General features: G+C 37.5%; 1 protein-coding gene across 1 annotated transcript; it reads left to right on the plus strand.

Annotated features, from left to right (window-relative positions):
- The first annotated feature begins 1,832 nt into the window (after positions 1-1,832).
- On the plus strand, positions 1,833-47,280 carry LOC141288501 (polycomb group RING finger protein 3). The gene is made up of 10 exons (XM_073820657.1): positions 1,833-1,948; positions 17,480-17,583; positions 22,248-22,365; positions 24,615-24,711; positions 29,354-29,409; positions 29,966-30,076; positions 33,481-33,569; positions 41,466-41,603; positions 44,096-44,176; positions 44,576-47,280. The coding sequence occupies exons 2-10, from the start codon at positions 17,569-17,571 to the stop codon at positions 44,621-44,623; spliced, it is 753 nt and encodes a 250-aa protein (XP_073676758.1). The 5' UTR covers positions 1,833-1,948; positions 17,480-17,568; the 3' UTR covers positions 44,624-47,280.
- Positions 47,281-144,179: the final 96,899 nt, after the last annotated feature.

Below are 144,179 nucleotides of genomic sequence, written 5' to 3' on the forward strand. Positions count from 1 at the left end.
ACACTACCAGTCAAAAGTTTTTGAACAGTAAGATCTTTAATGTTTTTTTTTTTTTAAAAAGTCTCTTCTGCTCACCAAGCCTGCATTTGATCTGCATTTATTTGATCTATTTGTGAAATATTTTACTAGCTATTTAAAATAACTGTTTTCTATTTGAATATATTTTAAAATGTAACTTATTCCTGTGGACAAAGCTAAATTTTCAGCATCATTACCCCTGTCTTCAGTGTCACATGATCCTTCAGAAATCATTCTAATATGCTGTTTTGCTGCTCAAGGAACATTTATTATTATTAGTAGTAGTAATGTTTAAAACATTTAAGTATACTTTTTTTAGGATTCTTTGATGAAAAGAAAGATCAAAAGATCAGCATTTATCTGAAATAAAAAGCTTTTGTAACAGAAATTAGAAATGATAGAAATTACTGTTTTTTTTAGCAAGGATGATTGGAATTGATTAAAAGTGATAAAGACAGTTATACTGTCACAAAATATTTTTTATTTCAGATAAATGCTGTTCTTTCTATTTATCTGATAAACCTGAAAAAAAATTCTACTCAGCAGCAAATCAGAATATTAGAATGATGCAGTAATTATGCTAAAAATTCAACTTTGAAATCACAGGAATAAATTACATTTTTAAATATATTCAAATAGAAAACTGATATTTTAAATAGTAAAAATATTTCAAATTTTTACTATTTTGCTGTACTTTGGATCAAATAAATGCAGGCTTTAAAAACATCAACAATTTCATTGTTCAAAAAAACTAATTTTGACTAGTAGTGTACATGTCATGCAAAGGTCAGACTATTGATCTGGGAAGGTACAGACTTTGTTCATCACAATTATCAGCTAGTTTGAAACCAAATGTTGGTTTGTAGTTTTTGACAAATAATAAAATTTAAATTTATGAAAATATTTGATTTTTTTTTCTTATTTATATAAAAATTTGTAAAATAAATTATTTACTTAAAAAATCCAAATGAGCTTTCTCTGTTTTTAAAACTGTAAATACAGCTAATTAAAATGAGAATGGTAATTAAAAAGAGATAATAATTAAAATTAGTTTTTACAATAAAGTGAATATAAACCACACAGATCATGGTAAAATTATGATATTGTATGTTTTTCATTGAAGCTCATTTAAGCTCATTTAATGTGATTCATTCATTTATTATTTGTGACCCTGGACCACAAAACCAGTCTTAAGTAGCACAGGTATATTTATAGCAATGGCCAAAAATACATTGTATGGGTCAAAATGACAGATTTTTCTTTTATGCCAAAAATCATTAGGATATTAAATAAAGATCATGTTCCATGAATATATTTCGCAAATTTCCTACCATAAATATATTATATCAGAACTTAATTTTTAATTAGTAATATGCATTGCTAAGAACTTTAAAGGCGATTTTCTTAATATTTAGTTGTTTTTTTTGCATCTCGGCAAATATTGTCCTATCCTAACAAATCAATGGTTTGTTTATGATAAAGCCTATTTATTCAGCTTTCAGATGATGTATAATTGATCAGGGTCACATTTTATTTTATTTATTTATTTTATTTTGTATATTTGTATTTGTATATATCATAGGCTTTCAGTATATAAATACATAAAAAATTATTAAATACAATAATTATATATAATGTACTTTATGTTAATAGTCGTTATTAAGCATAATCACTGAATGTAATTTACCAAGAACCATGTAACTTTTTCAAATGAATAAAACATATTAAATAGAGTATAATCCAATGGCTTTAATCTTTCATGCACCCCTCCTCCCTTCCACAAAGTCTGCGCATGCGCAGTAGGGCTCCTCAGTGCGCTGTTTCGGCCTGTTTCGGCACTGGCCGGACATTTTCGCCTCTTTGTTTTACTGATAGTGGATTTAACTCGGATTCAACCCAATATCCAGCGGACCACTCTGGCCATAAACAGGTTTGTTCCTTTAAACTTGAACCGATTCCCGCTGATCATTGCACGTATGCGTCTCCCGAGCTTTGTTTCGGACGGCAAACGGGGAGTTTTCATTTATTCTCGCTGTGTTTTTTCCGCTTGATGGCAGCTCTGCATGGCTATACGTGCTGTTATATGTGCGGTCGTGCTGTATGTGTGTGTATACGTGTGTAAATGTGTGTGTGTGTATGGCGACGCCGGGCCCTGCAGCTCCTAACCGGGGTCATCTTTTGTAAGAAGGGAAAAAGTGTAATTTAGTGTAGCTGGAGTTTCATAAGCATGCACTCCTGTGTCTGATTACAGTTCTTGTGTTGGTCAGTTCTCCTCCTCTTCCTCCTGCCTGGAATGTTCTTGAGAGCTTCCTGTCCATCATAATCATCATCTGCCCATCTGTGTGTTCAAAGTTAGGGTTTGATGCTCTGGCAGGTTTGCATGCAAGCTAAAAGGAAATCTGGGCCAGAGGAAAAAGTTAAAGCCCAGAGGGTTTTTTTTGGGGAAGCATGTGCAAACCTGCACCCCAGACTCCTGGAGCAGGAACAACCAACAAGTCCTGCTTCATGTGTCTGGACACTTTAGTGAATGCTTTATGTTATAGTTGAGGGGACGGCAAACAGGATATTGTTACGGTATTGATTGAAGTATAGACAATTTTCTGTTGTCCCAAAGTTGTCCCATTAGATGTACGCTACGCCCCTACATGATGGACGTATTGAGTTGTCAGGTCTGGACATTGGTTGACGTCCACATTGATCTGGTTTTTGCTGAGAATTTTTGCTGTGAAATGTCTGCGTTCTGGCTTTTTAATAACATGTTGACCACTGAAAATAGATTAGTCCGATGTCCAGATGTACAGTATGTTGGTTTAGAGTGTATATCTTAAATATAAAATGCGTTACGGTGTGTTTGATCTAAGACGCCAGCTTCATGTTATTGTGTTTACAGTATTGCACTGTAAGGCCTTTCACAATACAATTTAGTTTCTTACTCTGGTAAATCTCATGAAGGCTTTCAAGAATGAGCCCAGGTTGCATTTCAACACACAAAAAGGTAAAAAAAATAGGGATTTTATAAAGATTTTTATTTTTTATTAAGATCTTGTCACATTATTTTCATGACAGTTTACATCATTTTGCAAATGCATTGTAGTAATAGCAGGTGATATAAAAACCAAACATTTTTTTATATTTTTAAATATGTTTTGGACATATTCTTGACGGGTTTAAAAAGATTTACACACTAACCATAGTCGCTGACATAACTAGTGAGTCGAACATTCATATGATGTTTCATTAATCCATGATTAATCGCTTAGTCAATATCATGCCTTTTGTGAGTGTTAAAAGTGTGTGATAGCCTGATGTTGTCTATATATGTCATCATGAGGCACGTGTTGTTTATGCTAATAAGTTTAAAAACAGTTTTATGTCCTGTTGTAGTACTGGCTGAAGATTGTGGCCTATGGCTATTGTGCAGTCCTCTGTAATGTGCCAGCAACAGTTAAGTGGTTTTCAGTGAAAGCGATGCCTTTCAGTTTGTCCATGTTTTTAGTGCATACCTAGAAAAGCGAGTTCTAAAACCGGTCAAGCCTGCGGTCTGGCATTAAGCAGTGTAGGCAGTTATTCACGTTGATGTGAAGTTATCTCACGTTAAACCAAATGAGTTTAATATTGAGCCGGTGAAATGTGACCCTGGTTTTGCTGAGGTGTTGGTTTACATTTACAATTATGTAGATTTGATCAGGTGAATTGAAGATAGTATATCAAAAAAGCATCTTTTGGTGCTAGGCAATGTGTGACTCATGAGTGTCACTGAGGTTTTTTTTTTTTAGGTTGATTCAGCTCTCACTTCATAAACTGTTAAATATGTCATACGTTTTTTTTTATAGTTTTGCTTTAATCACCTGTTCAGCTTCATACTTTTAAGAGATCTTAAGACTTTTTTTTAAGAGTTTTTAAGAGATGTGATGTTTCAAGGCTGATGTAGGCCAATGCATTTTTTTTCTTCTAAAACTGTTTTTAATTGGCATCAATCCAACATAGTTTCATTGGAGAAATACTTACATTTTTGCAAAACTCCAGTTACATACTGCCACTTCCATCTGAAATACACATTAGAGGCAGTGAAACGCTTCCTTTTCTTATTTATTATTATTATGATAATAATTATGATTATTGGGGTAGATGATCGATTAATGAAGATTCATTTTTCGTTGTGCAATACTATATTACGATCTCAAAACACAAGATTTGTAAATTAATACATTTTGGTTGCATCAAATAACTAGTCTCAGCGTCAGACGTCACGCCCACGGAACGTTGGCTAAACGTCTGATGCATATGGTACACTTAACTGGAAACACTTCAGGAATGTCGAAGTCGTCATCTGATTAGTTGAATTTGATCGGATATCCGGAACACGCGAGTGTCGCGTTTATTTTCGGTCCGCCGGGAAACAAAGCGCAGACTGATTTACTCGCGTTTTACTAAAAGGTGCTTATGCAGACGCCGTTGTTGTTATAAACATTTGCGACGTTCGCGAACAAATTACTGACTTACTGCTTGTTCTCCCTCTTCTTCGTTAACTTTCAATGCTGGTTATTTCAATGACTGACTTGTTGCATGCCAGTCTGTTGTTGTGGGAGCATTTCTACACCCCGAAACGTGACGCTGAACGAAACGATCTGTGATTGGTTGTTTGACATGTCGGTCAAACGGCCTTATGGGCGGGCCTTGGCCAATTAAAGCTGCCATGAATTCCAGACCTTCAGCCATCAGTCTCAAGGTCTGGCTACGCGAGACTATCAAATAACTAGCTCTGAGTCAAACCAGAATGTATTCTTACGCCTTCAAAATTTCTCACATTATCACAGTTTATTCGCTATAGTTTAGAAAATGGTAATAAAATATAAGAACTCCGAGTTAAACTGTGACAGAACAAATTCATCTACATAATGGCATATAACTTTGATAGAAATGCATGTGTAATGGCTAACTGTTAGTGTGACAATACTTACACAACTAGCAATACTTTGTTGACCAATTACCAAGGAATGCTTAATTTTGTTCAGTCTGTGGTGTAAAAAGGTTGCATTAGCAATTAAAGAAAAAACACTTAAGCAAAACATGATCAGGTCAAAGTGTCTGAATAATTTTTGCTTCCAAATATTTATTAGTTTTACTTAGGGCTGCACAATTAATCGAACGATGTTGTGAGGTGTGTTTAGTCAATGAAGCCGGTACTTTGATTAGTAGTAAATCTCCATCACGTGCGTTCAGCTGGAGCATTCAGAGGCGTAAATCACTGACAAGCTACGCCAAATCGCGCTCAAAATGCGATTTTGAACGTGATTTGGCGTAGCTTTTCAGTGATTTACGTCTCTGTGTATTAATTGCCGCTCCAGTTGAACGCACGTGATGGAGATTTACTACTAATCAAAGTACCGGCTTCATTGACTAAACGTGCCTCACAACATCGTTCGATTAATCGTGCAGCCCTAGTTTTACTGGTAGTCCACTCTATGAAGAATTTTTGGGTGTAATATGTGACAGTTTACTTTATTTTGCTTTCCTCACTTACATAAATGAATTATAGTGTCCTGCACACACTAGTAAAAAAAATCTCAAAAATTATATATGCTGTCTGAATAATTTGTGGTTTGACTGTATGTCTTTTCTGATGTGGTAAACTTGCTCTGTAGCTCACCTGGAACAGCAAGGTCCAGGGAAACCTTTATGGTGTGTTCACACGGGGCATAAGCGTCAACGCTTCCGATTGACTTTGAATGGGTGACGTCAAGCGTTGCCGCAAAGAATTGTGGATCCGTCGGCGGCGCTTCACTAGCGTTGCTCGCGGCAGAAGTTGAGAATTTTTCAACTTCTGCCGCGAGCAACGCCAGTGAAGCGCCATCGACGGAAGCGTCAGCCAATCAGGATCGCTCTATGCAAATACGGTGGCCAGGCGGCAGCCAATCACGTTCATCCTGTTCAAGACCAGCATTTCATTGGCTGACGCTGCTATGACCATAAAACGTCAGCCACGCCTTCCGTTTAGCGTTGACGCTTACGCCCCGTGTGAACACACCGTTAGGGTCGAGTTTATTGTTGGTGGTGTATTGTTTTCTAACGTGGTTAACCATTAACCTTTTAGCTTTGCTTACTGGACATTTAATTTCTGAACAGCTGTGATATGCACAACAATCAATGTAATAAAATATAATTCACATCTGTATTGGATAAAACTGAACATACTTTTAGTGCCACTCATAGGACATTACACACTGGAAGTGTTACAAAATATGCAAGAAGCAACCTTATATTCTGCAAAAATGTTGCCACAGGCACATTTTTACGATGAGCCTGGATTGTTTTTGTCCAGTGCCTTAGGGTATAAGAAGTCAGTGTATAATTGAATAAAAGCACATGAGAAGTTAAATGAGTACTTATTTTGCATAAGATTTAATGTCAAAATATTTTGAAACTGAAATTTCTGTCTGTCCCGTCTTATTTACCGATGCTTTTTAATATCAAAATTGACAAATACAGTTCAAGTCAAAAGTTTACATACAATGCATATAATGTTATTTTTTTATTTAGTACTGACCCGATTAAGATGTTTCACATAAAAAATGTTTACATATAGTTCACAAGATAAAATAATAGTTGAATTTATACAAATTATCCCGTTTAAAAATTTGCATACGCTTGAGCTGTGTTCTTTTGTTTAGTTATAGTTGTTCATGAGTCCCTTGTTTGTCCTGAACAGTTAGACTGCCAACTGTTCTTCAGAAAAATCCTTTAGGTCCCACAATTTTTCCTTGCTTTTTCAGCATTTTTGGGTATTTGAACCCTTTCCAACAATGACTGTATGATTTAGAGATCCTTCTTGATGTCAGCTATTACAGAAGGTTCAAACGCTCAATGTTGCTTCAGAAGGAAGAGCCGGGGATGAAAACTGTTAAAATATGAAGATCAGAGTAAATTTAACTTATTTTGTCTTCTGGAAAAATGTAAAAAAGTATATTTTGTAGCTTCTGGAGGGCAGTACTAAATGAAAAAAAAAAAAAGTGATAATAAGGTAAAATAAGAAAAATGAACTCCTCTTTATTCGGTTCAAAAGTTTGCACCCCTGGCTCACACCTTCTGTAATAGTTGCATGTGAGTTGTCCTCAGTGTAAAAAAGAGGTATCTCAAAATCATACAGTCATTGTTGGAAAGGGTTCAAATACACCAAAGTTGTAAACAAAGAATTTGTGGGACCTGAAGGATTTTTCTGTAGAACAGTTGGCAGTTTAGCTGTTTAGGACAAACAAGGGACTCATAAACAACTATCGCTAAACAACAACGTCAACAAAAAACCCCAGGTGTGAATCATTCAGGTAACAACACAGTATGAAGAATCAAATGTATGTAAACTTTTGAACTGGGTCAATTTTTTTTTAAATTCAACTATTGTTTTCTCTTGTGCACTATATGTAAACGTCTTTTTATGTGAAAGGTTTTATTCAGATCAGTACTAAATGAAAAATAACATGCATTTTGTACAATCCCCCTTATTTTGGTAAAATAGTTAACATTTTGCAGATTCTGCCAGGTGTATAAACTTTTGACTTCAACTGTATTTGCTGAGTAATTGACCTGGCCAGTATCACTAGTTTTTAGGGTTGTCCATTCCATGTTTTGTATATGTTTTATACCAATTTTAGATGATGACTCTCTATTAAAATGATATTTATCGTAAGATCCTTTGTTTTGGCCTAAGTGTACTGCAATTTCTACTCTTCTTTCATAAGCATCCAGGGTCATAGTAGGTGAATTCTGCTGATACACTTTTTAGTCCCACTTCCGTAAATGTGGGTCATGTCAGAGCTTGTGATATTTCCTGTACAGCTCTTTTTTTTTTTTTTTTTTTTTTTTTTTGAGATTTGGACTTTTGACAGATTTTAATTTTAAAGATGTTTTTGAAAATTGTCATCATTTGCTCACTTACCCTCACATTGCTGCAAACATATGATTTATTTTTTTTTCTGTGTGAGATCTGTAATGTTTATGATGCTACCAGTGAAAGTGAACATGGATGGATGCTGTCAAGTTCCAAAAATGACAAAAGCACACCATAAAAGTGTGCTAAAATCTTCAGAAGCCATATGATAGCTTTGTGTGGGAAACAGACTAAATGTAAGCCATGTAGACTACTTCTTAGTACTTTTATGTCTGTGTGTACATCCCTGCTCACTTCTGTTGTCCTGAAACAAGTGCTGTATAAATATGGCCTTGAAATTCTCGTTTCATGTTTTAATCAGGGTTTCCGCGTGGGTCTTAAAAAGTCTTAAAAAGTCTAAAATTTAAAAATCAAAATTTTAGGCCTTAAAAAGTCTTAAATTCGCTGTTCTAGGTCTTAAATAATTTTACACAGGTCTTATTTTTCCGATGTCCATGTAACGCTACCTCTAATGCTCATCTAAATTCTCTTTCTGTTGTTTCCGTGGTGTTGTAGTTCTTTATTTCACTATTCCAAATATAATTTGCTGTATTTAAACTACAAATGAGACCAGCATGCAATAGCCAATCAGCTTTCTGTTATTGGCGCGAGTCTCTCTCGGATTGTACCGCAGAAGTCAAATGGATTTAATTTTTTAGCTATGAGGAAGTGCAAGTTTAGCGATACTGGGCTTGGAAAAACTGAATATAGGGCTTGGCTAAGGCCAGTTGCTAACAACTGTATATTTTTTTCTCCCTCTGTGGAAGTTACTGCGTCTTCAGACAGAATCGCAGTATTTATATAACATTTCTAACATATATATTTATAAATCAATAAATGTATTTAAAACATTAATCTCACTTTTAATTTTGCAGTGTAAATTATGTAATCTCACTGCTAACAGACATTTAGAATTTATTGATAAATTCATAAAATAAATTTCAAAGGTACGCATACATTTCAAAAGTAAAAAAAAAAAATCGCTTCAGAATTTTTTTTTTTTACATCAGATATTTCTAGTGGTACTTTTATGGGGATATTTTGTGTGGAATAGTATCTGCTGATATGGAAAGTTCACTGTATATCGTAGTAATAAATTTAATTTATGACAGCCATGAAATTTTGTTTACTTTTTACATTAAACACATTAAATATCACATATGCATGTAATATAATATCTATTTCCATTACAGGTTTAGGTCTTAAATTTCATATAAGGTGGTATTAAAAAGGTCTTAAAAAGTCTTAAATTTCACTTGTTCATATCTGCAGAAACCCTGTTTAATAAATAAGAAATGAGAGTAAATGATAACCTTTTTGAGTGTGAACCAAATGTATTTTATATGTGAACCAGGCTTAAAGGGACACTCCACTTTTTTTGGAAATAGGCTCATTCTCCAATTCCCCCCGAGTTAATAAGTTGATTTTTACCGTTTTGAAATCCATTCAGCCGTTCTCCTGATCTGGCGATATCACTTTTAGCATAGCTTAGCATAGATCATTGAATCCTATTAGACCAATAGCATCACGTTCAAAAATGACCAACGAGTTTCGATATTTGTCCTATTTAAAACTTGACTCTTCTGTAGTTATATCGTGTACTAAGACCGGCAGAAATGCAAAGCTTCAATTTTCTAGGCTGATAAGATTAGGAACTACACTCCCATTCCGGCGTAATAGTCAAGGAAGTTTGCTGCCGTAATAAGGCTGAAGCAGGAGCAGTAATACCACGCAGCACATGTGCAAATGCTAAACTAGCTGGGAACTCATTTCTGATAATACTCCGCCTGCTTTGGCCATATTACGGCAGCAAACTTCCTTGACTATTACGCCGGAATGGAAGTGTATTTCCACCGGTCTTAGTACACGATATAACTACAGAAGAGTCAAGTTTTAAATACAACAAATATGGAAACTCGTTGGTCATTTTTGAACACGATGCTATTGGTCTAATAGGATTCAATGATCTATGCTAAGCTATGCTAAAAGTGATATCGCCAGAACAGGAGAACGGCTGAATGGATTTCAAAACGGTAAAAATCAACTTATTAACTCGGGGGGAGTTGGAGAATGAGCCTATTTCCAAAAAAGTGGAGTGTTCCTTTAATCAAGAGCTGATAAAAAGTGTCATGTGCATGTTGTGGTACTATCATTGCACAAGAAGAACCTTAAGTGACAACCTCTGGGTTTTCTAATACTCACACTCGTAGGCAGGAAGTGAATCAGAGTATTTGCTCAAAGTTCTCCCCGTATGATGTTGTCAGTCTTTCAGGATACAGTCTCTGAATTACACAAGAGTCAACATGCTACTTGGGTGCTTCATGTGTACTTTATCTCAAGAAGACAACCTTCAAACTCTCTGTGTGATTACATTCTGGAAGACAAACAAGATTTAAGGCAATGTAGAATTTCCTCCTATAGCCTGTAAAACTGGCGAATGTTTTTAGAGAGCTGAACAATGCATTCCTTGTTAAGAGATTTCATGCAATAAGCTGATGAACTCAGATTAAGTGTGATTTTGAGGTTTTTAATGAGGTTAACTACTGGAATTTAAAAGATATGGGATTTTACTAATTCGTGCCTTCATGTCTGATGAACTTATTAATTTTTCAGTGGTGATGCTTTCAGATCTGGGTCAGTGTTGCAAAGGTCACTCTTCTTTAGTAGATGTACAGCAAGATACGTCTGATAAGGAATTATCTGTTAAGAACAAACTGATAGACTGTTGAATTATTTAAAATGAATGCACATCCTAATGTGTTGTAATGGGGCCACATCTACACTTGCTTATCTCAAGAAAAATATTTTTGCTAAATGGCTTGTGTGTTGAAATACTTTTCACACCATTGATTCTGATTAAGCAGTTAAACTAGAAATTGTGGCTTGGGTCATTTCCAATTGGCTACTGGAGTAACAAGGTTCAGTTTGTTTGTGTAAGACAGTTATGTTCTAGCTGGACTTTCATAGAGCTGCTTAAAATACTGTAGGTTTCTAGAGGTATTTAAAATAGTTTGTCCTAGTTTTTCATCAGTCTGACTTCCTAGACCAGTGTCTTTGTCTTTTCTGGTTCTTTTTGTTATGGTATGAATTTTTTGAAAACTTCGGAATGGTTTTTGGGGATTTATACTGTAATGTGATTTGATGTGCACTGATAAATTGTCATTTCTGGTCACAAACAAAAGTTTACACCCCCCTTTCAGAATCTGCAAAAGGTTAATTATTTTACCAAAATAAGAGGGATCATACTTTTGTGAAAACGTTTGAACTGAATGAAGATGTGCACATTTTTCTTATTTTGTCTGAATATCATTTTCATTTAGTACTGCCCTTCAGAGGCTACAGAAGATAGTTACATGTTTACTAGAAAACAAAATAAGTTAAATTTACCCTGAAATTCAAATACCCCTCGGCTCTTAATGCATGGTTTTTCCTCCTGAAGCATCAGTGAGCGTTTGAACCTTCTGTAATAGTTGCATATGAGTCTCTGTTGTCCTCAGGGTAATACGATTGTTCTCAAAATCATGGTCTTTGTTGGAAAGAGTTCAAAATACACAAAATGCTGGAAAACCAAAGAATTTATTGGACCTGAAGGGCAGTACTAAATGGAAAAAAAAAAAGATATTTAGGCAAAATAAGAAAAATGCACACCTTCTATCTGTTCAAAAGTTTTCACCCCCGGCTCTTAATGCATAGTTTTTGCTTCTGGAGCATCAGTGAGCGTTTTAAGCTTCTGTAATAGTTGGAGATGAGTCCCTCAGTTCTCCTCAGTGTGAAAAGATGCATCTCAAAATCATACAGTCACGATTGGAGGGTTCAAATACACAAAAATGCTGAAAAAACAAAATTTGTGGAACCTAAAGGATTTTTCTGAAGAGCAGCGGGGAGTTTAACTCTCCAGGACAAACAAGGGGCTCATGAACAACTATCATTAAAAAAAAACAAAAAAACAAAACAAAAAAAACACAGCTGTGGATCATTCAGGTAACAACACAGTATTAAGAATCAAGGGGATGTAAACTTTTGAACGGGGTGAGTTTTATAAATTCAACTGTTATTTTCTCTTGTGGACTACATGTAAACATCTTTTATGTGAAATATCTTATTCAGGTCAGTACTAAATAAACAATAACATGCATTTTGTATGATCCCTGTTATTTTGATAAAATAATTAACAATTTGCAGATTCTGAAAAGGGGATGTAAACTTTTGACCTTAACTGTAATTGGAGAAAGGGTTCAAATACACAAAAATGCTGGAAAACCAAAGAATTTGTTTGACCTGAAGGGCAGTACTAAATGAAAAAAAGAAAAGAAAAAGATATTTAGGCAAAATATCTAAATATCATATATCATACAGCTGGCACAGCTAGATACTAGTTAGCATCTGGATAATAATGTAATGCTTGCGCTTTACTTAAAAAAAGCACCTTAACTATTTTTTTGGCCATAGTACTATGGTCTTGAAAGTACCTTGGACTACGGTGCAAATTTTAGTATTCAATCACTCATCATATCAAAGCATCATGTTTTTACAATCTGATATCAATGCTGTTCCACGGTACCACCACTGTGTTTTTTTTTTTTTGTAAGGGTTTATTGAATTTGTCATTTAATAATTCATTAGGCCAGGTGCTCTTGCACTCTGAAAAGCGGTATTATCAGGTTGCTGAATGACATCAGTAAATCTCAATTGTTCAGCAATCTTATAGTAGACCGTAGAGTCGCTCCCAGCTCCTCCAACAGACCCGACACTCCTCAATTGATGATTTTTTTTTAGCACCAGGCCATAAAAGACTGTTTGTAACAAGCGTGAACCACTATTTTTGTCTGATTGCCGGGCCGTGTTCATTTAAGCGTTGGGGTCACACACAAACCCATTTTTCCACAGACAAAACTGCTCCGCTTAGTAAGTCTGTCATACTGTGGCGCCTCATTAGCTCCTCACAGAGCGCTTCATACAGCTGGCAGCGTCTGTGTGCCCGGCCGTCTCCCAGAGCACTTCAATAGCCGCTGACGGATAACAGCGGATCCTTTGTAGCAGCAAATGTGTGAGAAACTGGGCGAAAGGTGTTAGTGCTGGACACTTTCTATAAAAACGCTTGACACACCCTGTTATGAAAACCATATTCACCTGTGGCACAAGTGACGCCCTTTCTTTAGGGTCAGATCAGGTCATTGCCTATGACCACTTGCTCGAGTGCTGCCCATTCGTCAAGGAAGTTTCTGTTTGTAAACCTTGCTGTGTGTCCTGGGCGGACATAGGTTTTGGTTTCTCTTGTAGAAAGCTCGAGCCGATATTGAATTGGTGATAATCTTTGACTGCATGTGTAATGGAGAGCTGTGTCTGAGAGGTTTAAACTGCCGTCAGGTTTATTCTGCTGCGCTGTTTAAAATGCCTGGTTTATTTGACTTCTTTTTAATATCAAATAGTTTTGCTTCATGAGGTAAATGTACACATTGGTCTGGTGTAAACCTGAGTAAGTTTTGTGTGGTACAAAAAGGAAAATAAATCACACTCCTCTTTTTCAGTGACGGCTTGTCGTGAGCAAATCTGTCTAGCTCCTATAAACTTGTGCTGCATAATGTTTTTCATTATGATAAGAACACAACATAACACGCTGACCTTGGCCATAGTCAGTGTCGTCGTACAGAAAAGAGAAGTGTGAAATTTGCCCTTTTGTATTCAAAATACAAGATTATGCATTTGAAATAGCATGAGCAAAAGAAAACAAACTGTTTCAGGTGAACTTTTTTTAATGTAAACTAAATATCATTTTTACAGAAAGAAAAATGCAGTAAAACGCTGTTAATTGCTTGACTGTAAGTTATCATAAAATGTATAGTAAATAATTGTAAATTGTTAAAACTTTATATGGTTTTCACAAGTAATAAAAACATGAATTACCACATAAATTATGCTTCAAACAAACAAACAAACAAAAAAAGTGAAAGGTAGGGCTGGGAATTGACAAATTTCATGATTTGATTTGATTTCTATTTACAAGCTTGTGAAGTGATTCTGATTGCAATTTGATTTGATCAAGTATAGTAAAATTTTCCCAAGGAAAAAAACTCAACTAATGCTGAAAATAATAGTTGAATTTATAAAAATGACCCTGTTCATAAGTTTACATACACTTGATTCTTAATACTGTGTTGTTACCTGAATGATCCACAGCTGTGTTTTTTTGTTTTGTTTAGTGATAGCTGTTCATGAGTCCCTTGTTTGTCCTGATCAGTCAAACTGCCTGCTGTTCTTCAGAAAAATCCTTTAGGTTCCACAAATTCTGTGTTTTTTTTAGCATTTTTGTGTATTTGAACCCTTTCCAACAGTGACTGTATGATTTTGAGATCACCTTTTTACACTGAGGACAACTGAGGGACTCATATGCAAGTTTTTAACCCCTGGCTCTTAATGTTTTGTGTTTCCTTCTGAAAAATCAGTGAGGGTTTGAAACTTCTGTAATAGTTGCATATGAGTCCCTCAGTTTTCCTTAGTGTGAAAAGGTGGATCTCAAAATCATACAGTCATTGGAGAGTCCATTAGAAAAGGAACAAATACACAAAAATGCTGACAAAACACAGAATTTGTGGGACCTGAAGGATTTTTCTTCACAGTGGGTAGTTTAACTGTTCAGGACAAACAAGGGACTCTTGAACAACTATCACTAAACAAAACAAAAACAAAAACACAGTATTAAGAATCAAGCGTATGCAAACTTTTGAACGGGGTAATTTTTATAAATTCAGCTATTATTTTTTCTTGTGGACTATATGTAATGTCTTTTATGTGAAATATCTGATTCAGGTCAGTACTAAATAAAAAAATAACATGCATTTTGTATGATCCCTCTTATTTTGGTAAAATAATTAATTTATTTTGCAGATTCTGCAAGGTATGTAAACTTTTGACCTCAACTGTTAGAGTCAGCTGGTACTACTACATTATAATATTAGGGGCTAAAATGAATTAATTTGTATACAAACACTTAAAACACCTACATTAAAGTTTTTATAATAATGAAGGTACATTTACATAATTGTATTTCTACTTCAATTAGTTTTTTTATATATTAAACATTTAGATGGTAGCTTTCATAAAAACTTAACAGATTAATTTAAACACTGAAGAAACGTACAAATTATAATGAAAGTTATATGGAGCATATATTTAGCAAATTCTTTCTCAAGTTAATTTTTCACCAAGTCACCAAATATGTTTTTTTTTCTGAAGTGAATGTGACAAGCTGTTATATTGGCATCATTGAAACATTGAGCGATTACATGAGACAGGATATGGATTTCTTTTCTTTTTTCTTTCTTTTAACATACCTTCGAACATTCATTCATGTTTATTTTTTTGTATAACTGGTATTAAAGTGGAGGAGATGATCAGTTTACATGTGCTCCGTGCTGTTGCTTCTCTTGAACTAAGGCACTACAGAGATCTGTCACTCCACCAAAAAACAGCACCGAAACTGTGTTTATTGTTTGAATACTGTAGTGAAATAGACAGAATATGAAACCAGAGACCGTTGTTTAATTCAAAATAACAAATCACAAAACTTATTGTGATTTATTGGATGGGAGATGTGCTACAATGTTCCATTCATTTGGCTAAATAAAAACAGGCTAGAATAATCGATTTTTGGCCATTTAAGGATCAATATAGTTTTGTAAAAATGAGAATTAAAATCGAGAAATAAATCAATATTTTTTTACCCAGCCCTAGTAAAAAATGTTTCCATTATAAATTCCTTTGTGACATTGAATATGATTGTTTCTTTCTGCTTATTTTTGTAAGTTACAGTGTTTTGTAATTTTTTTTGTTTTAAATTTTGCACTAATTTAGTGTTGTTGTTGTTATTATTAGCTGTAATATTACGTATTACTTATTAGCTGTCACTATGTTTTAGAGAGAATTTTACACAATGTTTACTCAAAATTTACACCAAAATATTTGAAAACAATGTGTGCGTAACCTATTGACTAATGTTGGTAATTTCAAAATAACCAATATTGGTCAATTAGCCTGGCTGACCTGTGTGTGTGTATACAAACACATCAGTTTCATTCACCCAAATTTTAGTGTAAATTCATACTGATAGTGAACATATTGCTGTTTGGCTGAGGGTGTTTTTTGTCTTGTGGTTCTGAGTGTTCTGAGCTTGGGTTTAAGTTTTTTTTTTTTTTTTTTAAATATTTGCATCATGGTTGCTAGTTCTCTAAAATTTCTTATCTGGAATCTTGTTTGTCATGATAACACACATGTTTGGTTTTGTTCTTTTGTTTTCTGAGTACTTTGATGATGATAAAATGCAGGGTGTTTACTTCAGTCGGTTCAATGATAAGAACATGACAAAACATATAATCTCTGGTCAAAGTCTCAAAAGTGTTTTCACAGTGTACAGTTGTGTGTATGTTCAGTTTGGCTTTGCTCTAAGCGGTACAGCTGCGATGCGATGGTTCCCAGTCACGGCTCAGTTCCTGTACAACCCCTAGTGTGATGGTTTTGCTCCAAACACAAACTAACAATTGATTCAATTTGCACCAATGTCAGTTTGGTCCTTCAAATAGTGGAAGCAAATGTTGGGACACTCTGTGTGGCAATGATCTAACTGTTGGTCATGTTATTTTAAAACCCACTGAGATTCACATGGCACCAGTCTGCAGGCTGTGATAGGCCCCGTTTCCTGTATTGTAAAGAGATCTGTTTTCTTTTATGTCACTATAGAACCACAACAAAGTGCCGCCCTTAGCAATGGTAAATTAAATTGCTCTTGATTTGTTCAGGAAGTTAAGTTCGTAAACTGGAATTTGGGAAGTCAAGTTTCTAAGTTTACAAAGAGAATTACTGAAGTAAACATAAAACGTTATTCACGACCATTTATACTTTTATAGTGTGATGTATTCCTGGATATTTGTTAAAACAAATGTGGGTCAAGCCTTGACTTTATCCATTGGGAATGGCTTGAATTTTGAAAAATGTTAGCTGTCACTTGTTAGTTGAATCTTCTAGTCTAAAATTGTTCAACTGTTGGTTCTGCGGTGATTCTGATGATACACACTTACTCATATCCTTAGATGACCTACATTCATGCCTTTGGTTTAAGTGCACTAATTTCACAGGCTAGCGAACAGACAGAAACTCCCAGGTTGGGAGTCTCTCTGTCTGGACTCAAGCAGGCCAGAAAGAAACGTATGTGTGGGCATCTTAGAGACGTGTCAGCCAACTGTAATCTGTATCAGTGAAATTTTCCACTGACATAATCATGCATAGCTATTTTGTAATCAACAAACATTTATCTTAAAGATGCTGCATGACCTTTTGCACCTTTTTACCCCATAGTACAGTTGTAGAAAACGCATAGGGGAAAAAAAGCTCCATGCTATTTGCAGTTTGGCTTAATTTTGAAAACGGAAAATATTATTTCCCGAAAACATTCTGGAAAGGCAAAGGGAGAAAATTGTCTATTTCCTTGCAATCTTTTTGTGTATAAGTGTGTAAATAAATAAATGCCTGTGTGTTTTTTTGCAGCTGTGTGAAGTGGAGCACAGGATGCAGAGTTAACACCACCCCGTGTCTCGCAGAAGAAGCCCGGCTGCCAGACCCTCAGCAGTAGACACATGGCGGCATTAGGGGTAAGTGAATCACTTCCTTTTGTGCTGCGCGATGTTTAATCTGAGTCAAAAGTACTGATTTAAAAATTAAAATTTGCTGAAAAACTTACCTTCAGTCCATCCAAAATTTAGATGAGTTGAACTGATTGAACAAATTTGGAAAAATGTAGCATTACATCACTTGCTCATCAATGGATCCTCTGCAGTGAATGGGTGCCACCATAATGAGAGTCCAACAGCTAATAAAAACATCACAATAATCCACAAGTAATCCACACGACTTCAGTCCATCAGTTAACTTCTTGTGAAGTGAAAATTATGTGTCTGTAATAGACAATATGTGTAATAGGGTATGTGTCGAACGTCACCTGACCAAACCCGGAAAACAGGTCTCATTGCTTTCGCTTGTCAGAGAACGTGTTAATAGCTGTAATAAATAACGGCGATATCAATGGAGTTTTAAGGTAATCAGTTAAATTAGCTGTTTTTATTGTGGATGTTTTATTCGATATTTATATATAAATGTTAGTGAAAAGAATAAAAATAGAAAGCTTCTGTATATCAGTTCACATATGTGATGGACATTGGTTATGATCATCTTTAGTGTCTGCTTTGAAGGTACCTTGAGAAAATCAACCTTATATTTAACAAGGCATATGCAAAATGTGTGAACCGGAAGCAACAAACCTGTTTAGCAGAAAACGGACGTCTGTTGTGCATAACCCCCATATCTGTTCATAATCCATAATGATGTTTTAAAAGTCCATCCCTTGTTGTCCTCTCACATCAAAATCCACCAACATATTTTTTATAGAACAGTTTTGGACTGTTTTAGATCTGTTTCACTCTTGATTTCACTCTTAATTCAGGCGAGATTACTTTTTCACTGGAAAAATAATAAATAGACGTAATTTTATGGGTAGATTTTTTTTCCCCCCTCTCTTGTTTTAGGCGAGATGACTTTCACTGGAAAAGTAATGGATAGACAATTTATGGATAGTTTTTTTTTTTAACTCTTGATTCAGGCAAGATGACTTTTCACTGGAAAATTAATCTATATTACTTTTCCAGTGAAAAACATTAAAAACATCTTGATGGATTTGTTTATTACAAAGATGCAGGTTTTCATTTCTCAAGATGTTAATTGATGGACTGGAGATGTGTGGATTACTTCTGCACCCATTCACTGCAGAAGATCTTGGGTGGCCTGAGGGTGATTTTCATTTTTGAGTGAATTTTCCTTCAACAGTCTTAAACGTTTCACCCAAAATTTTCCATTATGTTTTCTCTCTTCATGAATAGAGATGTTGTGCAGAATCTCCTAAACTCTTGAAAAAATAGAGGTGCTTCACGATGCCATAGAAGAACCTTTTTTGTCTAAATGGTTCCATAAAGAACCTTTAAAATCTTAAGAACCTTTCTGTTTCTGTTTTTTTTTGTGGTGAAAGAAGGTTCTTCAAATTATAAAAAGGTAGGAAAGACATGTTTCTTTAAAGAACCTTTGACCGAATGGTTCTTTGTGGAACCAAAAATGGTTCTTCTATGGCATCGCTTGAAGAACCTTTTGAAGCACCTTTATTTTTAAGAGTGTAGCTTCTTATTCTTTACAACATAAGTAAAATGATTTATACTGCTTCAAAAGGTCCAGTAAAAGTAAACCATATGACTTGTGTGCTATATTTAAAGATAATATTATTTTAGATTCTGAAACTTAAAGGCATTGGCAGTTCTACATTGGATTGCTCCCCCGGGCGAGACCCCCCCCCCAAAAATAAAAAATAAAAAAACATGACAAAAGACTATATTAATCTAATCTAAAGGAGGTACAATTAGCACCTTGGTTAATTTACTGCCTCAAATTACATGATTTGTCACGTAACTGAGTTATAGCAAATGGAAAATGTTTGTCTTTTAAACTATCTACACATATGTAAATTACCAACAGTTTTGTTGCAAAGCATAATTTTGTGGTTAATTAGATCTCGTGTTGTATACACTGCTGAAAAAACAATAGCACCCTGCCCAAAAATAATAGAAAATGTAATGGATTTAATGGTTATAATGGGAATTGTATTGGTTTTAATGGTAAGTATAACAGTGTCTGCTGGTATATGATTGATTCTGTTGGTGGGTGGGATGTTAAATCCTATTGGAAAAGTGCCCAAAACACACTACAATAAGGAATTTTGTAATAGTTTCAATGGAAAAAGTTAATGGTTCATAATGGTATTTAATAGAAACCATTAGAATTTCTGTGATGGTTTGTATATTAGGCTTTTATTGTGTTTTTTTTTTAGCAAGGTAAGCATAGCAAGCATCATAAGAAAGAAGGCTAACAAACCTAAGAGTTAACGTTATACCATTAATTAACATAATGGCATGAATACCTTCTTTTCTTTTTTCCTAAATTGGGCACCTGACAGCTTTGGCCATTTTCTCTCCATCGCTGTGTTTACTTTGTTATCGACAATCAACAGATTTATTTCCCATCCCCCAACGCTGTCAGTCACGACCAGAAGTCAAGACTAAACCAGTTCACCTCCACATCATAATCGTTTTTAATTACCTATTTTTATTAGCCATTTTACACAATTAAATAAATAAAAAATGTGCAAATTATTGGTCTGTGTTTATAATATTTTGAATGCAATGTGCGTTATTTGTAATATAGTCAGGTGTCACTGACATAGTTTAGCCCCCCTCCTTGTCCGCTTCATTTGGGAGAGGTGAACTGTACTATGCGCTGGTGCCCCCCAACACCCACGAATCAATAGATTAAATTTTGTGACTATACCACGAACTGCCGTGTCCTCTCTGCTCGCTCAGCTTCTGTGCGGCTCCTTCAGCAGCAGGGGCGGCACAGGTATCATTGATAATAGAAAACGGCTTAGTAGCACAGATGATTTTTTTTTCGTCCAAGTTCATGTGCCGCCCCCCACGTGTCATGAATAAATGGCGCCCCGGGCGGCTGCCCCGTTCGCCCATGCCTAAAACCGCCACTGCTTATTAAAGGGAAAGTTTACCCAAAAACAATTCTGTCATTAATTACTCACCTCATGTTGTTCCAAACCTGTAAGACCTTTGTTCGTCTTCAGAACACAAGTTAAGATATTTTTGATGAAATCAGAGCTTTCTGACCCTGCATAGACAGCAACGCAACTACCATGTTCAAGGCCCAGAAAGGTAGTAAGGACATTGTTAAAATAGTTGAATGAAATTATTGAATAAAGTTGTTTATTCTGTTTTCTTTGCGGACAAATAGTACTTCTCCTAGCTTCATAAAATTAAGGGTGAACCACTCATATCATATGGACTATTTTAACAAAGTCCTTACTACCTTTCTGGGTCTTGAACGTGTCAGTCGCAGATGTGTCAGGGTCAGAAAGCTCTCGGATTTCATCAAAAATATTTTAATTCGTGTTCCGAAGATGAATGAAGGTCTTTCGGGTTTGGAATGACATGAGGTGAGTAATTAATGACAGAATTTTTATTTTTTGGGTGAACTATCCCTTTAAGTTCATTTTGTGCTTGCTTAAAAACTGCAACGGTCATAACATCTAACAGTTTGTCTTTGCTTAGCATGTTAGTGACTAAAAGTTCTGTTATGTGACATCCATGATGCTTGTGTAATGAGTTCTTAATACTTGGACTTAACTTTTTTTCCCCCTCAGAATAATGCATTTAGACTCATGGGTAAATGAATGGCTTTGAAGCTCCAACTTTTATTGAAGCCCACTAATGTGAGAGTGTAATATTCACTGCAGCCCGTGGCAGTTCTCTGTCCTCATTTGACACTGCACTGCACTGATTATGCTATTGCAACAAGGCTGGTGGCTGAATTCATGACTGAGGTTCGAAAATATTTTATGAGGAAGTGCTATAACATAAAACACCTGTGGTTATGCCTTACTGAACACATTTAGCTTTATTGTGGTGCTAGCAGTGCTTCTCTTTTATCTAGTACACACTTTTCTGCAATTGCCTCAGTTCCAATCAGCTATAATCTACACACACCATTCAGAGTTTTTGTAATTGCACAAGTTATACTGATAAACAATGCACAATGAAACAGGGTATGCTGACTTTAATGTTGAAGTTTGTGTAATATTTGTGTACTTCATCTTAAGAAGAATATCAAAATTGTTTCATATATTAAAACAGGGATTTCAAACAGTCTCTGATCATTCTCCACATTAAATTTTAATGGATTATTTTGTGCAAATTCCCACTGGGTTCTAACTCAGTTTTTTCTTAAAAGCTGAATCAAAGCTAAAGCATCATATATCTAATTTTTTTTTTCCAGTAGCTGCTGGAGTGGTGAATAATCTGTTTAATCGGTATTGAATATGAGCAGCATGTGTCCTGACACGGATTGTACTTCAGTGGATAACGTGTCTGGTCAATATAGTTGTCTGGTTGCTTCACATGGGACGTAAACAAACCTAAACAAAAAAATACTTTGTCTGTAAAGTAGAAACTCGGATTTAGCTAAACGAAAAACACGACTTCACTTAAAACAGGAAATTTAACTAACACTTGTTTTTGACCTAATGGTAGGGTTAACGGGGTTGACCCTAGTGACCTATGAGATCACCCACCTGACCCCTGATCTTTCAGCCTGAGGTTTGCATTGTGGTTTTGTGTTGTGAAATGCTCTAGTTTCCCTCCCTTTCTTTCTTATCCAGAACCCCGAGATGTTAACCAGGAAGATTAAACTCTGGGACATCAACGCCCACATAACCTGTCGTCTGTGCGAGGGGTACCTGATTGACGCCACCACGGTCACTGAGTGCTTACACACCTGTAAGTGTCATTGCTACACCAATATCTAGTCTGTATTTCAGTTATAAATTACATTTAGAATCTGTATTGTCTACATATATATATTGTGTGCAGAAGTGGTGCTTTACCCAAAAATTGTGATTTGGCTTACTCGTTCATTTAACTTTAAGACTCTTTATTTTATGGACCATAAATGGTGAATTGTGAAGATTATCCCGGCCACTCTTGTTCTTATAAAGAATAAAAAAGTGACATAAAATGACACAAAAACCTTAAAAGGATCATAAAATTGGTCTAAACGACTAGATTTAGATTCTCTCAAAGCCATGTAATAACTTTGTGGTGAACAGACATAAATTTAAAGGGACAGTTTACCCAAAAATGAAAATTCAGTCATTAATTACTCACCCTTATGTTGTTCCTTTTTCATCTTCGGAACACAAATTAAGATATTTATGATGAAATCCAAGAGCTTTCAGATTCCGCATAGACAGCACCACACGTATGTGTCATATACTGACAGGGAAGAGAAGAAATTGTTGAATAAAGTTGTTATTTCTGTTTTCTTTGCGCACAAAAAGTATTCTTGTAGGATACCACTGTCACATGGACAATTTTTTTTAATGTTCTTATCTTTCTGGGTGAGTTTAGTTGCTAGGGTTGCAAAAATGTTTCCAGAAATTTTGGAAACTTTTCAGGATTTTTTGGAATCTTCCTGGGATTTTTGGAAAGTTTCTGGAAATTTACCGGAAATTTTCCACCCCTTTGCAACCCTACTGTTTATGCAGGGTCACAAAGCTCTCGCATTTCATCAAAAATATCTTGATTTGTGTTCCGAAGATGAACAAGGGTGTTATGGGTTTGGAACGACATGAGATTCAGTAATTATTGACAGAATTTTCATTTTTGGGTGAACTTTCATTTTCAAATCATTTTTCCAAATCGGACTGATCAACTCACTGGCTCAGTTGCAGTGATTAAAAACACACTGGAGGAGAAGATTATCAGTGAACAAATCATTTAGTACAGTTTTTGTGAACCAGGTTGACTGATTTATCAAAAGGATCTGACTCAGAATCTCCTTTTGTGAAAGTCATGTGGTACAAACAGCAAAAGGATGAGTAACAAAATAATTTTTATTTTTCAGATTAAAAGATTAGTTCACTCCTGAATTAAAATTTCCTGACAGTTTACTCACCCCCATATCATCCAAGATGTTTATGTCTTTCTTCAGTTGAAAAGAAATTGAGGTTTTCGAGGAAAACATTCCGGGATTTTTCTCCATATAGTGGACTTTAATGGGAAACAGTGGGTTGAAGGTCCAAACTGCATTTTCAGTGCAGCTTCAAAGGGCTCTACATGATCCCAGCCAAGGAATAAGGGTCTTATCTTGCGAAACGGTCGACCGTTTTCTAAAAAAAATTTACATTTATATATTTTTTTAACCAAAAATGCTCGTCTTACACTACGCCTGCGATGCGTCTGCGATTTCACACATTATCTTACTCCATCTTATTTTCTCTGTCAACTCTTCGAACTATCGTCCAACATCGTTTTACCTTTTTTTTGTAAAGGGTATTTGACTTTCTTTGCACGTTCGCTTTGTAAACACTGGTACTTCTGCCTTCGTCAAGTGTTATTACATAATGTGTTGGGCCGAACTAATGCATGACAAGTATTACTATTATTTGTTTAGAAACTGACCAATTGTTTTGCTAGGTAAGACCTTTTTTCCTTGGCTGGGATCATGTAGAGCCCTTTGAAGCTGCACTGAAACTGCAATTTGGACCTTCAACCTACTGATCCCCATTGAAGTCCACTATATAGAGAAAAATACTAGAATGTTTTCCTCAGAAACCTTTATTTATTTTCAGATTAAGAACAAACTGGATCAGGAAATTTTAATTCTGAGGTGATCAGGAAATTTTAATTCTGAAGTGAGCTAATCATTACACATTATGTCAAGCTATCACTTGCCTGTTACATCAGGTTTAGTTGCTTCAAACAGCAGTGTTTAAATTGAACACTAGAGGGAGCCATTGTGCCTCAGATCAAGAGCCTTTGAAAGCTCTTTAGTAGTTTGAGTCAAAAAACTAGAAGGGATATTTGTTTTATTTTTTTGCCTCTGGGTTTGTGCTGAGTCATTGAAACAAATTTATGTCAATGTGACATTCTTGTCTCTTGGAAATCAATATCATTGATGTATAATGTGATGTGTACAGATTGAATTAGCTTACTAAAGGTGTCTAAATTGTGTTTTGTATATACAGTCTGCAGGAGCTGTTTGGTGAAGTACCTAGAAGAAAACAACACGTGTCCCACTTGTCGGATTGTCATTCATCAGAGCCATCCACTGCAGTACATCGGGTAAGAGTTTACTGCAGTAGACAAACACGTCCTAATCAATGTAAACCCCAGAGCAGCCCAGTAGGGGTCCATCAAGGCACACCAGTGAATAGCGTAGTCTTTGAGTGCTGGCTTCTTTGCATGTTAGTTGCATGTCGTGCAGCCACGTGGGTATTTGAAGGTGACGTGGCAACCCTCCAGCTGTCTTTGTCAGAGGCTGAATTATTGATGTCCAGGGTGGAGCGTTCCTCTCCAGCACACACATCCCAGAGAAAACATCTGCTGATGTGACCTGAAAGTTCTACGCACTTCTGGAACTGAATTGCTCAGTGTGATGTCATTTTAAGGGCAGCAGCTGTGATAAACCATCGGCTGCAGGTTTACTGCAAATCCAGACTGTGAATTAGGGTAGAGCTGCCACATGGAAAGTCACGATTACAACTGCAGGTTTTTTTTTTTTTATCATGCAGAATTTTGCACCTTTTTGGATGTTCATGTTTTTTATGATTTGAAAGGAAGAGCCTGTGAAAAGATGTGACCTTTAGGGGTGCTGAGCATAAGCAATTGAAGCATTCTATGTCATTTTAAAGAAGGCACATCATAGAAAAAACACTTTGTAGACACATTCACAACACATTTTTGTAATTGTTTTTTAAAGGTCAAGGCTGCTTTTATTTGGTCAAAAATGCAGTACAACAAAATCTGACTAACCCAAACCGGTAAGACCTTTGGTCATCTTCAGAACACAAATTAGGGTACTTTCTGACCCTGCATAGACAGCCATGCAACTACAACGTTCAAGGCCCGGAACGGTAGTAAGGACATCATTAAAATAGTCCAAGTGGCATCAGTGGTTCAGCCTTCATTTTATGAAGCTATAAGAACTTTTTGTGTACAAAGAAAACACAAATAATGACTATCTACATCAGAAAGGCCATTGAGACACTCTCAATATGGAATCGGTTCAACACTGCAGCTGGAATTGCAATGTTGATCTGGTGTGTGTTTGTGTGTGTATAAATATACTGATTGCTCATTAAGAGTCTCTGCATTATGCTGTTTTCTCATGCATTTGTCTTACATGGAAGACCAGCCTTTTTGCGGGACTTGAGTGAATTAGTGTCATTGTAAATCTGCAGTATTCAAGAAATCACAGATTTGGTATGACCAACTTCTCTTGCAATGGCTGAAGGGTCATCAGAATGCCGGCTTCTGCATCAGCAGCATCGCATGCATACGTCATGGTGACATATTTTTGCTTTCTTTGTGCACAAAAAGTATTCTCGTAGCTGCATAAAATCACGGTTGAACCACTGATGTCACATGGACTATTTTAATGATGACCTTACTACCTTTCTGAGCCTTGAACGTATCAGTTGCTTTGCTGTCTGCGCAGCGTGAGAAAGCGCTCAGATTTCATATTATCAAAAATATCTTGATTTGTGTTTTGAAGATGAGCGAAGTTCTTATGGGTTTGGAACAACATGAGAGTGATTACTTATGACAGAATTGTAATTTTTGGGAGAACTATCCCTTTAAGTGATCAGACTTTTCCTGACTGGTGATTTTTTTTGCCTGTCAGACAATATTAAATGTATAAAAATCTTATAGACTTGCATAAAAATAGAAGCAAAAATTTATCTGGAGACCAAAGTGTCGTAGACATGTGAACTCTTTCGACTTGGGCCAGTAAGCAAACTCTCAGAACAAGTTTTTTGACATACCCTAACTGTCATGAACGGGAATACACAGAGTTCACGCAGAGCTACACAAGACGAGGTTGAGGTTAATAAGTATATCAATTGTAATTTATTTTTTAGAAATTAACAGATCGTTTCATTAGATTAAGACCTTTTTTCCTCAACTGGGATCATTTAGAGCCCCTTGAAGCTGCATTTAAACTGCATTTTGGAAGTTCAAACTCGCAGGCTCCATAGAAGTCCACTATATGGAGAACATTTTTTCCCTCAATTTTTTTGTTGACTGAAAAAAGAAAGACATGAACATCTTGGATGAGAAGGGGATGAGTAAACTGTAAAGTTTTGTTCTGGAACTGAACTTCTCCTTTTAAGAGTTGACCAAACAAGCCTTTTGCAATTCTATCTTCGACTTAAACTTCCTGTTTCAACAGAAAAAGGCCTTCACCTTTTTATGCTGTGAGCAGAAACTGCTGCTGAGAGACGCGCAGATGCGCTCGGTGTGTAGGTGTATGTAAACTGTTGGGGTGTGGCGTCCATCTGCCCCCTGAGCAGCGGTGCCTCTGTGTCTGATGGATCCGCTGGCGCGCTGGGCCGGATGCCAGCTCTTTCATAATTGTCATTTAGCAACATAGAAGCCTGCAGTCGCTCGCTGATGAGAAACAATTTCCAAACACATTAAATATTCACCACGGTCCCAGTGCTTTCTTCTGAATGGGGCGGAAAAGAGTCGCCCCAGCTTTGCTGGTAGATAAAAGCAGTGTGGGATACGAGAGGAAGAAACAATATAAGAGTTCGGGGTCAGTTACATTACGTCGTACGCCATCAAACCAGCTCTCCTCCCTCTCCGCATGATTAATCTGACCTTAGTTTAACACCGCGGTGTTTACGAGCCACACTGTTTGATCGTGAATGAAAACTGGATTTGTCTGTATTAACAGTGGCAGCTCATTGATCCTCAGCTCTCTCTCACACTTGCGCAAACATACACCCACACACACACAAAACGGAGCTTTTGTTGATCAGCTAGCTAAATGCCAGTCACCCCCTCACCACCAGGCCTTTCGGACCCCTCTGTGGAGGCTCTGTGGCGGCTAATTGGACCTCTACCTTCCCCGCCAGGCTGCTGGGATTTGGGAACAGGTGGCGGCTCTGGCTGTGCACCAGGGACACAGGTGCTCCGCTGCCTCGCAATCCTGATCTCTCTCTGTCTCTGTCTCTCTCATCGTGCCCTCAGGGAGCAGATCAGCTAACAGCGAGCTGGACTCTGACACAGAACGTGGCCTGTATTCTCAAAGTGGCACGAGTGCAGATCTAAGATCAGTTTCCAACTGGTCTGAGTCATTATATGCTATTAAGAGGAACTGATCTGCCACAAAGGCGTGTAAACACTGAAGTAGATCCCAAAATCTCAAAAATAAAAAGAAATTGCATTATTTTCATGATAATTAATTAATTTTACTGTAATATACTGGAGGTTTTTTTTGTTTAGTTTTTAGAGAAATGAATGCTTTTATTCAAAAAAGAACACATTTAATTAATAATAATAATAAATGATGTTGTTTTGAGCTTGCTTCTCATCAAAGAATCCTTAAAAAATAATTAAATATTATTGTTATTATTTTTATATATATATAATTTCACAACAGTTTTCAATATGATAATAATAAGAAATGTCCCTTGAGCAGCAAATCAGCATATTATAATGATTTCTGAAGGATCATGTGGCACTGAAGACCAGAGTAATGACTGCTGAGAATGAGTTATTATAGTTATATGAGAATTTTTATTTTTAAAAATGTGTTAAAATAGAGAAGTTACTTTAAAATGTAACAATATTTTACAATATTACAGTTTTTACCTCTTTCAAAAACATTATACATTTTATTGACTTGTTATTTGAAAAGTTTTGTAAATGCTTTGATACCGCTATTAAGTTTTTTTTTTTAATTACAGTAATGAAAATTTGAAATTATCTTAATTTTCATGAAAATAATTTTACAGTGCAAGCAAATTTCCTTGAAGGAATAGTTCACCCAAAAATGAAAATTCTGTCATTAATTCCTCACCCTCATGCTGTTCCAAACCCATAAGACCACAAATTAAAGTATTTTTTTATGAAATCCAGTGCAATGTAACTACCACATTCAAGGCCCAGAAAGGTAGTAAGGACATTGTTAAAATAGCCCATGTGACATTAGTGGTTCAATTTTAAGGTTATGAAGAAACAAGAATACTTTTTGTGCGCAAGGAAAACAAAAATAACTTCTTGGATTTCAATATATATTATTTTAATTTGTGTTCCAAAAATGGACAAAGCTCTCATGGTTTTGGAACGACATGAGGGTGAGAAATTAATGCTAGAATTTTCTGTTTTGGGTGAACTATCCCTTTAATACAGCTATTAAGTTTTACAGTAATTACAGTAATGACAATTCAGGGTAAGTGTTCTTAATTTTCATGAAAATAATGTCACAATGCAGGCAGATTTCTTTAAGTCTTTATTTTAAACCTTCTTCACATGTTTATGAGATTTGCTTGTAAAGTTTCAGATATCTTTTCAGGAGTTACTTTACAGTGTCCTAGAAAGTATAGGCTACATCTCAAAGCGGGTACTTGTTTTGCCTGTTGGCTGCTTGGAACCAGCACTCGTGGGTTTTGTGGCATGGTAACATGTTCTCGGAGGCGGGCAGCCACTGAGATGAACATGTCAACACACGCTTAATAGGTTTTACCTCTGAGCCCTGGGACCCGCCGGTCACAGGAGAATTAGAGACACGAGGAAGAACTACACTATATGCTAATTAACAATCATAGTTATGAGGAAACATGCCCGCTGAATGCAAATGCGAATTGCAATTTTCTTGGTGTTCATTTCTTTCTTGTCCTTTAGCTGTGTTTCTTGGTGTAATAATGCATACTGTTTGAATAAATCATATTCATTACTGTCTTTCCCTTTTCCTCAGCCATGACCGAACAATGCAAGATATTGTCTATAAGTTGGTGCCAGGACTACAAGAAGGTTTGTTTTTTTATTTATTTATGTTTTAGAATGTGACCCTGGACCACAAAACCAGTAATAAAGGTAAATCTTTCAGTGTTGAGATTTATACATCATCTAAAAGCTTTGATGTATGGTTTGTTAGGATAGGACAATATTTGGCCGAAAATCTGAAATCTGAGGGTGCAAAAAAATCTAAATATTGAGAAAATCACCTTTAATGTTGTTCAAATTAAGTTCTTAGCAATGCATATTACTAATCAGAAATTAGATTTTTATATATTTACGGTAGGAAACTTACAAAATACCTTCATGGAACATGACCTTTGCTTAATATCGTAATCATTTTGGGGAAAATTTTCACCCATACTATGCCTTTTTGGCTATTGCTACAAAAACTGACTGGTTTTGTGGTCCAGGGTCACATATGGTCTTCTAATAAAGATCTATGTGGACTGGTAGCAAAAATATCCTCAGTATCGGATCATATTTTCCATATGTAATGGATATTTTATGAAACATCCTATGACATGTAATATTTTAACAGTAATTTTCCTCTTTGCTCTTTACTGTGCAGCGGAGATGAAGAAACAGAGAGAATTCTATCAGAAGTTAGGCATGGAGGTGCCTGGAGACATCAAAGGAGAACTGTGTAACATGAAAACCCACCTGGACTCTCAGCGCAATGGTACGTCCCAGCTCTCTTTAACTACTGTTAGTGGTACAGTCCATCTACGATCACAGTGGAAGTGGGACAGTGTGCCTTTAAAGGTTTTAAATAGGGATGCACGATATGTATCGGTCGATAACTTGCGCGTTTTGTCAGTAAAGCCGGTTCTGTAATCAGCGGTAAATGCCATCAGGTGCGTGATTTCACGTTGAGCCGTATATACTACACACAGCCGTTGTTCACTGACGAGCTGCGCACATTCACACTGATAATGAACATTGCTATGCGCAGCTCGTCGGTAAACAACGGCTGTGTGTAGTATATACGGCTCAACGTGAAATCACGCACCTGATGGCATTTACCGCTGATTACAGAACCGGCTTTACTGACAAAACGCGCAAGCTTTATCGACCGATTGGTATCGGTGCATCCCTAGTTTTAAATCTTTCAAAAACATGTCTATGTCACACTTCACCACTACTGTCACCAAAAATACAAAATAAATGATCATTTGCTTATTGAAGGACTGCAGTGCGATATTATTTTCATGGTAGTTAAGCATATTTCCCCCTGATTCTTCATTACTGAAATGCGTACTGATTTACTTTTGGCTGCTTTTTGTAATCTCAATGGTTTTTCTCATTACTGAAATGGTGAACTGAAATATAGACAGTTATATTAGTCTGTAAAGGAAGAGTGCTTGAATGCCTCTAGACTCAAAACAAGCACTTTATGTCAGTTTATTTGGTGGTAAACAGGCCCCTCCCTATTGTTTGAGGAAACAATCATCTAATCCCAGGCAGCATCTTGATCTTTTCATCTTTCAGGACTGCACTGAGTGATAAAGTCTGTGCAAATACTGGCCCTCAGGCAGGTTGAGTCAGCAGTGGTAATGGCTGGATTCATGCATAGTAGTAAATAAGGCTCAGACGTAAGTGGTCTCTTGTTCCACATTGTCTCAGCTAGTTTAGCAGACCTGTTTTTCTGAATTGTACTTCATTTGAAGTCTTCAGTCCTCAAGCACTCCACAGAACTATCAAAAATGATCAGAGATGAGAAGCATGTGGTGAAATGGTGACGTAACTGACTGCAGTACCTGCCCAAAGATAAGCATAAAGCATGACGGTCTTTATTTATGAGTTTTATGAGCATCGAAAATGCTTTTCTGGCTTGGTGTCACAGGTGTGCTTTTAGTAGGGTAACTGACAGTGCTTCTCAAATCCCATCACAGTGGATATTAACCAGACTGTTGCAGAGCTTAAAATAAATCACCCTTCTGGAAAGCATGGTAAAATTGCTACCTGAGCTTGTCCACCTCATCCCGGACGGCTTTATAGCGGGACCCCGTCTATTAACCACCCTAACGAAACTTATTTCGCCGGAAGTCCTGCTTTTTCGCTCCTTCACAGTCTGCAGATTAGCTCAGACTCCGTGAACTTTTTCCCAGTCAGAAAACATTTTAACTATTGGAAAGGATATTCGGAGTGTCCTGGGAAGAAGCCGTCGCTGTCGCAGTCAAGGCTTAAGAATGACTGAACCCAGACTGCGATTCGTCCAGATGCACGAAATCTCTTTCCCTTTCCCATTACTGCAGTTGAGATTTCTGGTGATGCAATGACAATGTCATGGTAATGTTTGACAGCCCCTCATACAAAATCATGAGGGTGTGTGGACAGTCGTTCGGTTGAAATGCAGTAAAATAAGTCAACCAAACTCCACTGTACTGGTCATACATATCCAATTCCCTCCTGCATTGGCCAATTTGAGTGCTATTTAATAAAAATGTTGCTTTAATGATTTAAATGCAGAATTTTCATAGTTAAATCCAGCTGAAACTATATTGACAGCATCTGTGGCCTGCTGTCAACAAAAAATTGTCACAGAAAAAACAAGATTTCTCTTATTCTCAACAAGTTAAAATAACTATTTTCTGTTTTAATACATATTTATTCCTGTGATGCAAAGCTGAAAGGAATATAAATCTTTTGTGACGTTATAAATGTTGATATTGATTTTATTAAAAAAATATTAACGAAATCTTACAGACCCCAAACTTTTGAATGCTAGTGTAGGTTACATTGAATCTCTCTCATCAATATTAATAAAGCAGAGTATTTTTAGGCTTCCATAAATCTGTAATGAGATGCAGCCCTAGTTTCTGACCTGATCAGTGGGCAGCTGTCTGCCTGTCTGAGGTGTGAAGCTTTCTTTGGGCAGGTTGAATCACAAATTAATCTGTTTCTATTGATGAGGTGCAGACTTGTTTTTGGAGACTGGCGAATGCGTGGGGGAACAGGTTGAGATAATTGCTTTTTTGTGTGTTTGATGAATGTCTCTTCACTGTGTAATGAAGAAACTCGTCCTAGAGTCACAAACTAGTACTCAATATAATTCCAGCTCTGAGAATTCTTAGAATCTTAAAGGATTAGTTCACCTCCAGAATAAAAATTTCCTGATAATTTATTCCAATCCAAGATGTTCACTTCTTACGTTTTTCAGTCGCAAAGAAATTAAGGTTTTTGAGGAAAACATTCCTCATATAATGGACTTCAATGGTTCCCAGTGGGTTGAAAGTCCAAATTGCAGTTTCAATGCAGCTTAAAAGGGCTCTAGGAATAAGGGTCTTATCTAGTGAAATGATCAGTCATTTTCTAAAAATAATGTTACATTTATATACTTTTTAACCACAAATACTCATCTTGCACTAGTTCGACTTCACGCATTACGTAATCCTGCACATGTGACATAGGTGTAAGTACCGACCCAGTGTTTACAAAGCAAATGTTGAAAGAAAATCAAACGCCCTTTACCAAAAAGGTAAAACAACGATGTTGGACGATTTTGAAGCTGGAGGAGAAAATGGGAAGTTTTTCGTCCTACCCTATCTTTTTGGACCGAAATACACAGATGAAGAACTAACTGCGCATGACTTTTTCAATGTGATTGCGCAATGTGTGAAGATGTGCATCTCAGAGCTAGTAATTTATCGTTTCACTAGATAAGACCCTTATTTCTTGGCTAGGATCGTGTTGAGCTCTTTGAAGCTGCTTTGAAACTGCATTTTGGACCTTTAACCCATTGATCCCCACTGAAGTCCGCTATATGGACAAAAATCCTGGAATGGTTTCAGCAAAAATTTCTTTTTGACTGAAGAAAGAGATGAACATATTGGATGACATGGGGGTGAGTAAATTATCAGGGCATTTTTATTCTGGAAGCCAACTAATCCTTAAATACAAATTCTGATTAAACATTGATTGTTTGAAAATGCAAAAATTATGTTTGGAAAGATAAATGCATGTGCTTTTATTTTAAAAATATTTTTGAAAGTAGAATTGTGGAGAGATGGATGTGCACAAAAAAGGTGGTTATGGTTGTCTGTGGACTATCTTGTTAACTTTTTTTATGTTTCACCCCACCAGGTGACCTGAAATCAGAAGATACAGCCAATAAGGAAGCAGGAGAAGAAAAAGCAGAGGAAGACAATGACTACCATCGTAGTGATGAGCAGGTAGGTTTCCCTGTACCCATCTGACCTCGCTGATGTCCCACAAGGGAGCCTCACATTCTGTTAGTGTGACCTAGTTAGTAAGGACGCATTAGTTCTATGTTTAGAATATCATACTACTGTACTAGTATATTTCTGCAGTGTACAGTACTTTACAATACATGGATGTCACATATAACAGCGGACCCAGCTTAAAATAACAAATCCCATAATGCAGTGTGCTCAGCATGACCGGTTTCCATTTTTAGAGTGATGAATGAACCAATTATATTTATAACTTTTTTACTTCATATTTTTCCATTTTGAGACATTGTACAATTTCATGAAAATATTTTTTGAAAGAAGTCAAAATCAATTGATTTCAAAATCAAATTATTAATTTAAAATGTTACAATGTTGTATTTGTTTAATATTTATTTATTAGATTTATTTAAATTAAATTAAACATGCATGTAATAAGATCTGTTTGCTATAGTCATTGCATAATGCATGTACCTTTACATTTTAATTTCTTATATTAAGAAAAAAAATGAAGTCATTATGTCAAATTCAAAGTCATTATGCTCTGCCCCTTCCTGTCTGTATATCCAGTCTGTGTTCAGCTATTAATGCAGAGCCATTTCAGTGTTTTAGAGGGTTGGTAGTTTCATTAAAGACTCTTATATAGTAGAGTTTGCATTCCTGCTCTCCTCTGAGCTTTTTAATAATGTAATAACCAAAGGTTGTGCGGCTACTGTCTACTCACTGCTTCTGCATTCGGAATGCAGATTTTCTTCCTTATACAGGATCTGATGCCAAGTGTAGGGCTTTCTGTGAGTTATGCTGCATATACAATCTTAGATATACTTGCCCGTTTGGCAATATTAAAATATATAAAATTTTTTGCAATGATTGCATTTCCAGCAAAAACAGCTCATAAAGTAACTGTGATATAAGAATCCCTAGTGAGTGTGTGCATGTGTGAGTGAGATTTATAGAGCGGAAAGCACAGAGAAGAACAGAAGGCATGGAGATGCTATGCTAGAGTGTAAATGGCCTAGAGTGTGGGTGTGTGTTTTTGTTTAGTAGAGGAAGAGATCGATGAAGATTTCAGAGTTACTGATGTCCTGTGGTCATGAGTTGTCTTGCAAAAGTGCGAGGACAGATTGTCTGTTCATGTGGTCTGCTGTAGTAAAGCTGAGATGGGCACTTTGGCCTCATATATAATGTAAAAAGTGTATGAAAATTTTAGCAGTGCTCGTTCAGCTACGCTCGGATGGCTGTGGAACACTTCTGCTAATGTGTCAGTTGGTCAGAGCGGTCCGGTGTGACCTTGTGAGGGGAAGTGGGCCAAAAAGAACTAGCCTGGAAACTGGAAAATGCAAATTAATCAAATGGATTTATTATAGTGGGATTTATTGGTATGTTTTTAGTACTATCAGTGCAGAATATTTAACTCTATTGCTAATATATTGCACTCCATTGCACTCTGCATTTGGTTTAAAGGGTGTTTGCATATTAATGTGTCTTAGCAGTGTGTGGCAACAACCACTCTACATTGATAAAGATCGATTTACTCCTTTTTTTAAAATCCCTAAAAACCTAAACAGTCTCAATTATCAAGCCGTTTTGATTTTCTGAGCAATGTGATGTCATACTGGTCAGACCCCGCCCACAACTACTGACGGACTGTCCCATGTTAGCATATTTCTGCTCTTAGCCTGTTGTACACTGTCTGCCATTTTCTCCACACTCAAGCAGCTGTACTGTTTTGTAGTTGGATGTAAAATTGAACATAAGAGTCTTAATTTTCTCTCGGCGACAGAGCTACTGAAGACCCAGTGGATTAGTTTTGTTTTTGATTATAACGCACCACTGGATACACTAAAAAAAATGAAAGAGAGGGGGCGGGGTGAGCAGAGCTCATTAGCATTTAAAGAGCCATGCACCAAAATGGGTTGCTGTGAACAGAGCTGTTTTTGACAAGGCAAAAAGGGTGTTGTTTTACACGACCATTCAAGAAAGACCCTAGAGAATCATACCAACTTGTGGGAAGTGGGCATCCAGTGTCCCCTGAAATTGTCCACTTAATTGTTAATTATTTTTCTTTATTTAATTAATAATAAGCATCTTGCTTTACCATTTTATTGATGTACATTAAAAGATTGCTTTTAATGATTGGGATTCTGCCAACTGGAGCAGTTTGATTTTAACAATTGGTTCATAAAATGGTGGTTTAGTGGTTAGTTTTGGTCCTCAAACAATCATCATGATGAATGTTGTTATTTGAGATCATTGAAAGTCTGACATGTCCAAAAGAGTAAGTTTAGTGAGTCTCTGAAACACTAGAACCAATTCAATCCAGTCTGTGAAAAAGTCATTCCGACCAAATGATTCACTTTAATTTATTTAGTACTATTGCCGCAGAACATTACAATCCACTGCTCTGGGTAAAAAATATTGAATTCTTGTTTTTAATTGTTTCCTGCTTTTACAAAACGTAAACAAATTCTTAAATCGCAATAATCAATTATTTTAGCCTTGTCAATTATTCAATATTCGTCAAGTTTTTAGGACTTTTATGAATTTGTTTATATTTCAAAAATGAATTGGAGTAGAATATAATTATGTAATTGTGACTTATTATAAGCATTATTATAAAAACATCACAAATTTACTAAGTGTAATTTAAGCTTTTGTAAACAAAACCAGCTAACCTTTAATATTATAGTAATGTAGTACCAACTGACCCTCATTTATTTTTTGCAGCATTAGTTTAAAGTTTTTTTTTTTATTTTTTTTTATCCTATATTTGGCATGTACTGTACCTGATATAGCCAAAATAATCGATACTGAATTGAATCATATCGAATTGAAAGCTTGAGTCAGAATTTGCTTGGTCAAATTCAACTTGCATCTGACTTAAATTAAAGGTTTAAAATAGTTTTTCTTCATTTAACTAATTAAAAGCATATCCATCTTCCATTAAATTTATAATTTTAGTTTTAATAATGAGAAGCTGACTCGCTTCTGCAAGCTGGGTCTTTCAGGCATTTTGTTTTCAAGAACAAAATCAAAACCAGAAATGTAATTTTCAGTGGTAACTTTTGGGTCTCACATAATACACCACATGTTGCATGTTGTTAATCGAAATCATTGCAAGTCTGATGTGTCCAGAAGAGTTCAGTAAGGATCACTAGGACCAAATCAGTCCAGTCTGTTTAATTCAGACCACAGGAGTCACTGAGAACATATGACTCATAAGAATGATTCGTTCACATGTTGAGGATCACCAGTTGCCTGTGAAATAGATTACAAAGAGTCAATTTAATTTTAAGAGCTGGAGAGTGTAGAGAAAGGATTTTTTAAATTAAATTGACTGATTTTGGTGCAAGAGGCCTTGATTAGTTCTGGGGGAAAAATAAAACACTGCAAGTGTTTTCAAAATTACCTCGGAGTATAGGCTTATAATAATATGGCGAGTATGTGATAGATACCAACCTGTGGTGATTCCTCACACAAACCAGAATATCTACCCTTGTAGAATTAGATTTTAAATCACAATAATCAACAGCTTGTGGCATCTTGAGTAAGGAAGGATATTCTGTGGTGGCTGCTGCAAATAAAATACCTTTTATATGGCCGTTCTGGATTCTGGAGGTTTAATTGGTTGAGTGAGTTCACCATTAGTCATTTGTGTGACTGTTTGCGGTGAGCATAGCAGCCCCGGCCGTGCAGTAATGACCCAGTAATCACACACAGACACAAACACACACACACACACACACACACACACACACACACACACACACACACACACACACACACACACACACACACACACACACACACACACACACACACACACACACACACACACACACACACACACACACACACACACACACACACACACCACAGCTAATAGCGAAGTTCCTTGCTTGTGTTTAATAATGCGCTTTTGTATTTATTACATCTCACCACCACCTGCCTCTAACCGAGCAAACCTCCGATTTACAGCACACTGTTCTTGTAAAGAATGTGGTTGTACGTGGTCCTCTGAAAGCCTCGATTTTCTCCCGGCACCGTTTGCCCTTGAAATGGACCAGCATTTAGCCGCCAGGCGCAGCTGCCCCTCCTCATCCTTCTCCATTACTGTCTGTTCTTGGTGAGGCCTGGTCCAAATAGGCCGCTGTGCCACTCTCCACTGCTCAGTCACTTATCGGCAGAAGGACAGAGGTACGGGGAGAGAGAGAGAGGCATGAAATCCTTAATGCGTCTTGACTCTCTGAAGCCCTCACTCTGCCACTGCACCTGCCGGGCAGCCCGAGGCGACCGCAGTCCACTGGCGACTCAACCCTCAGCTCAGTTTTGAAAGATGGCACAGCGCTTGCTGGCATCTGGTGCTCTGTTGTGGAAATTGTGTTGGTGGTGTTTGTGTTTGTGTGTGTGTGTGGTTATGCATTTTTTAAATTTGCATTGTGTTGCTTAACTTTGACTCTTGACTTGATAACCTATCTGTGTTTATGCTTAGGTTTGTGTTGACAATGATTCATTAGGGCAGATGCTTGTAACATGAACGATTCATACTAAAGAGACAGTGGCATAAAGATGCGTTCACACTCAGCTAGGGTCTACAATTAAAAGGGATATATTACTCAAAAATGAAAATTCTGTCATTAATTACTCAACCTTATTTCGTTCCAAACCCTTTAGACTTTCGTTCATCTTCGGAACACAAATTAAGATATTTTTGAAGAAGTCTGAGAGCTTTCTGACTCTCAGTAGAGAGCAACGCAACTATGTTCAAGGCCCAGAAAGGTAGTAAGGACATCGATAAAATTGTCCATGTGATGTGACTTCAGTGGTTAAACCATTGAATAAATTCGTTATTTTTGTTTTCTTTGCGCACAAAAAGTATTCTCGTAGCTTTATAAAATTAAGGTTGAACCACTGATGTCGCATGGACTATTTTAACAATGTCCTTGCTACCTTTCTGGGCCTTGAACATGTCAGTTGCCAGGGTTCGTACAAGGTGCATAAAGTGCTTGGAAAAACTTAAATTTGACTTTTTGAAATTTAAGGCCTGGAAAACCCTTGAAAATATTCCTGAAGAGGTATTTGAAAAGACCGTTATTGAAAGACAATGTATTTTTAAAATAAGTGTTTAATTTTTTTAATAAGCACATATCTTTTCACACAAATTTCACACAATCAAAAAACAACACACTTTTTTTTTCAAAATGCTTATTTCAGTTAATGTCATAAAAATATCAAGCTTAGCCAGAAGTAGTGCTGACAGTGTCATGTTAACATGGCTGAAAATGTGAAAAGAGAAACAGATGAATCAAATCAATTGAGTAAGTCATTTATGCTGGAACCGCACAGATTGATTCAAACTCATTTATCTGAGAGCTCATTCGATCATTCATTTCAAGCAATTCAATAGCAAAAACCAGATCAAAATTAAAAGAGCCATTTATTTTCAAAATTTCATCATCGCTGATTTAAAAAGCATACAGTGATTGGTGAAACAGAGATTTTCAAAACTCTGAATCAGTAACCCCTGCGTCACAAAATGATTCACTGTTTCAAAGCACCCCAAATGAATTGTGTATCGCGAATCATTTGATTCAGATCGGGACTTCAAAAATCGCAAATCATTTAATTTAGATTGGAACTTCAGAAAGGGTTTGTGAATCATTTGACTTAGATCCGAACTTTGCATATTGTGAATCATTTGATTTCAATTGGGACTTTTGTTGCGTATAGCGAATAATTAGATTTGGATCGGAACTTCTCATATCGCAAATAATTTGATTCAGATTGAGACTTCAAATCGTGAATCATTTGATTTAGATCGGGACTTTGGAGAGGGTTTGCGAATCATTTGATTACGTGTGGGACTTAGATTGCATATTGTGAATCATTAGATTTCGATTGGAATGTTGCATGTCGCAAATCATTTTATTCAGATCTGGACTTCAAATTGCAAATAATTTGATTTAGATTGGGACCTCGGAGAGGGTTTGCGAATCACGTGACTTAGTTCGGAACTTTGCGCATTGCGAATCATTTGATTTAGATCGGGACTTCGGAGAGGGTTTGCGAAACATTTGACTTAGATCGGAACTAGGGGTGGGAAAAAAAATCGATATTGCAATATATTGTTGTGCTCTCTGTCGCAATAAATAATCGATACATTAACGGCCAATATCGATATTTTACTACAACACAAAATGATTAATTTACCCGTTGTCAGTGTCACTGTCACTACCCAATATCTACCATTCTGTTTGCGGGGGGCGCTGTTCGAGTAAATAGGGGTAAAGTGGCAGAAGCAGCGGCCAGTGAAGAACACAAGTTAACTAACAACAACAGAGAAGAAGCGCAGAAAAAAGAGAAGCGAGAAGAATGGCGGAAAATAATGAAAAACAAATCAAAGACCCACCCGCTAGTTGAGCATGCTGATCAGTTAGTGTTCCTCAAGAAGAATATGCCTTGATGTGTCCCATGTCCAGGTTAACATAAAGCACTTTAAAGTAACTTGCTACTGACGTTTCAGTATCATGGTTTACACATGTTAATTAATGTTCATGTTGTTTTTGGTAACACTTTACAATAAGGTTCATTAGTTAAACATTAGTTAATGTACTAACTAACATGAACTAACCATGAGCAATGCATTTGTTACTGTATTTACTAATGTTCATTAACGTTAGTTAACGAAAATACAGTTTATTGTTAGTTCATGTTAGTTCACATTGCGTTAACTAACGTTAACAAGATTTAATAATGTATTAGTAAATTTTGAAATTAACATTATCAAAGATTAAGAAATGCTGTATAAGTGCAGTTCATTATTAGTTAATGTTAACTAATGTTAACTAAAGAACCTTATTGTAAAGTGTTACCTTGTTTTTTAATGTGAATGCACTTTTATCTGTCTAGCTGTACAGTGTTTACATTTAAGACCAGGAGGCAGTGAGTAATTATGCAAATGCATATTTCTTTGCACAATGTTGGAAATGTTGGCATTAATAAATGCATAAGATTTCCTTATTATGGGTATTTTTTTTATTTTTCAGTCACATATATCGTGATATATCGTTGATGAAATTTCTTCCAATATATTGAATATCGTAGATATCGCGAATCGTGATATTATCATTATCGTGGGCCACATATCGCCACAGAATTGAATCGTGAGTTACCTGTATCGTCCCACCCCTAATCGGAACTTAATCACAAATCATTTGATTCAGGTTGGGACTTCAAATCGTGAGTCATTAAATTTAGACCGGGACTTTGTGTATCTTGAATCATTTGATTTAGACTGGGACTTTGTGTATTGCAAATCATTTGATTCAGATCTGGGCTTTGTTTTTCAGTGCTCCGAGTCCTGATCTGAAATTATGGTTAGCGAATCATTATTCAGATCGGGACTTCGTAGCGGGTTAGCAAATTTTTGCTTTAGATCAGGACTTTGGAGCAGTTTCGCAAATCTTTTTTTCCGATTTTTTTTTTTCTTAAACAGTGGAAAACATCAAACCATAAGTGAGATCTCTGATTGAACTCCTTGAAAATCAAAAAAGTAGAGCCTTGAAAGTCCTGGAATTTCATTTTACAGTATCCGTATGAAACCTGGTTGCGTTGCTGTCTATGCAGGGTCAGTAAGCTCTCAGATTTCATCAAAAATATCTTAATTTGTGTTCTGAAGATGAACAAAGGTCTTACAGGTTTGGAACAACATTAGGGTGAATAATTATTGTCAGAATTTTCATTTTGGGATGAACTATTGCTTTAAGCTTCGGTATTTGTTGAATTTTCTTTTTCACACAATGCAGTTACCTAAATCTTTCATTTGATTGTGACCGTGCTAAGTCAAACTCTCTCTGTCTCTCGTTTTTGTCTGTCCAGGTGAGTATCTGTCTGGAGTGTAACAGCAGTAAGCTCAGAGGACTCAAGCGGAAGTGGATTCGTTGTTCGGCTCAGGCGACCGTTCTCCACCTCAAGAAGTTCATCGCAAAGAAGCTAAACCTGACATCTTTCAATGAGGTATGTGATCTGCCAGACCCGAAACTCCGTAGGCCCTTCATGCTGCAGGCAAAGTTCGAGACGAAACCCATTATCTTCCTTTTCCCTGAAGTTAACTTGTTAGAGACCTCTGCCACCACGCCGGCCGGCATCGGCGTTCCCTTCATGACAATGGTTCCTGCGTGAGTCACCACACGGATTTCAAAGCTCCTCCGCGCTGTCACAAATCCCACAAAGCTTTCAGCATGCCACATATTTTCAGAGACAAATAATAGCCTGTAATATCATTTGCTCTCTGTCATGTATCTCGCAGCCTGCCAACGTCTCATAGTGCAATTTAACACAAAACTTGACTAATTATTGCTGCTCCATCACCGTTTTTTTCCTCCTTTGTGCTAGAAATGTGTGGGCTATTCCACCGCACACATCCGTCAAAAACTTTCCCCCGCAATAATACTGTCAGATGTCTGTTGTCCTCTGCGAGTATCGAGAGTTATAGCTGCCAACAGCACAATACCGCTCCGAGACGGATAAAAAAATACGACTCCGTTTGTGTAGCGGCTCTGCTTTGAAGTGCAGGAGAAAAGCAAAATCTTTGAAGAACTAAATTCTAATAAGCATCAAAAGTTTCATTGTTTCACTGTCAGACATTTCTGTCTCTGAACATCCCTGGCTCGCATCCTACATGACTTTAAACTCTGGATAGTGCCGAGAGCTCATGGCCTCCAGCAGGTGTTGCTGTGGTCGTGCTGCTCTCGTTCGACTCACAGCGAGCCAAACACACATACACTGGCATTGGTGTTGCACTGAGCACTATTCCAGAGAGAGCGGCGTCCCTTATACTGTGATACACATAATCCTTTGGGCGGTTATGGCTGCTCTAGTGCATTAAAGGTTTTGCGTCTTTTGTTTTGCCTTGAATAATAGGTGGAACTGAATGTTTTGAGTGTACAAAGAACTGTCACTCTTCTGCAAAGCACCATAAAATCCCACCTGTCCCCAGAGACGTTTGTACACAATTGATTATGCGCTTCTCTGGAAATACTTTATTCTGATTGGTCAGATGCAGCATTCTCTGGTCATATTTTTGTATAATGGCTGATAAACTGTACATTTGAGCATTGTGCTAATTATGTTCTAACTTAAATAAGTCAAATCACTCATACGAGTAATACTTTTAAAATGTGCATAGAGAGAGAGAGAGTTTATTTATTTGGTGCTTAGCTGTGTAATATGTGAAACTATGTATCTGTAAAACTAAATGTTTTTAAATCAACTAGACTGTGGGGTGTGAGGTCCTGAGATGCATTTTTAATGTTTTTAACTGGACAAATTATCTTAGAAACTTAACACTTATGTCATTAAAATGTTCATTTGAGTCTGACAGTAATTGCCTAAAGGTTAACTTCAGGCAGTGAATTCAGTTTGATTGCTGTTATGGTTATTCTAAAGTTGTAAGTATGCTAAAACCTTCTGCATTAAGTCTAAAATTGCTAAAAAATTTAAAAATTTAAAGGGTTAGTTCACTCAAAAATGAAAATTCTGTCATTAATTACTCATGTCGTTCCAAACTCGTAAGACCTTCGTTCATCTTCAAAACACAAATTAAGATATTTTTTGATGAAGTCCAAGAGCTTTCTGAGCCTGCATAGACAGCAATGCAACCGACACATTCAAGGCCCAGAAAGCTATTAAGAACATCAATAAAATTGTTCATGTAACATTAGGAGTTCATCCAGATTTTATGAAGCTAAGAGAATACTTTTTTGCGCTCAAAGAAAACAAAAATAACGACTTTAATCAACAATTTACTTTCTGCCCTGTTTGACCTTTTTATCAATGTCCTTATCTTTCTGGGCTTTGAACATGATAGTGCCGTTGCTGTTTACACAGGGTCAGAAAGCTCTTGGATTTCATCCAAAATATCTTAGTTTGTGTTTTGAAGATGAACAAAGGTCTTATGGGTTTGGAACGGCATGAGGGTTAGTAAATGGTGACAATTTTTTTTTTTTGGGTGAATCAGCCCTTTAAAAATAATCAAGATAAACTCACTAGGAATCATTCAGGATGGCCAACTAGACATCCTGAGCCATCCCTAATAAGGGTCCTATTCAGTTTATTATGCGAAAATAATCGGCTTATTTAATGCACTACAAAATACTTTTCGTACTTCGATTGTTTGTCTTGTTTCCAGCCAAAATATCTAAAGATTCTTAAATCAAGAAGGATTTTTGCTTAGATCAAGCAAAAGAATCTGCCAATGGGGTACGATTTACCACACTAGCAGATTATTTAGCTAGTTTCAAGCAAAAACAAGACAATAATTTTTACTTGTCTAGAAAATCCTTCTTGATTTAAGAATTTTTAAATATTTTGTCTGGAAACGAGAAAAAATCTAAGTAAGAAAAGCATTTTTTGTAGTGTGGTACTGTAAGATCATGGAAAGCATAGTTTTGTTTAGACTTTTATATTTGTTCGGGGTTTGTTTGCTATATTTGTGTGCTTATTTTCAGCTGGACATCTTATGCAATGAAGAAATCTTGGGCAAGGACCATACATTGAAATTTGTTGTGGTAACAAGATGGAGATTTAAGGTAATCAGTAATGAATTTGTGTGCATGTATGCTAGCCGTAGATTAGCCTGGCTTTAGTGTTTCCATTTGCCATATTGATGTTCATGTCACTTTCTATACATGCATGGGTAATTTGCATAATTTTCATGCATGCATAATTAAGTACAGTATTTGAAATTTTCTTGACCAGTATTATATTCATCTTTTCCATCATGAGCAATGTTCATTCAACAGCAAGTCAGAAATTGACATTTTGACGCAGAGATGCTTTTTTTTAAAGGTTGCATATCTAATACTGCTTTCCTGAAATGCCATTGCAAAAACAATAGATGCCCTTGACTCTCTGTGCCTTTGTTTCCATTCTAGTGACTCTATGACTTTCAGTTACACGAATGCTTGTTTGTTTTGTGTGCGTTCCAGAAATCCCCCCTCCTCCTTCATTACAGACCCAAAATGGATCTGCTGTAGTTGGACAAAAACGCTTGGTTGTTTTGGCCCAGTGGCTGAGGACTGTGCTACGTGCTATATATGCAGAGACCATCAACGCCCACACCAAACGAACACCCGTCAACACAGATACGAGCCAGCAAACAACAAAACCAGCACAGCCACTGCAACACTGGCGACTTAACGGGAACAACCGCTTTTCTCTGTCTGTTCGTCCGCTATATGTCCTAGATATGTGAAAAATTGAGAGAAAGCATATATTTATACTTTTGTATAGATGAGAGAAGACCCAAGACCCTATTGGTGCGCTGTTTACACTATTAAAACAAACAAAAAAAGACAAAAAAAAAGGTCATGAGAAAGGTTTAACAGTTTTTTGTACCATTGGACTTTGTTCCCACTTCAATTATGGGCAAAAAGATGGTGCTCGGTGTCTGCCGTCCTCCGTGGAAGTGTCCACTTTTACACTGCTAACCAGAAGAGAGGAGGCGTTTCGAACTGATCGCTCTCTCTCAGGTCTTACCCAACACTTCTCGGGAGCGCAGAGCCTTTCTAAGCTTATATAAAGCAGTTTATATGAGTGTATTATTTCAGAGCGGTTTCTTTCTTTACTTTCGGCGTCGCTACGAGTGGAATTGTGAATAGGCAAATTTATGTGTAGTATTTATGTTCTATTTACCAATATTGTATATAAAAGTTGTTGGTGGAGAGAAGGGATGAAAGATGTATTGAAAGTGTGTGTGAAAGACTAAAAGGCTAGAAAAATAGAAACCGTTTAGAGTGGGTTTCCAAAAGTGCTATATTTTGGCCTTTGTTTATGTGACTACATGGAAAAGACATAATCCAAATTGGGTGAATCTCACAATATTTTCACCCCAAAATCAAAAGAAAAAAAAAATATTTTACTTAAAGAAAATGGAGCTTGGCTTTGGGACCGTTAAGATTTGTTTTTGCCATTTATTTTCATGACAATTACGCAAATTCCCCACCCAAATTCAGACATTATGTTTTTGTGATTTTTTTTTTTTCCTTCATTTTTTTCAATGCAGATTTTCAACTTGTAACAGTGTATTACATAAAAAAAAAATACAGATTTTTATTATTTATTATTATTATAAAACACTGTCTGTGATGTATAAATACATTTAAAAAAAAATCACATTTAAAATTTTTTAATTAAAAAAAGAATTAAGAAAATCTTAATGGTCATAAAAACAACCTACTTTTTCTTAAATATGATTTAATAAATTAATTATATTAGTAATTATTAATATTTTATAAAATTATTTTACAATATATATATATATATAAATATTTAGTTTTTGTCATCTTTTTTCATTCGATTTTGGGGTAAAATATGACCCAAGCAATTTGACAAGAGTTATGAAATTCACCCTATCAGTCCATCTCTTTTTAGACATTTTATGATGCAAAAAGCGGATATTTTGATTCTCTTTAATTAAGGAGGATTTTTATGTGTCTAATTAAACGCATCAGTGATTAAAATCGATTTCTGGAAAGGTGCTTTTAATCATTTGATCCTCTCAAATGTTAATTTACAGCTCTAGAATCATAAAGGATGCGTGCGGATGAATCCCTAATATGTTAATATCTTTAACTTGCTTTCATAAACATCCAACCCTTCATATACATATATGTCCAGTCGTATAATCCCACAGCCTCAATGTCATATATGCAATGCATTACCTTTGAATTGAGAAAAAAAAAGATGAAACATTCAGTCCTAACGACAACGTGATGTCAGTTCTCCGCTCCTCCGCAGTACGAATGTAACCCACAAGTAACCGTCCATATGTATTGTACAGATATTTGTTTTATCACTGTTTTTAGTGCCAAAGGCTTCATACTTCCTCCTGGCTTCACTCTATTCCGAATGGCAAGCTGAGATCAGAGTTTTATATTTATGATTTTTCAGGTTAGGTTAGTGAAAATTGGCTGGTTGTTGAAAATCGATTGTTTTATTGTGTTTTGAGCCCTCAATTATAGTAATGTTAAATTCCATTGTGAATGTTGGCAGACAAAATGCCTCTAATTGATTAAACATTGAAGGGCTCTCATCAGATTTGTAATGTAAATGAAGCTTTCTTAAATAGCTAATTGACTTTTATATCCAAACATCTACTTAAAAGTCTGTTTTTACTTTGAAACAATAAGTGGACCTGCGTCATCTACTATAGCGGTCAACTTTTACACGGGTAAACGCCAAACCAGCTTGACCAAATCTCTCTGGATCTCATCATTACTGACGTTTTGTTTTTCCAATACTGCAGTCTTGCATAAAAACAATGTTTCATCTGCCCGCAAGTCTTTTTTGGCTCTTATAATGTGAATTATCTCAGTATGCGTTTTGTTTCAGCTTCACTACATATTGCTTTATTGCATCACCAGTATGCTCTTGTAAAGAGGATGATGTCATGGTTTAAATATTGCGTTATTGTATGTATCAGCCATTTTACACAAACATTTATATGGCTAGCATTCCAAACACAGACCGCAGGTGATCAAAATGCAACAAATGCATGGTTTTACTGTTACTCACTATATGTTTTTGTGGGGTTGCCATTTTTTGGGCTTGTGTTCGCTGGTGTTTCTCCCATTTGAGCCAATAACTGGTGCTAATGTTTTGTATCTTTTAAAAATAAACCGAACTAAACGTGGTGCAGACCAGGACAGAGTCTTAAAACACCTGTATTCATCATACCTAGCTTTCTGACATGTTTGGTGCTCTCAGGTCTTGTGAAACTTGTTTTTACAGCCTGTCTTAGAGGAAAGTTGGTTGTGGATTCATGAATTTTCGTTTACTGCTCTGAATAATTCTCAAATGGCAAAACAGAGTAAAGACCCATCATACATCATTTCCACAGCTTTGCTCGATCATCCCAGGATTTGAACATGGCAACTTGTTCTGGCGCTGTTCTATATTGTTAAACCTCTATCGCAAATCTCTATGTGGTTGTTCCAATTTCTTACGATGAAGGTGAGTCGGAAGACAGGGTTTTTTACTCTAGTATTGTTTAAATCACCACACAGTTTCGCTCTCCCAGGGCCTCATTGTGCACGAGAGGTGTGTAGATTCGCTATACTGCGCAGTATTGGGACGGATCGATGCTTGGGCCATGTTATCAGGCTTGCATTGAGACATCAGCACTACTTCACTTGACAGGCAGGCTGTAAGAAGCTTACTAGAAACCTGCTTTACTGCTTTAGAGGCTGTGGACTGTGTCCAGACTGAAGTTGCCAAGACTGGAGGCTGGTCTTATCATTTCCGTTTGCTAGTTTTTTTTGGCAGCGTGTGGCCCTGTGACAATGGTGCTCCGTGGCTGACTTTGAAATTCGAAACTGAGCTACAGAGCTGGAGATGTAGAGATGATATCAGAGGATGATCCTTAGGTGAATCTCAGGAAAATATCTGTAACGTGTCTTGTGTCGTGTTTCACCTCAAATATATAAAAGAGGAATTATATAACAGGCAGAATGATGTTTTTAACAATAAAACAACACATTTTCCTTCAATTATCAGGAATGTAATGCAAGCATATCTCATTACTGTAATGTAATATATATATATATATATATATATATATATATATATATATATATATATATATATATATACATACAGTTGAAGTCAAAAGTTTACATACACCTTGAATTTACCAAAATAAGAGGGATCATACAAAATGCATGTTATTTTTTATTTAGTTTTGACCTGAATAAGATATTTCACTTTTTTTTTGTTTAGTGATAGTTGTTCATGAGTCCCTTGTTTGTCTTGAAAAGTTAAACTGCCTGCTGTACTTCAGAAAAATCCTTTACATCCTTCAAATTCTTTGGTTTTTCAGCATTTCTATGTATTTGAACCCTTTCCAACAGTGATTGTATGATTTTGAGATCCATCTTTTCACACTAAGGGACAACTGAGGGACTCATATGCAACTATTACAGAAGGTTCAAACACTTACTGATACTTCAGAAGGACACACATTTTTCTTATTTTGCCTTAATATCATTTTATTTATTTATTGCTTCCCTACAGAAGATACGTGCATGTTCCCCAGAAGACAAAATAAGTCACATTTACCCTGATCTTTAAATTCCAAAAGTTTTCACCCCCAGCTCTTAATGCATAATTTTTCCTTCTTAAGCATCATTATTTTCTCATGGGGACTATATGCATACGTCTTTTATGCGAAATATCATATTCAGGTCAGTACTAAATAAAAAAAAATAACATGAATTCATGTTCCCTCTTATTTTGGTAAAATAATAATATTTTTTTTTTTTTTTTTTTTAACATTCACAGATTTTGCAAGGTGTATGTAAACTTTTGACTTCAGCTGTATGTGTAATTATTTATACATGGTAATATTTTATGCTGATGTAATTCAATGTGAAGAAAAAATGGCCATATGTTATAATCATGACAATTTGGGGGCAATTTTGGCTTAATTGCCATTAAAGGGAGAGTTCACCCAAAAATGACAATTGTAGTGTAAGTGTAAGAAACTCATAAAGGTTTGGTACAACTATAGGGTGAGTAAATGATGACCATTTTCATTTTTAGGTGAGCTATAACTTTAATGGTCCAAGAATAGGGTTAATTTTCTATGTGTACATTTTCTTACTCTTTTTGGAGTGAAATTTGACCTAGACATGTTTCTAGATTCACCTCTTTGTGACTTCTAACAACAGAAAACATTTCAATAAAACACACTATCCATTTCTCCATTGTGCGAGATTTCAGCTGCGCTGGAAAGCACTGCTTATTTATTGTCTTTTGAAAAGCTTACAGCAGCCCTAAAAGGGCACCGCCATTTCGGTTTATTTCTCATTCTGTATATCATCTCTCTCCAGTCACTCTCTCGAGTCAGGATTGTCTCTCTTCTGAGTCATCTGGCGTGATTGTATTCTCACTAGAGCCGTGTGTTTAAAGAGCACTCTGCGTTAATGTCTGAGAGTCTGTAAAATCAGACTATGAGGCCGACACAGAAACCACAATCCCGCCTCAACAGGGTTTCAGCAGGCGGCTTTTCAATGGTTGCATTGATTGAGCTATTGTGATTGGTCAGTTTTCAGGTTGCATTGATTGTGAGCCTGATTGGCCAGTGGTTGCCAGGTATGTCACTATAGGTATTGTTTGCTGTCAGTTAAAAGCGTTGCAGCATCCCTCTAAGAAATCGGTCTTAATTGGCAGCAGGTGCTTGTTTGGGCAACCGGTTTTCGCAATTATTTGCAGTCTGTGTTTTTGAAGAATGATTTTAAGAAACCAACCTTTATGGTTGCACCTCCAAATGAGCCATATTTATCACATTTCTCTGTTCAAACTATTTCCCCCCATTAAATGTTATTTATTTAAACTGTAAAGACTGAAGTGATCTGAAAAGGTTTGACTGCCTCTCATCGATATCTTCATCTGTACATGCTTTGACTGATATATACAGGACTCGAACATGATGAAATACTATCACTTAAGCATTATATCCCTTTTCCTTCTTTGTCATTCAGCATATAGTCTTATCCATGTATGCGCTTTGTGTATAAAAGAAGCTGTAAATTCATTTTAAGGTTGTGGTGGGACTGGGGAAAAGCATTCAGATTGGGTCGTGTGGAACGATCGTTATGTATCCAAGGAAAAAATAATGTGCAATATATGTCTCTCAGATGGTTCTTGGTTTCAGCTCTGGAAGCTTCATTCGATTTATATCTGTTCGTTAGGTGCTCAGGTCACAGATAGAGTCCATACAGTTCTCATCCCTCTGATTCTACGGGTGCCTGCTTGGCTCAATTCACACTAATGTTCCATACATAGCACATTGTTTTCCTCACATTTTTTTTTGTAACAGTTATTAAGATTCTTTTAGTGGTAAAATATTGACATTTAATAGTGTCTTTTTCCTTGTCTCTCTCTTTTTTTTTCTCTCTGGCATATTGATTATTTATTGCACATGGTTTCCATAGTCACACAAAGGAGTTTTGTTTAAACTGGGCTGGAGTTTCTTACAATTTTATGGAAGCTTTTGTTGAAATTTTGAAAGTGTGTATTTCATGAATAAATGCCTTAAAAAGAAGCGTGTCTTGTCATCTTCTGCTTAAAACATTAGGAAAAGATCGGACTACATTAACGTAGAATTTTAAGGAGTTTAAAGTATGTCATGCAAGTACGCATTCTATGTACTATGAATGGCCAAAAATATCTATAAACCTTTTTGTTAATATTACATTTAAATAACCGATTTTTAAAGCTGCCATATTGAATTTTGCTGGTTCTGACATTGATTTTTATATGAGTGAACTGTCCTATGTTTATCAATGTTAGGGTTGTGCACATATTATAGATATTATTATAGTTTTCATTAATATTTTGACACAGTTTTTATAATTTTTTATTTGCTTGAGTTATTTTAGTGCATTAAGAAAACTAAATTAAAATTTTAAAAAATAAAATTAGTTTTTATATTTTAATCAACCAATCAATCAATCAATCAATCAATCAATATGTAAATAAATAAGCTGTTATTTTATGGACTTTGGAATGCTGTAATTTATTCCAAAGTCTAAAAAAAAAAATGTATTATATAAATTGGGAAATAAATTGGCATAATGAGTCATATCAATTTTTATTTAGTCATACATATGGAGTATTTCCAAAATATTTATTTAGGTTGTAATTTATCTCAAAGTAAAAAAAAAAAAAGTGTATTTTTTATATATATATATATATATATATTGGGGAGTAAATTGGCATAATACGTGGAGTATTTCTCGTATTTATTTATTTATTTTTAAAAAATATATATATATATATTTTTATTATTATTGTTATTGTTATTATTTTTAAAGCACTTTCCGGAATTAATGAATTTGATTTTTTTTTTATTATATTCAAATAAATTAAAATACAAAATGTATTTTTATGGACTTTACTAGAATGTTGTAATATATCCCAAAGTAAAAAAAAACAAAAAAACAATATTATATATAATTTAGGCAATAAATTGGCATGATACATGGAGACTTTCTGAAATGTATTTGTTGATATTTATTTAATAAAAAATATATATTTTATAGACTTTAATAGAATGTTGTAATTTATCCCAAAGTTTTTAAAAAAAGTAGTATATATAAATTGGGGAATAAATTGGCATAATACATGGAGTCTTTCCAGAATTAATGAATTATTATTATTTTTTTGTTTATTACATTAGATTAAATTTAATTACAAAATTGTATTTTATGGACTTTAATAGAATGTTGTAATTTATCCCAAAGTCAAAATAAAAGTATTATATATAAATTGGGGATTAAATCGGCATAATACATGGAGTATTTCTGGAATTTAATAATTATTTAATGTTTTTTATTTTTTATTTTATTGACTTACAATGCTCTAATTTATCCCAAAGTCTAAAAAAAAAAAAAAAATGTATTAAGGAAAAAATTGGCATAATTAGTCTAATAATTTTAATTTAGTCATGCATGAAGTATTTCCAGAATATTTATTTACTTATAAATTTAAAAAATGTTATCTTATGGACTTGCTGTAAAACAAATTTATTATATAAATTGGGGAATAAATTGGCATAATTAGTCTTAATTAATTTTGTATGTATTTATATACTGATATGTAATAAATTTACTGCATTTGAAAAACTGTGCCAAAACAAATAGTTATATACAAATATAGTTATATATAATAGTTAAATAATAATAAAATAAATATTATTATGTGTAAATATGTGTAAATATTATATTATTATTATTAATAATATAATAATATATATACACTTGTATAGTAACTTTTTGTTTTGCCACAAAACTAATGATGAAATTTTTCGAATGTAGTAAATTTCTATTCCTGTCATTCCAATTCAGATTCCAATTCAACATCCTGTGGGTTTGGCTTCAGTTCTATTCAGGCATTTTATGCCATAAAGCTGTTCTGAATGAGCGAAGGAAGGCAACAAAGGATATAAACAACAAAGCTACGCGTTTAGAAATCCCAGAGGTGTGACCAAATATAATGGCTTTGCTTTTCTCTTTGTTTGTAAATTCCCAAGTGAACACTCATTGAAATGAGGCCTTTTTACCATGTTAAAGAAACTGTGACGAGGCCGACCCTACTGCCTCAAGATGCACGGCACGAACAGAACGGAGCACCGCGATTTGGTAAGGTGGCAGTCAGAGTTTCAAAGACAGAGGTAATGAGCCTGTAATATCCTCATTCCTTCTCATTTCACTTCTGACCGTTTGGAAAAACACAGTCTAATGAAGTACCAGGAATAGAGGGTGCTGTTCATTTCTCTTGCTTTATTTGTATTCAAAGCATAGTGACCCACAGTTTCATCAAGTGCAAAATGAGCTTTTCACCAGCATCATTGAACATTCATCTATTCTAAATATGTAAATAATAAAATTAATGTCAGTTGTATAGATCATTAGATTTCAGTGGTTTGATCTGTTCTAGGCCCACTCAAAACTCAGTAAGATTTGTTAAAGTCAACAAGATACATGTTCCTAGTCTTATAGTCAGTCAGTCCGTCCACATTATTCCAAAGAAAAAAATGTTATATGCTGAGAATTGCTCAAGTTTAATTACATTTATAGCTTTCTCTAGGCATTACAGACCTCCTTGGATGTCAGTAATCTCTTTTATTTTCACTTAGAAATTCGTCAGGTTACAGAAGTAGAATGGGTTGTGAAGGTTGTGTCATGTTGACTTTAAACAGTCAGTCATCACAGTGCCACAGCTGGGCTTTGAGGCTGCAAGCTCAAGACATTAGATGAAGTCTGTTACATGTCTTCAAGGAGGAATTCACTGTAAAATGGCCGAAATTGTTGTTGACATGGGTAACTCCTAAAAATAAGGTTCAGTTTGGCAACATTATACTACAGGGCTGTTGAATGCTTGAATCTGATTGGCTGATGAACATTCTAAGGTGTGCAATTATTTTCAGGGAAACGCACAGCAAAAGTAGTTCCAGGAATCTTGACAGTATTACATGTCCATATTACTTGGCCAAATGATACAGCCTACAACAGCAAACTGACCAAAACCCACAATGTCACTGAACAAGCAAATAAATGTAGTAAACAAGATAAAAACAACAAATTATTCCCATGTTTTTACCTCAAAATTATGTTTTATTGTGTTTACGAAAAGCACATACAGTGCCTTGCGAAAGTATTCATACCCCTTCACGTTTTTCATGTTTTATGTTCCAGCCTTATGTTAAACTGCTTTAAATTACTTTTTTTTTTTCAATGTCAGTTTACAATCCCATAATGACAAAGTAAATAACAGATTTGTGATAACTTTGCAAATGAATTAAAAATAAAACACTGAAGTATTCAACTCAGCATTAACTCAGTACTTAGTTGAAGCACCTTCACAGCCTCAAGTCTTTTTGGGTATGATACAACAAGCTTTGCACATCAACATTTGGCAAATATCTGCTATTCTTTGCCTCATCTCTTTATCTCTCAAGCTCTATCAGCTTGGATGGGGGCTGGCAGACATTTTCAGGTTTCTCCAGAAATATTTAATTGCGTTCAAGCCAAGGCGGTGACTGGGCCACTCAAGGACATTCACAGACATTCACTCTTGCTGTGTGCTCAGGGTCCTGTTGGAAGGTGAACCTTCTGCCCAGTCTAAGATTCTGAATGCTCTGGACAAGGTTTTCATTAAGGCTCTCAATATTTTGGTGCATTGAGCTTTCCTTCTACTCTGATGAATCCCTCAGTCCCTGCCACTGAAAAACAGCCCCACAGCATGAGGCTTCTACCAGCACACTTTACTTTTGGGATGGTACTCTGCAGGTCATAAGTGCTGCTTGGTTACCTTCAAACATGATGCTTGTAACTGAGGTTCATCAGACCAGAGAATCACAGTCTGAGGGTCCTTTAGGTGCTTTTTGCAAATTCCAAGTGGGTTTTGATGTGTCTTCCCTGAGGAGAGGATTAAGTTTGGTCACACCGCCATGAAGACCGGATCGGTAGAGTGTTGCACAGTTTGTTCCTCTGTAAGTATCTCTTATCTGCATATATGATCATGGAGCTCAACTAGAGTGACCATCAGCTTCTTGGAAGAAGCTGAGGAAGAAGGGTCTTATCTAGCGGAATGATTGGTTATTTTCTAAAAACATTTACAATTTATATATTTTTTAATCTCTACACAGAGTACACACAGAGCTATACAAGACAAGCATTTGAGCTTAAAAAGTACATAAATTGTAATTGTTTTTAGAAAATAACCGATCGTTTTGCTAGAGAAGACCCTTTTTTAAGTGTCCTAGAAAGGGGTGTGAATACTTATGCAATGGAATCATTTCAGTTTTTTATTTCTAATAAATTTGAAATTTGTAGAGTGATGTGGGAAAAATTCATTTAGAGCAGTTTAACATAAGGCAGTAACATAAAATGTGACACCCCCCCCCCAACATTTAAGGGGTATGAATACTTTCGCTAAACACTGTACTCTTCCTCACACTCTCTCTCCTCAACGCACATGCAAACAGTGCTGACACGCATGCACAAACGGTAACATACACGCACACAGATATGTGTTGTCAACGCTGTTCTGATGATTTTCATCAGTAAAATATTTTAACAACTTAAAACGACATTGTTCTTGAAGAAGATGAACATATAGTTTTGCTATTAGTATAGACCAATTATCTGTTTGTAAACATCCGGGATGCGCGCGCATCTTGGTTGCAGAAAACCCGGGAGACATAGCGTTTACGAATAGGAAATTACACGGATATGGTACAAAACAGTTCAATTCTAAATTATTATAGATTATTTTGATTAATGTTATTTTAAAAATGTTTACCGCATATTACAACAGCTTGTCACCCAACGATTAGAATGGTTATTCAACGAAATTAACGTTAGTGAGTGGGATTGCTCTGACAGATCCGTTTGCCATAGAGGTAATCGTGTACCCAAATCAAGTCAAGTGCAAATTAGATGTATAAAGCATGCCTCAACAGGCTTCACAACACAATGCAGACATACAAAAACGATCAATGTCTAACAAATTAATTTACAAACACGATGTGACATTATTTGCCATAAATTCTCTGAATTTTGATGCCTGCAATTTAATCCCTCTTAGCAAATAAAGAGACAATATTTACCTCAAATATTTAAGTTTTGCTTTGCCTTTGTTTATTTCACACTGGGTTGAGTTGAGTAGGAAAAGACAGAAGTGACGAATACCGATCTCCTGTACAAAAAGTGTATTCTAACGTTAGTGACTGACAGTAGGATAGTTCGCTATAACTTGTTAACGTTAGTAGCCAAGCTTACGAGACTAGCCGTGTAACTTTACCCACTGCACAATACAACATTTTCACGGTTGTCTTTCCTTCATTTTCTGATTTTTCTTTCGGGTTTTACGCTGCGTTCCAGGCAGGTTTTTTAACTCGTAAATCAGGACTTCAAATCACGACTCACATCTTTGTAGCATTCCAGGCAAGTCACCCCAAACTGCCTGAGCGCATTTATTATTATTACATTATTATTAATTTGTTTGCAATGTTATATTGTCCTAAAGTCTATTTTTCACTGTGTAACTCTTGCATAAACAACGCACTCGTAGGTGCTGACATAGTGGTTTTGCGGGCTATGTCACGTCAGAACTCGGAACTGGGAGCACATCGATCTAGTACGAGTTCACGAGTGGGAAGTCACGGGTTTGACTGTCGTTTGGGTGCACTTTCACTGATAGAAGATCGGAAAAACACGAGTAACGGGTTGCCTGGAACGGGACATTATAGCGGTTCCGGTCGTCTTTTGCAACCGACATGCGCACTTGAACCAGCGTGACGCGTGTGTGACGTAGGCTGATAATTGGTCTATAAGTGCTACTGCCAAACACGTATTAAAAGGATTAGTTCACTATTCAAAATTTACAGATAATTTACTAACCCCCTTGTCATCCAAGATGTTCATGTCTTTCTTTCTTCAGTCGTAAAGAAATAGTTTTTTGAGGAAACATTTCAGGAATTTTCTACATATAGAGGACTTCTATGGTATCCGCGAGTTTGAACTTAATACCTAATGCATAACTAATGTTAGCAAATTCAACCTTATATACATAATGTTCATTTAGCTACTGCTCTTTTTTCTTCCGAATAATAAGCTCAGCTATAGCATCCATAGCATCCTCTCTTCACACGGATGAGGCCGTCTAGAAAATGACACTTCAAATCCCAACCAGTCTGTTTGTCTCTGAAGTTTTAGGACAAGTTGAGGCATGTGAGTGAAACTGCAGCTGTCATATGGCTTTGAACACAGAGTATTCTAGGACATCATACTGATTCCTTCAGTAGACTGACAACGGAAGCTGATCACATCCACAAGGTGCGTTTGTTTGAATATTGGCCACCTGTTGAAGTCAGTGATTATGTATTCATGAAGAAATTTCAGTCTGAAGCCTGTGCATTGTTTGCTGGAGTTCAGAGAAATTGGAAGTAATTCAACGTCTTGCACAGAATATTCAATAACAAATTAGGATGAGAATGAGTCTCAATTAGTTTTAAAATTCTTGGCATTGAATTTTGTGCTCAGGATAAATGAAATTTGGCTGTGGAAGCAATAAATGGCCAAAGGCTGCGTGAGTCATTTCGGGTTCCCCTTGTTGAGAATTTCAGTTCCTCATGATTACATTAAAAAAGAAACATTTGACAAAGCCGAAGGGTAATCGGCCCCGTGAGAAATAGCCTAATAAGTAAACCAAAATGCTTGGGTAAAATATTACCTTGTTTAAATTCTGTTTCAGGGTTTGATTGTCAAATATTAGCTGAGAGAAACTAGTCCCTTTAAGGGAAATGTCGCTTTTGCATTTTTATTATGTGCAAGTACAGAAATTGTAGCGCTGACAAAATCATTATGAAATAGGCAGCTGTGATTGGTCAACAGAGCGTTTTATTTCACAAGCTCACATTCTGTCAGGGACAGGATTGTCTTTTTAATAATACATGCAATTTGCATAATTACATTTTAAATGTTTAATGAAAACGCATATTTGAATGTACTAACCTTTTGATAAAAGCAAAAAGGCACTTAAAGGATGTGCTTGTCATTTGTGAATGTATAGCACTGACCTTTAAAGCCCTTTAGCCTCTTATTTTAAAAGGATAACTTTGCATTCCTTATTGTGAAATCCCTCTGCGATGCTAAAGTGATTTAACGTTCTTGTAAGCATTGCCGTAATACTAAACAGTTGATTGCATGAGTAATTGTGCAGTATATTCCATATTATGCATAAACGTGTTTACTTAAAGCAATGGAGTGTTGCATCTCTTGCGCAGTATGTGTTTTTATTTAGGCATCTGCTTCAGCTGGTTGCCATGACTAACTTTTTTAGTCAGATGTTCTCTTGCCTGCTAGTTTTCTTTCAGTGCTAGTAATGTATGCATTCTGATGGGCGTTGGGCCTAAGATTGCAACTGTCTCATCAGAAATTACGCTTGCTAGTCAGGTAACACTTGCTAGTGCTAGCTTATCATGATGTGTTTTAGCAGATGTGCCACATTGCTGTGAGCAAATGTTGTTGGAAATGTGTGGCCAGCATAAGTTCTGCTGATCTTAGTTAAAAAGTCATTTAACATTTTATAAAAAATACATATTAAAACAGTGACCTGTTTAATGACCTTGGTGTTGCTGGTGGCATGCTCTATTATTTGAGCTGTTTGAAACATTAGATTCTGGAAGTAACAAATGCATTCACTTTGTCCATGAAGAACAGATTTTTTTTTAAATATTGTGTTTAATTATATGAATTTCAGGTAAATTTGCATTACCCACAATCTTGAAGCATGAGCCATCAGTTAGAGAAGGTGCTATTACAGTTGATACATTAAACAGCATTCTGACTGTACACTGACCACCAGCTTCCATAAATTTTGCACTGTTGACCATGATCATAGGTAAAGAGCAAAGAAATTTGTCATCATTGTTTAATAGAAATACTTTGAGTCGGGCTAGAACTGTGCTAGCCAATAATGATCATTTCCTGTTTACAGAGTTCTCTATGCTTCCTTCTGGTTCCCGATATAGATTGCCAAAGATGAAAAGTAATCAATATAAATATTCATTTGTCCCTTGTGCAATTAGGCTTTTAAATGGTTCTTGAAGAAATTGGGTATGTGATATTTATGTTTTTATGTATTGTATGAGTCTGTCTGTTTCTGATTCTAGCTGCATCTAAATTGCCCGTGAGGGATTTTAATAAAGTTTGACTTGACTTGGTTTGGGTTGGCAACCATTGGATACATGGGTTGGCAACTCATTAAATACATTAAATACATGCCTACATTAATAATATAATAACATTTGATATGAATATCCCACATTTCTGCCACAATACCGTGCACCTTGCATTACTGCAGTAAATTCATTATAAATAATGGCAAATTTGTAGATTTAAAAGGGGTCCTATTATGCTCTTTTACAAAGTCTTTATTTTGTTTTGGAAGTGCACTAGAACATGCTCTCATACTTAGAAGTTCGAAAAACGCATTATTTTTCACATCACTTACATTATTACAATAGCTTTCTCCCCAGCCTGGCACAAATAGCTCAATTAGTTGCAGGTTTACGGAAGGCATGCCTTCCGTAAAACAAAATGTGTTGTGATTGGTTAGCAGTCCCACTGCATTGTGATTGGCGAACAGCTTAGACGGAGTTTCAGTACTGCCACGGCGCAGCAAGTTCCATGTACAACTAATTCTGTGTAGTTAATTTTGTTAACAAATAATTTTCATCATAATTTTTATCAACAACATTTTTACAGATAAAAACAAGACAAAAATTTGTTTTGAATGACAAAATGACGATATATTGACCTATTGATATTTTCGTCAACGATTAAAAAACGAGACAAAAATGTTAGGGAGGGATGATTTAAGAAGAGATTCATTCAGAACGAATCTCCTGCATTGTTAGGAGGTTAGATGTGTACATTTGAACTGTATCATAGCCTATTGATCTATCCGACAGGACATAAGCTAGCATACATTTCCTGCACGTCTCATAAAACGTTTGAAAATGTCAATATCTGGGAGTAAGAGAAGAGCAGACATATGGATAAATTTGACCACACAAAAGAGAACTCAATTCGTTCCGGTTCATGAAGCAGTGCCTCTCACACAGCGCACGATATCATGATAAAACCCTAATATCAAACCTATACAATAAGTTTGGTAATTTTAGAGAAATGCTTAAGAAATGCATTACACTGCAACTAAACCGATTCGATTTTAGCTGACTAAATCTACTGCAGATTTAGTTGACTAAAATCTTATGATATTTAGTCATATAAAACTAAAACACATTCAGATGACTAAAATATGACTAAAACTAAATGGCATTTTAGTCAAAAGACTAGGACTAAATCAAAATTCACTGTCAAAATTAACACTGTCCCCCCGGAGCCATGTGAGGCACTTTTATTATAGATTGATGCACTTTATTGGATTTGTTTTGGACTGTTGGAGAGAAACACCAGTCTATGCAGTCTAAAGCTTGGGAGTGCCAGGATAATTTTTAATACAACTCAGATTGCATTCGTCTGTAAGAAGGAAGTTATATACACCTATGATGTATGAAAGGTGAGTAAATAATACGCTACAGTAGTGTTGGTCCTATCGTCAGCCTGCGAGATCGCCGATACATGATATTATCATTAATGTGCTAATTTATTTAATTATTTACATGCCTAAAACCAGCTCAAGTGTAAGGTGAAGCTATCTACACTGTATGATTAATAAATCTCTTACCGCACACCACACAAATCTACGGCATGGCTCCGACGCGGCAACCGATAATCGTAACTCTAGTCAATGCTTGTGTTTACAGTTATACCGCACACGTCAATGGCGCAGCTCTGACACAGTGACCAGAGCAGTTCGCGGCCTTGTGTTTAAGCTTGAGTTTATACCAGCCGCCCTGCGGCTCGCTGAAGCATCCCGGAAGCGGCTGTCCATGCTACATTGCTAAACTTAGGCTAATCCCCCACTTTATATCTCTCCACCCACCTACGATTCAAATTTCCATAGGCGGGATTTATTTGAATGATATTCTAATAAGTTTTGTGACATCATAACATCCGGAAAACAGTAGTCCAAAGGAGCCGCTCGTTGTAGTTCTTAAAAAGGGATTCTTATAAAACGAAATATCTCCCTTTGGAGTGGACTTTGAGATTTGTAACTTTGTACACTGCCCTCCAAAAGTTTGAAAACCCCTGGCAAAGTGTGGTTTTGGACGATATCAGCATAGTGTGAATCATCTTTGGGCAATCCTTCAGGTGGCTTGGAGTAATATATCAAGTCAGCGTTTGAATAAACGGACAGCTCGGATGCCCAGATTATGAAGAGCTGTAATAGCTGCTAATGATAGATATTCTGATGAATCGAAAATTACGTTTTTTTTCTATGTATAAACTGTTTTTGTAATAAAATATGTTTTCATAGCTTGTGTTGTCCCTTATCAGTGCAAAATTATCACTTTATTATCACTTTCAATTATCACTTGCAGATCAAATGAAGAGCACGGTTTTGTTCCGCTTTCAGCGCATAAACATTATATCAAACATTTATCGAAACTCATGTTATTGTTTCATCTAAGAAAGTTATATCGCATTTTATCACCCAGCCCTAGCTGTGCTTATTTTTTCCCCCGATGTGTGGAAAGACAATAAAAGGGAGAAAATACTTCCTAGGCTTCTAAAAAATGGGCAGTCATTGTTGCGCTTTATAAAGCTCCTTATGCGACGGCACATGTGGCCACGGGCTAGATAAGCCCCTCGGAAAACTTTTTCAGGACTGCCTCGGACAAGCATTGAACAGCCCCTCACCGCTGATGGATTTCCGATGCGATCTCCACCTCAGCGGACATCAGAGCCACTGTGATTAGTCATCCTGGAATGCTTGTCCTTGAGCTGACTTTCTGAAAAATGCATGCCATATGAAACCTAGGAAAAGGACCTAAAGCTTAGTTTTGCTTTAGGTTTGAACTCATTCATTTATTGACATGATTTAGAATCAATGCTATTTATTTCTGCTCCATCCGCTATATCATTGACTCAACTGAACATTGACTGCTCAATCAACAAATAGCTCAGACAGAGTGGCTTGAATCTTTTGTTCTTGCGAATCAATCCTTACGGGACCCGAAACTCATTCTGTTTGATATTAAAGTATATACGAATCCATTCACTTTCAAGTTTGTAATCTTCTCTAGACCAGTCTTTTAAGAGGGACCTCGGTGAGAGAAGACATCAGCGCTAAGACTCTTATCCTGTGTTTGCTGCTATTGATTTCTCGAATCTCAACAACTCTTTATTGATCTCTCCGTTTGTGACCCCATCTGTTGACCCGCCTTTAGTTTTAAAGCAATTTGCCGCAGCGGTACCTCTGCTAAAACGCCTTCCTCTATTCTGTCGGAGATGATGAAGACTGCTGTTTTCGGGCTATTTCTCTGTCAACCAGGACCTTTATTTTTTAGGTCATGTCAATGTCAGGGAACCCAGAGAAACTTTGGTGGAGGACAAAACAGATGAAGAATAACATAGACTGAACTCTTTTGAATTGAGTCTGTAAACAACCATCCAGAATACTCTAGCAACCATGTTGCAACATGATGATTTCTGTCTTTTTTTTATCTGTAAAAAATTAAGATTTGTCTCATATTTCACAGATTGAATAATGTAAAATAATAAGTACAGTAAAATTATATATAAATAATATAAAATAATTGAATTAAGATCAACTTTAACTTTATTAAGTTCTTTATTTTTAGTAATTTATTACCTACACCATCAGTCAAAAGTTTTTGAACAGTACGATTTTTTTAAATGTTTTAAAAAGATCCCTCTCTCTTTTGCTTACCATGCCGGCATTTATTTGATGCAATGTACAGAAAAAACAGTAAAATTGTGAAATATTTTTACTATTTAAGTAACTGTTTTCTATTTGAATATATTTTAAAATGCAATTTATTTCTGTGATTTCAATGCTGAATTTTTAACATCATTACTCCAGTCACTATAATATTCTAATATTCTGATTTTCTGCTCAAAATATTTTTATTATTATTATGTTGAAAACATCTAAAATACTTTCAGGTTTCTTTGACAAATATAAAGTTCAGAAGAACAACATTTATCTGAAATAGAATTTTTTGCAACAATTATTACTTCTGTAATAATTATAAATGTCTCTATCATAACTTTTGATCAATTTTAAGCAACCCTCAAAGTCCCTCCATTATGATGGACTTCTACGTTTTTGAATGGTATAGTGTATAATGTTATAAAAGCTTTTTATTTCAGATAAATGCTGATTTTTGGATCTTTCTGTTTATTAAGGAATCGTGAAAAAATATACTCAACTGTTTTAAATATTGATAATAATAGTAATAATAATAATAATAGTAATAAATGTTTATTAAACAGCACAATTTTTTACAAATTTTGCTGTACTTTGGATCAAATAAATGCAGGTTTGGTGAGCAGAAGAGATTTAAAAATAAACATTAAAAACCTTACTGTTCAAAAACTTCCTTTGGGATATTTTCCTGAGCCCTCAGTATTTTCCACAGCATCAAAGTATAATTTCTCTATTTTTTTTCTCTCCCTGTGGCGTATATAAGATTCTGATCAAATTATAGCTCCAAAAAGCAACTGACCTATTTTCTCTTTAGTAAATCACGGGTAGAGCCGGCAGCAAAGACAAATAGCATTTCTACTGCAACACCACAATCTGGTATTATGATTTCATGATGAAACTGACATAGCCTGCGCTGACAGCTTTTATCCATCATGCAACCATTCATATATATGCAGCTGGATTTCTTCCATCTCTCATTTTAAATCTAGGGCCTTCACAGATTAGATCATTCAGGTTGTTTTTCGCCTCTGTATGCCTCCAAAATGGCAGTCAATAGAGTGCTGATTCAAAATAAGGGCTTTCTAGTCTCTATGAAAGAAGCCTTGACAGGAAATATGTCTCTTTTGATGTTGCTTTCCTGTTCTTTTGAGTGTGAACCATAAAGCTGCAGCAGTAAACGAATTCATGCAAAACAACTACCTTCTTGCATGTCATGTGCATTTGGTGAGAAAATTTAATACAGGAAATATCTTGCCACCATATTCTATGCACATGGTAATATATTTCTCTGAACCTTTTTTCACGCTCTTCCTTCTTATCTTTTTTTTGAGCATAATACCTTCAGTTTTAGTTTACACCTTGCAGAATCTGCAAAATGTTAATTATTTTACCAAAATAAGAGGGTTCATACAAAATGCATGTTATTTTATTTAGTACTGATATGAATATGATATTTCACATAAATTACGTTTACATATAGTCCACAAGAGAAAATAATAGCTTTTTTATTAATTTATTAATTTATAAAAATGAACCTTTTCAAAAGTTTACACACCCTTGATCCTTAATACTCTTTTGTTACCTGAATGATCCACAGCTGTGTTTTTTTTATTTAGTGATAGTTGTTCATGAGTCCCTTGTTTGTCCTGAAGAGTTAAACAGACCACTGTTCTTCAGAGAAATTCTTCAGGTTCCACAAATTCTTTGGTTTTTCAGGTTTTTTGTGTATTTGAACTTTCCAACTTTCCAACTATGACTGTATGGTTTTGAGATCCATCTTTTCACACTCTGGATAACTGAGGGACTCATATGCAACTATTACAGAAGATTCAAACACTCACTAATGCTCCAGTAGGAAACACGATGCATTAAGAGCTGGGGGTGAAAACTTTTGACCTCTTATTTTGGTTAAAAATAATTAACATGTTGCAGATTCCGCCAGGTGTATGTAAACTTTTGACTTAAACTGTTAGGGATGTGACGAGATCTCCTATCTCGCGATATCTGACTGGTCTTGCGTGAACGTGACGTAATCTTCGAAAAACATTTTGCTCCACTGATGCTTACAATGGGAAACAGGTGTTAAAGGTGTCATAGAATGCATTGATACAATATTTTAAATTGTTCTCTGATATCTACATAGAAGGTATATGGCATAGGAAAGGGCAAAAATTATTTTATGGATATTACAAGTCCATTTACACCCCTAGGATTTGTCCCTAGAATTAAATGGTCTGTTATTGCCTTATTTGGAAGGTTCATGAATAATAATGATGAGCTCTGCTCTGATTGGCTGTTTCACAGAGCGGCTCATTTCAGTAGCTCACACATGGAGAAAAATTTATATTTAATCACGGCCCGAGCCGCTATTGTTGCTAGCAGTACTTACCACATATTTAACAAGTTTAGATGCTGTCAGCGGTGATCAGGATCTGCAAATCATTCACCATTGTCGGCGCAGTCATCTCTCCTTACTCTGTTTATGTGGTAAGTGAAATCTTATGTACCCGTGTCCCTTTAGTGGCTCGCTTTATTTTATTAGAATGCGTTATTTGTTTTCTGTGCCTTTCGAGTACAGACACTACCCCATCCCTGCACTTAACATCCCCTGCACAACCTGGAACATAACATTTATACCCGTGATCTGCCATTTTCACTATTGTCCTGGCTTTGTTTTTTCACAATAGCCTACCTGCAGAACTTCTGATGACTGGGCTATGCAAATGTTGGAGTTGTGATTATTAATGATCCCGAGACTATAACGTCATAGTCTGTTATGTTAGGATTGACCTATTTTTTAGTGGTCTTTTGCAAACACCAGATTTATATAAAGAGAAGAGATTGCAAAGTCTTTATTAAAGGATAACTGTTGCCAAAATGCAACCTGGGCTGTTTTTTTTTTTTTACTGTAAACGAGACAAACTTATATCTAAAAGCATAATTACGACAAACGAGCCGTTTTTGAGATTGACCGTGATTTAGTTTTGTGGTCAATGGCCGGTAAATGGGAATACTAGGGGCATACATTTGAGTGCATCAAAATCGATATTTTTTACAACATTAAGAAGGCTCGACACACCATGACACTTTGCTCGAAGTATCGCCTGGGTCTCTACACATGAACTTGAGCATTGAGAACATTGTTTGTGTACACAGAGTTTACTAAAAAGAAAGTTTTTGAACAACTCACTTACATTGTTTGGGTTTCCGCTCACGGCCGTCTTGCCAGCCAAGAAGTATCGATCTCCGAATGCGAATGAATGGACTCCATAGGACAAAATATTAGGCTTATATGAGGCTCTTTTTACAACTAGAAGTTTAATATTGTTTTTCACTTGCGACAAAACAACGAATTAGCCGTGCATTTATATGGAAATATGCTTTAGGAGCTATCCATCTTTACTCTCCTCGCATTTGGAGATCGACACCTCTTGACTGGCAAGACGGCCGTGAGCGGAAACTCAAACAGTGAAAGTGAGTTGTTCAAAACCTTTCTTTTTAGTAAACTCTGTGTACACAAACAATGTTCTCAATGCTCGAGTTCATGTGTAAAGACCCAGGCGATACTTCGAGCAAAGTGTCATGGTGTGTCGAGCCTTCTTAGTGTTGTAAAAATATCGATTTTGATGCGCTCAAATGAATGCCCTTAGTATTCCATTGACCACAAAACTAAATCACGGTCAATCTCAAAAACGGCTCGTTTGTTGTAATTATGCTTTTAGATATAAATTTGTCTCGTTTACAGTAAAAAAAAAAAAAACAGCACAGGTTGCATTTTGGCAACAGTTATCCTTTAAGTGAGACAATGACTCCTTCATTTTTTTTTTTATTTAGTTTGAATATATATTTAAATTACTTAAGCAATTAACATTTTATCAGAACCACTAGCAAATGACTTTTTTTTGTTTTTTTGTCTTTTTTTTTCTTCAGAATCATGAGAGAATCATGATCTCAATTTATTTAAAATAATTGCGATTTTCAATTTATGCAGCTTTATGCAATAATGCAGCTTCAGTTCACATGTTTATTACAGCATATAATTCATTAAAATAGAAGTTTAATTTTATAAACTACAAGTTCATATCAAAATGCTCATGCATTTTGTTTTTCTACTTTATAGTGGAAACAGCTATTTTACGTGATTAAAATGTTCTTTGCACTCAGAAAAAACATGGTTCTTTTCTATAAGGCAGCGTTGCAGAAACCTCTATTTGGAAGCTTTATTTTTAAAAATGAAATGGCTGCATCAATATTTATTCCATTGTTGATGCTTTCAGGCATCAAATCATATTTTTTTAATGCGTGGAAACTAAACCAAAAAAATGCAGGGCAGAAAATTCAGTATCAGGGCAGTTCTCCAGAGGAAAAAAGATTTCATAATGACTTCCAGGATGTAAGCTTTTAGTTTATTTAGTCATCCCTATATTATTAACCATTATGTTGTCATCCTATATGCATTATGTTTGAAAAAAGGTTTGTTACCCTGAAGCAACACGATGCAATGGAGGGTTAACTCACTTTCCTCTTTCAATACTCGTCAACACACCCTCTAAACCCTGTCCGTCCTTTGGGATTTTCCCTTTGATTCTCTGCTCTGATCCTGCAGCTCTGTTTCTCACAACATGTTAAGAAACCAGGGCGTAAAAAGAAAGAACAGCACAGCAGACATCCTCCATTCTCCAGGAGGGAACAGCAGAGCACTTGCTATTTACAGCACGTTCACCGTCATCTGATTGATGGTGGAGATGTCGGAGAGACGCCAGCGCTCCATCCAGTTCACCGACGTTGGGTCGCTCCTGTGGAGAGAGTGAATTATTATGACAGGTTGAAAGCGGCTGCTCAGGCATGAATGTGTTATGCTGACTCTGCAGTTGCCCTTCTCTTGTCTCTGTCTCTCTTTGTCTGTCGTCTTCTCTCTCGTTCGTTGCTTCAGACAGGTAGCCCTTATCTTTGATGAGCACAGGAAACTCTAATAATAATGCAGGATGTTGGACCTGTATGATTAGAAACAGTCTTTGTGTCTGCTGTTATCTGTTTTGCCACTACCGCACATATTCTTTGGGATATGCAAAACTCCTACAGTGTCTCTTGTAGTATTTTTATTATTATTTTATTTCCCAAGGTCTGCTTATAATGTTAGTCTAAGTTTCTTGGTCCAAAAATAGTCGTATTTTTAATTTCGCATGATTATTTTCTACCCTCCCTCTAGTCTCATAAAAAGAAGTCTGGTGCACATTACAGCTTGCGGGGTGTTTACACAACACCATTTCCAACTAAAACACAAAACTTTTTATGCATTTTAGACACTCGAATACACAACAACAGCATTTGAAAACAACTTTTGAAAACAGGTGCAAGTGCAAGTTTTTGAAATCAATAGCATTATTGTCTATTTGTAAATTACAAAAAATCAAACTTGTGAAAGCGGTGACGTTATGTGAATGTGTATTACATATTCAGTCTGGTCTGGCATGCATAATACACTGTACAAAAAACTGCAAAAAATACAAAGGATCAACTTTTCCATTTTTAGTACATCATTGTTGTGGTAGATGAGACAATCTGACTCTCAGGTATTCAACCAACCAGAATTTTCTTGACTTATGTAGAATTTTTTTTATGGATGGGTTTATATGGTTTCACAACCATAGACTGCTGTGGGGGGAAAAAACATAAAACATCTCTAATAATAATAACTGTTATTGTGCAGCATTATGCAGCATCTTTGTTTTCAGTGTGGACAGACAAATTTCTGGTGGCGTGTCTTGTTATTACTCCTTGTAAGACTTTGATATGATAATGACCTCTGTTATGAAAGACCTCTTCAAAAGTTGCATACTAAATATGTACTTTTCAAAAATTTGCATTTTATTTTTTATGTTTTTGTGTTATGCTATGTAATGTTTATGTTATGAACGTAGTCTCTAATTCTCTCCTAATGTGCATTTATTTGATCAAACCATAAAAACAATAATATTGTGAAATATACAAATTTTAAACAGTGTTTTTTACATTTTAAATTACCAGTCAAAAGTTTTTGAACAGTAAGATTTTTTATGTTTTTGAATAAGTCTCTTCTGCTCACAAAGCCTGCATTCGTTTGATCCAAAGTACAGCAAAAACAGTAAAATTTACTATTTAAAATAACTGTTTTCTTTTTGAAAATATTTTAAAATGTAATTTATTCCTGTGATTTCATGCTGATTTTATTTATTTATTTATTTTTCAGAAATCATTCTTATATTCAGATTTTCTGCTAAAAGTTTTTCAGGTTTCTTTGATAAATAGAAGTTCAGAGGAACAGCATTAATCTGAAATATAAATCTTTTGCAATGTAACATTATAATTTTTTTTTATCATCGCGTTTGATCAATTTAAAGCATAATAGTAATAATTTATAGTAATAATTTCTTTCCTAAAAAGCTTTTCATTTCAGATAAATGCTGATATTTGAATCTTTCTATTCATCAAAGAATCCTGAAAAAATGTACTCAAAACAGTTGTGCTGAAAGCCATGATACATTTCCCCAAGATTCTGTGATGAATACAGAGTTTATTTGAGAGATCTTTTCTAATATTATACTGTCTTTACTGCCTCTTTTGACCACTTTAATATGTTTTGCTGAATAACAGTATTAATATATTTTAGAAAAGGAAAGTCCTGTTTTCCAAGGAGAGTCAGTGGCACTCATGAGAGATTTTTCAGAAACTCAGAAACTGTTCGGAAACATCTCTTTCTTAGAATAATTAGGTTGCGCAGTTGCTCCAGGGTCTCAGAGCGATCACAGGCTTGTCCTGATGTGCAACTCCCAACTTACACATGTCATACTCAACTGACTGGAACATGGAACTGTAATTATGATATCAGATGTTTCAAACAGATTATAAATCACTTCGGCACTGATTAATGAACCTTATCAGACAAACACTTGCAGAATTAGCATTCTGAATTGCAACTAGGTGCGTACTGTATAGTGGCTACTATTTAACATACAATGTAAACGTTAGTTCAGGCTGATCTCATTGTTTATACGTAGGTATTAGTACGTAACATTTAGAAGCACAAAACATACTTTTTGTCAATTTTTATTGATGCTCAAAATGCACAATTTGGACGTATTTTAACGTTTAAAACATACAAATGGCTACGTATTTTTAGCAAAAAACATAAAATATTTACAAACCTTTTACATCATTAAAATATCAATTTTTATCATTTTATTCATAATCGATTTAGATTTTTAGATCCATTAACCTACCCCCAAAACCCAAACCTACCCATTTATAGCTAATATAAAAATCTAATTGACTGAAATATGCAGGAAAATATTATCCAGATTATTATCCTGATCAGGGTTGCCAGGTCCAAAAACAATTTCCAACCCAAAGTTCATTAAAAATCAGCCCAAAAGGAATGAAAACTAGCCCAATTTTTGTCCAATCACAGCAGAAAGCTGCTTTATTTCATTATCAGCATGCATATTACTAGAATATTGGCCATTTATTAGTACTAATTAAGCACATATTAATGCCTTATTCTACATGACCTTATTCTACATCCCTAATCCTACCCAATACCTAAACCTAACAACTATCTTACTAACTATTAATAAGCAGCAAATTAGGAATTTATTGAGGGAAAAGTCGTAGTTAATAGTGAATAAGTGTTACCTATTCTAAAGTGTTACCCAATATTCATTTACCATTTTTATGAAAGGAAATGCTTCGAGAATGCATGTAAACATAACTTTTTTTTATTTTTTTTATGTAATTTAATTTAGGGCCTTATGAAATTCACTTTATTTTTCCCTAAATTCTGTGTTTTCCATTTTATTTATTTTGTGTTTCATGTTTTTGTTTTCACTGTTTTTGTGTTTCATAAAAAATCCTGTCTAATGAAATAGGTAAATAAAACTTTATGCCGTTTGTGTCCCATGGCAAACAAAGTAAATATTACATGATAAGTAATGAATAAACAATAGCAGAAATGTTACTCATTTTAAGGGTTTAAAGTGTAGTTAACGATATGTATTCCTCAAAACGCGTTGGCAGCAGAAATCACACAGAACAAATAATGTTTTCTCATATTACGAAAATAAGTAAACAATTTATTAATGCAATTAAAAACATAATACCATAGATAAGACAATGGAAAACAATAATAATAAAATTCATTTGTATGTCAGAAAAGTTGTTCATACGTAAATTAAAGTTTTTGTGTCATTAGTTTATCAGTATTGTATGTTAAAATGCTGAAAATATGTCAGTATTGTATGTTTAGATCAGGTTTAGATGCTGTAAATATTTCAATATTGTACCTTTTAGAGTCTGTAAAAGCGTAAGTAAATGTGCTGTTTGTGGAACCACATTTTACGTAAAATACATACGAGTTATTATCAGATCACATTGCGTAGTCATGCTATTTGGTCAATTTCAAAGTCATGATTATTATCCTCTGCCTTAGTCTACCTAACTGCTAGATTTAAAATGCAGAACCTGTAGTATGCATGCAAATGGATTGCATTGTGGGTAATGTTACCCCAGCTGTTACTGAATACTGCATATTTTGAGAAATTTGTCATCCACATACTAAGTGGCATTTGCACATTTCATTATGTTTACTGCACACATTTCTATTTCCAAACTCGAGTGGTATGATAAAATGCTGAGTGCAGCATCACTGACAGATGGAGGACGCACAGTGCTCTTTACACTGACAGAACAGCAAATTTATCTTTGTAGTGCATCCTCCGAAATTTCAACTGTTTAAATTGTTTTCGAATCGAGAGAATCTGGCCTCCATTTCTCAAAGCCTGCGTCTCTCAAAGAACATTTTGTTCAGTAGGGCACGCAGAGTTTATGTGTGACAACAAGATTTTTAGATTATTTGTGGTGCTTTCTAATGCTAGGGTGGACGCCAGACTGATGCTATGTGAATGCTAAAGTGGTTGATTTCTGAAGGATTATGTGACTGGAGTAATGATCCTAAAATTTCAGCTTTGAAATCACAGGAATAAATTACATTTTAAAATACTAAAATAGAAAACAATTATTTTAAATAGTAGAAATATTTGAAGATTTTTACTGTTTTTGCTGTACTTGGTGAGAAGAAGAGACATCTTTAAAAAAAAAAAATTAAAAATCTTACTGTTCAAAAACATTTGACTGGTAGTGTACCTTAATTTTTTTTTATCATGTTTATATGTAATATGTCATTGGTGTACACTTTACTCCTGTATACATGTGGTTCATTCGGTCAACAGCTAGACAACATAATTTACCTATACAAAACACTGCTGTAAGAACATGGTATATCTGAGGACAACATCACTATTTTTGATCCTATCGTTTGCCTTATTTATCCAATGTGAAATCCATTGTGAAATCTCTGATATTCTGTTCCTGAGATCCATCCATCAATGTCTTTTTTTGCTTGTTCAATCATCCACCACACAGAAATGGTCAGATTGCTTAGAAAAAGAACAGCACAGCTTTTCTAAAAAATGCATGATTTGAGGTATAATTCATGCCAGTAGCACAAACGATGCATGACAAGTTGTACGCCAAAGTTTAATGCTAAAGGTTAGGAATTTGCTCAAATCCAGTAATTAAAACCAAAATGGATTAAAATGGTGTTTTACCTCATTATAGGATTAGTGTTTTCAAAATCCACTTCTGAGAATTACAGCAATGAGCAAACTGTCACTGTCTCAATATTAGGACAGGAGGAACCTGCAAGCACAGCAGAGAAGACATCAACTGCTCTGCACACTGACCATCCAGCAGTCTGAATTTGATAAATGTCTTTGTCTTTATTGAATGCTTTCCATTGTGCCTGCACATTATTGAAGCATAGTAAAATAACTCACAGCGGCTGTTGTTTGCTCCCCCGCCTCGAGTTGGAAGGGCTTTCCTCCTCCGTTTGATGTGTTACTCGCACACATTTCATTAAGAGCCCGAGTGCTCAGTTCTCTTTCATGAGTTCATGTTTATTAAAGCCATACGCTGAGGCACAGAGGCTTTACAGCAAAATAAATCGAGGTAGGCTGCAGCTGGGTCTTGATTTACCATCAGGTTATTTTCTAGGAAAGACCTCATGGACTTTTTGATTAATCCACAAAGATGAACTACTTCCACACTCAATATGAAGCAAGTCAGTTCCCTTGGTGGCCATCATGGTAATGTTCCCAGTCAGCTACTAGAATGGGAAAGCACTGACAAAAAATGCCAAATTCATTGAAAAAGTTCTTACAGATTTTCCTCATCTCAGCTCAAATCAAGCTAAAATAACTAGTATTTTTCTGGTCAGTTGAGCTAATGCACATATGTGCCTTTGTCAATAAGGTAATTGGCCATTTCAGCTAAAAGTTGAGTTTTCCTTTACTATAATTGCAATATTGAACACTATGATTGCTTCTATTCATTTTCCACAAATGGTCGGTTTCATGCTTATGTTGTTTCTGAGATGATGTGTAGAAAGGCTCAGCTCAGCTCAGCACTTAGTGCATTTAAAAAAGTTACTTTTAAAAAAAAGTATCATAAAAATATCATGAATTGTTTGAGATATTGAAATTTAAAGGTGCAATGTGTAATATTTAAGATGATCTCTAGACAGAAATGCAATATACATAACTATGTTTTCAGGGGTGTATAAAGACCTTACTTAATGAACCATTATGTTTTTATTACCTTAGAATTAGCAGTTTATATCTACATACACCACGGGTCCCCTCACATGGAAGCCGCCGTTATGTTTCTACAGTAGCCCTAAACGGACAAACTGCTCTACAGATCGCGTTTCATTGTTGTTCTAGCGGAAAAACACTGACACAATGATGGACAAGTAACTAATATTTACAATAACATTGTTTTATTGAATTAAGTAAATATAATTCCTTAATTTACGTTTTAAAAGAAACCTCATTACTCTTTGCTGTCTAAAACGACGACATCTTAATAGATGTAATAGGTTACTTTTGCGGGTGGAAGTGGGACAAAGAATGTCGCGAGCGGGAGTAGGACGAAATAACATATATTTCTGCGGGAGCGGGACAGAAACTTGCGGGTGCGGTACTAAAAAATATGTCCCTTGCAGGACTCTAAAATTTTGAGCTGCCGTTCAGTCTGTATTTAACAGTGCGATGAAACTTGATGCGTCGAGTCCAAAGCAATCAATCACAGAACACGAGAGAGACCATGCTTTGATCATTTTCATTTAAAACATTAATAATGAAATTAAACAATTTTAGGATAATATTTAAATGAATTTTAAGCTATTTCGCGGCACTCTGGAGGCCCACCGGTTTAGAATATCTGTTCTACATGAAACTTGAAACGCAATAAAATACACCCAGTACCCAAATAATGCCTTGTCTGTTTTTTCTCGCAAACAATTTGCGCCCCCTTTCCGATCTCTCCTGGCCCCCCCAGGGGGGCGAGCCCCCCCTGTTGAGAACCACTGCCCTAAAGAATCATATGAACTTGTGGAAAATGGGCATCCGATGACCCCTTTAAGGCTAAAAGTAGCCGTTTTAGGAGAAAAAGGCTCTAACAATCCCAGATGAGGAAGAAGGGTCTTATCTAGTGAAACGTTACGTGAATGTTATTAATTTTAATTTCTTTGAATTGAGTTGGCAGCATAAATCACACAGAACAGAACGAAATGTTATTATTTTATATTACAAAAATAAGTAAACAATGTAATGCAATTGACATAATTCTGTTGATATGACAACTATATACAGCTATAACACAATAATAATATAATAAATGCCACGATTTCAATATGCATAAGAATCTAAGTCTGTGAAATTGTTCATACGTGATCATTTACATTTTAGGCAGGGTTGCCAGCTTTTTACAACAAAATCCGCCCAATTGCTAGTCAAAACTAGTTCAAAACTAGCCTAGTCATATTTTGGGGGAGTTCCATTGGTAAAGCTTTGCATTTCAGAGGCTAAATATCACATTATTGGGGATGCTTCAAACCACGGACATGAAAATCAATCCGCGGCAACAGTGTTAAAGTAGCCCAGTTCCGCAGGAAATCCGTGGCCCTGGCAACACTGATTTTGGGTGTTGTCAATATGTCAGTATTGCGCATTTAAATGCTGAAAATATGTCTGTATTGTATGCTCAGATGCTGTAAATACACCAGTATTGTACGTTTTAGTGTCTGTAAAAACGTAAGTAAATATATGCTTTGTAGAACCACATCTTACGTAAAATACATACAAATTATCATGAGTTCATGTTAGTTTTATAAATGTCTTTGATTTATTTACCTGTATTTTATATTTTTTACCCCAATGTAGTAATAAAATGTACAGCTAGTGTGTTTTTTCTCTCTGAACAATGCAATTTTGACCCAGTGCAACTTGTAGTGTACCTTGTTTTTCAGAAAATACAGTATCATTCTTTTGTAAAACATCCATAAAGACAATTGAAAAATCTCAGAACAGAAACAATGCGTGGTATCCAGCATGTCTGGGCCTGTCAGAGGTGATTGGCTGTAGATTGTCAGTTCTATAGATCTGCTGATGGTGGATGTACTTGGCTTTCTATATAGGGGATCTTACATCATGCGTTGAGGGAAACAGTAATAAGTGTAGCGTTGCCATAACGGTGTGATTGCATCATTCACAGCACTGGCTGATAAAGGATTTTCCATAGCCAGCTATATGATTACTCAAATGTGAGCTCTGTTTATTTTGTTCTGGACTCTTTCTTAAGAAGGGATGGCGTTTGCTCTGGTAGTTTTAATGTGTGTTTGCAATTTCACCTTGGGTGGGCAGAGAATCGGTACATAATGAAATTTTCTCCATCCATTTACAAAGGCTCCTGCCTTGTCGCACTTCCCCTTTCTCTGCTTCTCAGTTTCCCACTGACTCGTTCACCTGTTCTTTGAGGTCGTGCCCAGTGCCTGCACTTTATGTATACAGGCTGTGGGATTTTAGCGTCATGCTGATGCTGAATGCCTTTGATCTCTTGGACTGACCCCAGAAAGAAAGGCGTATGCTTTTGAAATACTGCATTCTGCCAGCATTCCCATGATCAACAGCTCAGAACATTTCCCATTTTGTTACGACCTCGAACAAACAACTAAAGCCTTGCAGCATGAAAGTACAGGGTAATATTCTGGAGATTTCATGGCTGTTAGAGAGAGGAGAGTTTCAGCATACAATACAATTTTAAAAATTCTTTGGTGATGGATGCCATGCTTGTAATTTGTGTGAATAAATTGTTGTTTTCAAATCTGTATGTGCTATATATATATATATATATATATATATATATATATATATATATATATATATATATATATAGTCTGCTGAAGCTATAGATAGATTGTTGTTTTAAATTTAATGGCTTTGGCTATATGCCCATTCAAGACAGGATATTGTAGAGAAGGCTCTCATTCAGAAGTGGCACCATGTGGATATAAATGGCACTGAAAATAGGTACTAAAACTAGCAGCAATAGGCTGTATTGCGAGAATCTTTCTCAGAGGGGTTGTGAGTTATGTGACGTGAGGAGATATAATTCAGAGAAGCTCTTTGTTGGAGCAGAAATTGCTGCATCTCTGGGTCAATGTCCAGCAGTCTAAGTTGATCGGTATGTTCATAAGACTACTGTATTTTTCAAATTTTCTCTTTTCCATCTTTTTAAAGGTTGATTAAAAACAACCTCACAATAAACTCTGACTTTTTTTCCTCAGAATTGTGATATAAACATGCAATTGCGAGTTATAAAGTCATATTTGTAAGATATAAATTCGTAATTTTGACTTTTTCTCAGAATTGTGATATAAACTCACAATTTTGAGTTAAAGAGTCAGATTTGCAAGATATAGGCCCGGTTTCACAGACAGAGCTAAGCTTAAGCCAGGACTAGGCCTTAGTTATATCACGACATTTAAGCAGCTTTTATAAAAATTCCTTAGAAGAAAGCATTACAGGTGTGCATCTTGAGACTGAACAATGGCCCTGACATTTTTTAAGATATGTCAGAGCAAGATATAGAAAGTTGTGACTAGCCTTAAGTCATGTCTGTGAAACCCGGAGATAAACTCGCAAATCTGACTTTTTTCACAGCATTGCATGACCACCTCACAATTGTGAGTTATAAAGTCAGATTTGCAAGATATACACTCAAAATTTTGACTTTTTTTCTCTCAATTGTGCATTTATATCTTGCAATTTTGACTTTTTCCTTTAGAGTTTAATTTTTATAACTTGCAATTCTGTTTTTTTTTTAAATTGCACATTTACTCACAATTCTGACTTTTTGTCTTGCAATTGTGAGTTTATATCTTGCAATTCTGACTTTTTCTTGAAATGTTGAATATATAACTCACAGTTCTGACCTTTTCTCCCAATTGCATGTTTGTATCTGACTTTTTATATTTCACAATTTTGACATTTTTTGCCATTTCAAATTATAATATAATTATAAATATAACTCACAATTTTGGCTTTTTCCCTCAGAATTTCAAATATATAAGTTGCAATTCTGACTGTTTCTCTCAATTGCATGTTTATATCTCACAATTCTGACTTTTTTTCTTGCAATTGTGAGTTTATATCTTGCAACTCTGACATTTTCTTGCAATTACGAACTGATAACTCGCATTTCTGACTTTTTTCTCTCAATTGCACATTTATATCTCACAATTCTGACTTTTTTTCTTGCAACTACGAGTTTATATCTTGCAATTCTGACTTATTTCTTGCAATTACGAAATTTATAACTCGCCATTCTGACTTGTTTTCTCTCAATTGCAAGTTTAAATCTCGCAAAAAGAGTTTTTTCTTGAGAAAAAGTCAAGTGCAAAAAATTTTTTTTTTTTCTATTCAGTGGCAGAAACGGGTTTCTGCATTTGTTTGATTAAAAATACAATAAAAACAGTAATATTGTGAAATGTTATTGCAATTTAAAACAAAGGTTTTCTATTTTATATGTTTGAAAATGTAATTTATTCCTGTCATGGCAAAGCTGAATTTTCATCAGCCATTACTTCAGTCCTCAGTGTCTCAGAAATCATTCTAATATGCTGATTCAGTGCTTAAGAAGCATTAAAACATTTCTTCTTATTATCAATGTTGTAAACTTTTGTTGTTGTTGTTGTTGTTGTAACATTGTGCTGCTTAATGGTTTTGTGGAAGCTGTAATAATTTATTCATGATTCTTTAATGAACAGAAAGTTCAAAATAACAGCATTTAAAACTGTAAAATGATAAATGTCACTGTCACTGTTATAAATGTCACTTTTCATCAGTTTCATGTGTTCTTGATAAATAAAAGTATTATTTTTTTTTGGGAAAAAAATCTAGACCACAGTTTTCCACATTCACTTGCAGACCACAGTTTTTTTTGAGCCAAATTTTCTGAGCCATAAATTCAACGTGACTCTTGGGATGGAGGAACATGCATGACATCCAAGGCTGCAGGCAATGAAAAATATTTAATGCAGTGTTTATCTGTATAAGTTTATTATTTAGCTGGCTATATTATAGCAAAATACTTTTGGCCAACTTTAAATTGATAGTGTATCTAGCTGTGGTCTCTGGGCTGGTATTTGGGAAGCTGAATTCCCACTTGCACACCTACATGCATCTAATCTCAGAGAACAGAGAAACACATGCCCAATTATTACTGGCCCTGTCCAACTGATCTGGTATTGACGCTTTGTAATTAAACTTTCTTTTCATGTGGGATGTTTGGATCCCACAGCTCAGAATTACTCCACCTCCAGAAACCACCTACACACCTTTAGCTCAATCTGCCTCTCCTTCCCACCCCTGCTTTTCTTCACTCTTCTTGCAGCACAAACACAAAATCCTAAGAGATTGGGAGAGAGTTATTACTAATAAATATGGGAAAAAATTGTGAATTTTTATGAGAATTAGCAAGTTTAACTGTTTGGTGGTTTAAGGCAACATTTTAATTCTACTGATCCTTTTTTTAAAGCACAACCTCTAAATCACTATCGCATGTTATTTAAAGGTGACGTTTTGATTTCACACTGGGAAATAAGGGGCATTTATGTCAGGCAGGCAAGTACAAGCCAGTATTAGGTTTTTCTTTTTATTTGATTTATTTTTTATTGCTTTTTCTGCTGTCTCCTCCTAAGCTGTGTTGGTGTCAATCTCCAAGTACTATTTATTTTTCTTATTTTCTTTCCTCAACTAAAGGATCCTTTTAAATTGAGCAGCTTCGAAGGCGAATTTCCACCATAGTGAAGCGTTTTCTGAAGCCTCTTTATTTTGATGAAATTGTTTCACTGTCATTCATATTTAGTTGTGCACACTGCACAAAAGTCTTACAATCCTCAAATTTGTCAGAATGTCATGAAAATGGTTAACCAGCAGTTAATAACATGTTCTGGGTGTTTTTAAGCATGTTGCTATACAATGTCTAAGGGTGTGTTCACACTAGTCATGTTTGGTTCGATTAAAATGAACTCTGGTGCGATTGCTCTGTTAGTGCGGTTTATTTGAGTAAGTGTGAATGCTGCCATCTGAACCCTGGTGTGCACCTCTAAAAAGATGGGTCTCGGTCCACTTCCAAACAAACTCTGGTGCGGTTTGAATGAAATATGAACGCAACATGGACCAAATACTTTTAAACGAACCAAAAACAGGAAGATGTGACGCTATGAGACATGATTTCACAAAGGGAACAAGCGGTGTATCCAAAACAAATTTAGCAGAGGGCAAATGTGAACCAACGAGGAGGTAAAATGCCTTTTATGAGTTTTTTGTGAGTTCAGAAGTGATGAAAATAAAATTATATACATGCAACAATGAACGCGCTTCATCCAGCAGACAGCATTAGGTGTATTCGACTTAAAGTGAACACACATTTTCCTTTTGTTAGGAGTGTTCGGTGAGTTATGTCACAAAATATACGTCACTCAACCCGACCAATCAGGTTGTGAACGTATACTATACCTTTAGGTTCGATATCTTTAGGTTTGCTGTTTAGCTAAAATGCCAGTGTGAACACTAAGTGAACAAGAACCAAAATGTATAATTTTCCGTTTTGGTCCGGACCAAATAAACCAAACAAACTGAATTACAAGTGTGAACACACCCAAAGGCATTCTTGGTGGACTTGGTTTTAATCATTGGTGTTTTGTATGGTAGCTAGGTAGTTGCTTATTAGATACAGTTGTAAGACTACAATTATAAGAAGTGATAGTTTACCCAAAAGGGGATAGTTTACCCATCATTGACTCACCATAATGTCATTCCAAAGACTTTTGTTCATCTTTGGAACATGAATGAAGATTAGTTCACCCAAAAATGAACACCCTCATGTCGTTCCAATCCTGTAGGACCTTCATTCATCTTTGTAACACAAATTAGAGCCCTGCACGTTCCTTAAATCTAAGCCCTAGCCCGGCCCTGGCCCGAGACGCACAGGCTGTAGCCCGGCCCTTGTCTGACAGCTTATCAAAATTTTTGGCCCGAGTCCGACCCGAAGCCCGTCTTTTTTTCCGTCAAACAGCTCATACTGTTACAGCCATTAAAATAGACCTGGGGCCTCATGTACAAAGACTTGCGTTGAATTATTACTAAAACATTGCGTACGGACAAAGCTGTAAATGTGCGTACGCAGTAAAAAAATCAGATGTATGAAACACTGCGTACGCGGAATTCCACGCATATCTCTTTGTACATCCGAATTAACGTGAAATTGAGCGCACATGCACGAGCGCAAAACCCCTCCCTGCCTCCTCCCCCGTATTAATATGGTAATGACTCCACTTTGGCAAAACCAAACGAAAAAGCAAGCAAGAGAATCTTAACAGAATGTGAATTGAAGGTGCTCCTCAAAAATTATACATTTTGGTTCTTGTTCACTTAGTGTTCACACTGGCATTTTAAAAAACTGTTATTTGCAAGTTTGTAAAAAAAAAAAAAAAAATAGAGTGGGAGAGTTTAGCTGACGCGGTTAACGCAGTGGGGTCTGAACATCGCACTATGAACGAATTAAACAAGAAATGGTCCGATGTAAAGGTGCAGGTGGAGAACAGCGGCGACTTAGCCTACGTTTCAGCCCATCAGTCAGAGTCATAGAGCGCAAGCAGATGAACATCGTTGTCTTGTAACGGTAAAATATCTTGTTTGAATAAGTGCAACGTTGTCTTTATGAAATAAACAATAGTAGGCCTATGTCTATAAAGGTTCATATAATGCCTCATCACACGGTGTGATGTTGACATAATGTGATTTGTTTGACACAAAGCAACCGAGTGATCCTTGTCAGCTAGGTAAAATATTTTATAAGAAATTTCTATTTTGATTTTGTGGTTATCTGCTGAATTTGCTGATGCTTGTAAATTACATGATGTAATTTATTAACATTTCATCATATTATATAGCCTATATAGCCATTGAGAGGGACATCCCAGTGGATCGCAGTGTTGTATATATACATACACATAAGATATTTACATACCCTCTATATGTATATTATCTGTATAAAAGTTATTAATACTATTTAAATATAAAATAAGAATATTATTGTGTGTTATTTTTTTGGTGGTGGAGGGGTTGGGGGGGGGGGGGGGGTGCCCTTTTTTCAGTTTCAGCACATGCCCCTCAAAAGGTCTGTGCACGGCTCTGGTGCCACCGGCATTTCAGCTGCCCAATCGCCCGCTCTACAAGTGCGAGAATGGGCATCATTGTATCTGCGCTCTTGGTCAGTTTGTGGGTTGTTGAGGGGGGTTACCAGCCACGTCTTTAATGGATAACCGCGGTCTCCTGATATGCAGTTAAATAATTACGCTCAATAAAATAAAATAAAGTAAAACTTAGCTGTTTCCGATTCACGTATCCAAATTGTTCTTCAGATGCCTTTATAGCAATGTCCGTGCAGTCGATCGCTTGCGCTTACATTAGGATAACCGGTGATCGCTGCAAATTGCCCTTTGTTTGGCTGGTCAACTGCATGGTATGGAAATCTTATATACCTGCTAGACATGCGGATGATCCCGTCCCATACAGCTGGCATTGCACGGCTCAAAGACGACTGGCTTAACCCCGAGCGATCTGCCAGTTCCCTTTGGAAAGAACAATTTGCCAGGAAACCAAGCGTTATCAGCACCTGCAGGGAACGGGTAATGCGTTGACAATGTCCTCCAATAAGGCCAACACTGCCATTGCCATAGACTAAGGGATGTATACATTTGCAAATGCTTTTATATGTTCTAAATCACATAATTGGTAGAAAAATATTGTCTCAATTAACCCATTTTATCAATTATAAATTAATAGCAATGTTTTCCACATGTGTTGGTGCGATACTTTGTAGTGTGCAATTTAAAATAATTGCCTCTAGGAGTCGCCAAGGGAAATAAAACAAACACACGCACAAAAAATACACGTACGCCAGACATGGAGTTGGCGTGGATCAACGCACATTCTCACGTTAATTTCATCGTTAGTAAATCCAAACGTGAGCGTGAAATCTGGCGTACGCAAAGTTTTTGTGCGTACGCAGCGTTGATACATGAGGCCCCAGATCTGTATTTGATAGAAAGTTTATGTTTTTTCGTTTCGTTTTTTTTTTTTATCAGAATAATTTTTAGAAATGTTTGGAGTTTTTTTTGTTTGTTTTTTAAATTTAAGTTTTAGTTTTTTAAGTGACATCGATATCCAAGCGGTATGTGGTCCACAGTGAGTTTACTCAATTTAACCCATATATCAAATCAACACTTGACTACAATACAATCCACAGATATGAAACAAACATCAATATATCACAATGTTAGATTTATAGTTTATTATCACCATCTCAGAACAAATGCATTTCGAACAAAAATAGAGCGTAGGGCAGGCAGCTCTGCTGCGCAAAACTGGAACATGCAAAGTCGCAGTGGTAAAGTAAACAAATAATGAACAAATATATAAAGAATAAATAGTAATATAGAAAACTTCAAAAACACAACTTTACCACGTGGCTGGAAATCTCTATGCAGCGCAGAGTATGTCAGCGGAGTGGAGCGGCAACAATTTCCTGCTCCTGCTCCACTCCTCGCTCACTGATATCAGAAACACTGCTCCGCGTCCAAAAAAATTCAGTATGTTTTAAAATGTAACAGTCCTGTTCATAAATTAATAAAATAAAATAACAGGACAGTGTTAAACACTAGTGTGCAATATTTGCTCCTACCACATGCCAAGCTAATAATTAGTGTTGGGTCGAGTCCACCTAAGTCGAGTCCGAGTCGAGTCCGAGTCTTTATCCATTCGAGTCCGAGTCCAAAATGGGTCGAGTCGGACTCAAGTCCGAGTCCAAATGGATCGAGTCCGAGTTGAGTCCGAGTCCAACTAAACACTATTGTTTTTCAGTATCTTAACCTTGTTTTAACCTTTACAACTACAATAAGGCAATGACAATTTAAACGTAAAAAAGCAAACCGCTATTGCATATTGCCATTTGGATTTTTTATTTCACACCATCTCATCTCACCTCATCTCCTAATTAGTGTCCTGCTCAGCAAACTTTAAAGTCATGTAACAGAAGTTATAACTTATGTATTGTGACATATTTTATAGTGAAACAGCTTTTGGAATGTGAAAAATTATAGGGCAGGACAGGACTTGACTTTATTTGCTGTTATATAGTAAATATATAAATTCAACGGGGTGGGTAGGAAGCTTAGTGAATGAGACCTGAGGAGCAGAAAATTCACCTCTTATCTCTGATTTTGGCTGTTTTGGGTTTTATATGACGAATGGTAAGACCTTAGACAGGGTTGCATTGGCATTGGCATGGCATTTTGATTTTTTTTTCTTGGATAAAAATGAGGCTGTAAGGGGACAGTTTTTAAGTAGCAGTCTATGGAGGCCATGGAATAAAAGAGTAAAAAAAAGTAAATTTGAGTTTATATTTCAAAATTCTGACTTTATTTTCACAGTTCCGAGATTATATATCACAATTTTGATAAGAAATGACATTCTCCCTTTTCCCCTCAGCTCAAAATCATGAGTTTAATTCCCACACTTCTGACATTTTTCCCCTCAGAAAACTCTGTTGAGTTAATTTGAGTAATAAAGTCCGAAATACAACATACAAACATCATATAAAAAAATTCTGAATTGTGTCATAAAATAGGTAAATGTAATATGACGCAGTCTGCTGCAGCAGGTTTACGCTGCTGTCGCTTTAAGACCGGATGCACAGATCAGATATTTTGACACATCTGTATTTCTCCCAACATGGCTTTCAAGTTCTGGCAAGCACTTTTAAACACGTGCGAATACTGAATGTCACTTTCATAATAATGCATCGAGTCAGTAAAATTTCCGTCAACTGTTCCTGGACTCGGCTGGACTCGGCAATTATTCCCGAGTCCGAAAAGCTTGAGTCCGAGTCAAGTCCGAGTCAAAATGCATCCGAGTCCGCGACAAGTCCGAGTCCGCTAAAAATTGAACTCAAGACCGGACTCGAGTCCGAGTACAAGTCCGAGTACCACAACTCTACTAATAATTGTCAGCATTAAAAGAGTATAATTGCTGCTTTTTGCAGTGCAAAGTTTGTAATGAAAATAACAATACGTTTTCGTCAGTTATTTTACCTACGGATCGCTGCAGTTCTACAGATTTCTGCTCATTCATAATCGGATACGATTTCATTTGTTTTAATGCATTATTGACAGAGCAATTGCGTGTGAATAAGTGTTGTACCTGTTTAAATCATGCTTTCACCTGGAAATATTCAGTATCTAGAAGGAACAAAAACCAATTCCTTGTGAACTATAATTTACCGCTCATCCATTGCCGTCATCATAGCCTTCACATTCTTTCTGATTTGAGTGATCCATCTCTATCAAGCTAGCTATACATGTTTAACATGTGAATTCCTGCTTAATATGCAGTTATATCACGGACCGTTGGCATGAATTGTACTCATGATGGAGAGGTGGTGGAGCGCTCTTGGAGCAAGTGAAAACCATGACGCTCTGACTTTTCAAAAATCCGCTCCTCCCTCCATTCAAAAATCTCACCGCTCCACTCCGCTCACATACTTTGCTATGCGCGAGTTAGGCATCACTGGCGCTTCCGGACCGCACGCATTAGATCTCATTAAACTTTAAAAAAAAGTTTTTCTAAAGCAAGCCCGAAGCCCGATATGCGTGCAAGCTCTGATGTGAAAACTGGCCCGAAGCCCGGCACTAAGGGCATAAAAAAGTCGGGCCCCAGCGGGCTTGGGCTCAAATGCAGGGCTCTAACACAAATTGCTGACCCTATAGACAGCTCATAAAGAGATTGTGAAACTAATTTATATAAATTACGTGGTTTAGTTTAAATTGTCTGAAGAGACTCAATCACTTTATATGATATTAGGCTGCGTTTACACTGGCAGAAAAAAATCTGATTTTTTGCCCACATCTGACACAAATCGGAATTTGATGCACTCGTGTAAACACAAAAATCCGCACGAGATCCAATTTTTTGGTATCTGATCTGAGCCGTTTCCAATTGTGGTTTTAAATCCGATATCTGGACATCCAACCTACGCCTAAACACGCATATCCGAGTCTCCGTTTTAATTATGCTACGTGACTATTCCTCGACATTGAGGGAAACCCTAACATAGAACACCCTGATCACATTGTGAAGTTGCTCTGTCTCCCCCGCAGCACCACCCACCACCGTTGTTTTGATTTTTTTTATAGTAATAAAAATACTTTAGTTCAGTTAGAGAACAAACAGTACAATTAAAAACAGACGCATCACAGATCAGATTTAATTTAACACTTGAGGAGAATGAGTCGAGCTGACTGACAAGAAGACAGAGGTGAGAAAAACAAGAAAATAGATGATTTAGTGTCGAAACAAAATGCAAAGGCGCCCGTTTTGGCAATATTTTGGATTTGAAAAAGTTTCCCAGTTTTTGCTGATTTTTGCTTTTATTTAAACTTAACTTGTAATTTATTTATTTTATTTGACATCAAGGTGTATGCCGTGTTTCCAAGCTTTTTTTAAATTTATTTATTTTTTTATTAATTTTGCTTATAAACATTCTACTTTTCTATTTTGGTGCCACAGTGTTTGCTTATACGTACACTGTAAAAAGTTTTCACTAGATTCAACTTAAAAACCTAAGTTCAGCAGCTGCCTTAAAAATTTTAAGTTAAATCAGCTTAAAACTACAAGTCATTTTAACTTATTACAATAAAAATTAGTTGATTTAACTTGTGAGTTGAAACTACTTGATTTGACTTAAGTTTTTAAGTTGAAACTGGTGAAAACATTTTACAGTGTATATGTATACCTTACACTTTGTGAAAGTATAGCTATCATTTAATAAAAGTTATATGATTTATATATAGGCTAAGTGATTTTGCCATTGTATTTTGTTGTTGCTTGAATTGCATTAAAAGTGAAGGAAAGTGAGGAAAAATTCGAACCAACTAAAAACGAACAACTGTTGCTGCTACTTTGAACATGAAAGTAACTTCACTTTCTTTGTTTAATTATTTGCTGTCGGGTATACTTTTGCAGACTTTGGAAGAGATGCATAAGCAAAAGTAAATCTAGAATTCGAGGTTCAGTCGTTGCGCTCATTGACGCGAAAGCCAGTGGAATGATTTTAATTTGGAGATTAGTGTAAACACTTCACTCCAAAGTGAATGTAAACAGGCGGGCCAAAAAATCGGATTTGCTGAAAAGATCGGATCTGTGCATTAAAGGGATAGTTCACCCAAAAATGAAAATGTGATGTTAATCTGCTTACCCCCAATGCATCCAAGATGTAGGTTACTTTGTTTCCTCAGAAAAACACAAACGAAGATTTTTAACGAAAACCGGTGCAGTCTGCCAGCCTTATCATTGACCTGGATGGGCACCAGACCTTTAAAAGTAAACAAAAACATGCACAGACAAATCCAAATTACACCCTGCGGCTCGTGATGATACATTGATGTCTTAAGACACGAAACGATCGTTTTTTGTGAGAAACTGAACAGTATTTATATCATTTTTTACCTTTGATACACAGCCACGTCCATCTGTAATGTGCACGAGTTTGGCATCAGTCACGTCACATGAGAACGCGCTCTGTCGTAGAATACGCAAACGCCGGAAGCGATCTGTCGCATGAATACGACACTCATTGTTTACACAGAGCACAGAGATTGTGGGTATAGCGGCTATTCAAAATGGTAAATACTTGCGCGTATCCTGATTGTTTAAACCGATTTAAAGCTAAAAGATTACATTAGTTTGCGCAAACTCATCCGGGACTTTTCACTGATTTGCCCTTACGGCGTTTGCGTATTCTACGCCAGAAGCGCGTGCTCATGTGACGTGACTGATGCCAAACTCGTGCACATTACAGATGGACGTGGCTGTGTATCAAAGGTAAAAAATGATATAAATACTGTTCAGTTTCTCACAAAAACCGATCGTTTCGTGTCTTAAGACATCAATGTATCATCACGAGCCGCAGGGTGTGATTTGGATTTGTCTGTGCATGTTTTTGTTTACTTTTAAAGGTCTGGTGCCCATCCATGTCCATGATAAGGCTGGCAGACTGCACCGGTTTTCGTTAAAAATCTTCGTTTGTGTTTTTCTGAGGAAACAAAGTAACCTACATCTTGGATGCATTGGGGGTAAGCAGATTAACATCAAATTTTCATTTTTGGGTGAACTATCCCTTTAAGACTTAGTGATGCAGGCCATAGTAAAGATGACTATTTTATAGTGAATCAATCTTCTTACATTATTTATGACATTTGAGATGTATGTTTTGCAATCACGCTGTCAGATTACTATAATGAATATTATATCAGCGTCCTGAAATAATACATGAAACCCATTTGAAATGAACACCCAGGTAAACACAACAAGATGTCAAGATGTTTGTCAGTATACATGCAATAGTTTGTAAATCCATGACATAAGGATTGTTGACGACGCGGGGTGGGAAGAAAGTTTTCCCATCACTCGCACACACCTTTTCCTTTCTTCTCCCCAGCATCCCTTTCTTTAAGTCCCTCAGCCGCTCGCAGGCCAGATGGCTCAGTCATCTGCGCTTTCTTCTCGATTACATATTAATGTGTTTGTCTCTATTCTGTTTCCTGTGTCATCTCTAATACCTCCTTGGATTTCCATCAGTGGATATCAGGAGGATCAAAGGCGACACATGCATAAAAAGGCGCGGGGTGGAGACACACGCTGAGGTAGACTTCAAAAGACGCCAGACTACCTTAAGCTCTTTGCCTTGACTTACATCACAAACAGGTTAAAACCGGACGATCAGTGCCCAGATCAGAATCAGATATAGAGTATTTCAGGGTAATATTTCACCTCTTGAAGAAATCCAGGTTTTGTTTAAAACCAATATCAAATGGGAAAATAAAGCCTATTTAAATATCATTAAGAGTTTTGCAGTGTGACAGTTAAGCACAGTTCTCTACACAAATTTCAAGCTGATAATAAAACTCTTATTAAAATTATAGCATTTTCTAAAATATTTTTCTTGGTATTTTGTAGTTCAATTACAGAGAGTTTTTGTAAGATTAGCTCGTATAATTACATGGAAACCCCTAAAATGATTCCGTAGTGCATGACAGAATGTGTGCAAAATATTACCATTGTTTCATCATCTTTTTAATAATCGCCTTTTCCATAATTGTCTTTTCTAATAACATCTAGACTTTGCAATCAATGAGCAATAAGGATACAGCAACAATAAAGAGCTGTTATGGAACACCGCCAAAGATGAGTTCATTAAATTGAATTAACGAGGGAAGCGTTTCGTGACACAGAAATAAAGATCATTTGTGGTGACATGTTCACTGTTTCTGATGTCAACCCCCTGGTACGCCTATCTGAGCTCAAACTGTCGTGGCATAAACAAATGTTATTTAATTCAGCCATGCTGGTCATGACATTTTTACCTCATTTAGCACATTTAACACTTCTGTGCTAAGACATCTTATTGCATGAAGCTACTGTAAACTAAATGCACTGTCATCACTCAAAGGCTATGTTCGAAGTAGAATATGTGCAGACTACATACTGTGAAGCATTCACTAAATAGGCCTACTTTCTCTATTTTTAAAAAATAGAGTGTAAAATTTAGCATTTGTTTTTGCATTTGCATGTGGTGTGTTGTGTTTTTTCATATTTCACATTTAATTTATAGTGTTACTTACTGTTTCTTTGTAAGTGTTTGTGTAATTGGATAGCAATTTCTGAGTGAAACTTCTTTCTACATCATTTTTTTCAGTCTATATTTGTCTCATTACTTACATTGATTTCACAAATGGTGTCTTGCAAGGTTATTTGACTTTATCTTTATTTTTCAAACCCAGTCTTGTGTAAAACATTTTAACTTTTGCCAGTAGATTAAATGAGTCAAGAAAAAAAATGTAACTGCAATATTATTGCTGTATATTTGTCAGATGGAAATAGAAGGTAAAATTAGTAGTAGGCCATCTGGGTATTTCATGCATATAAACAATTTGCATACTATACACATTATACGTGCTGCAGAAATGACTAAGGTAGCATTTATCATGTAGATATCATTACAGACATATCCAAGGTGTTGGTGGGTGGAAAAGACGTGAATGTAAATGGCATGATGTGGGAAAGGATTGTAGGTGAGAAGAAAATGGTATCAGAGGTCATACTAGCTGCTTAGCCTCTTTAGTTTTGCTGAGTGCACAAGAATGATTGGCTGATATTCTAGTGATATCTGTACTCCAACCGTTTTATCGTTTGTATCACTATCGTTTGGATTTCTCAGAACGAGTGTCATGGTGGATGTCCAAATCTGTGATAATTTTATAAATAATGCTGTTTTTGTGTGAATGTAGTTTAAAGAGTTTTTAGGCTTTTCGGTTCAAATATGTGGTTTGTTAATAAAGATAACTATGTGAAATTTTTTTCAATGTTTTCGGACGTGTGAGCTCCAGGGCGTCAGCAGCCGTTTAGCTCTTATGAACCCACTGAGAGCAGACTTACCTTGGCCAGATCTTCTGAAATTTGCTGCTGGCTCTTCTGTCTCTATAGTGGTTAAACATGAGATATAATTTGTTTTGGGTAAATCTAACGGGTAGTCTTTGGTCTCATTAATCTATCATTTGTTCCAGAGCAAATAGATTTGGCTGAGGGCAAAATCTCATCACGTTATATTTTATGTAACTTGAATGCTGTATATCAGAGTACTGGCTTTGTACTTTGTACTTTGCAATTGTCTAGCAGCTTTTATAAGCAGTAAAGTTCTTTATACTGAAAGAGACAGAATTCATTGTGAACAAGGAAGTTATTTTTTACTTTCAACAACACCTTGTAAGATGCAGCCAACAAATGCACTAAGCAGCGCAGTCATTGAAAATCACCCTTAACATATAAAAGGGTAATATGATAAAGATATCGCTTTCTTCAGCGGACAGTCAAAATAATGTTTTATTGTGAATATGAGAATGAATGCTGTATTAGATGCAGTTCTCATAATACTCTACATAATACAGTAATACAATAAACTTTTAATGAAACAAAATGTTTCTTACTAGTTCTAAAGTGACATTTTTGAATTAGTAATAAAGGCTTGGACTCAGCTGTTAAACTGCTGAATCTGTGGCAGAAGCAAGTAGTTCTCCACAGAAGAGGAATTTTAATAACACTCCGTTGTTGTTTAATGTATATTTACACACTTGTGTCGTTGAACTGTTGTATAAATGCAATATCACATTCGTAGCCATGCAATATTGCTATATATCAGCATGCTGTAATTGCCTACGATCGATTATATGCCTATATCACATGGCTAATTGTGGTATATTGTTTATATAACATTATATTATTATAATTTTATTATTATTATTATTAGAAAAAATATTACATGAATGCAAATTAATTGTTGCCATCTTAGGTATGCTTGAGTTGCTGTCTTATACACCAGATCATCCTCATTAAGGATTTCCAGATTTTCAATGCAGTAAAAATGTGTCACATTTGAATATTCACATTTGAATATGCAAAGATATTCATGTGTAATTCACACCTGTGAAAAGCACACAGTGACGCAAGAAATCAGTGAACAAGAGCACATTGAGACGTAAAACGACCTGAAAACACAAACCGTGTCTTCACCGAAAAAACATTGCGGGCGGAATGCAAAATGCATGCAGATTATTTGATCTGTTTTCACAACCTCCATTGGAGTTCATTTTTAAAGATGTTTAGGAATATGCAAATATGTCATTGCATATTCTCTTAGAACAGTTTGTGCTGGCTTCATTCTCAGCTGTTGTTTGGATCAGAGCGAGAACATTGTAGACAAAATGAGACGTGCAAGTCTCACTCAAATAAATATGAAAAAAATGTCCTCTTAATGCTGGAGAATGACGAATTTCAAGCATTGGAGTTTTACATTCTCCTGAAAACGAGGCACTGCAGTCACATCTGGTAAAAATGTACTCATTAATCAATAAATCTTAATTATCATAGTAGCTTCAAATGAACCACAAAAAGTGTTTTCGAGCTTCCTTCTCAAATGTTGCGTCACTCATTAGCAGATCTGTCAGTAAACAGCCCTTCATTAGGCGACATCGACAGGTGTCAAACGGCACAAATAAGACACGAAATGCTAATCAACCCAACTCAGTTGATGAACATTTCTTCATTAAAACATTCTGGAAAGAGTTGAACACTTGCTCAGGCAGATATTAGAAATAATTAGTGAATAGAAATTAGATTTTGATTGGATTGGGTTCTCGGCTACTTACGATGTCTCACTCAATATCTCACATGAATACACTAAATTAAATGGTTAAAAAACATTTCCGCACATATTCCTCAGGGGTTCTCATGCATCTGTGGGTGTTACAGCCCAAGTCATAATGTACCGTGACTTCAGCTAATAACCTTATCAAGCCCATCTTTTCCGACCACAGCTGATGAAGCCACAAACCTCCTCTAATCCTCGCTGACCACTAATTAATCCCCATGGTGGGAGGATTATGGGTAGTGAAGGTGCAGGTTTACAGCTATAAAGGGTCCAAATCAAGACCAGACCTCCTGACCTCCAGACGGGCTGGAGTGCATGCTAGTTAGGCAGCCTGGCTGCAGTAAACATTTAGTGATGGTTTGTTTTTCTTCCACTGCTGTTCACATCAAGCTTATATTACCTGAGATTGGTTCCGCTAACGAAGCCTATGCAATACCCACTGACCTCTGTGGTTACACAGTCCAAACATTTTATTGATTTCTGGATCTATCTGTTTGTAGCACAGGAGCTTGTTTTCAGAGCCAGAGATCGGCCTCATCACACACCAGGGCCATAATAATGATTTCTGATATAGAGAGCACAGAGTTTAGTTTTGTGTCGTTTGGAAAAGAAACAACCATCACAACACATTTTTCTTTGCCGTTTTTGAAGTCATCTACAGTGTGTGTTAGTGTCAAAATGAACTTATAATAGATGCCACATTTTTACATAATTTATTAAAGGAATAATGCATCCAAAAAATAAAAATTCTGTCATTATTTATTTATCCTCACATTTCTTCTGTGAAACTTTGAAAAATGTTGGTAACCAAACAGTTTCGGGTCACACTGACTTCCATAGTATGGACAAAAAATGCCAGTCCATCTTGTGAAGTGAAAAACTGTATGTTTGTAAGAAACAAATCTATGATTAAGATGTTTGCTTCCAGCAAGTCTTTTATCCATAATATTGCTTTCTCCAATGAAAAAGCTATCTTGTGTGAATAATGAGAACATTATGCACACAAGTGAAAACAGTTCTAAACAAATATGTCATGCATTTTGACGTGAGAGGACAACAGGGGATGGACTTTTTTTCAGTGTTATTATGGATTATGGACTCATATTTTGGCCAGAAGTGACATTATAAAGTTATACAGTTGAAGTCAAAAGTTGACATACACCTTGCAGAATCTGCAAAATGTTAATTATTTTACCAAACAGGGATCATACAAAATGCATGTTGTTTTGTATTTAGTACTGACCTGAATAACATGTTTCACATAAAAGATGTTTACATATACTCTATAATAGTAGTAGACAATAATAGTTTACATACACTTGATTTTTTTAAACTGTGTTGTTACCTGAATGATCCACAGCTGTTTTTGTTTTTTGTTTTTTTTGTTTAGTGATAGTTGTTCATGAGTCCCTTGTTTGTCTGTTGTTCTTCAGAAAAATCCTTCAGGTACCACAATTTTTTTTTATAGCATTTTTGTGTATTTAAACCCTTTAGAACAATTACTGTATTATTGTGAGATTCATCTTTTCACACTGAGGACAACTGAGAGACTCATATGCAACTATTACAGAAGGTTCAAATGCTTACTGAAGCTCCAGAATGAAAAACAATGCATTAAAAGCCAGGGTTGTAAACTTTTGAAAAGAATGAAGATGTGAACATTTTTCTTATTTAGCCTATATCATATTTGTATTATTTAGTACTGCCCTTCAGAGGCTATAAAAGATACTTACGTTTCTCAGAACAGTCATTGTTAGAAAGGGTTCAAATACACAAAAATGCTGAAAAACCAAAGTATTTGTTGGACCTGAAGGATTTTTCTGAAGAACAGCAGGAATCATTCAGGTAACAAGACAGTAAATGAAGTGTATGTAAACTTTTGAACAGGGTCATTTTTATAAATTCAGCTATGATTTAATCTATGTAAACGTCTTTTTAATGTGAAATATCGTATTCAGGTCGAGACTAAATAAAAAATAACATTAATTTTGTATGATCCCTCTTATTTTGGTAAAATAATTAACATTTTGCAGATTCTGCAAGGTGTATGTAAACTTTATGTACTTTAAGTATGCCTTTAATGATAGATTTGTTTCTTACAAACATGCAGCTTTTTACTTAACTAGATGTTAATTGATGGATTGGAGTGGTGTGGATTATTTGTGAATTATTGTGATGTTTTTATCAGCTGTTTAAACACTCATTCTGACAGTTCCCTGCAGAGGATCCATTGGTGTGCAAGTGATGTAATGCTACATTTCTCCAAATCTGTTCAGATGAAGAAACAAACGCATTTACATCTTGGGTGGCCTGGGGGTGAATACATTTTCAGCACATTTTCATTGTTGGGTGAACTATTCCTTTAAAGCACAAAATTCCAATATGTCCAGCCCTAAATTTCAGTGCAAAATGTCAACCATTTCTGAAGGTCTTTAAAGGTAATGTGTTGAACAACCAATTTCTAGCCCATTTTCTAGAGTTGAACTCAGGGCAATAGGTAAGACTGCTCAACAATGAACTTGTCGTCTCAGTAGGGTGACTTCAATGATCCTGATTTTGTCATGGATTTGTACATTCTTTCGGATAAAACCCACTTCTCTGTTTTCCCCGTTAGTAACAGCAGGGAACGTTTCTCAGCCGATTATTACACAGCCTCCCTGATAAAAAGACCTGTGGCGAATCCACCCAAGGCAGCGCTATTTCGGTCATGATTATTCACTGTCAGTTCTGTGTCATGTTCCCACATGGGATGCATGTTGTTCACAGTACATTCTACAGTATAAGCCTGTTGTCAAGTTTATGTTCCAGACAGTTGGCCTTAGGGAGTTTCTTATTATTTTAGTAGAGTGGCATTTGTATTTACACCTCCTACTGTTGATGTGTGGATATCCAGTGCATTCAACTTTTATAAAAGTGATCATTCTTTTTGCTTGACTATTGAAAGTGACATTTAATAAAACTTTCTCCTGTTTTCCAGTGAATCGAGATTGGTTTAGTGACAGTGTTCATGTTTTTGACATTGTTCCTTTAATTCAACACAGAAATAGTGTTTGGTCCTGACAAAATGTATCAGAAAGACCACAGAAACAGAAATCTGTTAAGCACATGATTAAAATGTATAAATGACACTTTCTATATTTTTGTTGTTTTACATTTGAAATCAAAAGTTTACATACACCTTTTTTTTTTTTTTTAACCAAAATAAAGGGTCATATACAAATGTCAATAAAATGATCCTGCCACAAAATCTCTGTTCCATCTGAATCATTATAGGGGGATTTATGAGGTTTTACACATGCACAGTAAGGCAAATTTAATGTTTTCCGATCAGTGTGGCCAAGTCTGTAGTTTTTCTGTGGAGTTAGCCTACTTTTACACTGGTGCTGAAGTTTATTTATTTATTTTTTTTGTGCAGGTTGAATAATATTTAATTAAACTTTTTTTCCATACAAGTTGGACTGTTGCTGTTGAATGGGATTGCTCTATTTTCTACTTAGAATGCAAATGCATTGGGTGTAAGAATCCCATTTTTTTTTTTTTTTACCAAAATAAAGGGTCATACAAAATGCATGTGTTTTTTCATTTAGTACTGACTTGAATAGGATATTTCACATAAAATATGTTTACATATAGTCCACAAGAGAAAATAATAGTTGAATTTATAAAAATGACCAAGTTCAAAAGTTTACATACACTTGATTCTTAATACTGTGTTGAATACTTGTGCTGAATTGTCCACAGCTGTGTTTTTGTTTTTTAGTAATAGTTGTTCAAGAGTCCCTTGTTCGTCCTGAACAGTTAAACTGCCTGCTGTTCTTCAGAAAAATCTTTTTGGTTCCACAATTTTTGGTTTTTCAGCATTTTTGTGTATTTGAACCCTCCAATAGTGACTGCATGATTTTGAGATCCATCTTTTCACACTGAGGACAACTGAGAGACCCATATGCAACTATTACAGAAGGTTCAAATGCTCACTGATGCTTCAGAAGGAAACACAATGCATTACGAGCCAGGGGTGTAAACTTTTGAACCGAACTTACGTTTCCCAGAACAGTCATTGTTAGAAAGGGTTCAAATACACAAAAATGCTGAAAAACCAAAGAATTTGTGAGACCTGAAGGATTTTTCTGAAGAACAGCAGGCATCATTCAGGTAACAACACAGTATTAAGAATCAAGTGTATATAAACATTTTAACAGGGTCTTTTTTTTTTTTTAAATTGAGCTATTATTTTCTCTTGTGGACTATATGTAAACATCTTTTATGTGAAATGTGTTATTCAGGTCAGTACTAAATAAAAATAACATGCATTTTGTATGATCCCTTTTATTTTGGTAAAATAATTTACATTTTGGAGATTCTGCAAGGTGTATGTAAACTTTTGACCTCAACTGTATTTCTTCTGTAATGCTGCAAAAAGAATTGTACTTTGAAAAGTCGTTTGAAAAGGTACATATTTATGGTATTACAGTGAGAAAATATTATCTCTTAAAGGTTCAGTGGTGACCTTTTCAAATTAAGTTTTAAAATAGAATGAATTTTTCATATGCAAATGTCACTTGAGATTGTTTAGAGATTTGTTTTAAATAAAGGCACGAAGGGACTTGTGAACATCTTGATTTGGTAGATCTTTCACATAGCCAATGATCTGATGTCAAAGTGGCTTTGCACAGTGGCACAATTCCAAAATAAACTAGACACTTTTTAAATTAATTTTTATATTTCTGTTATAACATCATCACCAGCTAATACATCCACTAAGAATCTAATCAAGTGCACTGTGTGAAATCTAATACTTTTCTCTTTTACATTGGGCAGAGCTTTCATTATTTTTGCTTGCAAGCCTTTAATGGAAGATAAGACTCCACATGACGCCATTAGAGCTACTAAATGGCTACTAATATGTGGCCATTAAGTTTGTTTATGTAAACTGAAATAAAAGTGAGAATTATCCCTTTAGCATTGTGGTTGCCTTTAGAGATGCTGAATTTAGCATCAGGCCATTCATGTGTGTGAAAACCCCCACCTGTCTCACCTGGGATTCTCACGGTACTGTTATCGAGCCTGAAGCGTACTAAAGTCTAACTCTGCATAATTAAGTCAAAAGCGACCAGCTTCCCTCATGAGAAGCACACGGTTGCTTGAATGTACAGCCTGAGCGAGAGACACCAGTGCTCACCCGGAACCCTGAAGCAAAGTCTTCCATTTTTTTCATAAGTCCACACAGCAAATCCACTTTTTTTTTCTTTTATTTATTTTCCACAGGATCAAGACTGGTTTAGTAGCAGTGCTTGTGTTTATGTTGGAGATCTCCTTACAGAATTTGTGGCCTCATTCGTTTGATCCTGATATATGAAAACAGAAATGGGGATGTGTCCCTAAGACTTATGGATAAATTCAACAAGAAATGTTACAGAAACTTACAGCAGCTCTTGTCCACAATAAGGCCCTGTCCACACAAACACAGGTATTTTCAAAACTGCTGATTTTTTATGCGGTTTGGTCGTTCGTCCACACGCAAACAGAGTATTAGCTCACTGAAACCAAACCTTTTTCGAAAAGCGTCCACACCGAAATGGCCAAATAAAGGGCCATATACACAAAGTCAATAAAATGATCCTGCCACAAAATCTCTGTTCCATCTGAATCATTATAGGGGGATTTATGAGGTTTTACACATGCACAGTAAGGCAAATTTAATGTTTTCCGATCAGTGTGGCCAAGTCTGTAGTTTTTCTGTGGAGTTAGCCTACTTTTACACTGGTGCTGAAGTTTATTTATTTATTTATTTATTTTTTGTGCAGGTTGAATAATATTTAATGAAACTTTTTTTTTTCCATATAAGTTGGACTGTTGCTGTTGAATGGGATTGTTCTATTTTCTACTTAGAATGCAAATGCATTGGGTGTACGAATCCCATTTTGGCTTCTGCTGTTGCTTTATTAATGAAGACCACAGAAAAAACGAACAGAAAACAAATTAATCTGAAGAAACACTAAGAAAAACCAAAAGCAAAACATCTGTTGCTCATACATAAAAAATATAATTTGTGGCCGGGCGGGGAATAGCACGACAGAACAAGAGGTTTAGGTGAGCCCCGGAGGGTGCGTTTATTGACAATAGTGCAGAAGTGAAGGAGATAATACGGGGAAAGGGCGATGTGGCGTCTTCGGTGCTCGGTGTCTCGTGAATCCTCTGTCCCTTCGTGCTCTTTGGTGACTGTGGCCAGTGAGGGGTGAGTGCAGGAACGTGCGGTCACCCCGAGTGAAAACGGTCCAGGCTGGGTGCGGCCCAATCGTCACGGCGAGTCTGTGAAAGGAACGATAGAGAGAGACGGTAAGCGTTTTAGCTCTTTGGAGAAGCTTCTCACCCTTCTGTCCTTTGGGGCTCGTTTATAAAGGAGATCTCGCCGTGATCGATTGGTCCGTGTTGAGCAGTTGCAGGTGTTCCTGATGAGTTGCCAGGGCGACGCTGATTGTTCCTCGGGACTCCCGCCACACTCCCCCCCCCAAGCGACGTCCTGGTTCTGGAGGAGAGAAGAAAAGGGGGAGACTGGGGGTGGGGGGGAAGTGACCCCTGACAGACCTGCGTATGCTGCCCAGGACCGAGAGAGCCCGTCTGCGTTGGTGTTGCTGGTGCCGGCTCGGTGGCGCACATCGAAGTGGAAGTCCTGGAGCGAAAGGAACCACCTTGTGACTCTGGCGTTCGTGTCTTTTGCTCGGGCCATCCACTGTAGGGGGGCGTGATCTGTAAAGAGAGTAAAATGTCGACCCAGTAAGTAATATTTTAGCTCCAGGACTGCCCACTTGATGGCGAGGGCTTCCTTTTCCACGGCCGCGTATTTCTTCTCGGCCTGGGACAGCTTACGGCTGATGTACATGACAGGATGCTCTTCTCCCTCCTGGACCTGGGAGAGCACGGCTCCCAACCCCGTGTCAGAGGCATCCGTCTGGAGCAAGAAGGGACAGCCGAAGTCTGGAGCTCTCAGGACGGGTTCCGTGGTCAAGGCTTCCTTAATGCGTGTAAAGGCCCGCTCCGCGTAATCATTCCAGTGGACCCGTTCTGGCTGTCCCTTCCTGGTCAGGTCCGTCAGGGGGGCAGCTATAGAGGAGAAACTGGGGATAAAACACCGGTAATAGCCCGCCAACCCCAAGAAGGCACGTACCTGGGTCTTGTTGGTGGGCCGGGGGGTGTCCAGGACGGCCTTTACTTTGTTTTCCTGTGGTCGTATGAGTCCTCTCCCGACCGTGAACCCCAGGTAGCGTGCTTCGTTGTAGGCTAGGTGACACTTGCGGGGGTTGGCGGTCAGTCCAGCCCGACGGAGCTCAGACAGCACCCTGCGGAGCCGCTCCAGGTGGTCCTCCCATGCCTCCGAGTGGATGACTACGTCGTCAAGGTACGCCGCCGCGTATGTCTGATGGGGGCGAAGGACGACATCCATGAGGCGTTGAAATGTTGCGGGTGCCCCGTGCAAGCCGAAGGGAAGGGTCCGGTATTGCCAGTGGCCAGACGGAGTGGAGAAGGCTGTTTTTGGTCGGGCTTCGGAAGAAAGGGGGACTTGCCAATAGCCCTTTGTCAGGTCGAGTGTTGTGATATACCGGGCCCTTCCCAGGCGCTCTAGGAGTTCGTCCACTCGGGGCATGGGGTAGCTGTCGAAGGCAGAGACTTCATTGAGGCGCCGGTAGTCATTACAGAAGCGCAGGGTGCCGTCTGGCTTCGGGACGAGGACGATCGGGCTGGACCAAGGGCTCCGGGATGGCTCAATTACCCCCAGTTTGAGCATTTTTTGGACCTCCTGCTCTATAGCCTGCCGGCGGGCCTCTGGGACTCGATAGGGCCGTTGCCGGACGACGACGCCTGGAGGAGTGTGGATGTCATGGGAGAGGACGTTAGTCTGGCCGGGGGTGTCGGAGAAGACGTCTTGGAACTGACCGACCAGGTGCCGCAGCTCCGTCTTCTGGGCGGCCGAGAGGTTAGGGTTGGCGTCCACAACCGCGGGCTCTTGGACGGCTAGGGCGGCCACTTGGTCTCGGTCCCCGACCCATTTCTTCAGCAAATTGACATGATATAGTTGTACAGCCTGCCTTCGGCCGGGCTGTCTTACCCTGTAGTTCACCGGGCCGACTCGTTCCTCCACTGTATAGGGTCCTTGCCACTGTGCCAGGAACTTGCAGGCTACGTTGGGGACCAAGACCATCACCTTGTCACCTGGGTGGAACTCCCGCGGTTGGGCCGCCCGGTTGTACAGACGTTGCTGGGCTTGCTGGGACTTCACCAGATGTTCCCGGACTAATGGCATGACGCGGTCGATTTTACTCCTCATATCTTGCACATGCTCAACGACGGTCCGGTAGACTGCCGGCTGCTGCTCCCAGGCCTCTCGGGCCACGTCGAGGAGGCCGCGGGGTTGTCGTCCAAAGAGGAGCTCAAATGGGGTGAACCCCGTGGATGCCTGGGGAACTTCTCGGACTCCGAACAGCACATAGGGGAGGAGGAGGTCCCAATCTTTCTTGTCCTCAGCAGCTACCTTCCGCAACATCTGCTTCAGGGTCTGATTGAACCTCTCGACGAGCCCGTCGGTCTGAGGGTGGTAGACTGATGTGCGGATTTGTCGTACCTTCAGCAGCCGGCAGAGGTCAGCCATTAGCCGGGACATGAAGGGCGTTCCCTGGTCGGTCAGTATCTCCGACGGTAGCCCCACCCGGCTACACAGCAGGAACAGTTCCCGGGCGATGGATTTCGCGTTGGCTTGGCGTAGCGGAACGGCCTCTGGATACCGGGTGGCGTAGTCTACAATGACGAGGATGTGCTCGTGGCCCCGGCCAGACCTCGGCAACGGCCCTACGATGTCCATCCCGATCCGCTCAAAGGGCACCCCAATGATGGGTAAAGGGATGAGTGGGCTGGGGGGAGGTTTCCGTGGGGATGTCCGTTGGCATGCTGGGCAGGCCTGGCAGAACCTCTTGACCTCTGCTTCGAGTCCCGGCCAGTGGAATCTATCACGGATACGTTGCACGGTATTCTGGGCGCCCAGGTGTCCAGCCATGGGGTGAGCATGCGCCAGCTCCAGGACTGTCTCCGTTTTCTCCTTGGGGACAACGAGAAGACGTTTTACCTCCCCCCGCCGCTCCGCGACACAGTACAGCAGACCGTTTTGCACGACGAAGTGTGGGAGAGGGTGAGGGGCCGGAAGGACGTCCTGGCCTTCAAGGACGCGTACTTGCCGCCAGCAGTGTTTCAGCCTGTCGTCTTCCTTCTGGGCTCTTCCAAAGTCTCCCCCACCCGTAACCTGCTGGAAAACATTATGGAAAAGGTTAGTATCACGGGCGGGGGACTCACCCTCTCTCCCACTGTCGGTTGTCAGCAGGCTGTGTGGGCTCTCAGACCCCCGCGACGGCTGGCGACGTAGGCGTCGGCGTGGACGGGCGGGCTGTGTGGTTTCGGCTAGGGCGGCCTCCAACCCCGGCCAGTCCCGTCCCAGTAGCAGCGGCACAGGTAGGTCCTTGAGGACGCCAACTTCCAGAGTCCAGGCTTTACGACCTTTGTGGAAGGTGAGAAGATTAGTAAATACCTGGCGGGTATCTCCGTGGACACAAGTAATGGGCATTACAGCTTTGGGACTAGGCCGGGGTTCCAGCGTGCCGGGCCTTGCTAGGGACACGGCACTTCCTGAGTCCAGTAAAGCTTGACAGGAGCGGCCTTGAATTTTCACCGTGGTCATCGGGGCTCCACGGGGGGTCCTGCGGTGAACCACACAGCCCGCCATCCAAGGCTTCACAGGCGGAGACGGTGGGTCCGTGGGCATCGGTTCGTCGCGGGGGCTGGACGGTCTGCGCACTGGTCGTGGGATGCCCTCTGGCGGCCGTCGCTCCTGGGGCACCCTCCGGGGAAAAGGCGGCGCTCGCTCCCCGGCCTCCCGATGATAGGCTGCGTCCGCCAGTTCGACCGCCTCGACGAGCTCTGCGATGGACTTTGGGCCCCGCATGCCGGCAGCCTGCCTCATCGAGCGCGGGAGCGCTCTCAGCATCCGGTCAACCACTACCCGCTCGGCGACTTGGGAGGGGGATGGCGAGTCCTCTAGCAGCCAGTGTTCGGCTAACCGCATCAGATCGGCGGCTTGGGTGCGTACTGGCAACCGCGCTTTGAATTCCCACTCATGGAAGCGCTGGGCGGCAGTGGTCGCTGATAGCCCTAAGCGGCCTAAAATTTCTCTTTTCAGTTCATTATAATTACTTTGAGAAGACGCAGGTAATGAAAAGTAAGCACGCTGAGCTTCCCCCGAAAGCAACGGTGCCAGTAACGCAGCCCAAGTACCTCTAGCCCAGCCCTCTGTACGAGCGACTGACTCAAACATTTTGAGGTAAGCCTCAATATCATCATCTGCGGTTAGCTTGGGTAAAAGCCGAGCAGCAGTGACGCGGGGATCAGGTAGGGGAATATGTTGAGCGGCTGGTAGTCGTAGTTCTGCTAAATAACCTTGAATTTGGCCGTGTTGTTCGGTCAAAAGCTCAAAACACTGTTGCTGGCGGACGCTAACCTCTGCCAGCTGTTTCACAATGTCCTCCATTCCGCCGGGGAGGAGCGCGCCTGAAAAACAGAAAAAACCGGAAGTGAGAGACGAGGCAAGATGGCGGTGTAAACAAAGAGTGTCTTGTTCGTCGGCTTCCCAGGCCCGTCACGTTGCCCGCATTCTCCACCACCTTGTGGCCGGGCGGGGAATAGCACGACAGAACAAGAGGTTTAGGTGAGCCCCGGAGGGTGCGTTTATTGACAATAGTGCAGAAGTGAAGGAGATAATACGGGGAAAGGGCGATGTGGCGTCTTCGGTGCTCGGTGTCTCGTGAATCCTCTGTCCCTTCGTGCTCTTTGGTGACTGTGGCCAGTGAGGGGTGAGTGCAGGAACGTGCGGTCACCCCGAGTGAAAACGGTCCAGGCTGGGTGCGGCCCAATCGTCACGGCGAGTCTGTGAAAGGAACGATAGAGAGAGACGGTAAGCGTTTTAGCTCTTTGGAGAAGCTTCTCACCCTTCTGTCCTTTGGGGCTCGTTTATAAAGGAGATCTCGCCGTGATCGATTGGTCCGTGTTGAGCAGTTGCAGGTGTTCCTGATGAGTTGCCAGGGCGACGCTGATTGTTCCTCGGGACTCCCGCCACAAATTGTTTAATGAGAGTCTTTGGTATAGAAGGCAAATTAGGCTGAGTCAGTAAATCCCAGAGGAACCGTGTTTGTGTCTCCAGCTTGAACACATTTGCATTCTTATATTTTGATGGATGCTATAGCATATAAGCACCATGGGCAGCATGGTGCTTATACTATAGCATCCATCAAATAATGTAAGTCTAAGGTCCTTGTCTTATTTGTTTGTATCACAGATGCATGTAGTAGTTTTTTTAGATTGTAAATAAATCATTAACACATTTTTAGTGACCTAGGCTATTGTAGTTCTTAAACTGCTTATTTAAAGTTATGTGTATAGATTTGATTCCTGTAGGAAAAACAATCAAGCCATGCTCATTAGATCCCTACGGAGCCCCTTACGTCACCTGTAGAAGAAAAATAATTAATCTGTGGGTACAGTTTTGCAATTCGTTCCCTCAGTTTATAAACCGTACTGACGAATTCTTAAACTGTTCCCTCGGTTTAACAAGTCGTGCCCACGGATTAATAAACCGTACCCACGAATTTCCAATCCGTGCGCTCAGATTTTGTAAACCGTTCCCATAAATTCATAATCCGTGCGCACGTTTTAGCAATCCGTTCCCATGGTTTTTAAACTGTAAACGGATTTGTGGCCCCGCCCCCTGATTCAACCAGGCCACCTGTTTAGGTGCGGGATGCATTGTATTGCATTTATTAAACTTTATTTCTCATAGTAGGCTATATGAGACTATGGAACACTGACAAAACAGAGTTTTTAGTTTTATTTTATATTAATCACCAATAGATTAGCTGCTAAAACACCACACCTGTGTTTTATCCTATTGGTTATTAATGTAAAATAAACGCTAAAAAGAAGACTTTTGTAAGTGCGGATCATGGTACCAAAATAAAATAATAAGTGAAGAGCGCTGTTCAAACGGCTTTGCTTTTTTAATAATATTTTTCAAAATCTAAAATTGCCTGAATTTAAAAAAACAAACGAGTTTTGGAGAGGAGAAGGTAAAAAGCAATACAAAACAAATAATGTACAGGTTATGTTCTCATTCCTTTGCTCTCAAACTAAATGCAATGTAATAATAGGCCTTGTTTAATAACATTAATAATGCAGCATGCATCTAAATATAAGATTATCACAAATCGCCAAAATGAGTTATAAGAATGAATAGTAGGCTACACAAACACATTTCCAAAACTGTAAAAGGTTGTTATAAATTAAAGCATTCATTATGATAAACAGTTTTCTGTCTTAAGTGCACTAATTTATTTAGTGTACAAATTAAAATAATAATTATAATAATTACTATTTTCAGTATTATTTACGGTGAGCATTGAATCAGGGGGCGGGGCCACAAATCCGTGAGTACAGTTTAAAAACCATGGGAACGGATTGCTAAAGTGTGCGCACGGATTATGAATTTGTGGGTACGGTTTACAAAATCTGAGCGCACGGATTGGAAATTCGTGGGTACAGTTTATTAATCTGTGGGCACGATTTATTAAACCGAGGGAACAGTTTAAGAATTCGTGAGTACGGTTTATAAACTGAGGGAACGAATTGCAAAACCATACCCACAGATTAATTATTTTTCTTCTACAGGTGACGTAAGGGGCTCCGTAGATCCCACTGGCTGAGGATCGATGTTTGTTAAAGCACTTGCGTTACACATCATGTTCTCACGCAGAAAAAATAAATTGTGGAGCAAAGACGGCACGCTGACAGACAGACAGAACAGGTTACTGTAGGTATGAAACAAAGTCTCAACTTTCAAATTATTATTTTTTTAAATTGTAAGAAATTCGAACAATAAATACCATTTTGTGGCTCTTTAATGTGTTGTGACAGATCACTGTAGTGCCTCGGTTAAAGTGGCTTGTGAACTGTTCATCTCTTCCTCTTTACTAGTTATAGCATGAAATAAACATGAATGAACATCAGAAGGTATCTTCTTTCCACTAAGCCCATCGACGTAAATCTACTCTCGTATCTGGCTTGTTTGTCGGACAAAATGGCAGATTCGCCATTATGATTAGTCAGATCACCTGTCAATCAAACTCCCTTGTCAAGTGTCAATTTTCCCACCTTGTTCCTCCAGTTTAACAGCAATGTCCATTGAGTCTTGTTAATTTACAATGGATTATAGAGATTTATATGTGCAGTAATACCCTTTTTTTTGGATTTGCCTGTAAATCCAAGATGGTAACTAAGCTCCTTAGCTCTTTTTGAAAGAGTTGACATTCCTTGCTTTACTAAAATAAAAGAATCTGTATCTCTTTCACGTTTCCCACCTGCTAAATTATCCCTGCTCCTGAGAAGATGCATCATTCGTTTTTATTATAATCCTTTTTTTTGGCAAGTGTTGGCCAAGCGGAAACAATAAGGGTTGATTGCGAGGGTGTTTTGCTTCTCATTTAGAGTCTTTGTCTTAGGGTTACATGGTGTTTTTTTTTTTTTTTAAGGAGGATAACTGCTGCTTATCCCTTCTAAGTAAACCACACTTGCTGCTTTGTTTGGAGGCCACACATCAAGACCTCCACACTGGCAAAATACAGTTGCTGCTGTAGATTCTGTTCTGCACGCAGCTTGAATACTGATATCAGCCCAGGTTCAGGAAGTGTTAAAGGGCAGCTCTCAAGGGAACATCCAGCACACAAAATTGCTTTTTGTGCAGAAAGGCCACTGGGTGGTACAGATAAACAAAGGAAATTATTTATAAACTTCCCTTAAGGCCCAAACAAACTCTTGGGTACCACAGTGTAGCTATAATCAAAACTAAATATTAAAATTATGTATTTTTTGTAGTGTTTTTCTTTTTTTTCACTACCAATATGCCATCTCCATATGCTACGACATGATTATTTGTTTGCTTACAGGATAAAATAAGGTATACAAAAGTGATTATCCATTTGGAGCCATAATGATAATATTGAAAAAATCAAAATACCATATTCAATTTGCATGTGCGTGTGTGTGTATATACAGTGCCTTCCGAAAGTATTCATACCCTTTCATTTTTTTCACATTTTGTTATGTTGCTGCCTTATGTTAAACTGCTTTAAATGACTTTTTTTCCACATCAGTCTGCACTCCATACACCATTATGTCAAAGCAAAAACAGAATTGTCACCCCTTCGTAAATTTAATAAAAAAATAATGCAAAAATTACATTGCATAAGTATTCATACCCTTGTGTCACAGGTTTGCAGGTGGTTGCTAAAATATTCTGGGCGGTTATTCAGTAACCACTAGGGTTGCTAGGACATTGCTATACAGTTGGCTGGGTGTATTTTTATTTAATTTTTTGCTGCTTTATTGTATGCCAGATGAGAAATGATTTCATGCATGCCTCAGTAACAATTTCCATTTGAACATCAGGGTATAATGAATTACAGCTAGTGACTAAAGCACTTGGTAGACACAGTCCATTAAATAAGAAGATTAATGATCAGGCATGAGCCTCAATTTAAACAGGCCATCCTTTCAAATGTAATTTAGCATTTTCAGCAAGTGGTAAGTCTATTTGCGATTTCAGATCGCATCACGATTTACAAGTACAAGTTTTAGAAGTAAACTTTTTTTGAATGAGTAGGCGTCCTTCGCAGCGAGCACATCTACCATATACTGCCGTGACACGGTGTTCTTTGATAATTGTGGTGCTTGTTTTTTGTTTTATTATTAGAGGCAATAATTACAGTTATACACCTGGATGTTCCTTCTTGAGTGGTCATTAGCACATGCCATAAGCACTAGAACTGCGCGTGGTATATGGGTAATTATATCTGTGACGCTCTTAAAATAACGCTGTCTGTGTTCTGTTAGATGTGCTCACTGTCCTCTGATGAGCCTAATGAGATGTTAGCGTTGCTTAACAACAGACGAATGGACGAAAGAACCCGCACCTGACAGTAGGAATTCAATGCGGAAAGCTGATTTGAGGTCAGTGGTGCATCAGGCTTTAGACCTGTAGATGTTCCTTATGAATCTGTAATGAATCCAGCAGGTTTGTTTGTGCACGAAGCAGCATCTCGTATTCTAAACAAGATTTTGCAAAACTATCACAGCTCACTGTATTGCATCTGTGATATCTGATGTTAATTCTCACTCCCACCCTCTGAATTACTGATGCACATCCTACCCAGATGGCCAACTCTCAGTACTGGATTATAAGCATTGGCATGGAGGCAGTGAAGGCATGGAAGATGGCGCTGAAAGGATGTACTGTAGTGCATTCAGATTGTAGATAATGGAATGCAATGGACACTTAACCACTTAAAGCACTTAAGCCATGCTTAAAAATGTATAATTTCCTTTGCATTATACACTGCACGGCATTTCTCATTATTAAAGGGATAGTTCACCCAAAACTGAAAATTCTGTCATTATTTAATCACCCTCATGTCCAAACCTGTAGGACTTTCATTCATCAGAACACAAATTAAGATATTTTTAAGACATCCGCAAGCTTTCTATCCCTGCATAGATTTCTGAAAGATTACTATTTTTTTAATTGATTCAGTGTAACTTTAGTGGCAAATAGTGTCCAAATACTTCTATTTTAGTGCCCCCATGTGTCCTCCATCTGCAGTGTCTTTCCTTCCAGCAACTATAATGACAGGGGACAGACCTCAGGTGCACCTCAACAAGAGAGGCGCCATATTGCTCTAAATTTGGCCTGATGCCCCAGCCTGTGGGGAGGCCCACATCTGCACTCTTTCTTAAGTGTGAGTCCAAATGTTTCCGCAGTGTCTCATTTGCCATTAAAAGGGAGCAATGGTAATATATTCAATCTACCATGTGTTTACTACCTCTTGAGGTTTGTTGCAGAGTGTCATTTGTCTGTGCACAGGGAATTCAAGAAAGCAAGGAAAGCATATTAAATAGAGGAGGGATGATTAATGCATATGCTCGTTACTCTGCATGAAGTTTACATTAATTAACCTTCATTCTCATCATGGAATGTCTGTGTGTGGGTTTGACGCTGAGTTGACAAAAGCACCGATTTCATCAGAACTGGTCGGACTATTTTGGGAAAAGTACTCAAAATATAGCTAGGGTTAGGTTAGCCTAAGCTGACTCAACCCTGTGATACCAAGTAATTAGACAAGTGGGTAGTCACCTGTGGGAACTTTTTCGCAAGACGCGAAATATGTACCAATAAGGACATATTAATGCAGTTTCCAACAGAATTGAAACAACGAGCACTTGTTATCGTTATGACTGTTATGATTACAGCTTCATATGTTTCACTTTCCTGAAGTAAGAAGCTTGCTTAGTAGCTCAGCCGGCACAAAATTGGACTTAGGATGTGGTATCCTTGGGTACGAATCCTGTAAAAAATGACTCACGGTGAAAGAGTGTAAAGATGCGAGATCGAAAAACAAGCTAAAACGGCATGCTTGCGATTGCGTTTTTACGTCACATTTGCTTTTGTTCATACTATCAGGTAGGTTTAGGTGTAGTGCAGATGGTACAATATTTTAAAACCTCATGAAGCATTAGAGTTATAGTGCTACCTTTGCATAAATTCAAGTCAGAACTGTGGTGACATGGACAAAACCAATGTCAAATATGTACGTTCATCTGTAGCTTCTGAAGGGCAGTATTAAATTAAAAAATATGATATTTAGGCAAAATAAGAAAAATGTATTCTGTTCAAAAGTTTTCACCTCCCAGCTGTTAATGCATCGTGTTTCCTTCTGAAGCGTCAGTGAGAGTTTACACCTTTTGTAATAGTTGCATATGAGTCCCTCAGTTGTCCTCAGTGTGAAAGGATGGATCTCAAAATGAAGGATTCAAATTCACAAAAATGCTGAAAAACCAAATAATTTGTGGGACCTGAAGGATTTTTGGAAGAACAGCAGGCAGTTTAACTGTTCAGGACAAACAAGGGGCTCATGAACAGTTGTGCCTAAACAACAACAACAAAAACAGCTGTGGATCATTCAGGTAACAACACAGTATTAATAATCAAGCTTATGTAAACTTCTGAACAGGGACATTTTTATAAATTCAACTATTATTTTATCTTGTGGACTATATGTAAACATCTTTTATGTAAAATATCTTATTCAGGTCAGTACTAAATAAAAAATTACATGCTTTTTGTATGATTCCTCTTATTTTGCAGATTCTGCAAAAGATTTTGACTTCAACTGGAAGTAATAGCTCTTGGTATTCTAAAGAATGAACATACTCTTTGACTGAAAATTTAAAACAGCTCCAAAAGATAATACAAAAGACAAACACAAAAAAGAGACTCAAATCAGGGATAATATAGTAATAAATAAATAAATTAATTAATTAATCTTTTATTTCTTTTTTATTTCCAATATCTAATTTTCATTTAGTTTAACTTGTGCTAAAGTAACTACAACTAAAACCGAAATTAAAGTGAATAGAAAGTACACACACATATTTAAACAAAACAAAAACTAATAAAAATGACAAAAACACAAACCAAGACTAAAGCTTTAATTAATATTAAAAATTAATGATAAAAAAATTATTGATAAAAATATATATAACTGTATCTCAATGATACTAAAATAACACCGACTCAACAGGCGATTCATTCATGAATCAGACAGAGCTAGTTCTGTTTTTAGATGAAAACCAGGCACACAACTAAATTTCTGAAATATTGTTTGGGAAAATGTTACATTGCAGCATGTGTCAAAGCTAACCTATTACTGAAAAGCTATAAGATTTAATAAACAACATCACAACCAACTTGTTTCTAGTTCAAATAATAGCTATTTGTAGCCATGGCATTGCTGAACATTGGGTGTTGGAAACTGATAAAATGCTAAAAATACAGACTAAATTAGACTGACATGCATATAATCAGCCTCTTCTGCCTCTCTTTCCAAGTCGAGGGCGACTTGTGAAACTGAAGTTTACTTTATGATTCAGTTGCAGCTGTCATGAGACTTTATTTAACAAGGGTGCAAACTGTGTCCAATGGTCCAGATGGCGGTCTGAAGCTGTGTTGATCCCTTCCCTCAAAAGAGAGCAGAATGTTCAGTGTCCTGTTAAGCACAGAGCTGATCATTATTCAAAAAGGAAGACGTTTCTACTCTCTTTACATCATTCCCAGCTTTTTGAATCAGTCGCCAGCGGGTCAGTACCAGGTGAATCATAAACTAATTATGGCATAGTGATGCCAAATGAGTGCAACTGTTCTTGTTTTTTTTTTTTTTGGCAAATCATTTCCTGCGGCATGCCTCACACATAAACTACTGTTATAAAGTTTCAAAGGGTCTTTTTTAAAGGAGATTTTTAAAAGAATTTTTAAAAATTAAATTTCAAACTTTTTTTCCCCCACTAATGTGGAGAAGTGACAGCTATTACATATATAGTGTTACTAAATATTTCTATTTCAGATGAATGCTATTATGAACTTCATCAAACAATCCTGAAAAAAAATGTAGCATAGTAGCAAATGTAGCAGCTCGTATCTTGGATACTCTGCGGTTTGGTTTTGATTATCATGTCTATCATGCTGAAATCATGCGTTTTAAACCATATTAGTTTAACTTCTTACATATGATTTTCTGAGCGCACACGCACAGAAAGCAGCTGTCACATGACATGTGAGTATTAAACATTCTTTCATGTCTTATTGCGCTTAAACTGTCAAATACACACAAGTTTATGTTAAAAACACACATGATTTACAAAAACAGTTGGTTAGTGAAGGTAAAAAAATGTAGCATAGTTTCCACAAAAATATTAGGCAGCAATGCTGTTTTTGTGCATGTCTCTTGCTCCCTGCCCCCATTTCCAGGCTAAAGCTGTGCCTTTACCGCTTGTACCTTGGATACTCTGCTAAAAAACTGTTTGGTTTTGACTTTCATGTCTATTGTGCTGAAATCCTGTGTTTTAAAACATATTAGTTTAAACTTCTCACATTTGATTTTCTGAGCGCACACATCTGAAGCAAACACACAGAAAGCGGCTATCACATGGCATGTGAGTATTAAATAAAGTTTCATGTCTTATTGCGCTTAAACTGTCAAATACACACAAGTTTATGTTAAAAACAAACATGATTTACAAAAACAGTTGGTTATGTCTGTGAAGGTAAACCGTGCAGCCAAAGACAGAACAGTTAGCATGCTTTGCTTGAACTTTTGCCATGGCAGTAGAACTGGTACACCGTTTCGCTTGCAAAAACAAAATGGCTGTGGCGTGTAAGGGGCGGTAATATCATAATAAGACTGTAATCTGATGCACTGATTTTTTCACATGCTTGCAGAAAAAGGCTTACCAAAACAAAGTTACTCAGTTGTCCTTTTTCATGTTTTCTGGGTTAGTAGATGCACTGGGGACTCGATTATAGCACGTAAACATGGCAAAAGTTAGATTTTCATGATATGTCATATCATCATGCTTTTGAATAGAAATGTATATTCAGATGCATTTATGCATAGAGGCTCAATGTAAAACTGGTGCAACCGTAGTGTGAGTGCTTTCCTGCAAAGGCAGGAGTGAATCTATAGTTAACGTGCATCCTACTGTGTATGATTTGATTATGAATACATTTCCGAGTCTTTACGATGCAGACCTGATATAGCTGAGGTTAGGTGTGCCTATGCTGCTTCCATTTTCATGAGGTTTCAAACAGAGGTCAATTTAATCTCTGACTGTGGCACACTGAAATGGTTCTTTCCCTCTGCTTGGGAGAATCTATTTCAAAAGACCACACATAAAACATTATTTAGCTTGTCTCAAGCAGCATCAAGTGGAGACGTACAATCATAGGCCATCAGTATGTCTCTTTCTGCTCTAATGGCCCTGATGCCTTTTATCTGGCCAGAGATGGAGAGCATGACTATGAATGGGAGGTTTGAATTAGAGGTACATTTGTTCAGCTCATAAGAACAGTGAGGTTCATCTTGTGAGCACAGTGGGGAGGAGCTGGATTGAGTCCTAATAAGTACAGCAGCAACCAAAGTATTAAACTGCAAAAAAGAATGAGCTAATTCTTAAGTTTAAAGGGATAGTGACAATTCTGCTATTGCTTACTCATCCTCATGTTGTTGCAAACCTGTAGTTTCTTTCTTTACTGAATGTCATTGGCATTCATTCTTATGTGTAGTGATGGAATATGATGTGTTTAAAGGGATAGTTCACTCAAAAATAACAATTCTGTCATTAATTACTATTACAAAAGATTCAATTATGCTCCAGAAGGAAACACAGTGCATTAAGAGCCAGGGGTGTAAACTTTTGAACAGAGTGAAGATGTGTATTATTTTGCCTAAATATCATATTTTTTTCATTTAGTACTGCCCTTCAGAAGCTACAAAGATACTTACATGTTTCCCAGAAGACAAAATAAGATTTTCAAATTCAAAAAGTTTTCACCCTCCGGCTCTTAATGCATAGTGGTTCCTTCTGAAGCTTTAGTGAGCGTTTAAACCTTCTGTAATAGTTGCATATGAGTCTCTCCGTTGTTCTCAGTGTTAAAAAAAGATGGATCTCAAAATCATATAGTCAATGTTGGAAAGGGTTCAAATACACAAAAATGCTGAAAAACCAAAGAATTTGTGGGACCTGAAGGATTTTTTCTGAAGAACAACAGGCAGTTTAACTGTTTAGGAAAGTTTAACTGTCTTTTATGTGAAATATCTTATTCAGGTCAGTACTAAATAAATAAAAAAAAAAACATTAATTTTGCCTTATTTTGGTAAAATAATTGACATTTTGCAGATTCTGAAATGTGTATGTAAACTTTTGACCTCAACTGTACATACAGTAGTTTAATAAGAACATGCTAGTCAAAGGCTCTACACTATAGTCAGTTAGTCAGTACTGTTCTGATCTTGTTCTGTGTTGCAAACGGAATAAACATCTTACATTTAATCTCTGTTCATTTTGGACTAACTTAAATAGTCATGTTGTTTCCCCCGCTCCTCAAACTCTTAACATCTAAGAAGAATTTGACATGAATTGCATAACACAATGCATGTTGTTATTGTAGATTATGTTGACACTAGCAAAGTCATTACATTCGCTTCGAAAGGCCTAATTTTCTCATTTTCACAGCATCACATTTGTGAAAATGTTCATTGAACACTTGTGAAAATGGTTTAGTGACTCACCATGAAAACCAACACTGCCTCCAGACAAACTTAAAGTCTGCAAGCTTTAAGTCTTACATAACATCTTAAAACTGATCAGAGGTGGTGTTTTCAAAATCAGCCGGCGGGAGGAGGAGGAAGGGGGACGGATGGACGGTTGGCACAATAGAAAGCAGTAAAGGATGGAAGGCTTGATTGAAGATGATTGACACAGACTGCTGAAGCCGTAAACCGTAGACTGCTTTGCTTTGCTGCATGATGCTCAAAGCATCTTCAAGGCTGCAGTAGATAAGACGCCATTGGACACATCAGACATACTTCAGATTATTTCTGCTGCTTTGGATTCTTTGCAGGTTTCCTCCAAGTCAGTCATGCTGCGCTATGAAATTATGTCTCTGACCGAGTGCGATCCCCCGGTGGGAGGACTACACAGAGGTGTCAGCTGGTCTTGTTCATTGACCTTGTGCATGCAGGGAAGGTTTGCATTGCAGCGCTGTTTCGGGACTGTAATAACGGCGGTAGTGCTGTTGGTGGAAACCTTTCACATACAGACTTGACATGATATCATGTTTAACATCCAGGATTTGGGCACATCGTGAAGGCCTTTTTGCTAGATGCGCAGGGATTCTGTGCTGTGTATGAGGCCTGTGAAATGGCCTTATTTGACATTGAAAAACTTAAATATTTGTACTTTTGTTGATTAGGTGAAAATATGTGGAATAGATGTACTGTAAATATGGTTAAAATCCCTTCAAAAGAAAAATGCCAAATGTATTTCAGTTTGAAAGTCTCATTTTTTTCTCCTCCTTCTGTTTCTCAGATTTTTCTCCTGAGAAAAAGACTAATAATCTGACACGTCTCATCTAGAATTCTAGATACTGTGGTAGCACAGTTTGAGATTACAAGATCAATATGAACTCAACGTTTCCATCAAATTCTTCGAAAACCAAATTATGGAAGCCAGTTTCCGACACTAAATAAAAAAAATGTTATTGTGACTTTTAACTCAGAATTCTGACTTTTTTTTCTCTGAATTCCGTGATATATACTCGCAATTTCAAATTATAGAGTCAAAATTAATTAATTACTTTTTTCTCAGAATTACATGATAAAAATGTACAATTGCAAGAAATAAAGTCAGAATTGTGAGATAAAAAGTTTTCTTTGTATGTACCTCTAAGTTTGTATTTCACAGAATTGTGAGATATAAACTCACAAATGCGAGTTATAAAGTCCAATTTTGAGGGGAAAAAAGACTGATATGTTCTCAGAATTGCCAGTTTATTTGACATTTCTGACTTAATAACTAGCAACTGAATGCCATGAAGTCAGAATTGCAAGATGTAAACTCAATTCTGAGAAAAAAGTCTAAATAAAAAAGTCTAAAAAGTAAGAATTGTATGTTTATATGTTTATAGGAAAATAATTTTGCAATTCAGAGAAATAAACTCGCAATTCTGAGAAATAGTCAGAATCGCAAGTTCATTTCTCAGAATTGAGTGTTTTCCTTCAAATTACAAGTTAAATTCACAGAATTGTGGGTTTATTTGTCAGAATAGTGAGTTTATTTCTCAGAACTGCGAGTTTGTCTCACAGTTTTGACTTTATGACTCACAATTGCAAATTTATGTATGTAAACTCACAATTGTGAGAAAAAAAGTGAGAATTTTGAGATAAAAAGTCACAATTACTTAAAAAAATATTCAGTGGGGGGAAGCAGGTTTCCATTCCAAATTATATCATCAATATCATCAATCATTTATTTTATCTACACTTTTTATACTTCCATTCAGTCAGTAAAACTGTAATGCTTTTATACGTTTATAATAGTTATTAGCAAAGATAATTGATCAAGACTGTCTAAGGATAGGAAATTTAGCTGTATCAAATTTAAGGCCATAAAAAGCCTTAAAGGGGTCATCCGATGCCCATTTTCCACAAGTTAATATGATGCTTTAGGGTCCTAATGAAAAGTTTGTAATATACTTTGATTAAAAATTCTCAATGGTAGTGTAAAAAAACACTAATTTTACCTGGTAAAAAATGGCTCTGTTCTCAGCAAGCGATATCAGTACCTGGCCCTTTAAATGATATGAGCCTCTGCTCACCCCGCCCCTCAGTTCTGTGGGGCGTGTCATTACAAAGCACATGAGGTGTTGCCTAGACAACAGTTGAGGGTATTATTTGGAGAAATAATGATCGCGGAAGGCTTTGAAAACACATATGTGTAACCATATCAGTTTGAACTGGAGTTGGAGCCGAAACAAGATGACACCTGCAAAGAAGTTCGGCAATTACGGCTTAAACAAGGCATTTCTGAATGGTTAGTAAACCTAATGTCACTTTGATATATCTTTGTATGTACTGGCAGGATAGCGTACTGAGAGAGATACGAACGCGATGTGTTTACTGAGGTATAGCTGACTGAACAAGAGCAAATAAGTGATCGATTAACATAACTTACCCCGTCGTAATATTGAAATACATAAATGTGAGTGTTATGGTCTTTACTCATATGCAGTTGCGTTACCATTCTTAATGCAGTTATAACTGATCCAAAACTATTTAAAATAACTGTACATGACTTCTTAATCATTAACAGACACCGTTTTAAACCATCTAGCGTTACAAAGCTAAGCTTAATGTAGTTTTACCACAACGTACACAGCTTGTAACTAGACAATCACCTTAATGCATTGTTCATTATAAACGTGCGATTAGGAATTATATTGAGACAGATGTACATAGAGAAGACGACATAACCATGTTCTCTGAGCGTGTAAGTTACACTTTAATTCATCGTGAAACTCGCTAACTTTAGCACATTATTAGAAAAGGCGATTAGCAAAGATTCATAAAAAAAGAAATTACACTCACTTCTTCTGGTGAAGATGAGGCAGGAATACGAATAGTTCATACAGATCCATTTTTCAGTAGCAGCTTCTCATATAATGGTGAGAAATGATTCGCGTAAACATAAACCTATTTAGGTAACGTTAGATCGGCGGCACATTCCCTTCAAAAATAAAATTCAGCCACTGTGTCCTCAGTGGCTCAGATGTCGGTAGTATATGACAACTGCTGTGTTTGCTGTTACACCCATCAACTGTACTCCACACTCGCTTAGGCAACATTCTGCTCCAGCATCAAAACAATGGCTGACAGTTTACTTCTGACTCTGGGCGGGTCTATGCTAAAACACTACTGCCTATCAACTATCGGGGCCTCTGTCGGTATTACGCCACAACGACAGGCATCTGAGAACGGCTCGATATGAGAAGGGGCAAATTATTTTACTAAATTAAAAGAAAACTACTGGGTGGATCTTTGTCATTCTAGGCTGGTTGTGCACACACACTCCTAACACAAATTTCATGTCAAACAGCTTGTAAAAGTGCATGTGGCACCGGATGACCCCTTTAAATGAAACTAGAATGTTTTAATTAAATAATCAATGTGAAAATCAACCCATATTTTTATGCAGCAAACACAGTTGTAAATGTTAAGTGGTGGAAAAATCTAAACAATTAAGACAGTAAAATATGTATATGTTATTTAATTCATATAATAATTGATTGACAATAATTGTTTATAGTTAATATAATAATATGTTTATCATTTTATAAAACTTTTGTTTTTGTTCAAATCTGAGTCATTTGAAATGTAATGTTTCACAATATTACTGAATTTTTCATCAATAAATGCAGTCTTGGTGAGCTTCTTTAAAAAAAAAAATCTTACCAACCCCCAAATTTTAAACATCAGTGTATGTGAATTTTTGTCTATTATTCCTAAATAATTATAAGAGAAACATCTTAGACATAGTTTGTTAAATAAAACAACCCTGTCGGCTTTTTTGGATAATGCTGGCTCCTGCATGAGCAGCACCACATGCATGCATCGAAGACTGACACGGAAGAGAAGAAATTGTTGAATTAAGTCATTATTTTTGTTTTCTTTGCACACAAAAAGTGTTCTTGTATAGCTTAGTAAAATTAAGGTTGAGCCACTGATGTCACATGAACTATTTTAACAATGTCTTTATTAACTTTTTGGGACTTGAATGTCCTAGTTGCATTACTGTCTACTGTCGAAGTTCGTTCCAATTATGGAATTGGAACAACATGAGGATGAGTAATTAATGACAGTATTTTCATTTTTGGGTGAACTATCCCTTTAAGCCAAGAAAAGGAATAACCTTAGAGAATGAATCAAATGCATTCCCTAAAAGCTAGTCCTTTTTAAAGGATGTTTAAATTATTTTGTTCTTAAAAACAAAACAAACTTAAATGTTTTTCATGTTTTCAACTTCATGGCAAAAGCCTTCTGGTTTATGCCTGGTGTTTGGTTACACAGACAGACCATAGCTGTCCTAATTATCATTACACACAGCATGGGCGCCCTGCTCATGCTGGCTGACATTTTGATTCAGGAGCGTGAGAAGGAAAGCAATCAGCGACCAACCCCGAGCATCCAGCGGTGATCACCATCCATTTGCGACATGTTTACTCTGCTGCTTCCTCTTCAAACCCACATAAACAAGGATGCTTTTTGTACATTTACAGAATGACAGGTTCTGTTCCATCTGGAGTTTGATTGTGAGTTCAGAAGTGTGATAAAGCATGTTCGCACGCAGCAGGACTGCACTTCCCGTGTTCTCTTAAACTTTTTGAAACCTGAAAAAGAAATTAAATCGGTCGTTCGATGTCACAATTGCTTATGATTCTTAGATCTTTATATATCACATCCATTAGAAGGTAGCCTAAGGACGTTTGATGTCAACTTTGTTGGACAATGTAGAATAATAGTTCTCCTGGGAGAACTTGACAGATATTTGTTTACTTGAGGGATAATGTGAGAAATCCACCCTCAAAGCTGTTTGTTTCACTTTGGCTCAGCTTGAATTTCAGCACAAACAATTCACACTGTGGGGCTACAGCTATAAAAAATTTATTTCTCAGTCCTCTGGAACACTTGATTCTCATTGGCCAATTAAAGCGTCATATATTTTTGTAATCTACATAATTGACATTTGTCCCTGGCAACCGATTTGCTACGCTGTTTCATGTGGTCTGTCTGTCTGTCTGTTTATTTGCCTTTCGATCTTTCTGTCTATATCATTCTGTCCTGCATGCGTTATAGTTTTGCATAATACCTTATGAATCTTTTGTTTTGACTTCATTTGAGTGAGTTCAAGCCTTAATTAGAAGCGTCTTCGCACTCTCTGTGATATCGATTGCTTTTAGCTCTAATAATGTGCATCTATCAGTGTAATGATACAGCCTTGTACCCTTTGTCTGCTTAAACTGACATGAACTCAATATTTGCTCTGTTTTGTTGGATGCAATGCCGATGGCCTTCAGAACAAAACAAATGTGACTTAGCTGTGAATAGATCATATGGTCATAACCTTGGGTAGATGCGGTCCAAATAAACACAAAGCAGGAAATTGTCAAACATATAAATCAAATCCAACATCTGATATTAGGCCGGACACAACTCTTTGCCAGCAGTGACAGAAAGACAACAGGAGACATGTCAGGTGGCTCTAGTAGCTAATATTTTCAGACAGAGATGTATCAGCTGATAACTTCATATTGTTCAGGGGGGAGAGAGATATTTATTTCATAGATAGATGCTTCTCCAGTGCTGCAAATGGCTGACAGGGCTGTTCCCATGAGGAGGAGGAGGACAGGCCAAATGTCATTGGAGTCTGCTGGAAGAGAGCAAGGCAGGATATGAGCCCACAATCCATTTCAAATGTCAATACTGCACAAAAATAGGGGCTCATGTGTCTCAAAATCTAGGGAGCTGTTTATCTAGATCTTTTTGGGGCTATCATAGGCACACTCCCAATGTGAAGTCAGTCTCTAATTGCAGAAAGTGACATTATATTGTCTTCTAAGACTTATATTTGCCACAATATTAGGCAACATCACATTCAGTATGTATTTAATAAAAAACAGTCTTTAAGCAACCTACCCAAGATAGAAGCAACATCTGAAGGATTCAATGAATTCCAATATTCTTAGGTACTTATTGTCTTTATTAAATAGTTATATATCTAATGTGTGTTAAACGATTAGTTCACTGAATAAATATTTCCTGATAATTTACTCAACCCCAATGTCATCCAATGTTCATGTCTTTCTTTCTTCAGTTGAAAAGAAATTAAGGTTTTTGAGGTAAACATTCCAGGATTTTTTTCCATATAGTAGACTTCAATGGGGATCAGCAGGTTGAAGGTCCAAATTGCATATTTAATAAAGCTTCAAAGGGCTCTACACAATCCCAGTCGAGAAATAAGGATCTTATCTAGCAAAACAATTGGTCATCAAAAAAAAAAAAAAAAAAAAATCTATACCATTTAACCACAAATACTCGTCTTGCATTAGCTCTGCAATGTGTATCTATGACTTCATGCATTACGAAATCACGTTGAAAGGTCACACACGGTTACTTCATCTGTGTCAGTTCAAAAAGGTAGGACAGGGCAAAAAACTCATTTTCTCCTTCAACTTCAAAATCGTCTGACATCGTTGTAACTTCAATTTGGGCCTTCAACCAGTTGATCCCCATTGAAGTCCACTATATGGAGAAAAATCCTTAAATGTTGTCCTCAAAAACCTTTTAACTGAAGAAAAAAGACATGAATATCTTGGATGACATGGGGGTGAGTAAATGGTCAGGAAATTTTTATTCTGGATATGAAATAATCTTTTAAGTAATTAGAAAGTTGAGTTATTGTATAAGTCACATTGTAGTCTTGCATAGCAAGATTGATGTCTGGCTTTGTGAGACTACCTTCAGATTGACGGTCTGGACTTCATCGCAACCTTGATTGGTCAAGGACTGTCCAATAACCCAACCAATGATAATAGGAGTCTATGCTGAGAACTTCACATACTTGCTAAAATCCAGCTTTTTGTTGCTCTTATTGTCACAATTGTAAATATGATGGCTTTCTTCTTTTATGAGGGTGTTTCCTGGTGGACCATTAAACAATGTGACACACGTCTCCTGGAAATCCTGTAGAATTCAAGCAATCAGAGGACGACTTCCGAAGTGTTTCCCATTTTTTGTGCTGTATGCATCAGACATTCAGACAACAGTCTGTAATGCATGAATGTCTCAGATTTATTACTTTTGAGGTTTCATTTCGATTTTTTATGCTTTTTATGTTGACATCACTGCCATTATGTTGTTGAATCAACTGAGTCAGCTTACAATGTTTGAGGAAGTTCTTTCTTCACAGGTTTAATAGAGTGTTAGAGAGATAGTTCACCCAAAATCAAAAAGTCTGTCATTAATTACTCACCCTCATGTCCTTCTAAACCAATAAGAACTTTGTTTATCTTCGGAAGACAAATTAAGATATTTTTGATGAAATCCAAGAGCTTTCTGACCCTGCATAGAGAACAAAATTTTTGCGTCACTACCACATCCAAGGCCCAGAAAAGTAGTCGTGGTAATCTTGTGAACGCACAGCGAAGACTGACACAGAAGAGAAGGAAAGCATTAGACATGGAAGAACGACATGAGGGTGAGTAATCAATGACAATCAATGACTGTAAGTTCTCCCTTACAGTACAGCTTCCGACTGCAAATGTTTCAGGAAAGAGATATTTTTAGGTCATGAAGTAGTTAAAAATATTTTCACCTTTTCAATTAATATTTAACATAAGAACATTTTTGAATCATGTATGCGATTACTGTATTGCCACTAGAGTCACAAGGACTTCACTGCTGTGCTATTGCGAGTTTAGCATGATGTATAAGTGATGAAAGATCTCTTTCAAGATTAAAAATCTCTTTCAAGATATAAGCAGGCCAACTTGATTTTGCAATAGTGCTGCAGACAGAGACTTCTGTATACTATTCTGTATAATAAAAGTAATATATTTCTCTTTGTATCATTTGTTATATATATTATTTTAAATAATGTGTTAGATTTAATTATATTCATCATATATTTTTAATTATATAATGTTGTCACACAGATTATTTTAACATGGTCCTTACTACCTTTCTGGGCCTTGAACGTGTCAGTTGCGTTGCTGTCTATGTAGGGTCAGAAAGCTCTTGGATTTTATAAAAAATATCTTAATTTGTGTTCTGAAGATGAACGAAGGAGTTTGGAACAACATGAGTTATTAATGACAGAATTGTCATTTTTGAGTAAGCTATCCTTCTAAAGGGATTTTCCTGATGTTAATCTTCACATATTCATATGTCTCACATCCTTAAACCAACAAACCTTTACATAATGTGATTAATGTTACAAATTACTGTGTGAGAAGAAAGTGCTAATCATTTCATTATAAGCGCCCCTAATGCATTAACATCCAACTAGGTTTATCTAAAAACATCAGAAAACCTTGAAACACTCCGAAACGACTGGCGCTGCATTCATGGTGCATTATTTCTCTTAATGATCACAGCAGGTGGTGGAAACCATTCGTAGAAAAAAGACCATCTTAGTACCATGACAGTCAAGATGAACAATCTTCTGTGACACCCTAATTGGTTCAGTCCCCTCAGTAAACATATGGCACACGCTCCCTGAGGTGCACACCCAACAGAGCCTCACGTTTCATTACCACCAACACAATGCTGTTGCCTGCTATTGTGACGCTGCATGCCTGTTCCTATTTTTGTATGTAAACTGTTGAAAAGTGGTTCCATCAAGCATTGCAGTCATGTGTGGAATCCGTGGCTGTAGTCAGACCTGTCACTCTGTCGATGCAGAGCTGCTCTGAAGATTGTGAGTGGGATAAATGTTTGACAGATGTCTCATACTCAAAGGCCGCAGACAGAGGTGGAGGCCCACGGGCTGATACTGACTGCAAATGATAAGAACACTGGCCCACGCAGTGTCAGAACATGTCAAACTGAGGGCAGGGCGGGCAAATCATGATATTGACTATTGGATGATTGAACTGGTGGGTTTTTTAGAAAGTCTCTGCTCTTGTGCATTAGCACCACTAATTTCGAAGGCTATGTTTAATGCAACAGGTGTAGTTCTGCTGTTAAAAGAAGATTAATGATGATAGTTTGTGATTTTGGGGTGTCGTTTAAAAAGTTTGTATGCCATCAATCATAAAATGGGGCCTGGCATAATAATTAGTAAGGAGGTTCTGCACTATACACAGCTTTATTATTTTCTCATTAAAGGATCAGTTCACTTCCAGAATTAAAATTTCCTGATAATCTACTCTCCCCCATGTCTTCCAAGATGTTCATGTCTTTCTTTTTTCAGTCGAAAAGAAATTAAGGTTTTTGAGGAAAACATTTTAGAATTTTTCTCCAAATGGTGGACTACAATGGGGATCAGCGTGTTGAAGGTCCAGATTGCAGTTTCAGTGCAGCTTCAAAGGGCTCTACACGATCCCAGCCAAGAAACACTTTATCTAGTAAAACGATTAGTGCTTTTTTAAAGAAAAGAAAAATGTCTACACTTTTTATCACAAATTATTGTCTTGCAGTCACATTGGAAAGTTCACGTGTGACGTAGGCAGAAGCCAGTGTTTAGCAAACATACAATGAAAGTCAAACTCCCTTTACAAAAGTCGGATGATTTTGAAGTTGGAAGAGAAAATGAGATGTTTTTCACCCTACACTCTTAAAAATAAAGGTGCTTCACGATGCCATAGAAGAACCTTTTTTGTCTAAATGGTTTCATAAAAAACCTTTAAAATCTGAAGAACCTTTCTGTTTCACAAAGGTTCTTTGTGGCGAAAGAAGGTTCTTCAAATTATAAAAAGGTAAGAAAGAGATGGTTCTTTAAAGAACCTTTGACTGAATTGTTCTTTGTAGAACCAAAAATGGTTCTTCTATGGCATCACTGTGAAGAACCTTTTAAAGCACATTTATTTTTAAGAGTGTACCCTATCTTTTTGAACCGAAGTACACAGGCAAAGAACTAACCGCTTTGCATTCTCTGCATTCAACACAGATTCTATTTTTAATCTCTCTTTTCCTTACATCACTTTCAATGACGTCTCTCTCTCTCTCAATATTCCTGTGATGTTGCTTCCCGTTTTGTGACCTGCATGTACAGCGAACTAATGGAAGCTCTGTTTCTGTATGCATCACATGCAGGACTGCAGTAAGAGTGCATTAGTATTCCACAGGCAGCTATAGGGTAAACTGATAAGGGACAGTGTGTTTGCTGCACACAGTGTGTGTACGGTTCAGTGCAGTTCCACGATGCCTCTGGCAAAGACATCTAGACAGCTATAGATAGTTTGATCTCATTGTGGACATCTCTAATTCTCATCTACTTCTACAGGAAAGTAAAAACGTAGGAGATGAAGACATGGTAATTTAGATCAGTCTGATTTCTCATGTTTCTTGTTGAATTGATCCGTTGGTTTTAAGAGCAGCCTTTTAACATGCAGAACCCTTCGCTTCTCTCTATTGTTTGCATCTATGTCGGTGTGCGTGTGAAAGCAGTGAAGTCAGTGAAAGGTCAACAGCGGCACACGTGGACATTGGCCTTGCGTGATTCACGGCTGTGACTACAACTATAAATGTCCCTTCACTTTCAATTTACCATGTTGTCAGACACAAAAAATGACTGTATATGGCCAGAGCTGCATGAACAAGTGAGAAAGTTCTTTGTATTTCCTTTGCCAGGTGTTTCTCCTAGAATTCGTTAGGATTCCTTAGTTACTATAAAAATATGGATAATGTTACAAATTATTTCTATTTCAAATAAATGCAGTTCTTTTGAACTTTGTAAAAGATTGTGAAAAATTCCTGAAAAAATGTATCACAGTTTCCAAATAAATAAATAAAAAGCAGCATTTTCTTAAGCAGCAAACCAGCATATGTGACCCTGGGCCACAAAACATTGTATGGGTCATAATTTCACAATATTACAGTGTCTTTTCTTCATTTTGAATCAACTAAATGCAGCCTTGGTGACTACAGTATACACTCTTAAAAATAAAGGTGCTTCACGATGCCATAGAAGAACCTTTTATGTTTAAATGGTTCCATCAAGAACCTTTAATATCTAAAGAACCTTTCTGTTTCACAAAAAGGTTCTTTGTGGCGAAAGAAGGTTCTTCAGATTATAAAAAGTTAGGAAGGATATGGTTCTTTAAAGATCTTTGACTGAATGGTTCTTTGTGGAACCAAAAATGGTTCTTCTATGGCATCGCTGTGAAGAACCTTTTGAAGCACCTTTATTTTTAAGAGTGTAAGCGACTTTATAAGAAAGAGGATAAGTAACCTTGCTCACCCAAAATTTAGTTGTACGGTAAAACTATGAAATTAATGTGAACATCAGCCCAGAAAATTAGATTTTGCCAATATTTGATAAGAACTGTTTGAGCTCATATTCAGGTCTCTGACTTTTGATTGCAGAGAGTATCTTTGCAAATCTGAGCACAGTTTGAGACGTTGAGAATTTCTGGCATTAAAGTGCAATATGTGAAAGTACTTGTGTCTTTTTCTCAGGAGAACAATCTTAGTCGTACCATATAAGGCATATGCGAAAAGCCCCATTTGATCTCTATTTAATCTCATTGCTGTCTTGGAAAAAAAAAACATCTCCCAGGATTTTATTTCCCAGGATTTTCACAAAATGCATTTACACACTTACTGAATTCAAGTTGATTTTGTTTGATGTAACTCATGAAAAACACTGTTGAATCATTTTCAGAGATATTAAAAACATCTTATTTGTGATTTTTCTTTGTTGAGGGTGATTCATCAGAATTTTAGGATAGATCCCATTTACATTTGAATGATGAATCCTGGATTATTTTCCTGCGGCTCATGAAAACATTTCAAATAGTCGTCTTATTTTGCTCTCTAGAAAGCAAACGCATATACAGAAACAAGTTCTGACACTTGAGGGCTAGTGTTTTTTCTCTGTAAACTATGAATTTTCAAAGAATCCTCACTGTCATGCTCTGTGTTACAGCTCCGCTAGGTCTATTCTGCACTTGCTGCTGTTGTTGTTGTTGTCGGTTATGAAACATTCATTGATTTAAACATATGACACGGTTCACAAACTAGGTCTACAACTCTAAAAAGTTAAACTTTTAACAGAAGTTATTTGGATTTAAACGTATGCCCTTGGAGCGTGAAACTCTGTTACTGCAATGCATCATGGGATAGGCTGCCACCCACACAATGTTGGGCGGTGTCAGCTAGAGAGACATACAAACATGGATCCACCTGGGTCTCAGCAGGCTTTCTTTCCTGCAGCTCTCAGCGTGACAATCTCTTGAACGAGCATGCACTTACTTTCCTATTGACTCTTTTTTCCCTTCAATTTTGATTTAGAAGCACTTGAGGCCCATTTACATCAAGGACGAGAACTATAAAGATAACAGCAAAGATATCATTTTAAAAATCGTTCAAAATATAGAAGAATAACAGAGCCACATAACTATAATGTTAGCAGAGAGGAAAGATATTGTTGGAATGCCTTTCAAAGGCTTATTTTTCCAGCTCCAGCCAATCAGAATCCATCCTGCTTTAAAGAGATTGAGCATTTAAAGCAGTAGACAGCAAAATTGCAGCATGTGCTTATAATAAACAGAACATTCGTTGGTGTGGACACTAATATAGTTATCTTTATATTCATTGTTCCTAGCCTGAATGGGCCTTTACAGTAAATGAAAGAGTCTCTTCAGAATGTAATAGCAAGAATTTGAATCACAACAGCCGTCTTTCATTAGTAAAATGACTTCAAATAATTTGCTTTAATTGTAAATTTAAAGGGATAGTTATTAACTGTCATTAACTGCTCACACTCACTTGAACCACTGATGGACATGGACTGTTTTACCGATGTCTTTACTACGTTTCTGGGCCAGGGAACAATTCAGTTACGTTGCAGTCTGTGGAGGGTCAGAAAGCTCTTGGATTTCATCAAAAATGTCTTAATTTGTGTTCTGAAGATGAACAAACTTCTTACGGGTTTGAAACGACACGAGAGTGAGTAATTAATGACAGTATTTTCATTTCTGGGTGAACTATCCCTTTAATTAATGTAACATAATTTTAAAATGTAAATTTGATTTTTGTATTTTCCTCCAACGAAAATGTGATGGCTGTGGCATCATATCATATATCACACTGCAGCAGAATATAGGAACACCCCACAGGAAGTTGAATTGGAATTTGGATTAGAAACGGCAGGTAGTGAAATTTACTGAATTGCAATTCAATAGATAATTATATTCTAGGAAATTAATGTCATAAATCTGTCTATAAGGCTTAGAAACTTTATCTAAACAAAGAACTGAACTCCCTTTGACTTGATTTGAAATTTGAATTGAATTGGCCACAACCCACAGAAAGTTGCATCAGAATTTAAATTAGAATGACAGGAAGGGAAATTCAACAGGCATTCTGGGAAATAAAATCCATAAATCTGTTTGTAAGGTCTGTAAAGCCAAACAACTACAAGATTTGTTTTTACTTTATTTTAAACGTCTAAATAAGGCCATCAAGCTAGAGTTTATGACAGACTTTACTTTTCTTGTTAAAAATTAATTTTTTTGTTTTATGAATTTCTTCGAATTGCAGTGCATTAAAATTTGTGCCACCATAATCAGGTGCAATTCGAATTCACTTTTACATTGTGTTTGCATATAAACATGGCTTAGCATTGTGTGGACACAACCACCATACAACGATAAAAATCCATTCAAAAATTTTTTAAATCCCTATAAAACCTAAACACTCTCAATTATCAAGCCCGTTTGATTTTTGTGAGCAGTATGATGTCATATTGCTCAAGCCCTGCCCACAACCGCAGACAGACTGTCGAGTATTAGCATATTTCAGCCAGTTGTACGCAGTCCGCCATTTTCTCCGCATTTAAGCAGCTGTAGCAACAACGTCTCGTAAGCAAAGCAGGTGTTTTGTAGTTGAATGTAAAAGTGAACATAAGAGTCTTCATTTTCTCCTGACATTGGAGCCACTGAGGACGCAGTGGATTAGTTTTGTTTTTGATGATAATGTGCCACCAAATACACAATAAACAGAAGAGAGGGGTGAGGTGAGCAGGAGCTCATTATCATTTAAAGAGCCATGCACTGAAACGGGTGGCTTAGGGATGGGAAGATTCCCCGATTCACTCGGTGCATCGGTTTAAAACGTTAACGATGCGATGCATCGGTTTAAAAAGTGCGCATCGGATACAAATTGGCATTTGTATTGCGATGCATCGTTTCTAACATATCTGCATCGGTAAATCCCGATTTATTTCTTTATAATTATTAGTAGACATACAATACTTTTATTATTTAGATAGTGGAAAATATTGTTAGATTGTTTTCTCCCCTCTGAACTGTTTCGCAAGCACGTCTCCCTTCACTGCTGCGTGAATGATGTAGACTATCACAACACTACAGAGAGCGGGGCTTGTCCAGAAAGTCACATAGAGCAGGGATTCTCAACCGGTGGCCCGCGAGATGGCTTAAAATTAACTTAAATTTTATCCTAAAATGGTCAAAGCACGGCCTCTTTCGTGTTCTGTGATTGATTGCTTTGGACTCGGCGCAGCAAGCCTCATCACATACAGACTGAACGGCGGCTCAAAACTTTCAGCCGCGGCACGCAAACATCATCAGAGACCTGCAAAGGACTGATTTTTTTTGTCCCGCTCCTGCCCGCTCCTGCAGAAATGTATGTTATTTTGTCCCACTCCCACCAGCAAAAGCCCACATAAAAGTAACCTATACCCCCGCGGAAAAACGGGTCTCTACTTCATCTCTTGACTGCATGAAACAAACCCTCGCACTAATGTAAAAGTAAAGACGATCAGAGTAATAGTAAGAATGACACTCTTGCATATCGGAGTCTAGGCACGCATAAGTCCGCTGTTGATTCATGAACTAGTCATGCTTTCGGGGCTCTGATCCATAGTATTTTTGTGTGAAATTTCAAAATATTTGCATAGTTGTCAAAATGAATGTCTTGTGAGTGTTTTATAATGTATGCTCACCCATAGAGGTGGATCTTGTGAGGGTCAGTGGTGTTTATGCACATATGAGCACCAGCATCAACATATATAGTATGTATTTGCTGTATTTTTCATTTGTATGTTCATTTTATGATGGATACAAACAGTAGATATTCAGTCAGTCCAATTCAAATGGACAGGTTTAGTGAGTGGTATTTTGGCATCTCCCTGTTGTTCTGTTTGGCAGGTTCACTTACTTTAGAAAAAGTACTCTGTAGTTGTTTAGAATGTCTGAATTAAAGAATTCAGGAGCTTTAAATCTATCTAATATATATATATATATATATATACATAATCAAAAAGTCTTGGTTTTACTTGGTTAATAAATAATAATAATAAACTCATTCACTGGCACCGCATCCTCTTTCACATCATCACATAAACTTGATCTAATTAGTTAGTGCTGAATTATCGCATCGTATCGTGATATGGGTGTGAATCGTATCGTATTGCATCGCAATATGTCACAAATGTATCGTTAATATATCGGATCAGATACTTTGTATCGAGATGCGTATCGGATCGGCATTATACCTTAGATGCCCAACCCTAGGGTGGCTGTGAACAAAGCTGTTTTTGACGAGGTAAAACGGGTGTTGTTTTACACGACCGTTGAGGAATTTTAATCAAAGTGTGTTGCATACTCTTCATGAAGACCCTAAAGAATCATATCAACTTGTGGAAACTGACTGGTCCACTACTCTGATTCACACACAGTTTGGTTAGTACTGATTCTGTAAGTGAAGTGACTCCCTTACATTTACTGTACTGGATTAATAAATTAATTTTGTTTTTGAGTTCAGTTAGCCTGTGTTGTGTGAATGCAATGCTGCGAGAAACTAGTTGCCTGTCACAAATGCTTGTCTTGTGTGTGCTATTTTTTTTTATGTGTGGATCTTGTAACTTACTGGACAGAGTGATTATGTCATCCAAAGGTGTTAGATCCAGTCACTGTTATGTATTCTGGAAATGGCATGAGTGAATGCTGCACTCTATGTGGTTAATTAAGATTTGACGGATTAAATCACACCTCGATTAGACTCGTTTATTAAATAATGTCATGTCAGTTGTGATGAGATTTTATGGTGTTATGGAAGTCACTGTCTTTGACATTTATTTTAGTCACTGTCACTATGGTTACAGGGTTATTCACAGTTATTGCTATAGAAAATGTGCTTTACTTTGGTTATTCACTCATATACAGTATAAACAAGACCATTTGAAAGTCACTCCTGTTCCTAAAACCCCCAAAAAACAAAACATCCAAGCATTTTAGCTTCATTAAACTATTAATAACAAACAAATGTGTAATTTATATCGCACAAGAAATTATTTTGCTGGTTAAAACAGTCCAGACTGGATTTAACTTTTTAAGCACACACTCAGCATCTCAGAGCGGCATGAATAATTTACAGAATGCTCCACTTTGATGTTCATTACTGGCAGCTGATGATTTCCTCATCATGAACCCTAGAGGAGCCATGAGAAACACACTTGTCCTCTCTAGATGCAGCTGTTGCTTGGATGAGCCTCCACCGCACCGGATCATGCAGAGCCGCCCATCCAAAATGTTTTTATTGTAATTGTTTAGCTGTTTAATATATGTGACCCTGGACCACAAAACCAGTCATAAGGTTAAATTTTACAAAACTGAGATGTATACATCATATGAAAGCCCAATAAATAAGCTTTCTATTGATGTATGGTTTGTTAGGATAGGACCATATTTGGCCGAGATACATCTATTTGAAAATATGGAATCTGAGGGTGCAAAAAAATCAAAATGCTGAGAAAATCACCTTTAAATTTCTTCAAATTAAGTTCTTAACAATGCATATTACTAATCAAAAATTACATTTTGATATATTTATAGTAGGAATTTTACAAAAAATCTTCATGGAACATGATCTTTACTTAATTTCCTAATGATTTTTGGCTCAATAATTTTGACTCATACTATGTATTTTTGGCTATTGCTAAAAATATACCCCAGCGACTTAAGACTGGTTTTGTGGTCCAGGGTCACATATGTGACCCTGGACCACAAAACCAGTCATAAGTAGCATGGCAAAAAACATTGTATGGGTCAAAATGATTGATTTTTCTTTTATGCCGAAAATAGGATAATGATATTGAAGATCATGTTTCATGAAGATATTCTGTAAATTTAAAGGAGTCATCGGGTGCACAACTTTTACATGTTGTTTGAACATTAATGTGTGTTGGCAGTTTGTGTACACAACCACCCTACAATGATAAAAATACACCCAGTGGTATTTTTTTAATCTTTCAAAGTAATACCCCCTTTTTAAAATCAGATCATTCTCAGCTTCTTGTCATTGTGACGAAACACATTTGATTGACATGAGCGCTTTACCTTAGACCCACCCTCACCGAGCTGAAACAGTCCGAATACAATTGCCATTGTGTCGACTCAGGTGCAGAGGAAGACTCTAATTGAGCGATTGAGGTGTTCTGTTGTTGGATGTAATAATGAACATAGCAGTAGTCATTTACTCCCGACATCTGAGCCGCTGAAGATGCAGAGATTTAACGTTACTTTAGTTTTTAAATGGAAAGCGCCGATCCCGATATACATATGCATCTATCTTCGTGCGAATCATTTCTGATGCAGCTTCACCCACAGCAGAAGTGAGTATAAGGGTTTTTATGCGTATTTGCAAATGGCCTTTCTTAATAATGTGCTTGTTGGCAAGTTTCGCAGATAAACGCGGCTAAATGCAGCTAAGTGTGGCTAACTGCGGCTAAAGTAAACATAATCCCAGAAAGGGGCAGGGCGAGCAGAGCTCGGTGGCATTTAAAGGGGCCATGTCTTAAAATGAGCTGAAATTTTGCAGAGCTGATTTTGACAAGGTAAAAGGGTGTTTTTTTTACACTACTGAGATTTTTTAACCAAAGAATATTAGAGACTTTTCATTAAGACCCTAAAGAATCATATGAACTTGTGGAAAATGGGCATCCGAATGTTAGGGAAGCAGACGGACAACAGGGTAAGTAACGGTAAGAATGGTTTATTTTAACAGCAGAGTGTGATACGTGGTTCCGGATGGTGGAATGGGTAAGTAACAGAGTTCACAGATGAATAGTTCGTAGATGAAGTCTGTGGATGAGTAATGATGTTTTTTCCTTGCAGGAGCGACGGGAGGAGGACACCAGAATGCCACCCTCGCGGTGGCAAAGGATCAGGAGACTTACGGCACACACACACACACCGTTTGACGAATGGACAGGCTTACGGCTCGCACGCCGCTGACGACTGGATCTGGACAGAGATGGGAAAAGACGTAATACAGGTAAGTAGCAACAGGTAAGTATCTAAGAGTAGCTTTCGCTGAGAGTAGCAATATGAGTCCGCTTCGTATCAACGAGCCCGGACAATGAGTGGTGTGTGTGGTGACTATTTGTAGCAGTGTGGTTGATGAGGTGCAGGTGAGGCTAGTTAGAACTCCGGTGACTGTGATCGTTGAGTGATGGATATGGAAGAACCTGGCCAATCCGTGACATTACCCCCCTCCCCAGGGCCCGATCCTGAGGGCCTGAAACCTCCGGCGCCGTGGTGGTCTGCCTCTTCCCCGAGGTGCCGGGTACTCAGGGTGGTTGGCATGGAAGTCCTCCATCAGTGCTGGGTCAAGGATGTCGCCTCTTGGGACCCATGATCTTTCTTCTGGTCCGTAGCCTTCCCAGTCCACTAAATATTCCAGTTGACCACCACGACGTCGGGACTGCAGGATTTCTTGGACGGCGTAGATGGACCCTTCCTCTAGAAGCAAGGGGGAGGGGGTTCCACTTCTTGGCCAGGTTCTGTGGAAGGAACAAGAGGTGGGTGACAGGGTTTTAGTAAGGAAACGTGAAACGTGAAACGTGGGATGAATTCTGTATTGTGATGTAACTGAAGTCTGTAGGTGACGGGATTGACCTGTTCCAGGATTGTAGTTTTTTGGAGGGCAGTCGCAGACGGATGTCACGAGTGGAGAGCCAAACCTTGTCTCCAGGGGCATAGACTGGGGCTGGAATCCTTCTCCTGTCGGCTACTGACTTGGATCTGCGGACTGCCCTCTGAAGATGGTGGTGAGCTTCGTCCCAGACTCTCTCGCTCTCTCGGAACCAGTAATCCACTGCGGGAACCTCAGATGGTTCACCATTCCAGGGAAACAGCGGGGGTTGGAATCCGAGGATACACTGGAATGGTGTGAGGCCGGTGGTGGCTTGCCGCAGTGAATTTTGGGCGTACTCCGCCCAGCCCAGAAACTGGTTCCAGGAGTTCTGGTGAGCGTGACAGAAGGTCCTGAGGAACCGCCCCACTTCCTGGATCTTCCTCTCCGTCTGGCCGTTGGTCTGCGGTTGGTAGCCAGAGGAGAGGCTGACGGCCACACCTAGGAGCTTGAAAAACGATCTCCAAACCCTTGAGATGAATTGGGGTCCCCTATCCGAGACAATGTCTTCGGGGATGCCGAAATAACGGAAGACATGATTGAAGAGGAGTTCTGCGGTCTCGAGTGCCGTAGGAAGACCCCTCAACGGCAACAACCTGCAGAATTTGGAAAATCGGTCCACGATGACGAAGACACAGGTGTTCCCATCCGATGGCGGTAAATCAGTCATGAAGTCAACTCCTAGGTGTGACCTGGGGCGGTTAGGAATGGGCAAGGGATGGAGTTTCCCTGCAGGCAGGTGTCTGGGACTTTTAGATATGGCACACTCCTTGCAGCCCTGAACATACCTCCTCACATCCCTTGCCATGTCTGGCCACCAGAAGCGTTCGGATAGCAGCGAGAGAGTGTTGTTGGCCCCAGGATGTCCAGTGCCCGGAGAGGTATGGGTGGTGTGAATGAGATCTACCCGTTGGATCCTAGGGATGAACTCTCGATCTGGAGGGCAGCCCGGCGGAGGTCGGGAGTTAGGAGTGGCGACGGCTGGAGGAGCTGACCATTCTATGGGGCTGATGATGATGTCCTTGGGTATTATGGTGGTAGTTATTTCACAAGTGTCTTGGGAGTCATGTAACCGGGACAATGCATCGGCTCGGATGTTCTTTGGACCAGGGCGATAGGAAATGGAAAACTGAAATCTGGAGAAAAACAAGGACCATCTTGCTTGGCGGGGACAGAGTCGTTTTGCTCCACGGAGTTATTGGAGGTTTTTGTGATCAGTGATAACCTGAAATGGATGGTTCGCACCCTCCAACCAGTGTTGCCACTCCTCCAAGGCGAGTTTGATGGCTAGGAGTTCTCGGTTCCCGATGTCGTAATTCCTCTCCGCTGGGCTGAGCTTCCGGGAGAAGTAGGCACATGGATGGAGTAGTTTGGGCGTTCCATGAAGTTGTGACAGAACGGCTCCAACTCCTGAGGTTGAGGCGTCCACCTCCACTATGAAAGGGAGATCGGGATCCGGATGTGTGAGGAGAGGTGCGTTGGTGAAGGTTGATTTGAGGGATTGGAAGGCTGCGGCGGCTTCGGGAGTCCAGATGAGGGTTTTAGGTTTACCCTTGAGGAGATTGGTGAGAGGAGTGGTGATGATGCTATAACCTTGAATGAATCGTCGATAGAAATTTGCAGAACCGAGGAATCTTTGAAGCTCTTTGATGGTGGTTGGTTCTGGCCAGTTGGTTACAGCGGATACCTTCCCCTCATCCATGCGGACCCCTTGCTGGTCAATGATGTATCCTAGGAACTGAACTGAAGAGAGATGGAAGGAGCATTTTTCGGCTTTGAGGAAGAGTTGGTGTTGCCTGAGTTTGTGGAGGACCTCCGCAACGTGGTGACGATGTTCTGCTTCACTCCTGGAGTAGGTCAGGATGTCATCTATGTAGACAATCATGAAGAGGCCTCCTCTGTCGTTCAGCTGCGGAGAGTCTACCAGATTCGAGGATCATGGGTTCTGGTTCTGGAGGGTTGGCAGGTGCAGATGGAGGGAGGAGTGCAGTATTCCTGGAGTCAGTATGAGATTGGTAGGACCGCATCCGGTCTGAACATCTGAGGGATTGTTGGATGAATCTTTCAAGCCCCATAGTGTCGTCCAACGCAGCCAGTTGTAGACGCAGGGAAGGTTCTAGACCGAGCCGGTAGGTGGTCAATAACGACCGCTCGTTCCATCCACTAGCGGCCGCTAAGGTGCGAAAATGAAGTGCATATTCCTGAGTGGACATCGTCCCTTGAGAGAGATGATAGAGCTCACTGGCTGATATACCACCATCCGAGTGGCCAAACACTTCTTTAAAGTGGGAGGTAAATGCGTGGACAGAACGAGTGGCCGGTCTGGCTTGGGTCAGGATCGTCTCGGCCCATTGGAGAGCGGGTCCTGTGAGCAGAGAGACAATGAATGCGATCTTGGACTGATCTGTGGGGTATAAAGCAGGTTGCATGGTGAAAATCAATGAGCATTTTAACAAAAATCCACTGCACTCCTCCGCCCCGCCAGAGTAGGGCGTCGGTCGAGCCATGGGACTGGAATTTCCGGTAGTCAATGAAGTGCTCGGTGGTGACGGTGCCGGAGGTGCGGAAGGTGTAATGGTGTGAGGAACTGATAACACCTTCCTCAGAGAGTCCACCAGCTCTTGAAAGGGATCTTGAGCACTCATGCTGTTCACTGTATTTGGTCCGGGCTTACTGTTAGGGAAGCAGATGGACAACAGGGTAAGCAACAGTAAGAATGGTTTATTTTAACAGCAGAGTGTGATACGTGGTTCCGGATGGTGGAATGGGTAAGTAACAGTTCACAGATGAATAGTTCGTAGATGAAGTTCGTGGATGAGTAATGATGTTTTTTCCTTGCAGGAGCGACGGGAGGAGGACACCAGAATACCACCCTCGCGGTGGCAAAGGATCAGGAGACTTACAGCACACACACACACCGTTAGACAAACGGACAGGCTTGCGGCTTGCACGCCGCTGACGACTGGATCTGGACAGAGATGGGAAAAGACGTAATACAGGTAAGTAGCAACAGGTAAGTATCTAAGAGTAGCTTTCGCTGAGAGTAGCAATATGAGTCCGCTTCGTATCAACGAGCCCGGACAATGAGTGGTGTGTGTGGTGACTATTTGTAGCAGTGTGGTTGATGAGGTGCAGGTGAGGCTAGTTAGAACTCCGGTGATTGTGATCGTTGAGTGATGGATGTGGAAGAACCTGGCCAATCCGTGACACCGATGACCTCTTTAAAGTCAATTTTCTCAGTATTTAGATTTTTTGCACCCTCTGATTCAATAGTTGTATCTCAGCCAAATATTGTCCTAGCCTAACAAACATCAATGGAAAGCTTATTTATTCAGCTTTCAGATGATGTATAAATCTCAGTTTCAGAATATTGACCTTTATGGTGCGTTCACACCGGACACGAATGAAGCGGCAAGCGCGAGTGATTTACATGTTAAGTCAATGCAAAGACGCGATAGACCTTCCTGCGGCGCGATACGCGCGAATGACGTGATACGCGCGAATGGAGCGTTTCGAGCATTTTATATATTATATTTACAGTACGCACTCATAGCCTCACACAACACTGATGGTTTGTGAATGAGTTTAATTATTTTCTGCCTTATTGTATAAATGTGTTATCATTTGATACAGCAGCACCAAGAAGAAGAGCTAAAAGGCCTAGGGAGCAGCCATCGGAGGTAGAGCTGCAGCTTCTGGAAGCACTCCGGACTCGTCCCGTTGCTCCAGCGCCGCCTCCACGCTCAGAGGATGAGCTCTTCCTCTTGAGTCTGGTCCCTTCCCTGCAGAGGTTGCCGCCTCAGACGAAAGAATTTGTGAAATTTCATATCATATCAATTAATTTACGAAAGCAGCACAGTTGTGCTTAATTTGGAACAATAGGAGCCTACTGAGTAGTTTTAAAAAAAGAGGCAGCAATCTCTGCAGGTAATGAACCACACTTTCTCTCCTTTCTACTTTCCTTCTACTCTACTTTGGCCCTCACTCTTCCCTCTTCCAAGCAAGATCCTTTTTATTCCTGCATGTAAATAGTTGTAAATGTTCTTTGTATATATATATATATATATATATATATATTATATTATATATATATTATATTATATTTATTTGGTATGAATAAATGTTCTATACAATGACCAAAAGTTTGGTAGGTTACTTTGTACAAAACATAGTAAATCATAATTTATATTTGTTACATAAAATATTATTTCTATGGTAAGACTAAAATGCTTATGTCAAACATTTGTACATTCATTCTAATTATATTCTATTGCAAATACACTCACAATAGTATAGTAAAAAATAATTATCTGTGATTGGACCTGTGTTGTGGTAGTGTAATGAGAATGCAGCAAACAGACAGGGATTCCTTTTGGAGGCTGGCTCCATTTATCATTTGAAAACAAGAACACTATAACAATCTTGAACAAAAATGATGAAATATTTACAAGAGTTAAGGGTGAAAAAATATAGCAATATTTACAAGAGAGGTTGAAAAATGTGATATGGGAATATTTACAAAAGCTAAACATAAAGGACATAAACAGCACAGGATATAATAAAAACTATTCAGTCGGTTGCCATTGCTCCCTCGGCTGAAAAGTGAGCCATGAAGCTGTCCCTGACCCGGATGGCCTCTCTTGCAGAATTATTGGCTGCAACTCGACCGAGACTCTGCAGCGAGTCCTCTGCACTTTGCACTGCCCCCCTCACAGCAGGTGTCTCTGCAGATCTCCTCATAAAGTTGTGGAGGACACATGTCGCCTTCACACAGTTCTCCACAACATCAGGCTGAACTTCTATGAGGCGACGATACATCCTCCACTGTGAGGACAGGATCCCGAAGGCGTTCTCCACCACCAGCCGGGCTCTGGAGAGACGGTAATTAAAGACCCGTCTTTCTCGGGGAAGGGTGCGCCCAGGGAATGGCCTCATGAGGTTTTTCCTGAGGGGAAAGGCCTCATCTGCCACAAAGACATAGGGCTGGGGTCCTCTGTGGTCAGCTCCCGGGAGAGGACGGTCAGGTGGCAGATGGAGGGCGCCACCACGGAGTGCCTGGCCAAAGGCTGAGTTGGCCAGGGTCCCACCATCGCTCGTCCGCCCATATCCCCCGACATCAATCACCCGAAAGCAATACCTTGCATCCACAACAGCAAGGAGAACCAAGGAAAAAGTTACCTTGTAGTTGTGGAACTGGGATCCGGTGTTGGGGGTGCCTTTATCAGGACGTACTTGCCGTCCAGTGCTCCACAGCAAAGCGGGAAGTTCCACCTCTCCTCGAAACCATCTGCAATGGACCTCCATTCATCTGTGGAGGGCACAGGCATGAACTCCTCCACTAAGCAGTCCCAGATTGCAGTCACCACCTCTGGAACGACCTTTCAGACTGTGGAGACAGCAACACGGAAGCTGCTGGCGATGGTCCGGAAGGAGTCTCCAGTGACAAGATATCTAAAAGAGAGAAATAAAATAAAAAAATAAAATAAACATTGTTATAAATGCAGATTGCAATTCCATATTAGCCAATATAAATGTTTATTACTGGTATTTGTGACATCTTTATTTCTCTATTGTTTTTTTACAGTTAAACAACAAGCTTGATAAAATGCCCTTAATACTTTACCTTTATTTAGCATTTGCTCTAATTTGCTTGCTAAGTTGCAAAAAAAGACTATTATTCAATATTAAAATACAGCAGTTAACGTTACCTGCACAATTCAAACCCAACTTTGACTGTTGTAGACAAAAATTAATTGCCATTTCAAAAGTGCTGTATTAATAACTGTGTTCAGAACAGTGAGAAGACTATATGTCTGTGGAGGTTCTCAGTCATTAATTACTTGTAATTAGACAGAATATTAAATGATTTTCTGACCGGAGACAGATGGACAGGCGCTCTGCCGGTGGAATAGAGCGCCTGTAGTTGGTGTCCTGGAGGGAAATCCTCCCGCCGATACGGGACAACAGGTCGTCAAACTGGGACCGGCTCAGTCGGAAGTACCGCTGAAAGCGGCCGTCATCCAGGCGCAGCTCCTGGAGAAGTTGGTGAAACTCACCAAGCTGAGTGCGCCTCTGAAGGATCTGATGGACCCAGACATGGCGTCGAACGACTCTACGTCGTTTTTCAGCTTTCCAAAGCAGATAAAGCGCAGCTACTCTCTCAACAAAATCCATGTCAGCCATTTTCTCAACGAGATTGCCGCCTGGTAGAAGCCCCTCCCATGATGCGAATTCGCATCTGTTGTGAAGTGAATGTCACGCGCGAATGAAGTGAATTTCACGGGCGAATGAAGCGAGTAAACTCAAAATGTTCAAGCGTCCAACTACGCGTGAATAGTTATTCGCGCAAGTCGCGTCTGGTGTGAACGCCCCATTATGACTGGTTTTGTGGTCCAGGGTCACATATTTAATTACTCCAGTCTTTAGTGTCTCATGAGCTTTCAGAAATTCTTCTAATATGACGATTTGGTGCTCATCGTATTATTATCAATGTTGAAATCTGTTGTTCTAAATATGATACCATGATACATTTTTCAGGATTCTTTGATGAATAGAAAGTAACTGGCGAAGAAGGACAGTCAAATCAATTGTCTATTTATAATAACATGCACAGTAAGATCAACAGTGTGCATTACGAAATTCAATAGGGTCTATTTTGATGTCATAAACATTTATCACAGCTTGACAGTACACTGAATATATCTAAGTATCTTTTCTGAAAGAAAACCTTTCCTTTCACTACTAAATGTACAAATTTGGTAATTCAGGGAGATTACAGACAGAATGTGTGATCTGTCAGAATGTGGTTCTGAATGAAAGTTTAAATACAAGGGGGTGAATTATTGCTAACCTGAGTGGGAATGTATCTGTGAGGAGCACATTATGATGAGAACAAGTCATTCCGTGAAACTAGTGAAGCGAGAGCTGCGTTTCTGTTCACCTTTTTCCTTTCTTCTCCGTTTTTTACTCTCTCACCCTCTTACTGTATTTTCTTCCTGTTCTCACCCCATCTCTTTCTTAACACATACACACAGAGTGTCAAATTAAAGGAACCAGTGAAAGGATACGTGCAGGTGTGTGTCTGCAGCTGTGATGGAAGAGATCCTCATTGTTTACTTGAGACAGGTTTCAACACTATTAAACTTTCCTTCACTTTTTGGTTTTGTTTCTATTTTGTGCATAGAATCACAGTTGAAGACTTGGCCTGGCAGCACTTGAATCAGTGCAGAATCAGCTTTTAGCGACATTATAATAAATACTATTGGCTGCTCTTAATTAGTTTGTTCTGAATGTAATTTCTTTCTTGTCAGAACACAGTGAAGTGCTTTTTGAAGTCTGTTTACCATTTGCCGCAGAGGCTAGCCAACAGAATGTGCGGTTTCATCAAAAACTGCCCTCCTACATGGCTTTTGCCAGTTAACGTTGATTTAATCATTTGTTTGTGTCCATCAAACATGAGAGGCACAAAGCACATTTATAATATTCATGAACTGCAGTACTCATGTGCTGAGCTGAATGAAAGTGCCAGCAGTAAAGTGTCTCAGCTCCAAGGGTGATAAATTGTGATTGTTTACTCAAATCAGTTGTATTTACTGATTAAAACTCATTTATGTGTACAAAAAATTTCTGTTTTACCTGATTTACCATATTGCTAATTGAGTTGATTTTTATTCTTTCTTTCTTTCTTTCTTTCTTTCTTTCTTTCTTTCTTTCTTTCTTTCTTTCTTTCTTTCTTTCTTTCTTTCTTTCTTTCTTTCTTTCTTTCTTTCTTTCTTTTTATTGGTGTACATATAAATATATGTAGAGAGTGGGGTAAGATGAGCCATTTTTTATGTAGTCCTCAAGATAAGAGAAAACGAGGCAGTAATTCCAGGATGTTTCCTATCATTTTAAATGATTAGAATGTATCTATAGCAAAGGGGTCTAAAAATATGGCTTCTTATAAAAAGTGTTCCTGTGACTCAATTTGCCCCAGGTTAGGGATAAATTGACCCGAGTCAGTGGGTGAGATAAACCATCTGGGTTTTAAACTGACTAACGTAGACTAACCATGTTCCGTACACAACAATGTTCCGTACAGATTACCTTTTACCTCCGATCGCTGAATAAATACTTTCGGATCATATATAAACTATATATCTGTGTCATCTTCATTTCTCTCTCTTTCATCCCCAATCACGACAGCAACACTCCCACCATTTGTTCCAGAGACATTTGGATAAGTTTGCTAGGTCTGCCCACTGCGTTTGAAAATGGATGGTGGGCAAATTAAACGTGAGACAGGCACTTGGGAGGGGAGACAACTAAAGTAGCGAAAATGTGCATTTTGATTCAATTTATGTATCTCACATTATTGCAGGCTTTATGAAATTAATATTATGTTATCACAAATTGTTAAAAAAAAATTACTTTTTGTTGAATAAATGCTTTGAAATGGGAATATTTAAACGTCAATTGTAGGCGATGACCGTTTGGCGTCACTCAATGCCAGAGACAGTCAGCAGAGGTTGTTAAAAAAACGTGCAGTGATGATGTTTATATTCTTAGTCAATTTAGTGAGCATTAACACAAGCATTAATGTTAATTTTTTTAAAAAGGAGAAAAAAAGTTGGCATCAATTTAACATTGCATGAATTGAATGTTTTAACATTTTAAATGGTCATGCATTAACAAATTAAACATTGATTGTAACATTATTTCATTGACAACTTTTCATAAAAAAAGTTATTTAATTTATTTAAAAAAAAATGATAGGATATTCAGAAAAGTTATTTAATAATTTTCGTCACTGAAATCAAGGTACGCACTCTGTACGGAACACCATTGTAACCTGTACGGAACACCGTTAATGCTTATCATCTTCCGTACACGTGCAGAGGAGGTACTTTTCCCCACTTTTCTCAAAAACTATTGGTCCAAAAGACATCAATCCAAGTATGTACTGCGCAATAGTTATTCTCCCAGACAGGGGCGCTGCTCGCAATTTTGGGCCCTATGACAAAATATGAGTTTGGGCCCCCCCTACCACACCAAAGCAGATCTCTGGGGGCCCCTAAAGGGCATGGGCCCTTAGAATCGTCCTAACTTACCCCCCCTTAGCGGCGCCCCTGACTCAGACGTGCTCACAAAAGATGCGTCATGCCAAACACTTGATGATTTACCTGTCAAGCAGCATGTATCAACACAGCACGCTAGGAAGCCAGAACGAAGAAGCAAGAGTAAGAATAAATCTTCAATTTATTAATTTGTCAACCCATAGTTATCAGATGTTAACGAATGAATCGTAAAAATGTCTTATCATTAGGCACTCAAATGAAGCAACATACTAAACATGTTGGCTGCAGTACTATTATGTTGAATACTTCATTTGAGGATGGCCCTCTAGCTTTTTCAACGCCTGTAAAAAGGCCTAAAAGTAAGGCTAAAGATGACACCACTTTTCACCAAATCAGTTTTGACAAATCAGTGCCTATGATGAGAGGTGGGTTAATTTTATGTACCTTCTGATTTACTTAATACTGATAATTTCAATCTGCTGAGTCATTAATACACATTGCACTCTGACACTGTTTAATTCTCATTATTTTGCCTATCTTCTATATTAGCACAGTGTCTGAAGTTTCACATTATCAAATGAGGAAGTTCATTGTTTGTGAAGAGCTTGAGGTTTTCTTCATAAAGTGTCCTGTCTGCACCAGAAATTGTGCTGTAAACAAAGACTGTGGGAACACGTGTGTGTGTGTGTGTGTGTGTGTGTGTGTGATTCAAGTTTGCACACATTGTGAACGTCACTACACTTGGACAAGTCAGGCGTATGTCACAAATTTGCCAGTTGGTAATGTTCAGCTTGCTGCAGCAATACTTTTTATTGGAGCTTCCTTTTTGCAAGTGGACAAGGTAAGACACTTCCATTTTTCTACACTGATGAAGCCTCTCTGCCAATAGAAGTATGACTGATTGTTCTTTTGTGTCCAGTTCATGAAGGCATTTCATATCATGGGAATTAGCCAAACAACCTTCCTCAAGTACCAACGGACTTTACTCTTCCCCACAATCAACTGGCTGTGGCAGATGCAGCAAAGTACTGCAATTTCGGAAGCAGTCAACAATGGGCACATCGTTCTGGGGGAGACAAGAGAGCTGACACATGATATGTTTAATAAACTGAATTTATATAATGCAGTTTTCACTCTATTTACACCATAATATAGTAGTTTTCCTGAGATTCATTTTTACAGGGCACAGTGCTAAATTTGGTACGTACACAATGATGGACCTAAAAGCAAATAGGGTAATGGACATCCAGCTCATTCAAGTATGTGTGTATATGTTTAATTTAATTGTGAACATTGATATGTGTAGCATTATTTATCCAAGCAGTTTAAAATGAAACAATTATGTTTTTAGAGCAATGATGTTGGGAACAGTCAGCGCATGGGAAAAGGAGGGCTTGGAACGATGTCTAAAACAACTGGAGGAGAGAGGGGTCCATGCTCAAATACTTGTCACAGATAGGCATCCATCTGTCATAAAGTTTCTCAAGGACAGCAGACCAGTTGTTGTGCACAAGTTTGATGCATGGCACATGGCAAAAGGTGTGTTTTACAATGTACAATATGACCAAGATAAAAGAAATAGTATATAAATATTTCAGTATTAACATGTGGCATAACTGTTAGTTGTCTTATTTGTTTAAAAAAAAAAATAACTGTATTCCTTAGGTGTGGCCAAGAAAATTGACCATATAGCTAAGAGTTGCAGAGAAGTTGGTGCTTGGAAAAAGAGCATCGTCAACCATCTATATTGGTGTGGAGCTATAGAGGCTGTGAAATTGTGGCCAAGTGGAAATCCGTTGCAAATCATGTGCAGAACATCCATGAGCATGATGGGCAATTTCCCCAATGCCTCCATGAACCACTTGTTGGAGACCAAACACGGCAGTGGCTAAAACCAAGTAAGAATAAATATTGAAATACAGATATTTTTTTCTTTACGTATACATACCATTTTTTTATTATTCAATGATTGCATTTCACTTATATTATTGTACACTTCTTTCCCTTAAGTATCTTTTGTTGTCTGTTGATGTAAGTTGACGATTATTTTTCCACTAGGTACTGCTGCTTGTGAGAAGCTCTGTGAAATAATCCTGGCTCCAAGACTGCTTAGGGACTTAGAAAATCTAAGTGAGCACCACCAGACTTCCTCTCTTGAGTCATTCCGCAGTCTGCTCATTCGGTTTGCACCAAAGAGTGTAGCATTTTGTTTTGTCGGGATGTTGTGCAGGTATGTTTTTATTTGCAAGTCCTTTATGTAACAAATTTTGTCAATTAATGCATCATTGAGAAAATAAGCTTGGTCGTTTGTAAAGTATCAAGTGATTCACACTGTTACTGCATACATTCTCACCTTAGATCACAACTCTCAGCCATGCACTACAATGAATACAGTGCAAGAGAACAAGCAACAACTGCTACTGGACAGCTAAGATGGCACAAGCCGTATCCTCGTTACAAAAAGGGAGAATGCACAGTGAGGCCAATTAAGACGAGGCCTACATATGGTATGCAATTTAGCAGCATTGGCTATTTGCAATTACAAAATAGTTTTTGTTCTTAATGTCATGTTCTTTTCATTCTGCAGGGTATGTGGATCGATTACTGGAGGTTCTTTTTGACTGTGTTAGAGGAGCCGAAGCAGTTTCAGGACGAGCTCAAGAAAGTGCACATTCCGGAACACTTGTGTACACCGTTCACAAGACCTGAAAAATTTGAGGCTGTAGCAATGCACACTTCATGCCTCAAATCCTTGACAATGGAGTAGAAGAGCCAGCTGATGTTCACAAAAATGCAGAATCCTTGCTATTTAAGTAAAGGTTTTTTTTTATTTCAACCATAGCCTATATTTATATCTATATATGTAGTTATAAATACTATTTAAAATAAACATTTGGAATGGCAATTAAGATTGATGACAGTCTTATTGTGCTGAATGTTTAACCACTTAGATACTTTTAACAATGTGACCTTTAACATGTCCATTTACATGTCTATTATACTAACCATTTAGTAAATGTGTCCTCTGCTTTGTTTCTTTGAGTGCTATTATCAAATGATAGTCTACCAGTCTACTACTTGCAAAGTATCGCATAATTTGTTCTGTTTACACATTTCATCATGACTGAATGCTAATGTTATGTTATATTCTACTTATTCAAATGTCATTAAATCAATAAGGTAAAATATTTTGTATCGTGTGTGTCTTCATGAAACCCCAATATGTCTGTTTTAAGTTTATAGTGATTATATGTCAGTAAATTAATGGTTTTATGTTTATGTACAAGTTTAGGAAGCAGAGAAACTACCATTCGTTGCAAATACATATTTTAACTTTTTTTCTCTCGGTGTCGCTGTCCATCTTGCCAAAATGTGTGTGTTTACATTGTTGGTGTGCAAATTAGCAGAATTCATTCACTTTTTGTCACTCCCCCTTTAATGCAGTCTCTGCCTTGTCTCCACACTCTACCCCACCCCTTACCCCCAGCGCCCGTTTTCAGAAAGTTTTTCAAACCAGAGGTGTAAAAAAAGCACCTCTGAATAAGGGGGGTGTTGTGACAATTTAATCGGGAGGAATGGGGAAGTTGACTGACTTAACCCTAAAGACCGACCTTATGTGAACTCCAGTTTATAAAGGATTGCATAAAGTAGGCTTCCTGGTT

The sequence above is a fragment of the Garra rufa genome, chromosome 16, assembly GCF_049309525.1.
Source record: "Garra rufa chromosome 16, GarRuf1.0, whole genome shotgun sequence".
Taxonomy (NCBI): Eukaryota; Metazoa; Chordata; class Actinopteri; order Cypriniformes; family Cyprinidae; genus Garra; species Garra rufa.

Excerpts from the sequence above, each read along its gene's own strand:
- LOC141288501 (XM_073820657.1), top strand. Across the intron at positions 33,570-41,465 it reads ACCATCGTAGTGATGAGCAG|GTGAGTATCTGTCTGGAGTG; the intron begins GTAGGTTTCCCT and ends TTGTCTGTCCAG. Across the intron at positions 44,177-44,575 it reads TAACAAGATGGAGATTTAAG|AAATCCCCCCTCCTCCTTCA; the intron begins GTAATCAGTAAT and ends TGTGCGTTCCAG.